The 143,829-nt window shown below is 41.4% G+C and overlaps 4 protein-coding genes across 6 annotated transcripts in view; all 4 read left to right on the plus strand.

Moving 5' to 3' along the window:
• Positions 1 to 3,612: 3,612 nt before the first annotated feature.
• On the plus strand, positions 3,613 to 28,134 carry NAE1 (NEDD8 activating enzyme E1 subunit 1). Of its 3 annotated transcripts, none has more exons than XM_024733544.1 (20): positions 3,613 to 3,735; positions 6,885 to 6,988; positions 7,078 to 7,138; positions 8,858 to 8,888; positions 9,631 to 9,702; positions 9,943 to 10,022; positions 10,623 to 10,732; positions 12,615 to 12,724; positions 13,642 to 13,704; positions 14,101 to 14,164; positions 14,986 to 15,077; positions 16,828 to 16,887; positions 16,981 to 17,114; positions 19,331 to 19,406; positions 19,646 to 19,685; positions 20,942 to 21,028; positions 21,865 to 21,957; positions 24,945 to 25,059; positions 25,145 to 25,194; positions 27,809 to 28,134. In XM_024733544.1, the coding sequence occupies exons 1-20, from the start codon at positions 3,683 to 3,685 to the stop codon at positions 27,916 to 27,918; spliced, it is 1,605 nt and encodes a 534-aa protein (XP_024589312.1). In that variant the 5' UTR covers positions 3,613 to 3,682; the 3' UTR covers positions 27,919 to 28,134. The 3 variants fall into 3 exon arrangements, 2 of the variants coding, with proteins under 2 accessions (XP_024589312.1, XP_024589318.1); XR_003001614.1 differs by having other exon boundaries at positions 3,629 to 3,735; positions 25,145 to 25,281; positions 27,809 to 27,934; XM_024733550.1 differs by lacking the exon at positions 9,631 to 9,702 and having other exon boundaries at positions 3,629 to 3,735; positions 27,809 to 28,046.
• Positions 28,135 to 33,549: 5,415 nt separating this feature from the next.
• On the plus strand, positions 33,550 to 62,670 carry TERB1 (telomere repeat binding bouquet formation protein 1). The gene is made up of 13 exons (XM_024733994.1): positions 33,550 to 33,580; positions 40,061 to 40,171; positions 40,361 to 40,489; positions 42,189 to 42,320; positions 43,307 to 43,367; positions 43,462 to 43,577; positions 43,681 to 43,803; positions 47,271 to 47,423; positions 48,846 to 48,977; positions 50,484 to 50,609; positions 51,743 to 51,900; positions 60,613 to 60,962; positions 62,637 to 62,670. Exons 1-13 carry the CDS (start codon positions 33,550 to 33,552, stop codon positions 62,668 to 62,670), a joined length of 1,656 nt encoding a protein of 551 aa, XP_024589762.1.
• Positions 62,671 to 76,206: 13,536 nt separating this feature from the next.
• On the plus strand, positions 76,207 to 100,105 carry DYNC1LI2 (dynein cytoplasmic 1 light intermediate chain 2). The gene is made up of 13 exons (XM_024733003.1): positions 76,207 to 76,326; positions 76,458 to 76,531; positions 78,545 to 78,661; positions 82,088 to 82,318; positions 87,810 to 87,979; positions 88,697 to 88,790; positions 90,010 to 90,145; positions 92,264 to 92,375; positions 92,991 to 93,050; positions 93,801 to 93,842; positions 94,247 to 94,364; positions 95,190 to 95,306; positions 96,753 to 100,105. Exons 1-13 carry the CDS (start codon positions 76,220 to 76,222, stop codon positions 96,851 to 96,853), a joined length of 1,479 nt encoding a protein of 492 aa, XP_024588771.1. The 5' UTR covers positions 76,207 to 76,219; the 3' UTR covers positions 96,854 to 100,105.
• A 19,204-nt stretch (positions 100,106 to 119,309) lies between these two features.
• Positions 119,310 to 143,829, plus strand: part of CMTM4 (CKLF like MARVEL transmembrane domain containing 4) — a 65,635-nt gene continuing 41,115 nt past the window's right edge. Inside the window, exon 1 of the mRNA XM_024733044.1 lies at positions 119,310 to 119,495. Within this exon, the coding sequence (XP_024588812.1) occupies positions 119,310 to 119,495 (186 nt within the window). The remainder of the gene's footprint in view (positions 119,496 to 143,829) is intronic.

The raw sequence follows: 143,829 nt of genomic DNA on the forward strand, positions 1-143,829 counted from the left end.
TGCATTGGCAGGCGGATTCTCAACCACTGCACCACCAGGGAAGTCCTGCACCTGTTTTCCGATCTATCAGATGGGAATAGAGAATCGAGAGGGCTAATAGGATGGTCAGGTGAGGTGATATCTGTGAGTGTCCTGGAACCAAGCATGTACTCTCAGACCTCTGTTCTTTCCCCTTCTCCTTAGCTTGTTTGGGCATATTTAAACCAAACATTCCTTTTCCAGTTACAGTGGTAGCACCTATTTATTGTAGAAAATTTGGGAGAATCAGAAAAGCATAGTAAAGAAAATTAAAATCACTGGTCATATTACCACCCAAGAATCACCACTGTTAACATTGTAGTGACCATACTGCCGGGCTTTTTCAATATGTATTAGTAGTACTTAAAAGACAATCGGAATCATATGTGGAGCTTTGTGACCAGTTTGGTTTTTTTCACTTCATGCCCTATGATAAGCATTCCCCTGTGTCATCAGTCTTGGAGAACTTGACACTTAATAATTGCACAGTGCTCTAGTATGTGGATTATTTCCAGTTTTCACAATTGTAAATGCACTGCAGTGGGCATCCTTATTGATACATCTTTGTGTGTGTGTGTGATGATTTCCCTGGGAAAGTGGTATAACCAAATAAGATGAGGTACACATTGTGGGTAAGGCATTTTAAAATGTAGAAGGTATGGTGGAAATAGTTTTAGAAATTTATTCTTTCATTCAAAGCATTTATTGAAGACTTACTAGATGCGAAGGGCTGAGCCAGGCATGGGTGATACAATTGTGAACATTACAGACCCACAGTTTTCTCAGCCGAGGGGTGGAGGAAAGAGGCAAGAGACTGGCCAATGAGCACCAGGATGAGAAGGGCTGGGATAGATAAGGTCAGGTAGGGGGGGCTAGTGGCTAAGGCCTGGGAGTGTGTCCTAGGTTGTGATTCATTCTTCCTGGCTGGTTTCCCACAGATTATAACCTCTTCCAGGGCAGAGGTAGCCCCAAACTTCCTGGAAGCCCAAGTATCCTGTCTCCTCCAGCTGAGACCAACCAGGATGGGTAAAATAATAGACCTAAGCTGGGTCTGGCTAGATCTGTAGGGGTGTTTGTTTCTAATCCCTGTGCCACCTTTTAATAGCTGTGAGAATTTGGAATTTTACTCACCTCTCCAAGTGTCTGCTCTCTTGGGTATAAAATGGGGTAAACAGTAGTATCTATTGCATTGGGTGAGTACAATGAGCACAGAATGGTGATGCGTGTCAAGGGCCTGCCTGGCATATGAGTACTCAGTAAACAGAGGTTGCATAGGGATTTGGGGGCTCAGTTTTCCCACCTGTTCAGTGGGAGATTGGCCTAGGTTGGTGGTTCTCAAACTTGAGCATGCATCAGAATCACCAGGAGAGCTTCTTAAAAGTTTCCGAGGCCTCACTCCAGAGTTTCTGTTTCAGCAGGTCTGGAATGGGGCCTGAGAATTTGCACTTCTAACAAGTTCCCAGGTGATATTGATGCTTCTGGTCCAGGGCCTCACTTAGAAAACCAATGGTCTAAATGAATGCAGCCTTTGTTTCCTGGTCTGATACCTTTAATTCCCTGTCTTCTATAATAGGAAGAACTTGTGAGGTGCCCTGAGTTCCCAAATGGCAGGGTTTGTGTCTGGTCAACCGCCATGGCTCCATCACAGGCACCTTTACACGCTGTTATGGGTTGAATTAGATTCCCCCAAAAGTTGTTGAAGTCCTAACCCCCAGGACCTTTGAATGTAATCTTATTTGGAAATATGGTTTTTGTAGATATAATCAAGTTAAGATGAGGTCATTAGGGTGGGCCCTGATCCAATGTGACTTATAAGAAGAGAAGAAATACAGAGACATGAGGGGAGAATATCTATGATGATGCAGGCAGAGACTGAAGAGCTACATACAGGTGTAAGCCAAGGAGTACTAGCAAACCACCAGAAGCTAGGAAGGCAGGACAGATTCTTCCCTTTAAGCTTCAGAAGGAGCATACTGCGCACACTTTAATTTTGGACTTCCAGCTTTCAGAACTGTGAAACAATGAATTTCTATAGTTTGTACCAGTCTGTGGTACTTTGTTACAGCCGCTTTAGGAAAATAATACACTGAAGTATCTTTTTTACGGGACACCACCGACACAAACCTTTTTCAAAATCTTATATTTCTTCATAGGCAGTATGACTCCCCTCTGCCAAATTTGGGGATGTTTTCATTCATGCAGTCCATGATTGCACTGAACCCTCACCTGTCGCCTTTTGACCTTCCCACATTCCGTGGTTGTATTTTATTATCCCTTATATTTCACCTGTCCAATTGAAAGGAGGACATGTGACAGCATAAGCACATGACAAACTGGGAGAGTCTCATGCCTCTGTTTCCCATCAGTTGTGTTCCATGGGTGCTATGTAGGGATCAGGGAAGTCATGAGTGGGTGTGCCCCCACCTGATCCTGGAGACAGCACCTAGGGGGAATTACATCCATCATCGCTGCATCATTACTGTCAAACTGTGCTCCTTCCCCTGTTCCCATTCCAGGGTGGGTTGGGGTGGAGATCTGTGCCCATTTTCACCTTATTTCAGGTAATTATTAACCTGAAGATGCCTGTAGAGTCTGGGAGATAGAGAGGAAGGAATCCTCATGTCCCTCCAGTCTCCTTTCTCTCCCCCTTCCTCATGGGGTAATCCCCTTCTTTGGCATCCATCCCCAAAGGGATGTTTCTTTTCAGGAAGTGGAGGGCTTTAAATTCCACCTTGCTTTTATGTTCTCTTCTCAGTCCTCGTGACCTGGCCCCTGCTGTCCCTCAAACTTCCCCTGACCACTCCCTACCCTTCACCTAACTCCACACCACACCAAAGTTTAGTGCCTCAGCCTGTCATGCCTTCTCTGCCTCCCAGGGATGACACCGGCTGTTCCTTCTGCTTAAAACATTCTACTTTGCCCACACCACGTGAAACATTCCTGGAGAGGGGGAGTGGGTGGGGTTCCTCTGCCCACCTCTCAGCTCCCCAGCTTCACATTGTCTAGTGAGTACTCGTTTACTGTCCCTCTCCTGTCTTGGGACGATGAACTCCCCTAGAACAGAGCCCCAGACTTATTCCTCTTTGCATCTGCATCCAGGAGCAGCTAGCTTTGTGATTGGAAACCTGCCCTAGTGTGAGCTTGTTGAATGACAGGATGGAAGAAATGGGTGAATAATAATGATCATAATAATGAAAGTTATTATTCAGACATGATTTTTTGTGAGTCTTGTTCTGTGTATTCAAAATCTCATTAAAGACTAATAGAACTCTGTGAAGGAGGCTCATTTATCCCCATTGCACAGAGGAACAAACTGAGGATATGAGCGGTAAAGAGCAGACCTCACAACCAGTAAGTGGTTAAAATCTAAATCTACCTGATTCCAAAGCTCGAGTTCCCCACAGCTACTGCGTACATATTCTCGGACTGGCGGACTAGAGGGTCTGGTGCACTGGGGAGGACTAGATTACCAGCCCGGAGTCTGAGCTTTGGCCGCACACGCCTGGCGTACAGGCGACGCGTGCGCAGTGCAGTGACGGCGCCCCCTGCGGGCAGCGCGCAGGAGGCAGCTGCAGCGAAGGGGGCTTAGTGCGCCTGCGCGCTCGTGGAGGTGGTGGCCGTTCTCGGCAGTGGCCCGGCGGCTCTCCGCGCGGCGGGCGCGGCCATGGCGCAGCCGGGAAAGCTGCTTAAGGAGCAGAAGTACGACCGGCAGCTGAGGTGAGCCAGGGCTCACCGAGTCGGGCGGGCCAGCGGGTTCCTCTGCGTCCGGGCCGGGGCTAAGCGGGCGGGCGGCGTGGTTGGGCCTCCCTCAGGCCTCCCACCGGGCTGGGCCGGGCCGTGCAGCCGGCGCTCAGGGTTCCGGCCTGGGGCCGGAGGTGCTTCCCGAGGGCCGGGACTCGCCTTCCCCGAGGGGCGCGCCCGCCCGCTCGCCACGCTGTGTGCAGGTCGAGGTGCACCGTCCCAGCGTCAGCCGGGTCACCGGGGCGGCTGCCAGTTCCACCTCGCTGTGCTCAGGCTTCTCGTTTTGCAGAATGAGGGGATCGGGAATACCCCATCCCGGCCGCAGAGAGCAGCACCGAGTCTTAGGTATTGTTCTAAGCCGGAGCTGTCCACTAGAAATATAATGCTAGTCTCATGTAAACCACCTGTGTAGTTATATATATTTTTTGGTAGCCACATTGAGAAAGGAAAAGTAAACAGGTGAAAATAATTTTAATAATGCAGTTTATTTTATATAACCCAATATATCCAAAGTATTACCATTTTAATGCATAATCAGTATAAAAAGTTATTAGAGATATTTAACATTTTTTTCCATTCTGTCCTTGAAATCCAGCACTTTACACTTATAGCACATCTCAGTTTGGACGCCTTATTCATTAGCCACATGTGGCTAATGGCTGCCTTAATGGACACTGCAGGTCTAAGCCATTGGGCTGGTTCTTGACTACTTCCTCTCCCATGCCTTTTCTCCTAACACTCCCCATTCCTTATTTATTGATCATCTTCTGTGTGTTAAGGCAGCAGAAGTAACACAAATGTTTGGCCCGCTTCCTTTCTGGAGCCCCCAAGCCAGAAGTTACAGTGTGTCCCTGAGGACTGGAACCCATTTGTACCTACAGCTTAGTGCTGGGTTAGGGGCTTTATGCACTCAATTCGGAGAGCAGCCTTGAAGGTAGATATTCTCTCTGCTTTATAGATGGGGAAACTGAGTCTTAGAGAAGTTCTGTAACCTGCCCAGTTTCCCATGTATTTGAACCAGGATGTAAACTCAGGTCCTTCTGGCTTTTTCAGAGCTGGTACTATCTGCTCCTGAGCTTCTGGGGAAAGAAGCAAGGTGGCAGAGCCCTTGTAACCAACTTGTGTTCTCTTGTAAATTCTTGGAGATCCTTGTGTTTTGAATGCAGATGTAACCATACATGACAGAGCTGAGAAAATATTTTAGATTACTAAGTAACTGTGACAAAAAAGCATTTTTGCTGAGTCCAGTCCATTAAGGAAATGTTTATTGGCTTTGAAGTGTCAGAGGGAAGCGGTTACAAGCAAAGCAGCAAAGCTGTTGAGCCAGCTAGCAGTCAGCAGGCCCTGCTTTCCTTAGGCCAGCAAGAGAATAGAGAGGATTGATTTCTTGTTTGGGCCGTTTCTTGAAATATATTACCTAGAGATGCACCAGTATTCTTTTAGGCTTACTTTCCAACTACCCGGGTATCCATCAACCAAATATGTCAGGTGTCTTCTGTGTGCCCTACTTTCACAGAAAAAACAGACATTTCCAGTCTGTCTGGTTCTTCTAGGCTATTCCTCCATGCATTTGACAGTTATTCAGTGATCACTTATCCTGGGCAGAGCACTGTATCGGGCATTGGGGTTCCAGTGGTGAACAGTGGGAGTGGTCTGGACCCTTATGGAGCTTAGAGTGGAATGGAGAGATGGGTGTTCAGCAAATAAAACACCAAATGAGGGCTTCCCTGGTGGCGCAGTGGTTAAGAATCTGCCTGCCAATGCAGGGGACACGGGTTCGATCCCTGGTCTGGGAAGATCCCACATGCTGCGGAGTAACTAAGCCCGTGTGCCACAACTACTGAGCCTGTGCTCTGGAGCCCACGAGCCACAACTACCGAAGCCTGCGCGCCTAGAGCCCGTGCTCTGCAACAAGAGAAGCCACCGCACTGCAACGAAGAGTAGCCCCGACTCGCTGCAACTAGAGAAAGCCCAGGCACAGCCACGAAGACCAAGCACAGCCAAAAATAAATAAATAAAATAAATTAATTAAAGAAAAAAACCCCAAATGAGGCAGTTACAGTTGTGATATGCTCTGGAGGACATATGGGCTACATAAAAAGAGGGAATCTGCTTTAGGTCAGGTGACAGGGAAGGCACCTTAAAGTCTATCAGTCCTCCAGGCTATGAAACTTTTCTAATGACTTGGGCTCCCCCTCTACTAGTTCCTATACTGACAAGAAAAGATACATTAGTTAATAGGCTTTCTGGGCGAAGGTAACCAGGTTGGATCAGCTGTCATGATGCTTATTTGATCATGTACCTTGCCATGTTGATGATATGCTGGTGTGACAGGATATAACATATATTTCAGGTTATAACATATATTTCTAATCCTTATTACATCTTTCTGTTTGTTAATGTATGCATTTATTAATCATGCTATTAGAATGTTCATTGGGAATTACATTTTAAAGCACTCTTATTGAAGTCAGTGTGAAGGCTTTTCAGATGATAATTCAGTTTTCTTGGTAAAGCTTTTCTCACTCTTGCAGACGTCATGGTGATAAGTCCTATGTCAAGATCTTAAATATTCTGGATCCCTATAACTTAAGGAGAAATGAAATAGAGAATAATAGGTTTTAAATCTAAGGTACTTCTCGGGACTTTCCTGGCGGTCCGGTGGTTAAGATTCCACACTTCCACTGCAGGGGGCGCAGGTTCAATCCCTGGGAGGAGAACCAAGATCCCACATGGCCCACATGCCGCGTGACACGGCCAAAAAAAAGAATAATAATAATAAATAAATCTAAGGTTCTTCTCTAATGTTAATGACTACAAAGACTTTCTGTTCTGTAAGTTATCTGGCTTGAAAAGAGTAATGGACTAGGAGCTGGAAGACCAAATTTTTAGTTCTGATTTAACCCCCCTTTTAACCATGCCAGGCATCAACCTGTTTGAGTCTCAGGTTAGTCAGCTATGTAATCCCCATAACACCTCCTGCTGTTCCTGTCTCGCATATTTGCCGTGGTTGTCACATCAGTTATTCTATACGAGAACACTTTAAAGATCAAAGATCATGATTCAAATAAAGTTGTATTTTCATGAAAGCTTTGAAAACGTTAAATTTGTGTGTTCTTTTGTAGGTTGTGGGGTGATCATGGGCAAGAGGCTTTAGAATCTGCTCATGTTTGCCTAATAAATGCAACAGCTACAGGAACTGAAATTCTTAAAAACTTGGTACTACCAGGTATTATACTTTTGTTGTTGTAAATTTACTTCTTTAAGGTTTTGAGCTGGAAATATATATTCTTGACTGACTCTTGTTTTGTCTCCCAGGTATTGGTTCATTTACAATTATTGATGGAAATCAGGTCAGCGGAGAAGATGCTGGAAATAAGTATGTTCTATTCTTTTCAAATACCTGCATGTTAGGGAAGGCAGTGCCTTGTCATGGGAGAGCAAGGCCTGAATCGCAGCTTCAACTCCTCAATCAGGGTGACTTAACTTCCAGGTGGAAATAGTCCCTATGCTTAGGATCATGGCAAGGATGAAGTGAGTTAATATAGGTAAAGTGCTAGCACAGTGTCTGGCAAATAGGCCTTTAGTAAAAGATACCCATCATTACTGTCTTTATTGTTGTTATTAATGAAAAAGGGTAGTCATTATTACTTTATTTGTGAAATCTGGATCCTTCCTGAGTCCTTATATTGATTCCTAGATGTTAGTATATAATTAACAATAATTGTATTTTCGGATTATAAGATAGTAAAAGCTACCTTTTGTTTGTGGTGTCTTCTAAGCTTAGTCCAGGTATATCTCTTTCTACACTATACTGTCTGTAAAAATGCTGTTCGTTTTTCTTTTTATAAATTTATTTATTTATTTTATTTTTTTGTCTGTGTTGGGTCTTCATTACTGTGCACAGGTTTTCTCTAGTTGTGGCGAGCAGGCATTACTCTTCGTTGTGGTGCGCGGGCTTCTCATTGCGGTGGCTTCTCTGGTTGCGCAGCATGGGCTCTAGGTGCGTGGGCTTCACTAGTTGCAGCACGCGGGCTCTAGAGCGCAGGCTCACCAGTTGTGGTGCACGGGCTTAGTTGCTCTGCGGCATGTGGGATCTTCCCGGGCCAGGGCTCAAATCCGTGTCCCCTGCATTGGCAGGTGGATTCTTAACCACTGCGCCACCAGTGAAGCCCTAAAATTGCTGTTTTAAAGATGGCCTGCATATCATTCTTTAAAGATGATCATATTTAGACTTTCAGAGCATTCCCCAATTTGGATTTCATGCTTGCCTTTTCAGGGACTTGGAGTCTGGGATCTCTCATTATATTTGTCAGTAAACAACAACAATGAGTAAATAGAAGGGAAATCAGAATTTGGTTCATATTGAGCTTTGTTATCTTTTCTCTGGGTGGTAATACAAGTTTCACTACCACAACACCCTTTTATTGGTATCTATAAAGAAAAAGTCCATTTATCTTTGCTTGCTTGGTTGGTTAGAACAGGGTATAGTAAGAATGAAGTTTCTTTCTCTTGTGGAGCTGCTGAGCTTGTGCTCCAAGGGTACCCTGACTCTGATCAGCAGACTCAGATCTGGACCTTGGGGCACAACAAGGGTATGTGTGGGAGGAACCCTGAATAAATCTGTTATAGTTACCTGCAAAAGCAGACTATTCAATGCAGCATTTCCCAAGTGTGGTCAGTAGCTGTTAAATGGGCAAGTGGATTCCATGGTCAAATGAGTTTGGGAAATGGGTCAAATTAAACTAAATATTTCTTTAGTGTAAGACTTCAACATCATGCGTATTACATATATTATGAATTTCCAAGAGAGAATATAACATATGTTGTTTCCCAAACTTTTTAAAGCCCGGGAACCCTTTTCTCTCAGAGCATTTTGTGAAATTCATGTTCTGTGGTACATACTTTGGGAAACATTGATTTATTAGCCTGTCTTTGGTTACAAGTTTCATCCAGCTTTCTTCCTCCAGGAAGGCTGTTACAGTCTGAAATTAAAATATAGTTTGTTTTAAACTATGAATGAAATGCACCTGGTATTACAAATAACCTTTCCTTTATAGTCAGAGAAGCCATTAAATTTGTTTTTATTCTGTTTTAGTTTTTTCCTTCAGAGAAGCAGTATTGGCAAGGTAAAAAATCAGTTTGTTATAGAATATAGTTGTATTTGAACATCCAGTGATGCCACTGTGTTTCGATTGTTTGAAAAGCTTTACTTTAAAAGAGCTTATTATTCCTCTGAGAAAAAAGCTAATTATCTCATTTTTTTTCTGATCTCGTAAATCTTTATATGCTTGGTAGTTTAAGAACTTAGAAGTACTATTCGTGTTTTTATTATCCTGTATTAAAGTTAAATATTCAGTGATGTTAATGTTCAGAGGTTGGAGTATTTTGGTTAAGAAGATTTTTTTTTACCAAGAGTTAGTCAGAATGTGTCTTAGTTTTGTATTTCATATTAAAAATCTTACAAAACCATATGGGTCAACTTAGTTTAGTATTCTGAATAGAAATGACTGTTTCTTTAATGACTGACCTCTCATGTGCAGGACTGTAAACGTGGGAGGTTAGAGTAAGTCTCAACTTGACTCAGAATCTCCCTGCCTGCTCCCCAGGGTTTTCTGGTCATTTGCCTAATCAGAAAAGTAGAGTGCAAGTCATGTAAGCATTTAAGAATTCTGAATAATGATGGTTTAGCTCTGTTTTAAGTAATACTCTGGTTTAGTCCCAGTTTAAACACTATGAAAAGCAGAGTTGTCATATCTGTGCATGGAATTTGGGTTGTTTTACAGTGTTTTTGCCTGATCTGTAAATTAAGGGGTTACATTTTAACCAAATTTTTTTCTAATTCAAGTAAAATGTTTTGTTTTTAAAAAGAACCGAGCTCAAGCCGCCATGGAATTCTTACAAGAATTAAATAACGATGTCTCTGGGAATTTTGTGGAAGAGGTATATATATATATGTATATATATACACGTTATTATTTCTGGTCAGAAATTTAATTTTTTATTAATTCAGAGCCCTAGGAATTTAGAATTTTGAATCTTTGTATATTTATGTTGAGAGTTGAATTATTTTAACATTGGAGTCTAGCATTTACCTCACTTGTTCTAAAGTAGCTTAACTGTTTCTGTCATCTTTAATATGATTGTCAAATTGTTGGATTTTCTTTCCCCTGTCCTATTTAGAGTCCAGAAAACCTTCTAGACAATGATCCTTCATTTTTCTGTAGGTTTACCATTGTGGTTGCAACTCAGCTTCCTGAAAGGTAAATTTTTAAGTTAATTTGTTTTTATTTTAATCTCTTATTAGATTTGCATAGTTTTGTTTTCTCTGCAGAGTCTGGGGTCCTTAAAATTCTTAAACTCCATAGAAATCTTTAATTAGAAGTGCTTATAGATCTCCAGCACTAAAAAGATAGGGAAGAGAAAAATACTGAGATGTGAAACGTTAAAAAAAATATATTTAGAACAGTTAAATTGAACATTGGTTATTTTTTTAGTGAAAAAAAAAACTAGTTAGAATTAATTATAGGGAGTGCTTGGTGCTGTATACAAAGGTTTTATAAATATTTTCTTCTTTATTATGGAAATGTTTAGGAGATGTCTTTCAGTAGCATTCTCCCTAATACAAAGGACTAGGTTTTCATATCTCTCTAGTCCAAAAGATATACTTTCTTTGAGACTGCAACCTTGTGGAATTTCTTGCTTTTCAGCATATGTTTATGTAAATATGCTGTATATGTAAATGCAATAGATATATCTTTGCATTTATTATTTAGTAAGAAAGTTGCTTTATTTTAAAGCATTTTCACATTTGGCATGTTTCCATTTGCTTATGTTCTTATCTTTTGTGCCTTCTTTTACAGTACATTACTACGTTTAGCAGATGTCCTCTGGAGTTCCCAAATCCCTCTTTTGATCTGTAGGACATATGGACTAGTTGGTTATATGAGGATCATTATAAAAGAACATCCAGGTAAAATTGTTGCACATATGGGGCTTCCTATTGGTTACTTTAGCTATAATTTTAGGAACTTGACAATTTAGAAAGTCAGTTTTAAATCACAGAGTAAATTTGTAGCATCTCAACTCTGGTTATACGTTCAAAGTGGCAGTCAGAATCAGTAGGCTTTAATCTTTGTATTTCCTTTACTTAGCATTATAGAAGGATACAAAGCAGGAGATACAACAGGTGCAGCTGCTTCATCTTATTAGGAGGCCCAGCAGCTATGCAAATACCTAGCTTTTTTTGCCTCCTAACCTACATAGGGCATGTATGTCTGGCACAGGTAAGAGCCAAGGTATGTGGGTTACACTGACACAGAAAGGATATGCCACCTTTTCCCCCACCAGTATTCTATTCCATTCTCATACAGGCATTAGGCTTCCCCAGTTCAGGTGTAATTGCACACAGCAAGCAAGGCATTTACCTAACTACTGTTCCAAGGAAACAGTGTTTATAGGAGACTGAACTCATCCATAGGCAGGCTTGCATCAGTTCAAGTCCCTTTATTTAGAAAATTTTAATCTTAAATTATCATATAAAGTTTTCATTTAGTACTCCTGCATTGCTCTGAGCCAGGTACTCTGCTAGTGTAATGACAGTCATTGGCATTGGTAGCATCACTGAAAAGTGGTATCTGCCTGGGCAGCTAAGGAGTGGCTTTTGAGGATAAATTTTTGGCAGTGGTGCTGGGTCATTTAAGAGTTGTAAGTAGGAAAGTGACGAGGTAAACATTTTGTTTTAAACCGGTCACTCTGAAACCCGGTGGAGAATGAATGGATTTGAAGGGACAAAGATTGGAGACGAGGGTTGCTTTTAGGAGATTTTCAGTGGTCTAGGTAAGAGAAAGAGAGAGACAGAGAGAGATCCCCTGACTGAGGGCAGATGTTATAAGGATAGGGAAGAGGGGGTAGATGGTAATGAAGGTTAACATTGCTAGCTGTGTGCCTGCCTTTATGTGGATTATTTCATTTAATCTTTCCAATATCCTTGTAAGGCTGATACTGTTTTATCTGCTTTTTACAGATAAGGATGCTGAGGCATAGAGAGATTAAGCTATTTGCCTAAGGTCACACAGCTGGCAAGTGACAGAATGGAGCCTAGCTCTAAACACTCACTGAAATTACACTTTCCCATGCTCCCCTATGTGGAGAGCTGTGTATGAAGTGACATCAGGATGTGGGGAGGGACTGATACTGGGCCAAGGAAGCTCGAAGTCAGGGAAGACCATCACATTTCTAGGGAAGAGGTCTAGGTAGATGGTGATGCTGTCTGTTGAAGACCACAGGCGGAGGAAGGGTAGGTTGTTGGGTGCTATCGGAACGCAAATTTTACCTATTTTGATCTTTTCCAATTGTAATAAGAAAATTCTTCACTAAAGGAATCTTGGTTTTACTTTTATTAAAACTATAGTCCAAAAAAAAAAAACTATAGTCCACTTAAAATTTGTGCATTTAGTAAAATACAAATATATATGTATATGTAAATTTAACTCAATAATGAACAAAACCATGAGAAAAACCTGTAGGCCCTATGCCCATTTAAAAATTACAGATTTCCTGGCTTCCCTGGTGGCACAGTGGTTGAGAGTCTGCCTGCCGATGCAGGGGACACGGGTTCGTGCCCCGGTCTGGGAAGATCCCACATGCCGCAGAGCGGCTGGGCCCGGGAGCCATGGCCGCTGAGCCTGCGCGTCTGGAGCCTGTGCTTCGCAACGGGAGAGGCCACAACAGTGAGAGGCCCGCGTACCGCAAAAAAAAAAAAAATACAGATTTCCTAAGTTCCTATAATGTACGTACTGCCAGCAGTATTGCTAAAGAAGTAAGTTTATCTTTTGGGATTGTTTGTTTCACAGTAATAGAATCTCATCCAGATAATGCATTAGAGGATCTACGACTGGATAAGCCATTTCCTGAACTGAGAGAACATTTTCAGTCTTATGATTTGGATCATATGGAAAAAAAGGTTGGTAGTGTGTGTGACCTTCCATTTATAGGTTTACTTAAAACTTTGTTTTTAACCTAAGGTTTTTGAATTACAAAGTGAGGAAATACTATAAACCTCCGTAGTCCTGTCATCCAGGTCACATAGTAACAACATTGTACCTAATTTGTTTTAAATAAATCTATCTTTCCCCAAAATTTAAAAACTTTTTTATTGAAGAAAAGTACATTAACTGAACATATCTGTGTAATCAACACCCAGGTCAAGAAATTGGACATTAACATATCCCAGAAGCCCTCTTCATGGCTCTTTCCTAAACAAATAGATGTCCTTTTTAAAACAGTTTGAATTTGGGGTGGTGTTTGTTGAAACTGACTCCTCTTAAAACTTATTTTTAGTGTTTGAGAATTACCAAGGCAACTGCATATTTCATTATAGAAATAATGATATTTATAACAGGTCATGTAATTTAAGGCACACACATACACACACACACACACACACATATATTTTTTTTTTCCCCTGACTACCCATTAATTAAATGCAGGTATTTGGTTCATCAGAAAACACAGAAAGGATCCCTTTTCCTTAGTCTAGGATTGGTATCTGAAATCAAGATACTTGAGCTTTGTTTTTGGGTGGCAGTCCCTGAGACAGTTTTCTTAATGGTAGAATGGGGACAATCATAGTATATACCTGCCTTATTAGAATTAAATTGGACACTGCCTTCAAAATCTTTGTAAAGCAGTTTTTGTTAACCCAGTTCATTTTCCTTTGTTCATTATTCCACATATACTGAGAGATGTAAACATTGTTGAATAATTGAATTTAATAAATATTGTTGAATTTGTTGAAAATGATATGGTATAGTGAGAAATAAATGTCAACTAATTAATGTTAACTAATACTGATATTTCCTTTGATTCTTTTATTTTTAGGACCATAGCCACACTCCATGGATTGTGATCCTAGCTAAATATTTAGCACAGTGGTATAGTGAAGTATGTCCTTTCTTGAAAAAAGAAATTCCATATATGACTGTATTTTTTCAGTTTATTATAAAGAACTTCATTGGAGGGGATGGGACATTGATTTTTTTTCCTTATGTGGTTATAAGGCAGCTGATTTAAACTGCTAGTTTAAATCTAGCAGTTTCTCTTTTGATACTGACATTTTTATTAACAAAATGAAATTTGAACAAATGTCATTCTGAAACTGGCAGTGGGGAATGAATGTAGAGAAGTGGCCCACAGTTTCTGTTTTCTATCAAGTCAGCTGATTTTACCAAGGTATAGATTTGCTGATGAAATCTCATATGGATAGGGGGAAACTGGACTTTCAGTTTCCATATTTTGAGTTTTTACAACTAGATTAAAAATTTTTTTAACCCAATTTAGACTAATGGACGAATACCTAAAACGTATAAAGAAAAAGAAGACTTCAGAGATTTGATCAGACAAGGTAATATGGGATGTGATTAAATGTATAAAGTTTGAAAAGCATATTGCTTGAAGCTAATGGTTATTGAATTTCTGTCAACACCTTTGTCAGATGATGCCATCATGAGATTTTCTTTTTTTAATTTGTTTATTTTTGGCTGCACTGGGTCTTCATTGCTGCACATAGGCTTTCTTTACTTGCGGTGAGCGGGGCCTACTCTTCGGTTCGGTGCATGGGCTTCTCATTGCGGTGGCTTCTCTTGTTGTGGAGCACGGACTCTAGGCGCGCGGGCTTCAGTAGTTGTGGCTCGTGGGCTCTAGAGTGCAGGCTCAGTAGTTTTGGTGCACGGGCTCAGTTGCTCCGCGGCATGTGGGATCTTCCTGGACAAGGGCTTGGACCGGTGTCCGCAGCATTGGCAGGCGGATTCTTAACCACTGCGCTACCAGGGAAGCCCCCATCATGAGCTTTTATTTTATTTTCCTCGGGAGGTTAAGGAGCCACTCCTTGTGTAGTTTTAAGAATGACCAGTGGGCTTCCCTGGTGGCACAATGGTTGAGAGTCCGCCTGCCGATGCAGGGGACACGGGTTCATGCCCCGGTCTGGGAAGATCCCACATGCCGCGGAGCGCAGGAGAGGCCACGACAGTGAGCGGCCCGCGTACCGAAAAAAAAAAAAAAAAAAAAAAAAAAAAAAGAATGACTAGTGATGAGCCATATTTCTTCTTAAGGTTCAGTATCCAGTCCTCCCTTCAGAATCTGACAAGGTTATCTCCATAATGCTGGGGGGAGAGAAAGAGTGAAAAGAAAAGGGCTTTGTTTGCTAATCAATTTCTATTTTAATAGGAATTCTAAAGAATGAAAATGGGGCTCCGGAAGATGAAGAGAATTTTGAAGAAGCTATTAAAAATGTGAACACAGCACTAAATATAACTCAGGTATTAAGAGCTGATGAGGTATTCACAAATGAAAGGTGTTTTCTGAAGTCCTCATAAGTGAAATAGTTGATTTTAATTTTAAATTTCTCAAACTGTAGAGTTGGTTAGAAATTAATATCTATAATCAGCTTGAATATTCTTAGAATATTCTTTTAATAAGATTCTGTATTGTCCTTGTTAAAATGGATCTCAGTGCTTCAGCATATAATTTGATACAGTGATTTATATAAATTAATTGTTTGAAGTACATGATTTGTGAATAATAAGTGTTTTGGGGTAGGAATTATATAATGAAGGTGGTATTTTGCTGGTCCAAAATAGTGTTGCCTGAAAAGTTAAATCTTACCCTGCTTTGCTTTTGACAGTAATTATTTGGATATATTGGAAGATGTTCTTAATGACATTATATACCTTAAAAATTACTTGGAGGGTGGCTTTCCTGGTGGCTTAGTGGTTGAGAGTCCGCCTGCCGATGCCGGGGACACGGGTTCTTGCCCGGGTCCGGGAAGATCCCACATGCCGCGGAGCAGCTGGGCCTGTGAGCCATGGCTGCCGAGCCTGCGTGTCCGGAACCTGTGCTCCGCAACGGGAGAGGCCACAACAGTGAGGCCCGCGTACCACAAAAAAAAAAAAAGAAAAAACCCCAAAGAAACAAAAAAGATTTGTACATTTGGCTGAATGTAAAATTTACCCCAATTAAAAAAAACAAGGTTCTCATGGTTGGGGGACAGTGAACTAAGCAAACAGACAAACGTACCAGGTGCTGTGAACAAAATAAGAGTAGAACAAAGGGGTAGAGCATGATGAAGAGGAGGTCTGGGATCAGGAGGGGCCAGGGAAACTCTCAAAGAGATGTGTTTAAGCAGAAGCCTAAGTGAAGTGTCATGCAGAGGTCTGGAAGAAGAACTTTTCAGGCCAAGGAAGCACATGTGCAAAGGCCCAGAAGTGGGATGATGCTTGGCATTTGTTCAAGTATCAGTATGAAAGCCACTGTGATTGGAATGAAGTAAACAAGGGGGAAAGAGGTGGGAGGGATTTAAGTTTGGAGAGGCAGAAAGGGCCTGATCATAAAGGCACTGCAGGCCACTAAAGTGTTTTGAGCCGGGGAATGGAGTGACCTGATTTATATTTCTAAAAAAATTATTCTGGCTCTTGTGAGGTCAAAAGACTGTAGGGGACTGGGAGTGGAAGCAGAGAGAGCAGTTAGGAATTACCAGTAAGAAAGTTCTTTTTTCCACACAACAGTAGAATCAAAGCCTAAGATTTCTATAGTTTTTATTGATGTATGATGTTCTTGCTAGCATTAAACGTCCTTAATTTAACTACCTCATTTCTGTCAGAGTGGTTGTCTCTTTCAGCAGTCACTAATTAGGGTGTAAAGGTTTCAGATTTTTGACAAGATGGAAAAACATGAAGGACTACAAATCTAGCTTGGTATTAATGTCTGTTATCTTTGTTCTGTCTTCAAATATGACTATAAAAAGATTTACTTAGGCTCCTTCTTTACTCTATTTATGATGTAAGAGAATAGGTCAGTCTTTAATGCTAACAGCAGTGGGCAGGAGGGGACTTTCTTCCCTTCGCTCTTTCGCCAATAAATCTCCATCTGGTGGTGATTCTGAATAAAAGTCTTAAGTTTGTATTTGAACTTGTTTGGAAAATTGCAGTGGAAGTTAAAGTGGGCAGTGAAAATAAAAGTGAACTTATATTAATTCTTAGTATAAGTAAATGTTTCCTGTTCCTTTGTTAGATCCCAAGCAGTATTGAAGATATATTTAATGATGATCACTGCATAAATATCACCAAACAGGTAACAATAACAAAAAAAGTAAAAATAATGCCACCTTAACCTATGGGTCAAATTCAGATGTCACTTAATATTAATTTTTTTTGCTTCTTTTAGACTCCGACATTTTGGATTTTAGCTCGTGCCTTAAAGGAATTTGTGGCCAAAGAGGGTCAAGGAAATTTACCTGTTCGAGGCACAATTCCTGATATGATTGCAGATTCAGGCAAATATATAAAACTGCAAAATGTGTAAGTCACCTGTTTTCAAACTATGTAGTAGAAAAATCAATCTGTTTATATTAGAGATGAACATATTTTATCAGTCTACCAGAAATCAGAAATCAAATGGAAACCTGTTATAATCTTATCACTTTAAAAATAATCTAAGGGACTTCCCTAGGGGCATAGTGGTTAAGAATCCCCCTGCCAATGCGGGGACACAGGTTCTATCCCTGGTCCGGGAAGATTCCACGTGCCGCGGAGTAACTAAGCCCGTGTGCCACAACTACTGAGCCTGTGCTCTAGAGCCTGTGAACCACAGCTATGGAAGCCTGCACGCCTAGAGCCCGTGCTCCACAACAAGAGAAGCCACTGCAATGAGAAGCCTGCACACCACGACAGAGTAGCCCCCGCTCGCCACAGCTAGAGAAAGCCCATGTGCAATAGCGAAGACCCAATGCAGCCAAAACTAAATTTATAAATATAAGCTAAAAAACTTAGGGGGCAGATTTTTAAAATAGATATATATTTTTTTGTGGTACACGGGCCTCTCACTGTTGTGGCCTCTCCCGTTGCGGAGCATAGGCTCCGGACGCGCAGGCCCAGCGGCCATGGCTCACGGGCCCAGCCGCTCCACGGCATGTGGGATCTTCCCGGACCGGGGCACGAACCCGTGTCCCCTGCATCAGCAGGCAGACTCTCAACCACTGCGCCACCAGGGAAGCCCATGTTTTATTTTTAAGAATAGTTTTAAGTTCACAGCAAAATTGGGCAGAAAGTATAGAGTTCCCGCATACCCCCGAAGGGTCAGATTTTGTTTTTCATATTTCAAGATAAAACCTAACATTTGAGCACTTAACTCTGTGCTATCAACTGTTCTATGTATTAACTAATTTAATATTCACAATAGCCCTATGAGAGAGATACTATTATTGTCCCAGTTTTACAGGTGAGAAAACTAAGACATAGTAGAGGTAATTTTTTCAGGGTCTGACAGCTGGGAAATGGCAAAACCAAGATTTGAATCTATGCAACTCACCTCTGTACTCTTAACCATGGCCCTATACTCTCTTTTGTCTGTAATTTAAAACTTTGAAGTCTTTAGTTTTGATGAATTTTTTGTCATTTTCATAATTTAAAGAGTTCATGACTATAGATAGATACCTATCCAGGTATCACTAGCCTGAACCCAGGTAGATTGTCATAAGGACAGGTCTCAATGGATGTTACCCTTGTGTACTTCGGGCATGGTGCTGATGAATCCAGGGCCACTGGCCTTGTTTCTTCAGGGGCCAGATAATGACACACAGAGAAGGTCTCTGTTGCCTAGACAGATTGTATGCTTCATCTCAGTCATTCTCTAACACATCTTTATTGCCCTAGCCTAAAAGTTCAACTACCTAAAACTTGGGAAAAGTCAGTTGAGGACAAAAGAATTATGACCTCATATCAGAGGTAGTCAGCTTAACACTGATTGTCTCTAGAGGGTGAAAGTGTAAATAGACTTAAAGAAAAGTTTTACATGAATTTGTAGATGGACAGTTTTGAAGTATTTAACTTGCCTTGGACTTGACTTCAAGGAGATTGTGTTCTTTTGCAACATATTTTGTTAGGTCCTCTGTCAGAGAAGCATGGATCATGGATCTCTCTAGAAGGGCAGTTTTTAAGTTAGTATTGAGGGAGCCTAGGTTATTAGTGCAGTCCAAGAATCCATCACCAACCACTAACAGGTGCTGGTAGAATTTCCATGGCATTGTCACATTTGATGTGTTTTCAGATCAGTATTTTTTCATGAAAGGGAAAGACATTTTTTGTTTGATTCATGGTGAGATTTAGATTTGGTAATTATTTATTTATTTATTTATATTTGGCTGCGTTGGGTCTTTGTTGCTGTGCACGGGCTTTCTCCAGTTGTGCCAAGTGGGGGCTACTCTTCGTTGCGGTGCACGGTTTTCTCATTGCCATGGCTTCTCTTGTTGTGGAGCATGGGCTCTAGGCACGCGGGCTTCAGTAGTTGTGGCACGCGGGCTCAGTAGTTGTGGCTCATGGGCTCTAGAGCTCAGGCTCAGTAGTTGTGGCACATGGGCTTAGTTACTCCGCGGCATGTGGGATCTTCCCGGCCCAGGGCTCGAACCCGTGTCCCCTGCACTGGCAGGCAGATTCTTAACCACTGCGCCACCAGGGAAGTCCCCAAATTTGGTAATTTAAATATTCGTTAATAGTAGCTTTTTGTTGTTCTTTTCCAGTTACCGTGAAAAAGCAAAGAAAGATGCTGCTGCTGTGGGTAATCACGTTGCCAAATTGCTTCAGTCTATAGGCCAGGTAAGCTGCCGGGCACACTGCCTTTGATGGACAGTACAGCTCCATATAGGCCTGATTGCATCATGTAACTCCAGCCAGAAAAGGCTTAGAGAGAAGGTGTGGCACTGGCTCAGAGCTTCTTTAGAGGTGTCCTCACTTGCCTGCTAATGAGAAGGCCTGTCATAGTGATGGGCTTTGTGCTGCACCCTCTGTTAATCTGCTTTTATACTGGAGCAAAATCTGCATTTATCTCTTTACAGGCACCAGAGTCCATTTCAGAGAAAGAATTAAAATTACTCTGTAAGTCACCTTGACTTAATTTCCTTATTTTGTTTGATAAAAATGTGCCATGGGAAATGTTCCCAGCAATTTTAAATGGTTGAAATTAAAATTTTTCCATGGTCTCAGTGGTATTGACACAGGTAATTATTGGGTAAGGTTTTTTTTTCTCATGATAAATGGAGAGGGTGTTCTAAGACTGGTCAGAGGTAGAGCATATTTATCTAATGCTAAAAAGACATGAAGATCAATTAATTGAAAATTATCAGTAACACAATTATTTTCAGCTTACTCATTTTAAATAACTTGGGAAAGTTTTATCTGAAGGCTTTGGGTGTGAAGTCTTGAGTCACATGTACATTGACAGTATTGGTTTAAATACTAACTTCGATCAGTGTTAAATGACTGTGATAGAATTAAGAATTTTGCCATCTAGTTTCAGAGTGGCTAGGCTCCTGGGGTCTTCTCGATAACTCCTGAGTAGGCCCAGAGAATTTAAGAGTTAGTTTAAGAGTAATAAAATCTGTTTTACATGCCATCTGAGGATTTTTCCCTGTAGCTATGACCCCTGGTTGCTGCAAAAGTCTACATTTTGTATGTTACCCGTCCTTAAAATTATTTATCCAGATTATTCATTTTAAGACTCTTCAACATGTTTGTTTAGGCTTAGTTTCAATGTTTTGTTCCACTACTGATCTTACACCGTGTTTATGCATTAGTGTTTGTGCTACTAGATTATATGATACCAGATTAAAAGCTGGATGTGTTGGGTATTTGGGAGTTTATTATTCTGGTCTCTATTGGAATATGTTTGAAAATTTCCATAATACAAAGTTTTTTGCTTTTTTTTTTTTAAAAGCCTTACATATTCTCAGAGCACAGTATGTATAACACTCTCCTTCAGTACTGCTTGTCCATAATAATGATAAAAACTACTATTCATTGAGCCCTATCAGGCATTCTGCTTGGTACGTACTGTACACAGTTACACTCTTGATCCACAGAACAGCTCAAAGGTAAACAATATATCTCCATTTTACAAGTGAAAACTGAGGCTCAGAGAAGTGCCATCACCTATGTAGTCAGTGCTGAACTGGTTGTAATGCCAAGGACATGAATTTAAGATAACTTGTGTTCTGGTGCCATCTCTGCTAACTATTAGAACCTTTTCTTCGTACTTCCATGTCTGTAAAGAGGATACACAGAATTTCCTCTTCCTAATTGGGATAGTCATGTATCTTAACCATTTACTTCCATAATGTCTCTTCTGTGTTCAGGCAGCAATTCTGCATTTCTTCGAGTGGTGAGATGTCGATCCTTAGCTGAAGAATATGGCTTGCATACAGTTAACAAGGATGAAATTAGTAAGTAAGAACCTTTTTTTTTTTTAAAGTGAGGTTTTTTCCTTTTAAAATTTATTTATTTATTTATTTTTGGCTGTGTTGGGTCTTCGTTTCTGTGCGAGGGCTTTCTCTAGTTGCAGCGAGGGGGGGGCCAGTCTTCATCGCGGTGCGCGGGCCTCTCACTATCGCGGCCTCCCTTGTTGTGGAGCACAGGCTCCAGACGCGCAGGCTCAGTAGTTGTGGCTCACGGGCCCAGTTGCTCCGCGGCATGTGGGATCCTCCCAGACCAGGGCTCGAACCCGTGTCCCCTGCATTGGCAGGCAGACTCTCGACCACTGCACCACCAGGGAAGCCCCAGTAATAACCTTTTGATGCTAGGTTATTAATTAATTCTAAGGATATAAATATTTTGTGTATAACAGAATGTATAGTAGAGTGTATGGTGATAACATAAAGGATAATGTAAATATTTATACTCTAAATCTTATTCTATAAACCTATCTAAGAGGTCATAATTTCAAATATAAAACTTAATATATACATACATAAAATCCTATTTAGGTCACTGAGTAAGTTGTGTGATATGTAGAAGAGCTAAAGTCAGCATACTACTACCATAGTAGAGGTTATGTGACCATAGCTAATAGTCTATAAGACCTTTGGGTTTTATCTCAGTAACGTATCTCCCTTTATTTTATAGTTATTTATCATTTTCTATTTTATTGTCACAAAATATTTAAATTTTATGATAGAATTGCCTTGTATTCTGAAACTTTTTGAGTATATAGTAAATTCAGTCCTTCCTTGTTTTTATGTCATGAATTATACAAATTATACTGAAATTTTTTTCCTTTCAGTTTCCAGCATGGACAATCCAGATAATGAGATAGTATTATACTTAATGTTACGGGCTGTTGATAGATTTCATAAACAACATGGTAGATATCCAGGTAAGAATAGCAATCAAATTATCAAATACAATAAAATCTTGTTTTTTGGCCGCACAGCATGGCTTGTGGGATCTTAGTTCCCTGACCAGGGATTGAACCCACGCCACAGCAGTGAAAGCTCCAAGTCCTAACCACTGGACCACCAGGGAATTCCCAATAAAATCTTTTTTTTTTTAATTAATTAATTTATTTTTGTCTGCGTTGGGTCTTTGTTGCTGCGCGCAGGCTTTCTCTAGTTGCAGTGAGTGGGGGCTACTTTTCTTGCGGTGTGCAGGCTTCTCATTGCAGTGGCTTGTCTGTGTTGCAGAGCACGGGCTCTAGGCATGCAAGTTTCAGTAGTTGTGGCACATGGCTCAGTAGTTGTGGCATATGGGCTTAGTTGCTCCGCAGCATGTGGGATCTCCCCGGACCAGGGCTCGAACCCATGACCCCTGCATTGGCAGGCAGATTCTTAACCACTGCTCCACCAGGGAAGTCCCCAATAAAATCTTAAATAAATACTTAAATAGAATGAAATCTTAAAGGATTCTTGGGGTGTTTGCAGTAGTGATGCTTGAAGTCACACTGTAAACTATTTACACCTGGTTCGTCTCAGTGAGGAAATACCATTTGGTTTTTAAGTGTAACCAGTTGCAAGTAGTGTTTGATTCAACACGGGACTGTTGGTTGATTGCATATAGGATAAAATTTTTTCCTGTCAGTTTGTACAGTTTACTTCTAAGACTCACACTGAGTTTGATTTAGTGGAATGAGAAAGCCACAAGAAGTATGCCTGTGATTTCTGAGCTCAGAACTCTGAGGATGTTTCTTTGCTCAGTATCTATTTTTTGTTATCTGTTAATGTAGTAATTGGGGAATTGGCATATGCTCAAAGGTCTTCAGTTGCCCAGGATATCTTTATTAAGATTGTAATTTTAATTGTGCAGGATTATTGCATAGCAGCACATTCTGGGTGTGTCATAAAACCTGTTGCCCCAACTGATGTAGTATACCCACTGAGTTATAATCTTAATGAGCAAGCTTACCAGAAAAGGAAAAGGAATAAACACCAAATATGTATTGCTTTATTTGTATTGTTTGCTTAGAATGTATTTTTGGTTATCTCTTGCATAACCAACCATCCCCAAATTTAGTAGTTTAAAACAATCGATTTTTCTGTCTCATTGCTTTGTATGGGCTGGGCTCGGTTAGGCAGTTCTCACTGGGGGAAGGGGATCTCATGGAGTTGCATGATGCCTGGGGCTGGAGTCATCCAAGAAGACATGCTCACTCACGTGTGTGGCACTTTAGTTGGGATATCCGGAACTGCTGTGGGGGGAGCGGGCGGGTACTGGTCAGGCCTCTGTCTCCACATGGCTACTTTTAGCATGGGAGTCCTAGATTTCTTACATAGTGGCTGCCTTCCCCAGAGTTAACATTCCAAAAGACCCAGGTGGAAGGTACAAGGCTTTTTATGACTTGGCCTTGGAAGTCACAGCATCACTTTTGTCATGTTCTGTTGGCTTCACAGGGTCACATTAGATTAAGAGCAGAAGGGGGACCACACAAGGGCACGAAGAGGTGTTCATTGGGGAGCCATCGTGGGAGATTAGCTATTACATAGAGCATAGGCTTTGGAGTTAAACCTAGGTCCAAATCCAAGTTCTATCTATCACTTATTATCTCTTGATCTTGGGTGAGTCACTATTTCCCTCCAAGTCTCAGTTCTCTCAGTATGGAAAGGTGATAATAATAACTACTCTATTAGATTGTAAGGGTTAGATACGTGATGTATGAAAATCACTTAACATACTGCTTAGCTTTTTTTAAGTACTCAATAAAGGGTAGATGCTACTATTTTGAGAAGGAGTGATGATAGGTTTTTTTTTTATTAATTTTTATTTTTGGCTGCATTGGGTCTTTGTTACTGCACACGGGCTTTCTCTAGTTGCGGCAAGTGGGGGCTACTCTTCATTGCGGTGTGCGGGCTTCCCGTTGTAGTGGCTTCTCTTGTTGCAGAGCACAGGCTCTAGGTGTGCAGGCTTCAGTAGTTGTGGCATGCGGGCTTAGTAGTTGTGGCTCGCAGGCTCTAGAGCGCAGGCTCAGTAGTTGTGGCACACGGGCTTAGTTGCTCCGCAGCATGTGGGATCTTCCCAGACCAGGGCTCAAACCCGTGTCTCCTGCATTGGCAGGTGGATTCTTAACCACTGCGCCACCAGGGAAGTCCCAATGATAGTTTTTAAACTAGAGGGGTTAAAAAATAAAATAAACTAGAGGGTTTTAGTAATACCTGGATATTATGGCAATTACATTTTTCCTTCCAGTAGTAATAATAATAATAGCTTACCTTTGGAGACATCATAGTTTCATCATTAAGAACTGCCTGGGCTCATATCACAGTTTTGCTACTTATGAGCTAAGTAACTCGGGCAAATAACTTAATCTGTCTGTGCCTCAGTTTCCTTATCTGTAAAATGAAGATAATAATAGTGCCTACTTCATAGGGTTGCTGTAAGGATTAAATGAATTAATATTTTAGATGGTGTTTAGAACAATGTCCAGCATCTATTAATGCTCTGTAAGTGTTACCTATTATTATAGTTTTATATATGTCATTTAGTCTCCTGGAAATGGGTAATAAACGCTATAAGTTTTATAAAGGGTATAAATAGGACATTACTTTCTCATTCATTCAGTTCTATCAAATAATTACTGAGCACCACTACATGTCAGATACTCTTCTAGATACTGGGTAAGGAGCACTGAACAAAGCAGATTTGTCAAACTCAAATTTTTAATAGATTTTAGATGGTTTCTTTGATTGTTACAGGTTTGTGATAGCTGCAAATATTTGTCTCATACTTTCCATTATTTTTGTTCTTAATTCAGTTTTACACCTTAATGTTTTGACTAGAATACCTAAAACTGGATTAAATAAAGGAGATAGCCAATAATTTTGAGTCACATATTTATTTTAATGAAAATTAATTTGCATATATATATTTTAGGGGTATCTAACTATCAAGTTGAAGAAGATATAGGCAAGTTGAAGTCTTGTCTCACTGGCTTCCTTCAGGAATATGGATTATCCATAATAGTGAAAGATGATTATGTCCACGAATTGTGAGTATTTTTTTAGGGAATGCAAGAGACAATACTGTCCTGTCATAAGGCTAATCTATGTTCATGTCTCCATCCTTTCCTGTAGTTGCCGATACGGAGCTGCTGAACCACACACCATTGCTGCATTCTTAGGGGGTGAGTTCCAGAGATGAGAAGACTGTCACCTGTTGTTATATAGTACAGTTATGAAGTTTTGTTTTCCCAGCTGTTTTAACTAGGGAGGTCAGTGAAGCACATGTTAATATTGAGTTTAGATTATTTTGGTACCCCCCAAACTTGTTTCCCTGCTTTCCATCTCTCCCACTGCTGTCCATTTTAAACTCCTGAGGAGTAATTAATCTTTCTAAAGCATAGCTCTGATTGTGTCTCTCACTTAACCCTCTCACCTGGCAGTACACACATATACACTACAGTAGTCCTCGGAAAATAAATCCAGAGTCTTTCATTTGACATTTAAAACATTCTGTGTTGGGCTTCCCTGGTGGCGCAGTGGTTGAGAGTCCGCCTGCCGATGCAGGGGACACGGGTTCGTGCCCTGTTCCGGGAAGATCCCACATGCCGTGGAGCAGCTGGGCCTGTGAGCCATGGCTGCTGAGCCTGCGCGTCTGGAGCCTGTGCTCCGCAACGGGAGAGGCCACAACAGTGAGAGGCCCGCGTACCACAAAAAAAAAAAAAAAAAAATTCTGTGTTCTGGTTTTACCCAGTCTTTCTGGCCTTGGTTTTTTCAAGTTACTTGCTTTTCCCCTAGACATGCCCTTTGATTTCCCGCTCCTTGAATCCTTACCCCAATCTGGGCCCATTTGCCTTAAGTCTCCCTGTTGCCTGCATGTCTAAAATCTACCTGTTCTTCAGGACCCAACTCAACAATACCATCTCTTAAATAAAACTCCTTGGAGCCTGGAAGTTTGAGGTCAGGGCCAGCATAGTTGGTTTCTGGTGAGGCCTCTCTTTGTGGCTTGTAGGCAGTCACAATCTTGCTGTGTGCCATAACCTCTTCTTTGTGCAGGAAGGTGAGGAGGCTCTCTGGTGTCTCTTCTTATAAGTATACTAATCCCATCATGAGCGCCCCACCCCCATGACCTCAATTACCTAATTACCTCCCAAAGACTTCAACTCTATCGCCAAATATGGTAACATTGGGGGTTAAGGCTTTAACATATGAATTTTTGGGGACATGCATTCGGTCTATAACATGTGCATTCTATAATCATTCTGCACAAGTCATTTCTTTCAGGTCTTTTTAAAAATATTATCTTCCCTGTGAGGCCATCCCTGATTCATTTAAAACAGTCCCTCCTCTTGCATCATATCCCCCTTCCTTGCTTTTTCTCCTTAGCACTTAGTCACTTGATGTTTTACTTATTTGTAAATTCTCTCTCCCTCACTACTGAAAAGTAAGATCCATGAGGATAAGAACTTTTGTTTTTTGTTCCCTGCTGTATCCCTAGTGCCTAGGACAGTATCTGGTACACAGTAGAGTCTCAAATTTTATTGAATCAGTGAATGTGAAAGCGGAAGCTTCAGATTATAAAAGATGAAAAATTGTTTTCTTGGTAGTTTTTTTTTTTTTTTCTGTTGTTTTGTTTTGAATAGTAACTTTAAAACTTGTTACTGTTACTATATACTCAGACTGTTACTGAGTATAGCAGTCTGGGTATCTAATATAGATCCTTTCCAAATTACACATATTCCTTTACCCTCCCTTTTTTTTTTTTTTTTTGCGGTACGTGGGCCTCTCACTGTTGTGGCCTCTCCCGTTGCGGAGCACAGGCTCCGGACGCGCAGGCCCAGTGGCCATGGCTCACGGGCCCAGCCGCTCCGCGGCATGTGGGATCTTCCCGGACCAGGGCATGAACCCGTGTCCCCTGCATCGGCAGGCAGACTCTCAACCACTGCACGCCCAGGGAAGCCCTACCCCCCCTTTTTAAAAAGATTTATTTATTTTTGGCTGCATTGGGTCTTTGTTGCTGCACGCGGGCTTTCTCTAGTTGTGGTGTGCGGGCTTCTCATTGTGGTGGCTTCTCCTGTTGCAGAGCACGGGCCCTAGGCACCCGGGCTTCTGGAGTGTGGCTTACGGGCTCTGGAGCGCAGGCTCAGTAGTCGTGGCACACGGGCTTCGTTGCTCCATGGCATGTGAGATCTTCCTGGACCAGGGCTCAAACCCGTGTCCCCTGCATTGGCAGGCAGGCAGATTCTTAGCCACTGCACCACCAGGGAAACGGCATGTGGGACCTTCCCAGACCGGGGCGCGAACCCGCGTCCCCTGCATCGGCAGGCGGACTCCCAACTGCTGCGCCACCAGGGAAACACACCCCTCTTTTTATTATAAAACATGCACAGGGTAAAATTCAAATGCAACAGAAGGGTATCCTTTGAGAATCCTTTCTGCCTATATTTAACCTTTAAAAAAAGTGCAGTCATCCATACTATTGTTTTGACTTTTTCTTGCTTAATATATTTTGCCAGTCTTTTTAAACCACCATAATTAAAAATACTTCTTTTAAACTGTGGCATAATATGCCAGGGTGTGAATGTATATAACAAAATTTTTATTTCCTTTAATAACATAGTTATAAAAAATTGTAGTCCTTTGTTTTGATATGACTCAGTAAGTTATGTCTGTTTTGGATTACTTTTAAACATCTTTGGTTTCGGAAAGGAAAGGTTTTCTGTACAGAATTGAATATTTTTATACAACTCTTGAAATTTACCTTTTTCAAAGATTTGCTTTTCTCCTTTTTCCTTGCAGGAGCTGCTGCTCAAGAGGTTATCAAAGTAATCACCAAACAATTTGTAATTTTTAATAATACTTACATTTATAGTGGCATGTCACAAACTTCAGCAACTTTCCAGTTGTAGAATAAGTACCCTATAGTGTGTTAATGATTGAAACTGTAATTGCCTTCAGTTTGTGCTCCAGTCTGTAAGGTTCTGCTAAGGGAGAACTGTTAAGTTGTTTCCTTAATAAACATTTTTCTCACTTGTAATAATGTAGTCTTGTTCTTTGGGGAGCTGAAGTGGAGGGAGGAAGGAAACGGTTTTCTCAGAGAATAAAAGCTATCCATTTCTAACTGAGCTCATTATTTCTGGCTTGCTATTTCAAAGTTACTTAACATTGAAATGTCTCGTATGGACCTCCCTTGTGGTGCAGCATATAAGAATCCGTCTGCCAATGCAGGGGACGTGGGTTCGATCCCTGGTCCAGGAAGATCCCACATGCCGTGGAGCAACTACTGAGCCTGCACTCTAGAGCTTGTGAGCGACAACTACTGAGCCCGTGTGCCACAACTACTGAAGCCCATGCGCCTAGAGCCTGTGCTCCGCAACAAGAGAAGCCACCGCAATGAGAAGCCCACACAGCCCGCACACCGCAACGAAGAGTAGCCCCTGCTCACCACAACTAGAGAAAAGCCCACAGACAGCAATGAAGACCCAATGCAGCCAAAAATAAATTTTAAAAATTTAAAAAAAGGTCTTGTGTTACATTAGAAATAGCTTAAAATATTTTTTCTTATAATCTTAATGAATTTAAGGCACGTGCAGATTTTAGCTGTGGACGTCTTAATACCGTCACTGTTTGTTAAAATACAATTTAAAAGGGGCTTCCCCCCAGGACATGGAAGCAACCAAAGTGTCCATCAACAGATGAATGGATAAAGAAGATGTGGCACATATATAAAATGGAATATTACTCAGCCATAAAGAGAAATGAAATTGTTATTTGTAGTGAGGTGGATAGACCTAGAGACTGTCATACAGAGTAAAGTAAGTCAGAAAGAGAAACAAGTACTGTATGCTAACACATAAATACAGAACCTTAAAAAAAAAAAAAGGTTCTGAAGAACCTAGGGGCAGGACAGGAATAAAGATGCAGATGTAGAGAATGGACTTGAGGACACGGGGAGGGGGAAGGGTAAGCTGGGAGGAATTGAGAGTGGCATAGACATATATACAATACCAAATTTAAAATAGATAGCTAGTGGGAAGCAGCTGCATAGCACAGGGAGATCAGCTGGTGCTTTGTGTGCACCTAAAGGGATAGGATAGGGAGGGAGATGCAAGAGGGACAGGATATGGGGATATGTGTATACATATAGCTGATTCACTTTGTTTTACAGCAGCAACTAACACAACATTGTAAAGCAATTATACTCCAATAAAGATGTTAAAAAAAATAAAAGGGGCTTCCCTGGTGGCACAGTGGTTAAGAATCCACCTGCCAATGAAGGGGACACGGGTTCGACCCCTGGTCCAGGAAGATCCCACATGCTGCAGAGCAACTAAGCCCGTGTGCCACAAGCTACTGAGCCTGTGCTCTAGAGCCCGCAAGCCACAACTACTGAGCCCATGTGCCACAACTTCTGAAGCCTATGTGCCTAGAACCCGCACTCTGCAACAAGAGAAGCCACTGCAGTGAGAAGCCCACGCACCGCAACGAAGAGTAGCCACAACTAGAGAGAGCCTGCGACACGGCCAAAAATAAATTTTAAAAAATTATTTTTAAATACAATTTAAAAAAGACAAATATTTCAGATGTATAGTTTTATCAGAAAACAAGAACAGGATACAAAGAGGAGGGAAGGTTGTAAAAGATTAATGATGGCAGTGCTTGGGGTTCAGACGGCCTCCTCCCCACGCCTGCGCACACCTACCCAAGGCCACGACGCCGGCCTCAGCGACCCCAGAGCCCGTTCTCCTAACTCCTTCGGGCGAACGCCCCTCTAAGCAAAGAAAGCCCTTTACACAGGGAGCAGTGAGATTAGAGGATTTCCCCTTCGTATTGCGACTTTCCACTACTTAAACAGGCGCACACTCGCTATCCGCTGCCCTTTGGAATGTGGGTGAGCAGTGGCCGGCGAGAGACTCGGCGTGGGGGCGGTGCGGCCGGAAGTCCCGCCCCACCGAAGTGCGCCGGGTATTCTCGGCGGGAAACCAGGTCGGGCGTCGTGCTAGGCAGGCGGCGAGGGAGAAAGGGCGAATCCCAGGGCGCTGCGACTTAAGGGTAAAGGCCACGGCCTCCACTCCTTGCGCGTTTGGTTCCTGCCTCAGCCCCGCCTCGGAACCCGCCCGTCGCCTCCTGTGGAAGGTCTGGGTTGCAGAACGCCCCGCTCTAACCTTCTTAACCGACCCACATGAGGGGATGGGGCGATGAGGCGGGATGAGGCCTTTCTGGGGAGGCGGTTGCCCCGGGCTGAGGCCCGCACAGGGAAAAAGAGAATTGTCACGTACCACTTAGGCGGCTAGAGCCTGGCCGAATGTACTTCAGCATCCTCAGGCGCCTCACTAGGTGGTTCTGATGTATGAAGGGGGTGGGCGCTGCTGGGGCAGTTGTTTCTCAGATCGGGGGGTGGGAACCTGTGTTCCGCATCGCCTGAGGGGGAGGGCACGTTAACGGGGCGGACATTCAGACCCACCCGATGCCCTGCCGGTGAATCGCCCGTGGTGGAGCCGGCCTGGGGTCGCTAACGAGCGGCCACGTCCCTGCAGGAGTTGGAGAACCCTGGTCTAAGAGAGAAGGGCCCGAGGGACCACCTGTGCTCTTCAAAAGGAGTTCCTCCAGCTCTTTAGGTGAGCCAGGTCGTGGTGTTAATGAGTGCAAATGGACGAAACAGGGTGGAGTTAGTCTTCTCTCCCGGGAAAGATGTCTGTCGGTTACCTGTGGAAACTGCGATGAGGTGATGAGGATGAATGCGGAACGGCTGCTCCAGTCTCCTGAGGCTGGGAGTGTTGATGTTGTAGTGAAATGGCTCCTGGTACCCTCAGCCTGTTTCTGGACCTGATCGACTGTTTTTTCTCAATCTAAACTATTGTAACAGAAAGTTTACGTTACATTACTTGCATCTTGGCCGTTTCTCCCTTGCCTCTCCTACTTTAGGGGAAAGTTTCCACTTGGTACGAGCCCAAGCTGGGGATCCACTGTCAACAACTTAGTTGTGGCAGATATGGTGGGATTTTCAGCCCTGCCAGCCTTATGCACAGAAAGATGTCATTTATCTTTCAGATATTTTGAGGGTGCTATTTAGATTTCAAAAAGCTTTTCATGTTAACATTTTCTAGGCCACGTAAAAGAGGAATGTTCAGCTCATTTTCTTGCTTAAATTTGAATTTAACAGTAGTGTTTTGGGGAATTGATTGAGCGCAAACTGTAAGTAGGATAGTTTCTTCCTGTTACCTGGAAAAAAAATCCCTTTTTCCCCCTGTGAGAATACAGTAAATAATTCTGAAATCTTGTTCATGGCAGTCTGCATCTATTCACTAAGTTACTGAAAATACTTAATATGTTTTATTGAGCAGATGATTTTGTTCTTGGGATTATACTATATTTTATACTTTTAAATATAATTTTATAGTTATCCCTCCCTTAGAAGTCATAACTTGTCCTTTGCTGTGGATGTTTTTAAGCATGTAGCAGGTAAATAGATGACTTGTATTAATGCTACTAGATATTTGGCAAACTTTATCTTATTTTACTGTGCAAAGTAACCATTTATTAGAAAACAGTATAAGAAAGACAGACAAAGGGGAACAGAAGGTAGTTTGTGTTGTCAGCTTCAATTTAAAACATATCCCTCTTTAAGTATGAAAATTATATTAAAAAGCAGAATAGATTGACTAATTAAAATTAAGGAAATAGTCCTTAAACTCCCTCACAAAGCAAAAACCTCCATGTGTGGTACGTCTTTTCTTTTTAACAGGCTGTTTTTTAATCTAGTCTTTTTCCAAATCCTAACCCATTTGCTCAAAGATAATGCAACCTTTAAAAAAGGATGTAAATTTTCCTGTAAATTTTCATTTATATATAGTATAAATGAAACAGACATATAGTATGTCTGTTTATAATATGTCTCCAAATTATATGTAGGAGGCAGTATAACAAGATAAGAGTGTAGCCCTTGCCTCAGATTTTCTTGGTTCCCATTCTAGCTCTGGCACTTACTAGCTGTTTGAACTTGAGCAAATTGTTTACTTTCTCCTCCTCTATCTTTATCCTTATAGCTCCCTTGTAGGGTTATTGTAAAGACTAAAAATATAGTATTTATAAGGTTTATAGGGGTTTATAGAGCCTGGTCTATCATTGGGCTTGCTGAACATTAGAAGCTTCTATTATAAAACTTGTGAAAAATGAAAAACAGTGAAATAAAACACCACCAGCTAAAGACAACAAGTGTTAATATGTTGTTCTTTTCCATCTAGTTTTATTTTATGTTTGCCTCTACATAATTGGGGTCATACTGTAGATAAAATTTTGAGTCTTGCTCTTTTGATTACATTGTTTTTTTGTTTTGGCGGTACACAGGCCTCTCACTGTTGTGGCCTCTCCCGTTGCGGAGCACAGGCTCCGGACGCACAGGCTCAGCGGCCATGGTTCACGGACCTACCCACTTTGCGTAATGTGGGATCCTCCCGGACCGGGGCACGAACCCGCGTCCCCCGCATCAGCAGGCGGACTCCCAACCGCTGCGCCACCAGGGAAGCCCTTGATTACATTGTAACATAAGCATTTTTCCATACTGTCAAACATTTCAAGTAAATGTCAATATTCTTGTAACAATATCCTGTCCTGTGGTTATACTATGATGTACTTACCCATTCCTTTTTAAATGGAATATTTAGGTTAAAAAAAATGACAAAACTAGTAAATATTTGTATATTACTTTATAAAAGATTCTCATATTTATCATTAAATTATTTGTTTGGGAATTTTCAGTTTGAGAGTTAAAATGAAAGAAAGGATAATTAACTATCTCTCTTTAACCACCCAGTGCTTTAGTAAATAAGAATTTTAGAGTTCTGTGAGTCCTGAATTATAGCTCTAAGAAATTAATTGGACTCTGATGTATTTTTCTAGAAAGTCAGTTTAGCATTTTAAAGAATGTGAGAGGCCGTATTAGGGTTGCCAGTTATTTTAAAAATTCATCTAATGAATATAAACAGAGGTTTAAGCTTGAAAATAGCCATGAGTTGTTAGAAAAAATTTTAGTATTAAGCTAAGCTTGTGAAGAGAAATGCACATCTAAAGAGTGTGTGCATATTTGTGTTTTAAACCTCTGGTTCATGGAGGAGTGCCCAATCTGAAATCATGGGATAAAACTTTACAGAAAAGAAAATAAGGAAGGAGAACCAGAAGTGGAGCAACTAGATTCAGTCAACCAATCATTCCTGTGTTTGTTTAATAAAATGTGTTGAATGCCTGTAGTACTTGAGTGCGAGGTCCATTTATGTATGTTTTCAAATTTAATTCTTGTAACAACTCTATGAAGTTGGAAATTTATATTTTACAGATGAGGAAACTGAGCCTTAGAGAACTTAAGCATACCTAATACCACACACCTAATAAGTTTCAGATTCAATCTTTGCTCTTCTGGTTTGAGAAAGCTATTCTTTTCCTACCCTTTGCATATATAATTCTGGAATTCTCAAAATTGATTTAAACTGAGAAAATACCTTTATCTTATAGATGAAATATAAGGTAAAAGAATGCAGACAAGCATGGAAAGTGAGGACACAAAGAAAATACAAGGTGAGAAATTTATGGATCATATATCTGAAATTTGTTTTATAGTGTATTTGTGGGATATACTGCAGATTATCTGACAGGCTTCAGGAAATGAAAGAATTATTCAGCAATTTACATGAATATCTATTAAGCATCTACTCTGTGCCTGTCACACTGACTTCAGGAAACTGACATTCTAATGGGAGATGGCATGTTGATAATTAGAATACCATATGATAGCTGATTTAATGGAGGTATATATAAGAACAGTGGAAACCTGAGAGGACCACCATCAAATTTCAGAGCTGTCCTCAGAAAAATGGAAATTTAATTCATGGGCATAAAGGAGGTTAACCAGAGAGGAAATATTAAAATAGAAAAGGATGGGGAATAGTATTCCCTAATGGACCCCATCACATCAGGGTTTGGCTGAGGAAGAGGACCCTCAAAAAAAGACTGAGAAAAACATTTCAGAAAGGTCGGGAGTGTGGTATTTTGGAAATCAGCCTTAGGAGAATGCTTTGAGAAAGATTATCCAAGAGCCTCAGTGTTAAGTATCACAGATGAAGACTGAAGTATCCACTGGATTTTTCATTTAGGAGGTCTTTTGTTTTATTAATAGTAAATTTAATAGATTTCAGCCAGATTGCAGTATATTGAGGTCTGGGTGGGAAATAGTCTGGAGACAGTATGAATAGCTTACTCTTCTTAAAAGCTTGTCTGAAGATATATGGCATTAACTAGAGGGAGGATGTAATGTTAAGGAGTCTTATAAGAGGTATAGAGATAAGAGAATATGTGAAGAGGGAGTGGGGATTATGGAGAGGGAGAAATTGAAGAAACTGGAAAGACGGGATAATTGCTGGAGATGCTCCTCTCAGATAATTTATCACACTATGGGAATTACTTACATCCTCTTCTGTCTCTATCACCAGATTGTGAGTTCCTTGGAATCAGAATCCCTATCTGATACAGAGTAGATGCATAGTAGACATTCAATAAAGATTTGTTAAATGAATATATTTTAAAGAAGGTCATAGGCCTGTAATAGTGCCTTTTGAGTTGTATGCGAGAGAAATACAACTCAAACTAGTTCAAGAAAAAAAAGGAAACGTATCAGTTCATACAACTGGGAAACTCAGAGTTGTGAGGAAATGTTCTCCGAAGGAACCACGAGAAGGAAGAGGGAAATCATTCTGGGCAAGAAAAAAACTATAGTACAGTTGAACCTTGAACAACATGGGTTTGAACTGTGTGGGTCCACTTATATTCAGATTTTTTTTCTGATAGTACTACATGATCTGAGATTGGTTGAATATGAGGATGTGGAACCACAAATATGGAGGGCGGATTACAAATTTTATGTGGGTTTTCAACTGAGTGGAGGGTCGGTGCCCTTAATCCCCGTGTTGTTCATGGGCCAACTGTAGTTGTAGTCATTGCAGGATCCCAAAACATAGGTGAATGTGTTAACCATGAACAGGATGGGAGCTGGATCCTGGTGTGATATTGTAGAGGAAGAGGTAAGAATGGGTGTGGCTGCAGATATTTTTTAGGAATTCTGTGTTGTGGAAAGTGTCCTGGGAATTCTGTGAAGGCCTAACATCTGTGTCTTTTTGACCGAGAGTTTATTATAGCACTTATAACCTGCTTTGCCCAGAGAGCAAGGCCGAGACAGAGATGACAAATAATTAATGGCTTATTCTCTGGAATCAGCCCTAAACAACTGACGGGAGCTGATAGATAAATACTCTTCACACTTTGACTGGGATGACTCTGAGACACATGGCTCTACCCTAGCTCCCAGAGTTTCCTGGTGGGGTTGCTTGTGTCTACCTTCCCTTTCTGTTTCATCTTTTCAAAAAAGTACTTGCACTCAAATTTTTGTTTCATGGTCTACTTCTGGGAGGCCTGAAATTAAAACATGAAGTGGAAGAGAAAGAGATGAGGTTTGAAGAGAGCTGAAGATTTGGAGTAGCCATTGAGGAAAATGGGAGAAACAACAGAAGGGAATTGGAGATGGAGCTGACCATGGATGGGGTTGCTGAGTAGAGTTGGGGGGTGTAACCTGGAATGCATACCAAATATTTGCAATGGCATAACTGCTTAATTTTTTTTCCTTTTAGCAATGCCTAAATTTGAGCTGAAAGAGCAGAGAAAAGAAACTGTTTTGAGTCACAATTAGGATTATAAAACATGTTTGGTAGAAGGAGAAGGGGTCCAAGGAATCCTAGCAAGATAATGGTTGAGGTGATGAATCATGGGATCTGGGATGAAGAGGGAAGGAAATGAAACCAAGTCTCTGAGAACATGAGTAAAGTAAGTAGAGATCATAGGGGTCAAGGAGTAAATATAAGAATAAGGAAGTAAGCCAGTTGAAAGAATTAGGAGTAATATTCAGAAAATGAAATAATGGAGTTGAAAATATCAGTGGTAGAGCTGTTCTGACTAATGAATGACAAGAGTCCAGATTTGGCCTTGGAAGTGAATAGCCAAATTTACATACAGTCTGCGACTTACAAAGGAGAGAGACTGTGTCTTTCCCAGCATCCATATCAATCACCCAAAAGAACTGTGACTGGGGCCACTTCAGTCATTACGTCAACTGCAGAGCATACCAGTAATTAAAAATATATATATATATGTATACCTACAAATTTATTAAGATGTAATTGACATACCACGTAATTTACTCATTTAAAATATATAGTTCACTTGTTTCACAGTGTTGTACAACCATCACCACAATCAATTTTAGAACATTTTCATCACCCTCAAAGAAACCTGTACCCTTTAGCAGTCACCCCCCCACACACACACCCCTGTTAACCCTAGACAACCACTAATCTGTTCTATGTCTCTAAATTTGCCTATTCAGGACATTTTATATAAATGGAATCATATAATATGTGGGCCTTTTTGACCAACTTCTTTCGCTTAGCATAATGTTTTCAAGGATCATCTGTGTTGTCTCAGTATCTTCATTCCTCTTTTTTGTGGAATGATTCCATTGAATGGATATATCATATTTTATTTATCCATTCAAGAGTTGATGGACATTTGGGTCTCCACTCTTTGGCTATTATGAATAGCGCTGCTATGAATATCCATGTATAAGTTTTGGGGTAGACATATGTTTTCATTTCTTTTGGGTATATACCCAGGAGTGGAATTGCTGAATCTATGGTAAATTTATGTTTAACCTTTTGAGGAACTGCTAGACTGTTTACCAAAGCAGCTGTACCATTTTACATTCTCACAGCAATGTATAAGTGTTCCAATTTCTCCAAATCTTTGGTCAGAATGTTAGACTATTTTTGATTATAGCCATCCTAGTGGTTGTGAAGTGGTATCTAATTGTGGCTTTAGTTTGTATTTCCCTAAGAACTAATGATATTGAGCATCTTTTCATATACTTATTGACCATTTGTATATGTTCTTTGGAGAAATGTCTATTTAAATCCTTTGCATGCTTTTTAATTGGGTTGTCTTTTACTGTTGAGTTTTAGGAGTTCCTTATGTATTCTGAACACAAGCCCCTTATTGGATATATCTGATTTGCAGATATTTTCTTTCAGTCTGTGAGTTGTCTTTTAACATTCTTAATGATACCTTTTGAAGCTCAGAAATTTTCAGTTTTAAGTCCAATTTATTGAATTTGCTTTTATTGCTTGTGGTTTTGGTATTGTAAACACTTCAGTTTTTGTTTGCTTGTTTATTTTCTTCAGGAATTATTGAAGGAGCTAGCTTGCATAGCCTGGAGAAGATAAAAACCCAGTTGTAGTTATCAGTAGGTGCTTTGTCTGGGAAGGGAGGGATTATGATAGGAAATAATAAAGTATGAAAAAGAAGTACAGAAGGAATTAAGAAAAGTACATAAAAAGTTTCTGTGCCTAGAATTGAAAATCACCACGCCCCATCAAAAATCCTCTTTGGCTTGTTATTGATGATGAATGGCTTATTGATATCTGTACAGTCACACTAACCTTCTTATGGTTTCTATTAATGTAGAACATGATCAATAAAAGTTTGCTGTTACTCCAAGACAACTCAGTGATAACCTTTGTACTATGATATTTTACTAACAAATTGAGTCATGAATTATTTCATTGAACCAAATTGCCAGTTGAATTTCTGTCAAGAGGAAGACTAATTGATTCACAATAGATCTTAGTTGTTTTTTTTTAGTGTGCTTCTCTATATTTTTTTCCTCCTTTCATTCTATATCTTTGAAAACTTTAAATATTAATTCAAGCATTATGTCAAAGTCTATGTACAATTTTATTTAAATCCTTAAAACCAAGACAAGAAATTATTTAAAGGCTATTGTAAAGAATTTTATAGGAAAATGGAAAATGATTGTCTATTGTTTCCTTTTAGTTGTAAATAAATATGGTTTTTTTTTGGTTTTTTTTGCGGTACGTGGGCCTCTCACCGCTGCAGCCTCTCCCGCTGCGGAGCACAGGCTCCGGACGCTCAGGCCCAGCGGCCACGGCCCACGGGCCCAGGCGCTCCGCGGCACGCGGGATCCTCCTGGACCGGGGCACGAACCCACATCCCCCGCATCGGCAGGCGGACCCCCAACCACTGCTCCACCAGGGAAGCCCGTAAATAAATATTTAAACTTTGTATTTTGATAAATTTTAACATGTATATATACCCAGCATTGTGTAAACATCAGCACAATCAGTATAGTGAACATAGCCTCATGTCCCTTTGTAATACCTCCCTTCTGTGCCTTCCTGGACCTCCTTTCCCCAAGCAACCACTGATGTGCCTTCTGTTACTGTAGACTAGTTTGTGTTTTTTCAATATGTGGAATTGTACAGTATACTATCGTATACTCTTTTTTGTGTGTAGTTTATTTCACTCAGCATAAGTATTTTGAGATTTATCCATGTGGTTGTATGTATGAATAGTTAATTCCTTTTTATCACTAAATAGTATTCCATTGTATGGTTATACCACAACTTCTTTATCCATTCATCTGCTGATGGACATTTCAGTTGTTTACAATTTTTGGTTATTACATATAATGTCACCATGAACATTTGTGTACAAGTCTTTGTATGTACATATATCTCCTTTTATTTTGAGTAAGTACTTAGGAGTAGAATGACTTCATCAAATTTTAGGTGTATGTTTAACAATTTATGAAACTGCTAAACTTTCAAAGTGGTTGTACTATTTTATGTGTCCACCAGCAGTATATGAGAGTTATAGTTCCTTTGTATCCTTGTCAAAATATGTTGTGGTCAGTCTTTTAAATTTTAGTCATTCTAGTGGGCATGTAATAATGTCTCCTTACGGTTTTAATTTGCATTTTCCTAATGATTAATGATGTTGAGCAGCTTTTCATGTGCTTATTTGCTATCTGTGTATCTTTTTTGTCTGTTCAAATCTTTTGTTCATTGTTTTATTGGGTGGTTTGCTCTCGTTGAGTTTTGAAAGGTCTATATGTTTTCTGGATATGTTTTTATCAGATATGTGCTTTACAAGTATTTTCTCCATTTGTGGCTTATCTTCACTTCAGAAAACACTACTTTTATTTTAAAAATTTATTTATTGTATTTATTTTTGGCTGCGTTGGGTCTTTGTTGCTGTGCGCGGGCTTTCTCTAGTTGTGGCGAGTCGGAGCTACTTTTCATTGCGGTGCATGGGCTTCTCACTGTGGTGGCTTCTCTTGTTGCAGAGCATGGGCTCTAGGCGCCCAGGCTTCAGGAGTTGTGGCTTGCGGGCTCTGGAGAGCAGGCTCAGTAGTTGTGGTGCACGGGCTTCATTGCTTTGTGGCATGTGGGATCTTCCTGAGCCAGGGATCGAACCCGTGTCCCCTGCATTGGCAGGCGGATTCCCACCAGGGAAGCCCCTAATATAGTGTATTTTCATTTTCATTCAGTTCATTCTAAATAGCAGATATTTAAACCAATGTGGCTTTAATTAAAGAGAATAATATTTGGATTTTCTTTTCATATATTTCATGCAAAGGGAAAATCAAATAATTATGAGAAGTTCATTTCAAGTTATATTATCTAAGGAACATCTTTCTTTTACATATCTTTATTGCTTATTAGATTTTTTAAATTTTTATTTATTTATTTGTTTTTGGCTGTGTTGGGTCTTCGTTTCTGTGCGTGGGCTTTCTCTAGTTTCAATGAGCGTGGGCCACTCTTCATTGCGGCGCACGGACCTCTCACTGTCGCGGCCTCTCTTGTTGCGGAGCACAAGCTCCATACGCGCAGGCTCAGTAGTTGTGTCTCACGGGCCTAGTTGCTCCGCGGCATGTGGGATCTTCCCAGACCAGGGCTCGAACCCGTGTCCCCTGCAATGGCAGGCAGATTCTCAACCACTGCGCCACCAGGGAAGCCCCTGCTTATTAGATTTTAAAAAGTAATACATATTATTTAAAAAGCAAATACAAAGATATGTATTTAGAGTGTGAAATTTAAATGGTTAATTTTTGAAAGGAAATGTTTGGTTTAAAATAATGAAATTTTTGTTCTTTAGGAATGAAGACTGACCTGAACTTATTATTGGAGTGTCTGAAGTATCAAATGGACAATGCTTTTTCGCAAAAGGAAGCTCTAGTCACTATTCATTCAATTTGCCAACAAAACAGTAAGACATGATAGTGAATTTTTATTTGTGATTCTAGTTGTTTAGTATTGTGATATATGAAATATGCATAGTTCTTTCTCTTCTACTCAGTTATTTTACATATTATGTTACTGGGTTCATGTGATTTATTGTCTTTAAAATAATAATTATAATAAATATTCTTCTTTGTTTTGTCTGAACACTCTACAGGTAATGCGGGTCTTTATTTTCGGGAAATTGGTGGCTTGATGTTTGTAAAAGATCTTGCAAAGTCAAGTGAACATAGTATGGTAAAAGAAGCAGCATTATATACATTAGGAGCTGTTGCAGAACAAAATGGTAAAATAAGAAAACTTTATTTCACTATCCTTTAATCATTGTGTTATACTTAAACTACTAAAAAATAATTTTAGAGTTCAATTCCTTTTTTACATGTCTGGGTAGTTTTTTACAGGTATTTTATTTAAATTAATGCATACCAAAGATTTTATTTATCTTATTAACTAATGAAGGAACGAGTAAAATGTTACAACTGTTTCAAAAGTAATGGCAAAAAACAATACTATAGGCATTTGGGAAAGCTGAAATTTAGGAATAGGCACATAACTGGTCAGTGTCTGCAGGTTAAAAATCAATGTTCTACTCGTCGAAATGTTTTGCATTTCTGTGGACAAGAATAACTTGCATTAATATCAGTTTTCTACAATTTACAGAGTTATAAAATAGCCCAAAGACAGTAAAAGACAAATAATCTAGAAGGGTGTGCTAGACAGGACATTCAGTAATTGTTATCATCCATTTCAAAATCTTTCACAATTTTTCTGGCCATTAGTTGAAAACATTTTTTTTACTTTGTCTTTTACTATGCTTTTTTTTTTGCCATATGAATGTTTTTTATTTTTATAAAAATAAAATTCATCATTCTTTCTCTTTTTTGCTTTTGGATTTTGAATCATAAGAAAATTTTCCATACTCCCAGATTACAGGGGAATCCACCCATGTTTTCTTTTGGTACTTGTATGATTTTATTTTTTAGTTATACATGTTTTATTCTTTTTGAATTTTCCTGGGATATGATGTGATGAAGTTTCCAGTTTTATCTTTTTTTAATATGGCAATCCAGCTATCCCAACACTTCTTATTAAAAGTAGATCTTTTTCATATTGATTTGAGATGCTACCATTATCACTTAATGAGTCTATTTCTAGTTTTTCTATTCTGTTCATTATCTATATATCCAGGTACTTGAATCAGAATATGAAGATAACTTACAGCCATCTTATATGTGGATAAATATGCTTTCTGTATGGCCAACAAAAACATGTTTCTGTAGCATACCTGAAATGAGGTTAAATCTAAACTATCAGTTTGTCAAATAACTTTATATTCTTATATTTTCAACCGTTAAATATTTCTTCACCACTTGTTGAGAACCAAGCTGTGTGCTAGGCATTGGGGATAAATAAGACATTGCCTTTGCCTTTGAAAGTGTCTAAAAGCTGTTCTAGACACTGGATATATGTGTTCAAATTATTTTTTAAAAATTCTGCTTATTGCATGATTATCACCAAAAAGCCTCTCCTGTCGTGTAGGTATCATTTTTGTCTTTGGGAAAGATATTTTTATATCTAGAAAAGTCTTTAAAAATACCACAAGTATCATTTGTCCTTCTTTTCTAAAGCAGGTTTCTGAATTTTCTTAAATTTTTCTTTGGCTATGTTTTGTTACTTATCATCAATTTTTTGGTCATGTTTTATTTTAAATTTTTGTTCAGTTAGGCTTTTATTGGAAATTCTGTGAGATTGCAATACATGTTTTAGAACCTAGATCAACTACTTCTGATTAAAATATTGCTTCTTTGGTCTGTTAATTGAGTAAGCACATAAGTTTGTCAGAATTTGTTTTATGACTAATAAATGTCAGTGAAATGAGAATTGGTTGAGAATTGTCCATATGGCAATTTTATATTTTGTTCAGCATATTTTAAAACTTGTCTGTGCTAATGCATAGAAATTAAAATTATATTTTCATATTTCAGTTTACTGTCAGCAGACTTTGTGCACTTCAGAATTGTTTGAAGACTTAACTTGGTTCTTATCTAACAATGATTCAAACACAAATTTGAAAAGAATGTCTGTCTATGTTATTTTGGTTCTAGTTTCAAATAATAGTAAGTACATTCTCTTATGTTATGGAAATATTTTTAAAATAATAGATTGGAACAGTCATTATTAGTCCTTTTATTCTAGTCTTTATGTCAGTACCTTTTTTAATCTTACTAACTTCTGAGAACTACGGCTTTAAAGAAAAGAGAATTAATAGCATGCATTTAATTGTTTGATATTTATTAATTTAGTATTTTAAAAAATACTAAAGTGATTTGCATTATTTAATTAACATTGAAAAGAAACAGCTTTAAAAGCAAAAGGGAAGCATTTAATGAATTAGTTTGGTTGATTTTCCACTGAATTGGCCATTTAATTATCATTGTATTTAAGATCATTTTATCAGTCAGCAATGGTGTTAAATTTCATGTAGCTCTTGGCGAAAGTTTTACTTTGTTTTTGTTGTTTTAGTTTTTATTTTGGAACAATCTTAGATTTACAGAAAAGTTGCAAGGGTAGTGTATAGAGTGTTCCTGTATACCTATTGCCCAGGCTAAGGTTATTTTTTTAACATTGCTTATTTAAATCTTCAAATTGTTAGAAATTTTATATGCATTTTAAATGCTTCTAGATTTTATTTTTTCTATTTTTATGTTTTGAATTAATTTTTTTTCTATTTTGGGGCGTATTTTGGTATTGTAACACAGAACCATGCAAAATAAGTGTTTTGCAATTTTTAGAGGAAATTTGAATACTATCATTCTCTAAACGTAAGTAATGTATTTTCCGTAATAATCTTGATTACAGATTTTTACCTACTGTAATTCTGTATTGTACTTTATAATACTTTAAAGTGACTGAAAGTTATTTATTAAAAATACTACTGGGCTTCCCTGGTGGTGCAGTGGTTGAGAGTCCGCCTGCCGATGCAGGGGACACGGGTTCGTGCCCCGGTCCGGGAAGATCCATACTTAAATGTTGTTCTCCATTTCTACAAAATTATTTTCTAAATAGAAGTCATATTCATGTAGTATATGGCTATTTTTTTAAGGGACTGGACAGACGCTTGTGAGAGAAACAGGTTGTATTTCAGTTCTATCACAGTTGTTCAAGTAAGTAAATATACATCTCTTGTTATTAATTATTGATTTCTTAAGACCTTAACACATTTGTATTAATTACTTCCTTTTCTATTTAACCTAATAGGACAGTTCTTTCAAAATATGAGTTGAATTTGTCAGATGAAAATGTTTTCCAGAGTTATCAGTTGTGGTCTTCAGTGTGTAGTACTCTGTGTGTCTGTGTCAACAATCCTCAAAATGGTAATTTTCTCAAATATTTACATATAAAAATAAAGATAAAAACAAATAAAAAACTGATATTTTCCAAGTATATTAAAATATGATTGCCTTTTTCTCCTTTCAGATGAAAATCAAATGCTTTGCTCTTCACTTTTTCCACATGCTAATGACTGGCTAATAAATTGCACGAAACCTGAGATAATTCGCCCTATTTGCTCATTTATTGGACTCACTCTTGCAAATAACAGTAAGTATTCATTATTCTCTAGGTTATACTTTAAAAAATTATATATTTTAAAAGCATAACAAACATATATTTTAAAAGCATAACATATTTTAAAGCATAACAAAAACCTATTGAATTAATGAATTCCAGTAAGTTGTGTCATTTTGGATCCATTTATACTATTGTATAAGTTAAAATCTTATACATAGAAAATCTTAGAAATAGATATTGTTAAGAAGCTATGGGAAGATGGTGGTGGCAGCATAGTTTTGAGTCTTCCCATATATCCTCACAAAACAGAACACCTACACAGCAAAACTGTAAAAACCCACAGAGAGTGTTCTCTGACCACATAGAATTAAATTAGAAATTAATAAAAGTAAAACATCTAGAAAAGTCCCTAATATCTAGAAATTAAGCAACACAGTACTAAAAAAACCCACATCAAAATAAAAATACAAACCTATGAATCACAAATCATAAAGGAAATTAGAAATGTTTTTAACTTAATGGTAATGAAAACACAAAATTAAACAGTGGGATGCTGCAAAATCAGTGTTTAGATGGAAATTTATAGCAATAAGGCTTGCATAGGGAAGAAGGAAGGTCTCAAATCAATTATATTAGTTTCCACCTAAGAAACTAGAAATCAGAGCAAGTTAAACTCAAAGTAAGCATAACAAAGGAAATAACAAAGAGAAGATTAGCAATCAATGAAATAGAACAGAGTAATCAATTAAATCAAAAGCTAGTTCTTTGAAAAGATCACTAAAATGGATCCTTTACCCAGACTAACCACGAAATAGAAGGCCCAAATTATAAGAGATGAGAGATGACATCTCTATATCTTAACAGATATTAATAGGATAACAAAGGAATAGTAGAAACAACCTTATGCCGTTAAATTTGATAACTTAAATGAACTGGACAAATTCTTTGAAAGACACAAACTACAAAAGCTCACTCAAGAAGAAATAGATAACCTGAATATTCCTATATCTAATAGTGAAATTGAATTTGTAGTTTAAAACCTTAACACAGGAAATTCCAGGTCATAAAGGCTTCACTGGGGCTTCCCTGGTGGCACAGTGGTTAAGAATCCGTCTACCAATGCAGGGGACATGGGTTTGAGGCCTGGTCCGGGAGGATCCCACATGCTTCAGAGCAACAAAGCCTGTGCGCCACAACTGCTGAAGCCTGTGCTCTAGAGCCCACGAGCCACAACTATAAGCCTGCAACCACAACTATGAGCCCGCATGCCACAACTACTGAAGCCCACGTGCCTAGAACTTGTGCTCCACAACAAGAGAAGCCACCACAATGAGAAGCCCGTGCACTGCAACGAAGAGTAGCCCCAACTCACCACAACTAGAGAAAGCCTGCACGCAGCAACGAAGACCAAACGCGGCCAAAAATAAATAAAAGAAAAGAAAAAAGGCTTCACTGGTGCATTCTACCAAACATTTAAGGAAAAAAAATTCTACATAAATTATTCCAGGAAATACAAGTAGAAGAAACACTTCCCAACAAACTTTTAAGGGCAGCATTATTTCCACACTAAATCTTGAAAAAGACATTACAAGAAAACTGTAGGCCAATATCCTTTATGATCATAGATGCAAACATCCATAACAAAATATTAACAAATCAATCCAGCAATATATAGAAAGGATAATATATTCTGACCAAGTGGCATTCACTTTAGGCATGCAAGATTGGTTTAACATTAGGAAATTCACCATATACATAGGAAATTCATACATATACATTCACACATACATAACTTGAAATGATCCCTACACCTTAATGTAAGAACTAAAACTATAAAACATCTAGACAAAAACATAGGAGCAAATCTTTATAATTTGGGAGTAGACAGATTTCTTAGGACACAAAAAGCATGAGCCACTAAAGAAAAGATTATAAATTGGACTGCACTGAAATTAAAATCTTTTACTCTTCAAAAGATCCTGTTAAGGTGAAAAGGCAAGCTATAGAGTGGGAGAAAATATTTGTGAAATGTACATCTGATAAAGAACTTGTACCCAGGAAAACCCCAAGGAGATAGCCCTGTACACCAACTAGCATGGTTAAAAGTAGAAAGGCTAGTGATAATAGTGATGAGGATGTGGAACAACTAGAACCTTCTCACACGTTGCTGGTGTGTATCTATATTCAGATGTTTAAAGCAAATAGTCATGTTTCACATGCAAAGGAACATATCTCTATAATTTCAAAAATTGAAATCTATTTCCATGATGCTTTGACATTTCCTCTTTCTTTAAGTACCAACTTAGATGAGTAATACTGCTGTGTCCTACTTATAAGACCTTATTACTCTCAGCAAACTGACATGAAATAGATTAGAAGTAATTTGAAATATTCAGTGTAGAGGTGTAGACTAGGATGTTCTTCTGCTTATAAGCCTGAATTTTCATTACATAGACTATAAATGAAAATTTTTGTGGTAACATAGTGCCCAATTTCATCTAAGAATTTTAAGATACTTCCTTTTTTAAAGATTTTTTTAATGAAAATACTTTGTAGTAAAGAAGCCTATTTTGGAGTCTCCATAATATTGAAAATGTTTGCTTATCCTTAAATAACATTTCCTAACAGTTCTGTTCTGATGTAGAAATTTTTGAACATGATTTTTTTAGATTAAGATTTTTGTGTTTTATTGAACAATACAAAAAGTAATTTTTGTGTTTAAATCATCCTGGCTCAATTTGTGGTACTAGGGTAGACTGGGAAGAAGGTTTGTGACAGAATTATAATCACTAGCCCATATATCCATTTGTTATATGCCCATTGCTGGGATAGGGGCTGTTGAATTCACAGACCTGTGGGGTACTTTGCCATCAGAATCATTTCCTACAGGGGAACAAAAGACTAAATGCTTTTTAAAAATGTATCTGTCATCCAGTCTTTGCTTGGAATAGTTGTTATGACTCTCAACCATATGTTATACTTTTATGCTCCAAGAAGTAAAAGAATTAGGCTTAAATAAGATGGATGAAATATGTGGTTTTTTTGAAACAGTTAATTTTCTCTGCCCTTTGTTGATTCAGATTTGAGGAATGAGTTATGTTGGAATTCAGAAAGTAGTCAGCCTGCTAATTGTAATACCAAGCTAAATGAATGAATCTATTCTTTATAGCTCTTGAAGGACTTGAATTTAATAATGTCATTCTTGCAAAATATACCAGTTCTTGCTAAATGAAACAAGATATCTAACATACAAGAAAGAAGTACTGTGCTATACATGTAGTTGTACTATGTCAAAGTGAGTTTCTTATGTAAGTAAATAAAATCAATCTTGTGATTATGTATATGCACAGGTAAAGATTGGAGTTTTCATTTTTTCATTTTGGGATTTTTAGTAAGTATTTTAAAAAGTCAAGTTAATGTTATATTTAGTGCAAATTAATTTAATGAAACCATATACTTGTTTGAAGTATAATAGTTCTGCTACTTTATTCCTTAAGCATACGTGCAGAAATACTTTATATCTGTGGGTGGACTGGATATATTGTCTCAAGTTCTTGTGCAGTTGGAATCTGATTCACACAAGACTCTTTCCAGTGCTAAGCTTGCAGTGGTGGTGACAAAGACAGTGGATGCATGTATTGCTGATAATCGTGAGTGAAAACACTTAGTAATTTTTCTGCAATTGCATTTTGCTTCAATTCAGCATGGTGAATGTTAAAATGATAGATTGAACGCTAACATGGATTGGACTTCCAGTTTCTCATAAGTGGGAGAGAAACTTAGAAATTATCTAGTCCAACTCCTTATTTTCTCATGGAGGTTGTGACTTCCCTAAGAATTCAAATCTAGGTCTTCTGACTTCAGGTTTGATGATAGAATCAAGATAAGAGTCTGTCAGTCCTAAACCCTTGTTTCACTTAAAAAGGTGCATTAAATGAAAAAGTTTACTCCACATGGCCCGTGCCAATGCCCGGCTGTTTGGCATCCGGGCAAAAAGGGCCAAGGAAGCTGCAGAACAGGATGTTGAAAAGAAAAAATAAAGTGCTGTTGGCAACTTGTGATAAAAAGAAAAATTTAGATGAGAAATCAAGGGACATTTTGGAGACATAGGGAATGGAAAGCCCAATTTACAGATTTTAAAAAGTGAGATAAAGAATTAAGGTATGCCTCTATCTGATAAGCGTGAGATAGACTTACCCTACTGTAACCAGTGAGTAACAGAACCACACTTGAACTCATGGCTGCTTCTCACATGTACAGATACTGAGGAATGATAGTCTATAAATCTCTGTAACTCTCGACATTCACAAATAACTGAAAAAAATAGATCATTTTTTAAAAAATCAGTTATTTAGGGCCTGCTATGTGCTGGGCTCTATGTGAGCTCTAGAGATACAAAAATTATTAAGATGTAGTCTGCTGAGGAATTCACAACCTTTTTGTTGCTGTCAGTAGTTAGACTCTGAACTCTGTTAAAAAAGAAAAAAAAACACCACACATACACACAAAGAACAAAACTGTGAGAAGTGTAGCTTAAATTGGTGGACTTCTTGAATTTTTCACATCTCAGTATAGCTTCAGGTATGCTTCACTGCATCATTAACGTCAGTAGAACTATGGCCAGTTAATAGTGTATTTCAATGACAGGCAGGAATCGATTTCATAGGAAGGACTTTACTGTCAATCTAGATAAGACGAGGAATGTAATGTGAGAGTAAGTAGCTTTTAGGAAGGTGGTATCATTACTTCATATTCACAACATTATGCAGGACAACTTAGAAGAAAGCATTCTTCAAAAAACTTGCTTTAGTATAATGTCTTTAGTATGGGAAGAGGAATTAATGAGGGCTATATAAGCCACCATTTTATTACAATGAATTTGTTTATAGTCACACATATATATACATATATATTAGATGTTATATGAGATGTGAATTTTAGATATTATGTAGATACATAATGTCATTCTCCCAGGATAAGATCTGAAAAATAGTATAATGTAATATCTGGAAAATACTATATGTCTAGCTATACGTTTTAAGTTTGTACTTGTTCTTTTTTTCCTTTTTTAGCTACTTTTGGGGTAGTACTATCCAAGTACCACATTGTTTCAAAACTTCTGGCATTACTGCTTCATGAAAGTCTGGATTCAGGAGAAAAATTTAGTATCATACTTACTGTTGGTCATTGTACAGAGGATTGTGGTAAGTATTGGATTTATTTTGTGTGTTAGTTAAAACGGTGGAGTGGAAATACACTATTCCTCCCCACCCACCCAGCTTAAAAGTATTGCCTTTCTCCTAATCCCCAAACCAGTCATTTTGCTCCTCATCCTTCTTCAGCCGTGGCATTCAGTCAGTCCCTAAGACCTGTGGCTCTACTTCTGTTTACCCCTCCTTATTCCCTTCTGCTCAATTCCAGTGCTATTTTCCCCGTTTAAGCCCTCAGCCCCTCAACATCTTTCACCAATGTTATTACAATAGATTCCTCCCTGTGTCCTCTTCCTTCTATCTCCATTTTTCAATCCACTCTTCACACTGCTGCACAGATACGATCCTGTTTTTCCTTGTTGAAAACCTTAGAAAGTTCTTTCTTTCTCTACTTATCATTCTCTCCTCTCTCTCTTTTTTCTCTTCCCATTTTCTCCTGCTCTCCACTTTCCTGCCATTCTTCCTCTTTCCACTTTCCTCCTTTCCAACCCTCTTCACTTTTTTTAAAAAATAAATTTATTTATTTTGTTTTTGCATTGGGTCTTTATTGCTGTACGTGGGGTTTCTCTAGTTGCAGCAAGAGGGGGCTACTCTTCATTGTGGTGCATGGGCTTCTCATTGCAGTAGCTTCTCTTTTTGTGGTGGCTTCTCTGTTGCGGTGGCTTCTCTGTTGGAGAGCACAGGCTCTAGGCATGCGGGCTTCAGTAGTTGTGGCGCACGGGCTTAGTTGCTCCGTGGCATGTGTGATCTCCCCAGACCAGGGCTTGAACCCGTGTCCCATGCATTGGCAGGCGGATTCTTAACCACTGCGCCACCACGGAAGTCCCCCAACCCTTTTCACTTTCCTCTCTCCTTTCTCTCTTCCTCCAATCTCCTCTCTCTCCTCCTCCCACTTTTCCACTTCCCTCTTTTTATTCTCTCTTGCTTCTTCTGCCCTCTCTTCCCTCATTTTCCATTCTTTCCATTCGTTTATTTCTCTATACTTTCTCTTCACCTCTGTATAATTTAGGATTCACTATACCTTTAAAATTTTTAATTTAATTTTTATTTTTTTATTGAGGTATAATTGACAACAAAACCTTTTTTTAAACCAAGTGAGGGCAGTTTCTTTACTCTTATGAGGTGTGACAGTGCTCTGTGGCTGTGTTTATCACTGTGTTTAAGAGTCACTTATGAGACTTAGGTATCTTATGTAAGTAGACTATTTTCTAAATTGAAAATACCTTTAAACTTTGTTTTTCTGTATTTAAAATTTTGAACTATGTTCATAATTATCACAAGGAAGAATTATGACCTCATGCATATAGTTTAAGATAAAATAACTATTGGGAATTCCCTGGTGGTCCAGCAGCTAGGACTCTGCACTTCCACTACCGGGGCCGGGATTCAATCTCTGGTCAGGGAACTAAGATCCTGCAAGCCGCGCAGTGCGGCCAAGAAATAAATAAATAAATAAATAAAGTAACTATCTTCTGCTTTAATCTTTGATGTGTTTTCCAGAGGAAAATCAGTATGACCTTTTTAAAAGCAATGGGCTTCCACTCATGATACAAGTCTTAACTGAATCTCAGAACGAGGAACTAAACAAAGCTGCCACTTTTGTGCTTCACAACTGCAAAAAAATTAGTAAGTTTACTATTACTTTAAAAAAATACCAACCAAACTTTATGCAAGAGAATTATATCTGCTTTGATGAACCAAGCCCCTTTAGCTCCCAAGCTCTTCTTACATTTGAAAAGCAGATTATATAATTTTGACGTGACAACTAGAGTACTACAGCGTGTAAAAAACTTATATGGAAGAGAACAACAGTATAGATAATTCACTTATTTAATGCAGTGTGGACAGATTTAGCTGTAGGACTTAAATTTGAGGGCTACAAGTGACTTATGATTAAATCATAACATAAAGTACCTTAATTTGTTTATTTAAAAAATGTTTGAGTGTCTCTTATTTGCCAGGCACTGTGCTAGGCATTAGAGATACAGTGATAAGAAACAATAGTCTATGTGTTTACAGAGCTTAGTGTAACTAGAGAAATAGGTAGTAATTGAATAATCCCAAAAATGAATGTGTTATTATAAATTAACGTACAGGTTAAGAATGGATGGAGCACAGATCTTAACCTGTAACAGGGACTGTGACCTAGACTTGGAGCAGAAAAGGCTTTGGGAGGAAGTGATTCTTCATCTGAGATCTGAATGTAGAGAGTTAATTAGGTGAAAAGGGAGTTTGTTATGGTCCAGTGTCTCAGGCATACGCAACAGTGAGGCACAAATGTCCTGTGAGAGGAGGGAGCCTGGTGCATTGAAGGAATTGATGGCTGAAGCATAGAGGAAGTGGCCATGAAAAGGATTTTGGTCTTTTGGGAGAAAACTGCTGCCACAATATGTAAAAAGAGAATTTAAAAGAATATAGGAAGGAACCACTTTATGGAAACTGTGTTAAAAAAAAAAAAAAAACTAAAACCAGTAGCCATAAACCTGAGGGTGTTTATATGCCTAGCATAACATGTTTTCTTGCTATTTTCTTTTCTCTATAATTCTGAAGAATAAAATCTAATTTATGACTCCTTGTGTCCTCAGCCTCTGCCAAGCACTTGCTTTCCACTTATTTTCAGTACCACTTAGGCAGTTAAGATGGTTCGGATGTGCAAAATTTAGAGAAGGGGGTATGGGGTATGAGTTTGTCCTTATTTAAAGTGTTAAAATAACATTTCTAGTAATGGATAAACTCCTATTTTTTCCCATATTATAAAGCTGAGAAGTTATCTCTAAGTCTAGGAGAATATTCTTTTGATGAAAATGAAGAACAATTAAAGGACATAAATATGAAAGAGAAGAATCTTGAAGATTACTGGAAGAAAGCGAAGGAAATTCTACACAGAATAGAACAGCTTGAAAGAGAAGGAAATGAGGTTGGCTTCTTTGTTTCAAAGAATGTAGAACTTCTTTCAAATATTTTTTAATAATGCAGATTGGAGGGTAAAATATTTTTCTTGCCAAGTTACTTTTTATTTTAATGGTTTTAAATTTAAAATTCATTAGTAATACTTGAGGAATCATCCTTGAACACAGAAAAAAATATTTTTAAAAAGTGGAAATGATGACTGAAAAAATAAGAGACATGGAAGATAGAGCCAAGAGATCTATCATTTGTATAATAAGCGTTCAAGAAGGAGAAAGAATGGAGAAGTAATAATCTCTCTCTCTCTGTATGTGTGTGTATATATATACACACACATACAGTTGACCCTTGAACAACAGGTGTTTGAACTGCTTGAATCCACTCATACATGGATTTTTTTCAATGAATATGTACTACAGCACTACACAGTCTCAGGCTCTCAGGTTGGTTGATTCAATGGATGTGGAACTGTGGATATGAAGGGCTGACTGTAAAGTTATATGTGGATTTTCGACTGCCCCATGTTGTTCAACGGTCAACTATATATATACACATGTTTATGTATGTATATATACACATACACACATTTCCATATTTTAAAAAAATAATTTATTTATTTATTCATTTTTGGCTGCGTTGGGTCTTCGTTGCTGCCCCCAGGGTTTCTTTAGTTGAGGCGAGCGGGGACTACTCTTCGTTGCCGTGTGTGGGCTTCTCATTGCAGTGGCTTCTCTTGTTGCTGAGCACAGGCTCTAGTCTTGCGGGCTTCAGTAGTTGTGGCATGCTGACTCAATAGTTGTGGCTCGCGGGCTCTAGAGTGCAGGCTCTGTAGTTGTGGCTCACAGGCCCAGTTGCTCCACAGCATGTGGGATCTTCCAGATCAGGGCTCAAACCCATGTCCCCTGCATTGGCAGGCAGATTCTTAACCACTGAGCCACCAAGGAAGCCCCATTTCCATATTTTTACTATGTATGTATGCTTTGTGTCTTTGTATGTGCATGCATTAAAAAAAATAAAAACACATTATCTAATTTAGTATAGTAATTTTATTCTTTTAAATGACTGAGTAGTATTCAATATCATAGATTACCATATTTGATTTAACTAGTCTTTTATTGTTGGACATTTAGAAAATATTTAATCTCTCACCAGTGTAACCAACTCTAGAGTAAGGATCCTGCTACATTTATATCTTTGTAAGAGCTTTATTGAGATATAAATCACATTCCATACAATTGACCCAGTTGAAGTATACATTTCATTGGTTTTTAGTATACTCACAGAATTGTGTGACCATTACCACATTTAATTTTAAAACATTTTTATCACCCCAAAAAAGAAACTCCATACCATTTAGCAGTCACCCTCTGTATTCCCCCATCCATCCTCCCCCAACCCTAGGCAACCACTGATCTATTTTTTGTCTCTCTGTATTTGCCTATTCTGGACTTTTTATATAAATTGAATTATATAATATGTGGTCTTTTGTGACTGACTTCTTTCATTTAGCGCATTTTCAAGGTTCATCCATGTTGTAGTATATATCAGTACTTCTTTCCTTTTATAAAAAAATAGCTTTATTGAGATGTAATTTATATACCATTTGCCTATTTAAAGTGTACAGTTCAGTAGTTTTTATTCACAGATATGTGCAATAATCACCAAAGTCAACTTTAGAATATTTTTATTCCTTCAAAAAGAAACTCTGTACCCTTTAGCTATTTTCCTGAACACTCCGACCCGCAGCCATAAGCAACCACCAATCTTCTATCTAACTCTACAGATTTGCCTATTCTGGGTATTTCATAAGAATGGAATCACATAGTATGTGGTCTCTTGTGACTGGCTTCTTTCACTTAGCATGTTTTCAAGGCTCATTCATCTTTCAGCATGTATCAGTATTTCATCGCTTTTTATGGCCAAAGAGTTTTCCATTGTGTGTACTACATTTTACTTATCCATTTAATCAGTTGATGGACATACTCTATTTTTTTAAATTTATTTTTAATTTATATATTTTTGGCTACATTGGGTCTTCGTTGCTGTGCATGGGCTTTCTCTAGTTGCGGCGAGCAGGGGCTACTCTTTGTTGCGGTGCGCGGGCGGGCTTCTCATTGTGGTGGCTTCTCTTGTTGCGGAGCACAGGCTCTAGACGCGGGGGTTTCATTAGTTGTGGCTTGTGGGCTCTAGAGCACAGGCTCAGTAGTTGTGGTGCATGGGCTTAGTTGCTCCGTGGCATGTGGGATCTTGCTGGACCAGGGATTGAACCCATATCCCCTGCATTGGCAGGTGAATTCTTAACTACTGCGCCACCAGGGAAGTCTCTGGACATACTCTTTTACCTATAGCCTATGTCTTTATAGTTAGCATGGATTTCAGTATATAGTTTGGTCTTTATTATCCTGTGTATTTCTGCTTTTTAATTGATGTGATCATTCCATTTCCATTTAATGTAATTACTGATATATTTGGGTTTAAGTCTACCATATTGCTATTTGCTTCCTGTTTGTCCCATTTGTTCTTTGTTCCTTTTATTCCTGCTCTCCTGCCACCTTTTATATTATTTTTAAATATTCTATTATATTTCATGTTAGATTATTGGCTAAATATTCTTGGTTTTTTAAGGGATTGCTTTAGGATTTATAATACACATCTTTAACTCATCATGGTCTATATTCAAATAATATCATGCCACTCATGTAATATTGTAAGACCTTTGCAGTAGTGTGCTTACATTTCCATTTGTTCTTTGTGCTATTGCCATACGTTTTACTGCTACATTTGTCATAAACTGCCCAGTAATATTATTTTTGCTTTAAACAGCTATCTTTTTTCTAAAAATATTTTAATGTTTAATAAAATAATATTTACATACAATGGTAATCACACATTTTAAGCATTCAGTTTGACTTATGATATATTTTCTTTTAATAATTTTTTTTTTGGCCATACGCGGGCCTCTCACCACTGTGGCCTCTCCCGTTGTGGAGCACAGGCTCTGGACGCGCAGGCCCAGTGGCCATGGCTCACGGGCCCAGCCACTGCGCGGCATGCGGGATCCTCCTGTACCAGGGCACGAACCCGCGTCCCCTGCATCGGCAGGCGGACTCTCAACCGCTGCGCCACCAGGGAAGCCCTATAATAATTTTTTTTATTCCACAAGAGATAATCTTCTAAGTTTTATTTATTTATTTTGAATTTTAGAATTTTATTTATTTTTTTATACAGCAGGTTATTAGTTATCCATTTTATAAGTCTTGTTCCTGATCTTAGAGGCAGTGCTTTCAGTTTTCACCATTGAGAATGATGTTTGCTGTGCATTTGTCATAAATGGCCTTTATTATGTTGAGGTAGGTTCCATCTATGTCCACTTTCTGGAGAGTTTTTATCATAAATGGTGTTGAATTTTGTCAAAAGCTTTTTCTGCATCTATTGAGATGATCATATGGTTTTTCTTCTTCAATTTGTTAATATGGTGTATCACATTGATTGATTTGCGTATATTGAAGAATCCTTGCATCCCTGGGGTAAATCCCACTTGATCATGGTGTATGATCCTTGTAATGTGTTGTTGGATTCTGTTTGCTAGTATTTTGTTGAGGATTTTTGCATCTATATTCATCAGTGATATTGGTCTGTAATTTTCTTTTTTTGTAGTACTTTGTCTGGTTTTGGTATCAGGGTGATGGTGGCCTCATAGAATGAGTTTGGGGGTGTTCCTTCCTCTGCAATTTTTTGGAAGAGTTTGAGAAGGATGGGTGTTAGCTCTTCTCTAAATGTTTGATAGAATTCATCTGTGAAGCCATCTGGTCCTGGACTTTTGCTTGTTGGAATATTTTAAATCACAGTTTCAATTTCGTTACTTGTGATTGTTCTGTTCATATTTCTATTTCTTATTTCTTTTTTGATGTGGACCATTTTTAAAGTCTTTATTGAATTTGTTACAATATTGCTTCTGTTTTATGTTTTGGTTTTTTGGCTGTGAGGCATATGGGATCTTAGCTTCCCAACCAGGGGTCGAACCATTACCCACTGCACTGGAAGGCAAAGTCTTAACCACTGGACTGTCAGGGAAGTCCCCGAGTTATGATAATTTTATACAGTTGTGTAACTATCAGGACAGTCAAGATATAGAACAGTCCACTCACCCTAAAGTGTTTCCTTGTGTCCCTTTATAGACAGTCCCATTCCCCATCCTCAGCCTAGGCAATTCACTGATCTGCTTTCTGTCATTAGTGTCCGTTTCTATAATTTCATGTAAATGGAATCATATATTATATAATATTTTGTGTTTGATTTATTTCACTTAATATATAATGTTTTTTAGATTCACCAATGTTGTTTTATTAATATTTTGTTCCTTTTTACTGCTGAGTAATATTCCATAGTATGGACACACCACAACTTGTGTATCCATTCACCAACTGATAGACATTTGGGTTGCTTCTAGATCTTGGCTACTAGCAATAATATTATGTGAACATTGGTGTACACTTCTGTGCCTGTAGTGTACATTTTCATTTCTCTTCAATAAATACCTAAGAGCAAAATCACTGGACAATTATATTTTAAAGAAATTATGAACCTCTTTTTTTTTTTTTTTTTTTTTTTTGGGGTACACGGGCCCCTCACCGCTGCGGCCTCTCGCGTTGCGGAGCACAGGCTCCGGACGCGCAGGCCCAGCGGCCATGGCTCATGGGCCCAGCCGCTCCACGGCACGTGGGATCCTCCCAGACCGGGGCACGAACCCGTATCCCCCACATCAGCAGGCGGACTCCCAACCACTGCGCCACCAGGGAAGCCCTACGAACCTCTTTTAACATTTCCTAGAATACAAGTCTGCCTCCACTTGCCGCCACTCAAAACAACACGGCACCAAAAGAAGAAAAAGTCCCTTCTTTTTCTTCCATCCTTGTATTGCCTCTCTAGCACATTCTGATGTCAGAGTCTAACACTGGCTAGCCCTAGAATAGTGGTCTTATAGAGTCTAGTTTAAGTTTTACAATGCAGGACAAAGGAGGATAGGTTTGGAGTTGAGGAGCAATAAATTAAGAACTGGTACATCCTTTATGTCATGTACACAGCTGTTACCCTGGGATACTCCTTTACCATCTTAATGATTCTCTTTGTATCTTTCCTTGATTCCTGATTTCCTGGATCCTGTGTCATTCTCTCTTTTTTGGTTTAGTTTCCCATTTTGATGGGCTACATTCTTCTTTAGCTTTCTGAAAAAGGGTACATAGTATGTAATTTTTTTGAGACCTTGTAAATATGAAAATAATTTTATTTTGCCTTCAGAATTAATTGATAGTTTGGTTAGACAAAATATTCTAGATTGGAAATCACCTCAGAATATTAAAAGTGTTGCTCCATAGTCTTGTAGTTTCCAGTGTTACTCTTGAGGTCCAAAGCCATTCTGATCCTTTGGTGTGACCTGTGTTCTCCTTCTGGAAGCTTATATAATTTTTATCCCCAGTGTTTTAAAATTTTACAGTGTGGTGTCAGTCTCTTTTCATTCATTGTGTTATATACATAGTGGGCCCTTTCAATCTGTTGACTTATGTCCTTCAGTTCTGGGAAAGTTTATAGCATTATGCTGTGATGATTGCTTCCCTGTTTTCTCTTTCCTTGTTTTCTGAAACTCCTATTATTTATTTGTTGGACTTCTTGAGCTGGTCTTCCTTCTTATCATTTCTCTCTTATTTTCTTCTCTTTTTTTGTTCTACATTCTGGGAAATGTTCTCATATTTACTTTTTAAACTAACCTATTGAGTTTTTCACTTCTGCTATTATGTTTTTAGTTACCAAAGCCTCTTTTTTACTCCTTTTCAATTATCTTATTCTCATTTCATGGACTTAAGACTTAACAGGCATTCTTCTTTTAAATATATCAATGACAATTCTAATTTTTTCTCCTGGTTTTCCCAAAGAGTTTATTGGTCAGACCTGGGGATGGGGAGGCCCTGCATCTAAAACAAGGTATTTTCTCTAGTTGCGGCGAGCAAGGGCTACTCTTCATTGCAGTGCTCGGGCTTCTTATTGCGGTGGCTTCTCTCATTGTGGAGCACGGTCTCTAGTCGTGTGGGCTTCAGTAGTTGTGGCACGCAGGCTCTAGAGCACAGGCTCAGTAGTTGTGGCACGTGGGCTTAGTTGCTCCGCGGCATGTGGGATCTTCCCGGACCAAGGATCGAACCCATGTCCCCTGCATTGGAAGGCAGATTCTCAACCACTGCGCCACCAGGGAAGCCCTGCTTCATTTATTTAAATTCAACATTATCAAGTCTGCTAAATAGGCTGTCATTCACCTATCTGCTTTCCAATTCCAAAATTTTGTTGCATTTGTATCTTCTTCCATTTCTCCTTGTGGAATTTATGCTTCTCCTTGTGGGTTTATGCCTTTTTTTTTTTTTTTTTTTTACTGCGTTGGGTCTTCATTGCTGCACACGGACTTTTCTCTAGTTGCGGCAGGTGGGAGCTACTCTTCATTACGGTGCATGGGCTTCTCATTGCGGTGGCTTCTCTTGTCACAGAGCACAGGCTCTAGGTGCACGCAGGCTCAGTAGTTGTGGCTTGCGGGCTCTAGAGCACAGCCTCAGTAGTTGTGGCACATGGGCTTAGTTGCTCCGCGGTGTGTGGGATCTTCCTGGATCAGGGATCAAACCCATGTCGCCTGCATTGGCAGGCAGATTCTTAACCACTGTGCCACCAGGGAAATCCCTATGCCTTTTTATTTTTTATTTATTTATTTTAATAAATTTGTTTATTTATTTATTTTTAGCTGTGTTGGGTCTTTGTTGCTGCGCCACCAGGGAAGTCCACCTATGCCTTTTTAAGAACTGTTGTTCTAATTTTTTTTTGGAAGGAACGAAAATAAATATGGGTGTTAAAGTCATCATCTTTACCTGGAAGTCCTATCTATCTATCTGTCTACCTATATATCTTACAATTGCAGAGTATTCCACTGATGGATATGCTAGTTCCCCTTGAGATGAACTTTCAGGTTCCAACTTTTAGCTATTACAAACCATACTGCAGTTAATAACATTAACATTTTGCACATGTAAAAGTATATCTATAGGATTTTTTAAAAAGATATACACAATGTTTTTTTTTGTTTGTTTGTTTTGTGCTGCGTTGGGTCTTCGTTGCTGCACTTGGGCTTTTCTCGCTCTAGTTGTGGCCAGCGGGGGCTACTCTTCGTTGCAGTGCGTGGGCTTCTCATTTTGGTGGTTTCTCTTGTTGCGGAGCACAGGCTCTAGGTGCGCGGGCTTCAGTAGTTGTAGCACGTGGGCTTAGTAGTTACGGTACGTGGGCCCTAGAACGCACGGACTTCAGTAGTTGTGGCTCATGGGCTCTAGAGCTCAGGCTCAATAGTTGTGGCACACAGGCTTAGTTGCTCCGTGGCATGTGAGATCTTCTCAGACCAGGGATCAAACCGGTGTCCCCTGCATTGGCAGGCGGATGCTTAACCACTGTGCCACCAGGGAAGTCCCACAGTTTTTATTATGAAAGATACTGTCAAATTGTTTCTCCATAGAGGTGTACCAGTTTACACTCTCCCCCATAATGTACAGAACGTTTCCCTATACCCTTTTGATCTTTGCCAATGTCATAAATGAAGAAAGATGTCTAGGGACTTCCCTGGTGGTGCAGTGGTTGAGAGTCTGCTTGCCGATGCAAGGGACACAGGTTTGTGCCCCGGTCCGGGAAGATCCCGCATGCCGCGGAGCGGCTGGGCCGGTGAGCCATGGCCTCTGAGCCTGCGCGTCCGCAGCCTGTGCTCCGCAACGGGAGAAGCCACAACGGTGAGAAGCCCACGTATCGCAAAAAAAAAAGAAAAAGAAAAAAAGACGTCTATGGCACTTCCCTGGAAGTCCAGTGGTTAAGACTTCGAACTTCCAATGCAGGGGGCGCGGGTTCGATCGCTGGTCGGGGAACTAAGATCCCACATGCTGTGTGGTGGGGCCAAAAGGTAAAAAAAATAAAATAAAGAAAGATATCTCATTTACCTTTAATGTTTATTTCTCTTATTAAAGTGAGATGGAGCATTTTTCATATGTGTAAGAGCTATTTATTTATATTTCCTTTCTTGTGAACTGTTCATCTCCTTTGCCTATGTTTCTACACTGTTACTGATCTTTTTCATAGTTCATTGTAGTAGCTTTTTATAAATGTTACTAGAAAAATTCTACTGTAGCTCAAGATATGACATACATATTCTTTCTAGCTGTTTTGATTTGTATTTGATTTTGCTTTTGACCCTTTTTTCCTCTGGGTCCCCACCCCCCAATATTCTTCATCTCTAGCAGAACTTAAAAAAAATTTTTATGTGGTAAAGTATAGGTTTTTCTTTTATGATTTATTGATTTTTTGTAATACTTGGAAAGGTATTCCTCCCATTGAGAATATTAAAACATCATGGTTTCTTTTAGAACATATATAATTTCATTTTTTTATATTTAAATATTTAGTTAATTTTTACTTTATTTTTGTGTAAATTGTGAGATATGTATTCAGTTTATCTTTTTCCCAAGTTGACTACCCAATGTCCCCAAATCATTTAAAGAATATTCTCCCCTTCCTTCCTAATGTAAACTACCCCCTTTATAATGTATATTCTATTGACAATCATAAACTTTTTCTGCATTATTTAAAGGGAGTGTAAATTGAATTATAAAGCAAATGATTATTTTGAAATTATTTACTTATTTTTACATTACAGGAAAGAGTACAAAGAGTAAAATATAAGGATTATGTTTCATCTATGAACATAAATATTCAAAATACATTGAAACACCTCCATGCAGATAGCAGTGGTGGAGGTTCCAAAGCAGAAGATAGGGATAAAAGCCAGTCTAGAAAGCTTCAGAGTTATAAGTCCCATGAAGTCATGTCCAAAGCATGTACAAATGATGATCAAATGAAGACCCTGTTAAAGAGTGCAAATCCAGTTAATGCTTGTTATAGGGAGAGTGAGCAAAATAAGACTTTATGTAAAGCCAATTCAAGCTGCAATCAAAACTTACGTGAAGAAACAACCTTTGAAAAAAAGAATTTTGTTTCTCAATCAAGGTATAGTTTAATAATTGTTTCTAACTTTTATTTATTCAGCATTTGTGTGTGTGTGTGTAGTACTATGTGCCATACTCTTAAACACTGGGATATAGAAATGATAAGCATGGTTTTAAGAGGAGCCTAATGTAGGAAATGTTGGGAAAGGAGTTTGGATGGGCCAGTATGGGCCAGTTTATCTAGGGGCTTGCATGTAATACTACTCAAGATTTTCTGTTATAACTTATAGAGTATAGGGAGCCGCTGACGATTTTAAATTGAGTGACACGATCAGATTTGAATTTTAGAAGGGATACTCAGAAAACTTAAACTGAACCTCTGTAGCTGAAATAACAATGCACGTATTGATAATCCATCAGCAATTTAGCAAAAGCCAGTTTGTAAGTTTAACTTGATAAAAGGGAGTAAGGAGTGATGAAAATCTGGTTTAGGCTTGTCTTTTCATTTGTTCCCTGTACCTCACCTCCAGTGTATGTCCTTTCTCGCTCATGGGTAGCCTGTGGGGCTGGACCTGGAATTGCAGCTTTTCTTCCTAAAGCCTTTCTTGTGTTCTGCTCTTCTGATAGTTACTGGGCTAGGAGGGAAACTGAAGAGAATGGTGCTATGTTCTGGGGAGGCTGCAGGGTAAACTAAGTGTTAGACAGATGGATTACATCATCACACCCCCTTTTTCCTTTTCAAAACCGTTCTTCATGTAATTTTAACCCGATTTCTCAGGGATATAGAATTGGGAAGTAGTGGGATATGCTCTTGGGCCAACCTTCTTGCCCTCTGGCCCAATGAATTTGTTATTTCCTCTTTTTTGCTCTCCTTCCTTCCTATTTTCCTCTTTTATAACTTTTTATTCCATGTTTCTGCTGGCATCAGTATTATTGACCTCTGGAGTCTTGTTTAACTCCACTTTTTTTTTTTTAATTGAAGTAAAGTTGATTTACAATGTTTCAGGTGTACAGCAAAGTGATTCAGTTTTATATATATATATACACACACACACACATACACACATATATATACTTTATCAGATTCTTTTCCATTATACATTATTACAACATATTGAATAAAGTTTCCTGTTCTATACTATAGGTCCTTATTGTTTATCTATTTTTTATCATATATAGTAGTTAACTCCACTTTTAGAAACAAGGCTATAACCATTGCATACCATACTTTGGCAGAATTTGGTAGATTTTGGTAGATCCTGACTCCAGCTCTTTCTGCCTGTCAAACATCAGAATCACACTACTGCTTATGGAAAGATTTGTTCACATACCAAACAATATGTTTACTTTTATTAATCTGGTGTCTATTTTCTTTTAGCGACCATATTTTTAAACATCCAACTCCTATTGGCAAAAACACAAAGCAACAGTTACCAGTAACAGGTATGACTAAAAATGTTTCTTCTTTGATTGTTCAAGAAAATATATTTAGGTGATTAATATAGCTAAAAGTAATATCGTCCCTCTAACATATAAGCCATGCCTTTGACTCTCTTTCTGGTCTAAACGCCTCAGTCACCTTTTATTGATATCCTTTCCGTATATCCACCAGGATGACTGGAAGTGGAGTACTGGGCTACAGTTTATGAAACTCTTGAGAATTAATAAATCTTATAAATGTCAGGTCCTTTTCACTAATCAAAAATATCTTTCATTTTGCAATTTTTTTCCCCAGATCCATTGACATTATGTTCAGATATAATAAATAAAGAAGTCATTGGTTTTCTAGCAACAGACAATTGTTCCCAAATATTGAAGTATAGATGCTCAGGTAAATATTTTTTTAATTGTAGTTGTTTCATAATTAATGCTTTATATGATGTTAATTAACTAGAATTTGTAATAGTTCTACCTGTGTGATTTAAAGTTCATTCCCTTTGGAGAAATAACAATCTGGGGTCTCATAAAACACTCGAATTAATACCTTCTATCTGCATTAGTCTGTGTTCCCAGTATTTGTTCATATGAATCAATACAGCTAATACTCTTTTTTCTTTTTTTGAATTTTATTTTATTTATTTTTTTATACAGCAGGTTCTTATTAGTTATCCATTTTATACATATTAGTATATATATGTCAATCCCAATCTCCCAGTTCATCACAGCACCACCCCCCCACCCCAGCGCTTCCCCGCTTCGTGTCCATACGTTTGTTCTCTACATCTGTGTCTCAATTTCTGCCCTGCAAGCCAGTTCAGCAGCTAATACTCTTAAAAAATTACTTTATTATTCTCTTTCTGTCACCATCTATAAGTTTAATTTTACTGAGTAAGGTAAACATTTTTTATATTTTCAGAGAGCCAATAAATAGGGATATGTTCTGGATTATAAATAATCCAGAATTCCACAGTGCTTATTCCATCCCTTCTTCTCCTTCATATCCCAGTATTTGCTCTTTGTTTACTCTTACTGTTGCACCCTGCTCTTTGGAGAAAACTGAGGCTATTCCACATTAGGCTCAAAATATTACTATTCTTCTGTCTTAGATGAAGGGTTTATCTCTTTTACTCTAAAACTGATATCTAGCTATAATCCAAATCCCATCTATGTTTTCTCGCCATTTTATAATAATACTTGTGTAGGCTTTCTCTTTAGTCCCTTTCTATTCATTACCTCCATTTGCCCCACCTTAAACTATGTTCATTTCTCCTCATCTTAAAAAATACCCAAATACTTTGTGTGATTTGCTATCCCTTCATGTATTCATCTGTTCTTTCTTCCACCATCTATTACCAGATTCCTGCTCTTGTTCCCTTCTCTTTCAGCATATTCTTTCCCTTCTTAACTCCCTGCAGTCTAGCTTCTTTTATTGCCATTCTACTAAACTTTAATGTTAAAGGTTACCTGAAACCTCTTTTTTAACCCCCAAACCAATGACTTTTTAAAAGATTCTTATTGTCTTTAGTATTTCTGCACTGTCAACTACCATTCCTTGAAATCCTCTCCTCTCATTTGAAAACCATAGTTCCCAAACTGTCCACCCGAGCTCCCTGGGGCTCTGCAGTGAACTCACAAGGGCACTACACAATATTTAAAATTTTATAAGTGAAACACAAAATGGTCAACATCTTCTGGACACCACGTAAACTACTAGCTCAAAGTAGTTCACAGTTTCACCATTAGATTGTACTACATCTCTTTTGATGATGTCACATCTTTGTGAAGCTGGGTTTTCAGTGGTTGTTGTGATTTTTTAATTAATTTATTTATTAATTTATTTATTTTTGGCTGTGTTGGGTCTTTGTTCCTGCACGCAGGCTTTCTCTAGTTGTGGCGAGCGGGGGCTACTCTTCGTTGTGGTGTGCAGGCTTCTTACTGCGGTGGCTTCTCATTGTGGGCATCAGTAGTTGTGACACGCGGGCTCTAGGGCACAGGCTCAGTAGTTGTGGTGCACGGGCTTAGTTGCTCTGTGGCATGTGGGATCTTCCCAGACCAGGGTTCGAACCCGTGTCCCCTGCATTGGCAGGCGGATTCTTAACCATTGCACCACCAGGGAAGAACCAGTTGTTGTGATTTTTAAAAAGCAAGCACCACATGAAAATCTGTGGAACAGGAAATGAGGGTGGCAGTGTCCAGTCTGATTACAAGTTTTGAGAACTTGTGCTGTACCCAATTGTTGCACAAATCCCATTAGAAAGTAATTGTAATTAATAAGAATGAAATACAAATATATATATATATATATTTCAAATTTAGGTCTATTATTTTTTTAAATGGCTACCAAGTTGTTAGAACATAAATACATATTGAGTTGTTTTGGACCTAACAGAACATTTGGTATTTCTTTTGGCCTAAGGGTGCTGTGAAAAAATCACCAAGATCTTTTTCTTTTTTTTTTTTAATTTTTTTTTGGCTGTGTTGGGTCTTCATTGTTGCGTGCAGGCTTTCTCTAGTTGCAGTGAGTGGGGGCTACCCTTTGTTGCAGTGCGCGGGCTTCTCTTGCTGCAGAGCACGCGCTCTAGGTGCAGGGGCTTCAGTAGTTGCGGCATGTGGGCTCAGTAGTTGTGGTGCACAGGCTTAGTTGCTCTGCAGCATGTGGGATCTTCTTGGACCAGGGATTGAACCCGTATCTTCTGCATTGGCAGGTGGATTCTTAAGCACTGCGCCACCAGGGAAGTCCCAATCACCAAGATCTTAAAGATGCCACAGAGTGAGACAGTTGGGAACCTCTGGTCAAAAATATTCCAGTTCGTAGAATGGATGCTCTATAACTGTTAACTCCCTTTCATCCCTTAGTTTGTCTGATATAGTTCCTTCCTAGTTGCTTTGCTCCCTCAGTGACCATTCATTTTGCAGACACTTAGGGAGTGCTTATTCTGCAGCAGGCCCTGGAATCAGAGATGAATAGAACTCAGTCCTCACTTCAGGAAGTTTACAGTCTATAAAGCTCTCCATTTTATTACCTTTATTCCTTTATCTTATCTTCCTGCCAAATTTCTACAGATACTCCCCCCAATGTATAGTCTACAGCACTTACTCAACTCTGCTGCAGCATCATAGATGCAGCTGGCATCATCTATCATTTTACCAATGATTTTCAAATCTGTATCTCCATACTTCACTTCTACTTTGGGTTATAGCCTCATTCTTCCATATCCAGCTGTACCTAGGACATACTCACTTTAATATTTTGTTATTTCAAGCTTAATGTATTCAAAACAAAACATCTTTCTCCCTCTTAAACTCCCCCCCCTCCAGCCACTCTATTTTTATTAATGTAGCCATTATTCTTCTGGCCCCCCAGATTTCAAACCTTGAATCATCTATAACTATCTTTTCTCCTTACATCCCCTATTTCTAGTCTATCATATTTGGTTCTTTCTTTCTTTCCCACACAGGCCCCTTTTCCTTCATGCCTAAATTACTAGCAGTCTTTCAGTCTCAAGTCTCACCAACCCCCAAGTAACGTGTATTGCTATTAACTTCTCTTCCTCATATGTGCTTTGTATCATGTCACCATGCTAAATAACCCTCAGCACTTCTCTGTAGCTCACTAAATCAAACTCTCTGCCTGGCTTTCAGAATTGTGTGGAACTTTGTCCTGCTTCCACTTGTTAAATTTTACTGCAATTTGTTCTGTTTAAGTCCACCAGAAATGTGCCATGCTTATTCCAAACTTTGCCATTCGATCCATTACAATCGAATTGTCCTAAATGTCTCCCTTACCCCGACAGCTCATTATTCACCAATTTTACCTCAGAAATCTCTGCATTCTCCCTGCAAATGCTGTGTTTCAGAACCTCCTTATTTATCTGGACTGTTTAAGTTACCCCTCAACTAATCCTCTTACCTTCAGTTGAGCTTTCTGTAGACAAATCTTGTCATTTCCCTGCTTAATAAATATCCATCAGTTCTTCCCATTGACTTGAAGATAGTAGTTAAAAATCCTTAAGATGACTTTCAAGACTGTTTTTGACCTGGCCCCTTGCAGCCCTTACCAACCTCAACTTTTCTCCCACAGTTCTCTCATACCTTATACTCCAGCCGCACACAGTACCTGTGATTCTCTGAACATACTATGCTTTTTTACTCTTCTGTGCTTTTGATGTGTTCTTTGTACTTGAAATGTCCTCATCCTTGCCAACTTTCTGCCTGGCTAACTTTTCCTGTAGGTGACAGGTGGATAGAGAACTTTATAATGGATGGATGTAGCTAACATTACCTGAACCTACTGATCAATCTTAATATCATAAAAAGAGAGATAGTCAAACTTTATGTTCCTGTTAATGTGATGCAGTAAGAAGTACACAATACTACCTGTGAGGAGTTCTACGAAAAACGATTGAACCTGGGCTTCCCTGGTGGCGCAGTGGTTGAGAGTCCGCCTGCCGATGCAGGGGACACGGGTTCGTGCCCTGGTCGGGGAAGATCCCACATGCCGCGGAGCGGCTGGGCCCGTGAGCCATGGCTGCTGAGGCTGCGCGTCCGGAGCCTGTGCTCCGCAACGGGAGAGGCCACAACAGTGAGAGGCTCGTGTATCGCAAAAACCAAAAAAACAAAAACACACAAAAAAACAATTGAACCTGAATCTGATCAATCATCTAGATCTAATTACAAGTTTCTTGGGCACACAGGAATATTTTAAAGGATGCAGCTAGGATGTAATCAGCAAAACCCAGCCTTTGGGAAGCTGCACATTACAAATGACCCAGGGTCTACAACAAGTAAATGACAAAGAGGAAGAGAGGAGAATTGGTAGATTAAAAGAAACTCAAGAGACATACCAGCTGAATGTAATGGCGGACCTTCTTTGGATCATGATTCAAATAAACCAACTGTAAAGAGAAAGTTTTGAAATGATGGGGAAATTTGAACACTGACTGGATATTAGATTATATTAAGCATAATTTTCTTAGGTGTAATAGTGGTTTTGCCATTAAAAAAAATAAAACAAAGTAAGTGTTTTTTTTAAAAAGAGTTCTTATCTGTTAAGAATGCATATGAAGTATTTACAGATGAAATGATACTAGAATGCAAATTGCAGCCTTCATAATCCAGTGTGTACATGGGGGGCAGAGCTGAGTAGGTGGGGGAAGATAAAATATGACAGACCATGAGTTAATAATTGTTGAAGCTGGATGATGGATACGTGGTGGGTAATTATACTTTTCTCTTTATTCTCGTGTGTTTGAAATGTTCCATAGTAAAACATTAAAAAAAAGAAGAAAAAAAAGACGACTGGGCATAAGGGTCACTTCCTTTGGACATCTTCCCTGATAGTGACTCCTGCTCAGAATTAGGCCAAGGTAGATGCTGCTTTTCTATATCACCATAACTCTGTTCACACCGCTATGGCAACAGTTATTTCACTGTATTATATTTGGTGTCTTTACTCTCTCACATGACATGACTTGGAGTTTCTTGATGTATTTATAATTAAGTTGCTGATTTCACTTCAGTTACCATCATAAAGATATTTGCTTTCATAAATTTGTTATTAGATTTTTTTGTAACATCTGTACATCACTTAAATTTGTTTTCTTTTAGGTTGCATAGCAGTAGGAAAATTCCTGAATAGCCGAACTTTTAGCAAGCTCTTACACTCTTGCCCATACCAATGTGATCGTCACAAAGTCATTGTGGAAGCTGAAGACAGATATAAAAATGGGCTAAGGAAATCACTTATCTGTAACAAAAGTAATTAATTCAGCAATTTTAAAACTGTAATTATAGTAAGTGAGAAAGAGAAAAACAAATACCATATGCTAACACACATGTATATAGAATCTAAAAAAAAAAAATGGTTCTGAGGAACCTAGGGGCAGGACAGGAATAAAGACGCAGACATAGAGAATGGAGTTGAGGACACGGGGAGGGGGAAGGGTAAGCTGGAACGAAGTGAGCGAGCGGCATGGACATATATACACTACCAAATGTAAAATAGATAGCTAGTGGGAAGAAGCCGCATAGCACAGGGAGATCAGGTCGGTGCTTTGTGACCACCTAGAGGAGTGGGATAGGGAAGGTGGGAGGGAGACGCAAGAGGGAGGAGATATGGGGATATATGTATATGTATAGCTGATTCACTTTGTTATACAGCAACAACTAATACAACAATGTAAAGCAATTATACTCCAATAAAGATGTTAAAAAATCCCAAAACTGTAATTATAACCATACCTTCTGAACTATGATCTAGAACATTAAGTATATTAAAAGATAAAGGGTAAAATAATGTTGAAAAGAAAATCTGGGGCTTCCCTGGTGGCGCAGTGGCTGAGAATCTGCCTGCCAATGCAGAGGACACGGGTTTGAGCTCTGGCCTGGGAAGATCCCACATGCCGTGGAGCACCTAGGCCCGTGAGCCACAATTACTGAGCCTGCGCGTCTGGAGCCTGTGCTCCACAACAAGAGAGGCCGCGAGGCCACGATAGTGAGAGGCCCGCGCATGGCGATGAAGAGTAGCCCCCGCTCGCCACAACTAGAGAAAGCCCTCGCACAGAAATGAAGACCCAACACAGCCAAAAATAATTAATTAATAAAAAAAAAAAAGAAAATCTGTCTCTGAGCAACTGTGATTTAAAATGTTCCCAGGGAGTAGGTTTAGTCTCTAGTAATTTAAAAATTCTTCCTAATCTGCCTAAGGATTCCCATTAGAAGAGGGAAAAAGGGAATATCATACTAATGGAATTGATGTGATACTACTCAGATTGATACTCTAAGTACACTAAATGTTTTCTGTATTTTTCAGAAATTCTGCTGACCCCACGTAGAAGAGGAAAACTCAATAATGAATCTACTACGCCTGGAGGAATAAGTGAATATATTTAATTTTTAAATAAATATAAATTTCATGTATTCCTGAAAAAGAACAGCTGAATGATTGTTCTCAGTCACATCATTAATGGCTTTTAAATGATAACCCTTGCTTCTGATGAGGGTCATACTTCCTGCCAAAAGAGGCTTCCCTCTTCCCTTTTTCATGTTGCTTGCTCATCTATTACTTTTCATCTGGGGAAGGGGCAGGAGAAAACTAACATTTATTAAGAACCTCCTATGTGTTAGGTGTTTTATACATGTTATTTGCTTTATTTCATATAATGACATTGGAAGATAAGGTATTATTTTATTCCCACTTTAATTTGTTTTCTTTTAGGTTGCATAGCAGTAGGAAAATAGCCGAAATTTGCCAATGAGTTGGCAAATGGCAGAACTTAGATTCAAATGCAAGCCTGTCTTTCTCCAGAACCCCCTTTTCTATCCTCAGGATCACTTTTCTGTTTTAAGAGCAAAATTATTCTCCTATGCACAAGTGCTTCAGACAAATTTTGTGGAAGATTTTGGTTCACATCTGTAGCACTTTGAACAATCAAAATTGAAGAGACAAATAGTATAAACCTTAGAGCCCTGTTTAAAAATTAAAATATTTCTAAACTATGAGTTAATTTACAGGAGTTTTTCTTTAACTACAGGGTTAATCACCATTTCAAATTTTTCACAAGACTTAAAGAACATTACCATTACCTTCGGTTCATATGGAATTAGTATGTGCAGAGTAAGACTAAGCAGTTGAGTACGCTCCTTGTCAAAGTCGCCTTGAAATTAGTGATATCTGTAGAGCCATTCAGTTATTTACTGTGAAGACATTTGGACTTGACCCATACAAGAAACATTTTGCCACATACTTTTGTTTGGCCATTTTCACTGCCAAAACCTTGAAAGAAATTTCAAATTTACTTTTTATAACTAGGTCTTTTTCTAGGTTAAAATTTCTGCATACAAATTAAAATTAAGCGCAGTACCACTACAGGGTAGCCCACTTTTTGAAGTAATATTTTCTGTAGAAACTGTTAGAAAATGGGTATTTTTCCATAGAAACGTTGCAGTTGGAAATCTTTTTGACAAGGAGTTGGCATCAAATAATAGAATTTCTTTTCTTTTTTTTTTTTTTTTGCAGTACACGGGCCTCTCACTGTTGTGGCCTCTCCCGTTGCGGAGCACAGGCTCCGGACGCGCAGGCTCAGTGGCCATGGCTCATGGGTCCAGCCGCTCCGCGGCACGTGGGATCTTCCCAGACCGGGGCACAAACCCGTGTCCCCTGCATCGGCAGGCGACTGTCAACCACTGCGCCACCAGAGAAGCCCAATAATAGAATTTCTTGAGCAGCATGTCTTAAAAGCAAATATATAACAACTAAAAGTATTCTATAATCATTTTTCATAGTAAAATCATTTGCAGAGCATCATGAAATATACATAATTATGACTATATTGATTATACAGAGGGATCCTAAATATTTTTAAGTCACTTTCAGCTCGTAAATACCTACATCTTTTTTGTAGGTTCGAGTTGCTTAGCTAAAATCCAATAGTTAATAAGTTGGCCTGCTTTTTTCAAATTTAGAAAGACATCTTGAGGAGGTAGTGATTAGATTGGTCTTATATCTCTTTTACAAGCAGGCCAGGAATATTTGATGTACTGCCATTTTCCCCCCTCTTAATAAATTTCCCTTTCATACTAGAGACATTCATCACCTTTCATTTGGTTATAGGTTACACTCAAATTTGAGACTCTTCTTTTGAGAAGGGACCATTTGCAGTATCTAAGTATTTAAAGAGCCTTGGGGGCAAGGCTCTCTTTTAGGATGGATTGATATCTTGAGAGGGTTTGAAAAATAAAGAGTCTCTAGGACTGAGCCCTCTTGCCTATTTTTCCCTGCTTTTTTCTAATGCCCAGTCAGTATTAGGAGGAGCACTAAAGAAGTCACAGGAGAGAGTCTTGTGGTGTAGAGAGCTGTTTCCTTCTTCTAGTCTGTCAACTATGCTGCTGTGGTAACCTTTGAGGTATTTGGCACAGATGCTAATTTAAAGTCAGTGAGATGGCAACTGCAGGGGAAAAGTGGGGATTGGCTCTACATGAACACCCCCAGGACCCAATATCTTGAATGTTATAATAACCCATCTGGTCCTGATTATAATGAGTTCAAATCATTTAGCAAGTGAAGTTGAAATCATCTATTTCTCAGATAACCACAGTTTTCCAGTAGACCCAAGTAAGAATTAACTTCATTGATAAGTTTTAAAACAGTTTTTACTGGTAGTAACATTTTTCTGTCAACAAATATTTATTGATCACCTACTATGTGTCAGATACTGTCTTAGGCACTGGGGACACATGAGGAGTAAAACAGACAAAAATCCCAGTCTTCATGGAGCCTGCATTCTAAGGAATACCATTAAGTAATATTTAGACATTATTTTCATTGATTTCTTGGCCTTCTGCTGGTAAGATTTTTCCCTCCTGCTTTAAAAGATCTGAACTATGGCTCCTATCTGAGGAGAGATGGACTAACAGTCATGACATGCAAAGGCAAGATTTTCGAAGGTTGTCCCAGCATAGCTATTCAAGGTCCTACTAAAGTAAATAGCAGACTTAATTGGAAATACAAAAACTCTTCCTCATCTGCATCTACCCACAATGATAATGTGCATTAACAGTGAATTAAAAAGCTTAAGGGACTTCCCCGGTGGTCCGGTGGTTAAGAATCCACCTTCCAATGCAGGGGATGCGGATTCTATTCTATGAAGTTATGGAGCCCTTTGGGAAGACTGTGTCTGTAAGATAGGTAAGCTGTTTGTTGACTGTCCTCACAGGAATGTTGAGAGAATTAACAATCAAATGTTTATAAAATTTTGTGTTTCTTGATCGAAGGATTTTGCGAATATTATCACAATAGGATTGTTACAATTATTGAAGAGATCACAGTGATAGCATCTAGTTTAATAGTAAGCACTCAGTTTTGTTTTGTTTTAATTGAAGTGGATTTCTATATGATGAGTAGTCCAGGCATGAAGTTTTCTCACTGTGTAATCCATATCCTTAGAATAAGTTAAGCATTTATTTGGGTCTCAAGAAATCTTTTTTCAGCAAGTACTAATGTATTCTACAATTCTCATTAATTGCAGAAAAAAGAAGAATTCGTAAAAACTTTACTGAAGAAGAAGTAAATTACCTTTTCAATGGAGTTAAGAAAATGGGAAATCACTGGAATTTAATTTTGTGGTCTTTCCCCTTTCAGCAAGGACGGAAGGCTGTGGACCTTGCTCACAAATACCACAAGCTGACCAAACGCCCCAAGTGTCTGGCTCCTTGATTGGAAGACTTGTTAGTTTTTAGTTTGATATCTTAAAATACAGTGTGTTGAAAATACAAAATTTTAAATATTCTTATAAACTCTTATGAGGCAGGAAATGTGGCAATGGGGATACTGTTTTAATTACTTTTTGTGATGCTGTAGCTCATCAAACTATTAAAATAATTTATAAAACAAATACACTTTTGGATTTCCCTGGTGATCCAGTGGTTAAGACTCCACACTTCCAATGCAGGGGACATGGGTTTGATCCCCGGTCAGGGAACTAAGATCCCACATGCCTCGCAGCACGGCCAAAACAACAACAACAAAAATTGTTTAAAACAACTTTTTATTGTTTGCTTTTAAGTTAGTTTTCTTCAAGTTGGAAACCAAACTATTAGATCTCAAACTTCTATTTTTCTTACTCTTTTTATATTCCATCATGCTGATGCATCCTCCATTATACCTAAAATGCTGTTGCTATGGCAAAGTGATCAAGTATCAAGGCATGAAAGCTCAGTTGTGCTTATGTACTCATTGGGTCACTGCTTCATGTCATTCATATAAATACCAAAGGGTATTTCCCTATAAGCATGGATTCTTTCACCTTTCAGATCATGACTATGTCTACTTAGATAAAGCAGAATTTTTATTAAATATCTTTTATTCTGATCCACAATGAAAATTCCAGAGGGTTAATAAGCAGAAAAATTTTAAGCATGAGAATAATTTACAATTAGGAAAATTCTTTGTATCATTTAAAGTGTGAATGACTCTAGTCCATTATCTGTCAGTATTTCCTAAGCACTATGGGGATGATTTAAATGATCTGCTGGGTTATTTTGATGTGTATTTCTCAAGATGTATGAATGTTGTTTTAGGTCAAAGGGGAAAATATTTTGTCTGTTGCCTCAGCCTTACTGGCAATAGTTGTTTTTTTTTTTGATTGATTGGAAATTATCTATGTAACAGGAAATCAAATACTACTTACAGAGCATCCCCAAGAGTATGACATACTGTAGCTGGGACACTGTTTTGTGTCAGTCACTGACACTATATTTAAAATAACCTATACTGCCTTCTGAAACCTTGAAATTTTATCCTAACCCTTGGCTAACTTTTGGTTAATGTGAACTGCTTTTTTCCCTCAAATAGAATTTGGTAGTAAAGTAAGTGAATACACATCAAAAGGAAAGCCAAAGAATGATCCCATATTAGAGGACTGTTTGACTTTAGGGACTCAGACCTGGCCAGTTCAACAGGGAATAAAAAGGGATCTCTAAAATGTCAGACCCTTGGAGTTGGGGCTGACCTCAGTTATAGTTCCCTGCCGGAGGCATAAACTGCTGTACAACGATCTGGACATTGGCTATCTTTAGTTTTGCATATATCCTCAGAAACCTGGAATTTACTATTTCACAGGGTGATAATTGATGGTCAGTTCTTCGTTATGCTAAAATGAAATATACTTTTCTGGAGTACCTCCTGCAGAACCACAAAAGTTGAATCTCTTTTCCACATACCAGCCCTTGAGAGAGTTACAGATAGATATCTATCACTTTCTCCTCCATCCTTTATCCTTCATGCTGATGAGCCCCAGCTACTTCCTGTTTCAGCTGAACAGTGTCATGTCCCCTTATGAGCGTAGTCACTGACCACTGGATACCTTTTTGTTTATAAACTGTGTCCAGAAAGAAATGTGGCCTGACTGGCAGAGTAGGGGGATCAGCTTCTTTGCTAGGACCAAAGAGGTTTTATGGACCTTACCTAAGATACTTCTTGGCATTCTACATGACCAACTCTCCGATTATAGTTGATATAGTTAAGACTTACAATTTTTATTAATTTCTATCTTGTTCTTACACATGTATTTTTAACTCCACTACAGGACTTCAGTGGCCCCTGTTAAATTTAATCTTGTTAGAATTAGTTTGTACTCAGTTTGTCATCCAGTGTGTTAGGCCTTCCTTCCTGCTTCAGGTCATCCACAGCTTCTGTGAGTGTGCTGCTGCATTCTCATCCCAGTCATGGATGGCACCCTGAATTGGCTGGGTCAGGGCAGGAGATTGGGCCAGGTCCCTAGCAGCCTCCTCTGGTGGTCCTTGCTCATCAGCCCCCTCTGGGCCTGGTCTTTAACAAGCCTCAACACTATCATCCAGCCTACATTTCACTTTCTTGTCTATGATGTGCATTGGCAAATGCCCCGTTGAAATCTGAATTTTCAAGGTCTGCAGCATCCTCCTACCTGCTATTCCTGCAAAATAGAAACTGTGTAAATCTGGTGCTGTCTTTTCCTTTTCCAACTGGTCACATTAGAGAATTTCACCTAGGGCTGATGAAGTTCACTAGCCTGTAGTTTTCAACTCCATCTTTTGTCCTGTGAAAATTCAGACACTGCTTACCGTTTTATGACCTAGAGCACTTTTCCTGCTCTTCCTAGATTTCCAGGGTATAATTCTTAATAGGTTTTCACTCCCATTGTCTTGTTTGAACCTTATATTCAGGTTGGCAGATGATATGCCCATTTGTTGGATCTGCCATAATTCATGCTGCCAAAATTCTGGCAGAGTCAGGATCAGAATCCTACTCATCTGGATCCCACATACATGGTTGCTTTTCTGACATATCCTACTTTCTTGTGATATTTAGAAATGCCTTGTAAAATGCCTCTGCTTCCGCAGAGGCTAGCAAGAGCCCTCAGGTAGTGGCCAGACCTAAAGTGAAACTCGATAGGTGAAATGTATTTTTTCTTTCCTTTTCTTCCAGTACCCTCTACCTTCCCCTTCTCTCCCCTGTCCCTTCCCCCTTCATATCTTTTTTCCTTCCTTCCTTCCTTCCTTTCTCTGTTTCTTTCTTTTTTCCTGAAGAAAGGAAATTAAAGCCTCCTATTTCTGGTGTCAAATGCTGGCTCCCAGAAAATATCATTAAGAAAAACCAAACACCTGTTTATAAGTAAAATCAAGTGAATTTCTACAGTAAAGATCACTACCTCGTGGTCTTAATAGGGTCAAGGAAGGAGGAGGTGAAAAGCAGGATATTTGTGAGGATTTGGGGGTCTAGTTTAAGCCCGGTCTTTCAATTCGTGGTTCGATTAGGATTAAGCAAAGTTCATGATAGAATAGGTTAAGATCGGTAAAATTGGAAGTACCGAGATGCTATCAGAAGATAGCCAGAAAGCACTGGGTCCTTGGTCAGGTTTCTCAAGATTTCTGAGCTTCAAGTTCCTCACCCGTTAAAGAGTTAGACAAGATTTAGTGAGATATCCTGTACTGATCTCATCCCAAGGCCTGAGCTTTTCGCTTCAGTCCGTCGGGTGCCTCGGCCCCAGACGGCGCAGCTGGAGCGGCCGGCTGACGGAGGACCGGGAACGGGTGTCTTTGCGCCCCTCGATCGGCAGAGGCCGCTAGCGCGCCCTCCACCCGGGTGGCTCCCGCTCGCGCCGCCGCCTCCCCGAGCAGGGCTGCCCCGGCGGCCGCCTGACCGCCGCCCACCTCCCGCCACCGCGTTGGCCTCAAGACCCTGCGGGAGCCGCGGACATCGCAAGCCCGGCGGAGCGCGGCGGGCGGCGCGGACCCTGCGGGGCGGGCGGCTGGAGGCGCGGCAGGCGCGGACGGGCCGGCGGGGTCCTCGCGGGTCCTCGGCGGGCCCGGGGGAGGGCCCTCTTTGTGGCTGCAGTTGGCAAGATGGCGCCGGTGGGGGTGGAGAAGAAGCTGCTGCTGGGTCCTAACGGGCCCGCGGTGGCGGCCGCCGGCGACCTGACCACTGAGGAGGAGGAGGGCCAGAGCCTATGGTGAGACCGCGAGGCGGCCGGGCTGGGCTGGCCGGGCCGGGCCGGACCGTCGGACAGACTTAACGGGCCGTCGCGGGCCAGTCAGGTTCAGGCTGGCCCCAGGGCCGACCGCTGTGCCATTGTCCCCACAGGTCCTCGATCTTGAGCGAGGTGTCCACCCGCGCCAGGTCCAAGCTGCCGTCCGGCAAGAACATCCTGGTTTTCGGTGAGCGCCGGTGGCGGGGCGTTGCCCGGAGAGCTGGGGTGGGCGAGGCGGGCGCCCTCTCACTGGTGCCAGCCTTCCTCTCCCCTGCCGCCTGCCCGGGAGAGCCTGGAGACCCTGGCTGGACAGCCTGAGAGTGGCCAAGTCCACTACGGCCGAGGTCAGGACGTTGCCCCTTTTCGAGAGCCCAGGGATGCTGGCAAGGGCTCGTCGGCACATTCCATAGTCTTTTGGCCGCAACATCAGCTTTGCTTTAAATGTCCCTGACTTCCTGCGCTCATAGCCTCGAAGTTCACCGAACTGCGGGCGTAGAGAGGGGAGGGAGTAGATGAGGTTAGCGGAGGAGGCGGGCGAACGAGGTGACTGGGGGTCGTCGGGCTGTGGGGAGATGCCACAGGAGCCATTTCTCTATCTTGATGAGCGGTGCACGGTGGGAGGGGCGCTGCAAAGGACAGCAGGCCTTGGAGTCTTCCCCAGGGACTTTTCCTACATTATTTTAGCCTTCACTGCTGGGTTACCTGGGTTAGGTCTCTCAGCGTCTCTGGTCTCCTTTGCTCATACAAGTAAGGGAGTTTGGCTGGGTTCATTTATACAGCAGACCCATTTGTTGAGTGGGTCGTTTACTGTCGGTTGGGCACTGGGACAGCACAGACATTCCTCAGACACTACACAAGAATGTCAGTTTAGTGAGACACAGATAGATGTGTTGGTGATTGCACTACACCATGTTGGGCATAGACAGATGATTTGGGGCACATCATATGGCTTGATGCTGTTTGGAGTTAGGTGTTTTGAAGGGTAGGTGTTAACGTGTAGGGGCCCAGAGGGTTAGTGTTTGCAGGAATACAGAGGTGACAAGGCGAGGCGGGGGTGTTGGAAGTTACCACAGCCTCCTTGTGGAAGGTGTCTGATGAGGTAAGTCCGAGGCAGATGGTGGAAGGCTGAAGAGTCGATGCTTTTTCCTGAAGGCACCCGATTCTCAAGGGCCTTTTATTTTACCTCCATCCTCTGATTCTCACGGGAATCACTGTGAGGGTGGTTTTCCCACTGTTTTTGAGGTGAGTGGCTGGTCTTTAGTTGATGACCACTGCAGCAAGTAACAGAAGACCCTTAGAGGTCTTCACGAATTGGGGGATCAAGGGCACCACATGTGTGTTTAGAAAGGGGGTGCTGGCAGCAGAGTGGCAGGTGGCTCAAAAAGAGCAGGTACTGAAGTCAGGCTGAGTGCTCACCGTGTCCAGATGGGATGTGGAGGGCCTGAGTAAGGTAGTGGCATTGGGGGTGGAAAGGAGGACTTGGACCTGTGGGATGCCTTTCAGTTCTCATGTTCTGTAATTACATATTACTAAATCCCAGGGGTGCTTAGTAGTGTTTTTTGGTGGTGGCTCTTTCTGATGTTTAAGGTTTCTTTTGGGGGGAGGGAGAGTTGTTAGCTGGGTGGAGGGGGATGAGGGGGCTCTTGGTAATTACTAAGGTAGTGCTTAAGAGTTTTGCTTAGGTCTGTAATTATTTTCATCAGTTTCCTAGCCTTCAGGGTGCTTATGAAAGAAATGTACTAAAATCAAAGGTGAATAACAGCTTCATTCTTTATGATTATGAGGCAGGATCAGACTTTTTCAGTTCAGAGTCCCTAGGTTTTAAGGTTAATTATATTCTGAAGATTTCTTGCTTTCCTTATGGTAAAAGTTTATTTTGTGAGAAACTAGCCCCCCCTTTTACTTTCACTTTTCCAGATGCGTGTGTTATAAATTATAGGTAGGGCCTGCGGGCCTGCCTTCTTCCTTTCCTTGTGAGGTAAGGGTGACTGCAGTAGATTGTCATTTTAGATCTTGGAAATTGCCGCCTTTATCACCTCTCCCCACCCTGACCACTCTTACAGCAGGTCCTGCTTTGTTTATGAATACAGGTGAGACCTCAATAGCAAGCTCCACATGAAAGTTCCTTGTGTGAATGTCCAGACTCCCCATCCTTGCCTAGAATAAGCGGTACGCTTTGTCTTACATGCATCACTTATAGGTGAAGATGGTTCTGGTAAAACAACCCTCATGACTAAACTTCAAGGAGCTGAGCATGGCAAAAAAGGAAGAGGCCTAGAGTATCTCTACCTCAGTGTCCACGACGAGGACCGAGATGGTGAGTGAAGCATTGATCCATGCAAGTCTCTGACTCCTCGGTTGCCACTCCTGCAACATGCCCAGGCATTCTCAATTTTCTCTTTAGGGCTAAGAGAATTAGTCACAGGGGAATAGATGAAGTGTATCTCTTTGTAGGACTTTACCTATTTTTCTTTACAGAGTATGTTAGCAAAATGGGGAATGGGCCTGTTACCTGCTGCTCTGGGTAGCCCTTACTTAAGAGGAGAGACTGAGGGTAAAGTTTCAAATGCAGATAAAAGTAAGAAACTGAGAAGTTTTTGGACTTCCCTGGTGGTTCAGTGGTTAAGAATCCACCTGCCAACGCAGGGGACACGGGTTCGAGCCCTGGTCCAGTAAGCTCCCACATGCCGCGGGGCAGCTAAGCCCGTGCACCACAACTACTGAAGCCCGCGCACCTAAAGCCCGTGCTCTACAACAGGAGAAGCCACCACAATGAGAAGCCCGCGCACCGCAATGAAGAGCAGCCGCCGCTCGCCGCAACTAGAGAAAGCCCGCGTGCAGCAGCGAAGACCCAGCGTGGCCATAGATAGATAGATAGATAAAATTTATTAAGAAACTAAGAAGTTTTTAAGTGCTTTGGACTTTTCTATGAGAGAAACACTTGGCAGACTGATCTGGGCACCGTTGTTACTCTGCCTGGTTTTAGTGGAGAATCTGAAATTGATGTGGTTTAGAGTATAAAAGCTTAACAGATATTCACAAAAGAGTTTTGAGTCTTTTTGTGACAGTGTAGAAATGCTGATTGCTTGTGTGTTTTTGTTTTGTTTTGTTTTGTTTTTTCCCCCAGTGGAGAGAATAGAGGCTCAGAGGTAATAATGTTCTCTTAATTTCTCACGTCTAGAATGTGGATAATAATCGTTTTCTACCTTCTGGGTAATTGGGATGGTTAAAAGTGCATGGTAAAAAAAAAAAAAAAAGAAGTGCGTGGTAAGCCCTATTATAAGGATTAGATATCATTTAAAATTGTGATAAGTACGATTGTGAGTTGGATTGGAATAATGGTTTTTGGTTACCACTAGTCAGTAATACCTCCTTTGTAAAATTTTAGGCTTTGTGTTAGATCTTGGATGGCTCTAAAGTAAATAATTATTAATGCCTAGGTTTTTTTATTTGTAGAAAAGTTACACTGTAAGGATGAAATATCTTCATTAAATTACTTTCTTAAAATTGCATTTACCCATTTGTACAGTAAGGACCATGATGTAGGGGTGATTATATAAGGGGGCAGATCCCACCACCTCTGGTTCCCCATTTCCTTATTGCTAAAATGAAGAAGCTGAACCCAGGTCCTTCCTTGCACCTTAATTCTTCGAGATCCAAGAATCATTTAAATAGAGGGGAAAAACCCTTTAATCTTAACTTAGTAGTCACCTTAGGACCCCAAGATTTTATTCCTGCTCCTTCTTCCCTGGCTTCCTTTGCCATACTGAACATTCTCTGAAGGATGTGAAAGAAAGGTAGGAGGTAGACCTGGTGCTAAGGGCTCTCCTTGTGTAAGGAGAGCAGAGGCTTTCCAGTGCCCACCTAGGCCCACTGGCGTTTGTGTAGGTAGGGTTGGGAGTCAGGGGTCACTGAGCTGGGCTAGGGGGCCTCATATGTCTGAGTGTTTTGCTTCCTGTCTTTGATGATTATTGTGGAAAGAACTTGGGCTTTGGAGCCAGGCAGAACTGGTTCAGAATCCACTCCGTTAGTTACTAGTTGTGACTGACTTAACCACTCTACACCTCAGTTTCCTTATTTGTAGTATTGGGCAATGGTACCAATTTGTAGGTTGACAGAATGAGAGGTGGCATGTGTCAAGTGTAGCTGAGTGCTTGAGACAGGTGGTAGGTCTAGTACCCTTTTGAAAGTATATGAAACATGGTGTAGATACTCTGACATTGCTATAGCTGCTTGTTTCAAAGGGGCATAAACATATTTCATGCCAAGCATCAAAGTAACTATATTCACTTACCTTTGAGTTAAAATACATTAAAATCTGTAGACTTCAGGTACAGTTTGTTTGTTTGTATTTTGGCCACGTCGTGCAGCATGCGGGAGCTTAGTTCCCCAACGAGAGATCGAACCCGTGTCCCCTGTGTTGGGAGCACAGAGTCTTAACCACTGGACCGACAGGGAAGTCCCAACAGTGCAGTATTTTTGAAGGCATTCGTAGAATCCAAGTCAAAACCGCTATCTGAAATGCATTAGAGTGTTGAAAGTATAGCTAGATGTAGATACCTTTGTTGTACTGTTGAAATAAAGTCATGAATATAAAATTTTTCACAGCATGTTAGTGAATTGATTATACCCAAAAAAAGGTAGCTAACAGAAGACAGGTTTTTTAAAGGGTAAGTTGCAATTTATTGGGGAAGAAATTAATGAAATGATATTTTTGATAGTAGGATTTCTCCCTCATGGTGCTTTTATTAAAAAAAATTCTCAAAAAGATGTCTAAATTTTTTTAAAAAGTATATTATTAATTTGGAGAACTATCTTCTACAGTTTGATCTTCCAGATATAATTTGAGAATCACATGCTTCATTAAGTGTCAGCACTTGCACATTTGTCTGTATATGTTTTTAACTTTACTGTGGAAAACAAAACTACATAAAAGCATAGACTATTTTGATGAACCCCAATATATCTGTCACCTGCCTTCAGGTTAAAAGTTCTAGGTCAATTTTATTTCAGCTGTACTCTCACCCTCTTCTCTTTTCACTCCACATTGGATTATTAAAGCAAATTTCAGACATTATATCTTTTTATGTGTAACTACTTCCATATGTATGTCTAAAAGATTAGGATTTTTAAAAAATAATCATATTATCATATCAAAAATAAGTGTAATTCCTTAATATTATCAGGCACCCCATAATTCATATCTCATTTTATATAAGTAATGAGTTTATCTTGGCATTTAAATACAAAGGTCCTGTGTCTTTGGCACCCTTTGTGGTATGTGAGCACACTGTTTAGTGTGACTGACACAGGAAGAGCTTGTTTAACCACAGGCTCTTCGGCACAGCTTGCTGCCTCACAGATTGCTGATATCTTAGAAGAATGGATTATTTAGACTATGGCACAGTCGTCCGGGGAACATTTGTAGCTTTTATTAGTATCTTTTGATGCTTACTGAAAGACAAAATGTCCTTCACTCTTTACTCCTCAGACATTGCTGGAATCTTTTTGGATGTGGACACAGTATATTATGGTTGTTAAAAAATTTTATAGTTTAAACAGTTCACAAGGCACCTTGATGAAGAGCTGCTGCCACTGAGCACTTGGACCCTTTTCTGGTTAGGGTTTCTGTCTCTGTTCTGTGTGGAATTCTGTGGCTGTCACCTTTAAGTTCTTCCTTATGTGGCTCTTTGAGCTGTGCTGATGGTCATTGTCAGTAACTTAGCTTCACTTCTTTTCTTAGATCACACACGCTGCAATGTGTGGATTCTGGATGGAGACTTGTATCACAAAGGTCTGCTGAAATTTGCAGTTTCTGCTGAATTCTTGCCGGAGACCCTGGTGATTTTTGTTGCAGACATGTCTAGGCCTTGGACTATGATGGAATCTCTACAGAAATGGGCTAGTGTTTTACGTGAGCACATTGATAAAATGAAAATTCCACCAGAAGAAATGAGGGAGCTGGAACGGAAGTGTAAGTAAAACAGGATTTTCTTAATTGGAAAATTCACTCGTCTTTTTGGATGGTTCCAGCCACCTTCCTTTTCACAGTGTCAAGAGGCTGCAGAGCTTCCCTTACAGAGTGTTTGTGTTTTGTTTGCACCATTTATTTCAGATTTGCTTTTGTAGATTCAGTAGTCAGAAAGTCTTCAAAGCAGTCTTTATCTCAGCTGTCACAGTTGAAGAAAGTAAATCAGTATTCCTTATTATTTTCATTGGTTCTCTTTTATAATAAGGGTTCTTCCCTCACCCCCAAAATGTGATCAGTTCTGTGAGTCTTTTTGCTGTTCTGTTAACTCGTGGTCTGCTGAGTTAGTATCAGTGGGTGTAGAGATTTACTGGGATCTCTGCAGCTTGAGTCCATTTCCCTGTATTTCCATTGAGGTCCTATGGACCCTCTTGTTGACAGGTTTAAAGGAAGACCCACAAAAGATAAATCTTTGAGTTCCTACCTTAGTTCCTTTGGGGATCCAGCAAATATGATTTTAGTTAGAAATAAGAAATTCTTTTTTTTTTTTTTTTTCATTAAAATGAAAGGATATTTTAAGACTCAAGGCATCCAAGCCCTTTTGAGAACAGAGAACTTTAAAGGAAGTTCTTTTTGTTTTGTTTTGTTTTCCTTAATGTGGTTCAGAAGCTTGTTTTTCCTTTTCGTTGCTTCTGTGCAGTTACATCAGCTTCTGTTCACTTGCCAGGGAAATGGGAGGGGCAGGGGCTGGAGCTGTGGCAGCAGCAGTGCTGTCTTGGCCAGGGCAGTCTTGGCTTAGCCTGGCTTATTTCCACGGGATGACATCATTCCGTTTAGTGAATTAATGAGGGCTTCTGGAGCATGGCACACAGGATCTTCAAACGTACTGGCAGAAGGGTTCAGAAATTTTGATGTGCTTTTCAAATCAGATTTCTTGCTGTGTGTCTTCCTGTCATAACTTCACTTGCTCCTGACTACATTAGCTAAAACAGGGAGTTTAACATAGAATTCTTTAGTTTGCTGTGTGCATGTGTGTTTCCTGGGACACCCACGTGTGCTGCAGTGATTCTTATGCAGCTCAGCACATCTGTCCTCAAACACTGACCTTTCTAGATAAAGCCTATTTTTCCCCTGAAATAGAGACCCTAAAGACAACTTCTGAGAATAGTTCAGAGCCTGAAGAGCTGTTCTCCTTTCGCTACGCATTTACCATCGTACCCAGACTAGTGGGTTAATGCACAGGAGATTTCAGTTTCTGAACCTGTTTTCCTAGAGTTATAACCTTGTAAAGATTTGTTAAAACAAAAAAAGGAAGAGATTGAGCCAAGGATATTTTTCTTTCCCAAATAGGGAGACTGTCTGCCTGGTGCCAGATCTGTTCAAGGCATTGGGGATACATACAGCAGACAAGGTGCCTGCTCCTGGGGAGCTTGTGCTCCCATGACACACTGAATTTATTTTGTGGTCTTAGTCATTGATGTCTGTGTTGCTTAGGATTAGATTGAGCTGCTTGTGACACAAGCCCAAAATAACACTGGCCTAAACAAGACTGGGTTTTATTTCTCTCTCCTGTGAATGAAATCCAGAGGCAGTTCAGGCCTGGAAAGCATCTTGAGGAAGACAAGTCAAGGACCCTGGCTCCTTTGTGCTTACTGCTTTGTCATCTTTAGGGTGTGGTTCTCTTCCTCTTGGCCACCAGAGCTCCAGCCTTCACATCTGTGTTGCAGGCAGCAGGATGGAGGAAACTCAAAGAAGGGCTGAAGGGTGTGTGCCTGCTGTCTTCCTAAGGAGACACTTCCTAAGGAAATGTAGTCTGTGTGGCCGTGTGTTCTAAGTATCAGTGCTCGGTTTGGTTGTAAGGAGGAAGAGGAGAGGACACTGGAGGGCGGCTGGCGATTGCCGGCACCACATCCGTGCCTCATAGCTCTGGCTAACCTTCTGAGAGCCTCTTGTGTATTCACCACCTTTCCTCTGAGGTGTTTGGAATGGTACTCATGCCTTTCTGTTACCCGTTGAAGGAGTGCCTTTGTTAGTGCTAGTTTTAGGTTACATTTTAATAAAGTGGTTGGCCATCCTCTTGCTTAGAGGACTCCCACTTTGCAGATTAATTGGACTCTAGGTATTGTATTGAATGAGCAAAGGGCTGTCACCCAACCTGCTTTCTGATCCAACACCAGTCTCCAATCTGCTGAGTTTGGAAAGCTGCTCCATGGCCAGCCAGTCTCTTTCTGGATTAGGTTCCTCAGTGGTCCTGAATCTGCGGCAGCTGCTTGGCTGCAGGGTTTGTCTGAGGGGGAGGGCAGAGCAACCCCTAAAGCTGCCAGAAGGTGGTGCTTGTGTGTAGGTTAGTCTTGTCTTTACTGCTTTGTGTCTGGGGTTTCAGTTGCTTATCAAGTAGAGGAAAAAGATTAGGTGCAGTCTCTTGGGTCTTCTCAGAACTGTGGAACTAACGGGTGATCAATGAGGTAGGAGGGAAAAGAAGAGAAAGAGGCGGCGCTCTGCAGTCTCCTTCCCATAGCCACTCCCATCTGATGCTAAAGGGGAGCCCGTGGTGGGCTGATGGCCCCTGCTGTGAAATACTGGCCATCCCACCTCCTAGAGAGAAACTGCTAATACTGTGGTATGTGTGTACCCTAAGGGAAATGCACATTTTATTATCCAAATTACACAGTCCTCACTATGTTTTTATCATTCCTTTTCACCACCCCCGTTATGAATATTTGCTCTGCCTTCCAGCTTATTTTCTAAAATGCTGAGTTATTAAAAACACATGTGCATTTCCTACTGTTTTTGGATAGCCATAATTCAGTCATTCCTTCAGAGAATGAATAGCCTAGCCCAGGGTTTCCCAACCATTTTCATATCATGGCCTATGTAGAATGCAGCAGAGTTTATACAGCATGCTGGGTAGTGGAGGTTCATGGAGCAGACTGCTGGAGCTGCCCCACCCCTGCCTTCCTTTCCACAGTCACTTAGCTTACCTGTAACCTGTTCCAGGCTCTGCCATGCTCACTGTCTTGGAAGCCTGGTTGAGTGCCTCACGTGACCTTGGGCAATTATAGATATTACCCAGACAGTTAAGCCATTGTATTTTTCATTGACTTGAAGATTTGTTAAAATGCTTTTAAAGAGAAAATGTGGGAAGACTAAAAAGAGTACATATTCTCAATTATATTTATATTATAAACGTAATTACATATGTAAATGTAATTACATACATGTAAATTACATTTATAACTCTAGAAAATGCAAACTAATCTGTATTGAAAAAAAAAGCAGATCAGTGGTTGCCTGGAGTTAGGGATGGTGTTGAGGACAGGTGGGGAAGATAGATTACCAAAAGGTACAAGGAAACTTCTGGGGGTGATAGATAAATGCACTGTCTTTTTTTTTTGTGTGTGGTACGTGGGCCTCTCACTGTTGTGGCCTCTCTCGTCGCGGAGCACAGGCTCCGGACGCGCAGGTTCAGCGGCCATGGCTCATGGGCCCAGCCGCTCCGCAGCATGTGGGATCTTCCTGGACCGGGGCACGAACCCATGTCCCCTGCATCGACAGGTGGACACTCAACCACTGCGCCACCAGGGAAGCCCCCGAATGCACTGTCTTGATTGTGGTACTGACTCATGGGTGTATTCATATGTCAAAAATACCAAATTTAGGGAGTTCCCTGGTGGCCTAGTGGTTAGGATTCCAGGTGGCCCGGATTCAATCCCTGTCAGAGAACTAAGATCCTGCAAGCCGTGAGCCATGCCAGAAAGAAAAAAAAAAATCAGATTTACATTTTAAACATGCGCAGTTTCTTGTGTGTCAATCTTGGCTCCATAAAGCTAAAGTAAAGCAGATTTAAAAAAAAAAAAGAGAGAGAGAAAATGTGGGAGCCTTTGATTTCTTAAGAGCCTTCAGCAATCATCAGAAAATGCTTCTCTGTTTTTGTCCAAAGTGCAATGCAGTAAAGATCTCTTGAGTATTCATTTATTGAATCTGAAGAAATAAACTGCACTGATGGTTAAAAAAAAAAAAAATCTCTTGAGTAGATTGTTTTTGTGCGTTTTTTTTTGTTTTTGGCCACACGGCATGCAGGATCCTAGTTCCCCGACCAGGGATTGAACCTGCGCCCCCTGCATTGGAAGCATGGAGTCTTAACCACTGGACTTCCAGGGAAGTCCCATGAGTAGATTATTTATATTGGCAATGAAATTATATGAATGAGCTAAATTAAAGAGAAGTTGTAGAGATGAAATGTCATATCTGTGCTTTAGGGTTTAGGCAGTGGTTTTTTCCCAGTATTATATGAAAGATATTGTGCTCCCAGATAATTCCAGAAGCTTATATAACAATAACCTAAAGCCTTTGTAAATTAGGACTCACTGTTTTAAAATATTCGAAACCTGTTCTGTGGTTGAAGAAGAGTACATGCACTTTTCTCTAGATTCTCTTTAATCTAGTTGTCTGTGTTTTCTCAGTGAGCATGTTGTGGATGAGAGTAAAAGTCCTTTTGGTCCTTTAGTCATGTTGTGTGTAGAAGAGTAGAGCTGCCGGCTCGAAGTAGCTTTAATCACCATGTCCTTGTTCTCTGGCCTGACATAACCTTGAAGCACCCAGGAAAAGGTGCAGGTCTGTGGACTTTGTGTTCACTTGCCTTAACCAAGACCATGGACTGCTCAGCTTGAAGGCCCTCCTGTGGGGTTGCACCCATGGCCAAAATAATGCCAAGAAGTAGATGTTATATCACTCACCCCTTATTGTGTTAGGCAGGAACGGGTCCGTGACACATGTGACTCAGGATCTCCTAAAGATGAAACTGAGTCCCCAAGAGTGAGGATGATGAGATGCAGATGGTGCTGGCAAGTCCAGCCTCGCTCTTTAGCACGGACGCACCTCAGCTGTATGGCAACAGCATGTTCTTGGTAATTCAGGTGGTTTTGATGAGAACTCTGAGGAGTTTTATAAGTTGTAACCTATTCTAGTGGTTGCGTCTGTTGAAGTAACACAGTTCGACTATCCTAATATTTGAAAATGTAAAATATATAGGAAAAGTGTTGGGAATTCCCTGGTGGTCCAGTGATTAGGACTTGGCTCTTTCACTGCCATGGCCTGGGTTCAATCCCTGGTAGCGGGACTAAGATCCTGCAAGCCTTGCAGCGTGGTCCAAAAAAAGTGTTTTGTTTTGTTTTTCATAGTAGGAACTATTGAAGCCTTAGGAGTTTTTAAAAACCTGTTTAATTGTTAAGAGTTAGATGCAATTAAAGATGACCAGGGGAATATCTTTACTGCTCTGAAGTTATACTGCTCAGACTGACTGAAAATGTCAGAATTGAGGTTTTGTGTCACCACCCTTAAATCCCTAATATTGCAGTTAAGTCAGATGCAGTTAGGAAGTTTGTCACAACTCTTTATGTTTTGTGCTTATTACTACCTGCTTCAGTTTTCTAAAGCTGGCATGTGCATTTTTTACTGTGTGTGTGTGTGTAATTTTCTTCTTCTTTTTCACCTGTAGTTGTGAAAGATTTTCAAGACTATGTTGAGCCTGAGGAAGGTTGTCAAGGTTCCCCACAGAGAAGAGGGCCTCTGACCTCAGGTCCTGATGAAGAAAATGTTGCCCTGCCTCTTGGTAACAACGTGCTGACTCATAACCTGGGGATCCCAGTGTTGGTGGTGTGCACGAAGGTGTGTGCCAGGGAATTGTATGCTTGGCTGGGTTTGGCAGTGCAGCAAATAAATAAATTAAGTGCATTAAGAAAAAAATCCAATAAAGAACAAACAAAAAAATGGGGGGTTTCAAAAGTTCTTTGATCCTAGTCAGAGCCACTAGGTTGCCCAACTGCAGCATGTGCCATTCACATCATATTCTGTGAGAATGGAGCCCTGTGGAGTGTGCAGTGCACAGCCATGTCCAGTGGGCCTCTTCCCTGATGTGACCTTGTTTGATGCTTAGAGCAACCGTGAGGTGATCAGGGCTATCATATCCCTACTTTATAGATGTGGAAACCGAGGCCCAGGATGAAAGAAGAATCTCCAGTGGCTTTTCACTCTTGTCTATTTAATTAACGCTTGGACTTTGGGCTGTGGCTGCCTTCTTTTTTTTTTTAATTAATTTATTTATTTTGGTTGCTCTGGATCTTAGTTGTGGTTGGCGGGCTCCTTAGTTGTGGCATGCGAACTCTTAGTTGCAGCATGAATGTACGATCTATTTCCCTGATCAGAGATTGAACCCGGGCCTCCTGCATTGGGAGCGCGGAGTCTTAACCATTGCACCACCAGGGAAGTCCCATGGCCGCCGCCTTTGAAGCCATGATACTTTATTACTGACGAAGACAGTGTTCCCATCCTTAGCAGGCAGAGAGGCAAAAAGATGACTCCTTTCTCTTTCTGTCTTACCTGCAGTGTGATGCGGTGAGTGTCCTGGAGAAGGAGCATGATTACAGGGACGAGCACTTTGACTTCATCCAGTCACACCTACGGAGGTTCTGCCTCCAGTGTATCCTTGGGGCGCTGTGTTGGGGCCCAGGGGCACAGGCTCCCTTCTGTGTGTGCTAATCCAGGCTTCCTCCAGATGGGGCATCTTCAAAGAGATAAAGTACTTCCTGAATCCAGAATAGTTTTTTGCCAGGGTGAAATTGTATACATCAGCGGTCCCCAACCTTTTGGGCACCAGGGACCGGTTTCGTGGAAGACAGTTTTTCCACGGACCACGGGGGGCGGGGGAGGGTTCAGGCAGTAATGCTAGCAATGGGGAGCGGCAGATGAAGCTTCACTTACTTGCCCACCACTCACCTCCTGCTTTGTGGCCCGGTTCCTAACAGGCTGAGGACCAATACCGGTCTGTGGACCCGGGGTTGGGAACCCGTGGTATACATCATTTTACTTTCTAAAAGTTTACTGTGTTAGAATTTGAGACTTAATAATTTGTGCCTATTTTTGATTACTTTTTATTTTTAATGATGTACATTTGATAGGCTTTTGTATTAAGAAGAAAGCTGATATGTGATACTTTTATTGCAAATTATTTTTATCATATCTTGGAAATCTTTTTAAACTTTGCTTTTTTTATAGGAAAGGTTAATTATCCAACATGATAGTGTTTTGGCTGCTACAGGGTTTCCTTTATGTTTATGTTTTGTGCTGTCCGTGAGAGAGATGCTGTGTCAGCAGACTTTTGAGTCTTGTTTCTGTAAAAATCCAATAGCAGTTGGTGCCATCATCCCACATCCTGGGCGGGGGAGGGTAAGGGTGGGTTCCACTACTTCCTTTGGGCTCTTAAGCTTGTCCAGCTCAGTGGAGGGTGCCAATAACATGTAGGTACCCAACTCTTGTATGCTTAATGACCAACTTGATCACATGTGGGCATCTGTCTAGGAAAGAATCTGTGTACCTTGGATATGCTGAGGGTTTTCCTGGGCTACCCTCAGAACCATTAAGTTGACTGCTTGGGACGCAACCTGATGGGTCAGAAGACAACAGTTTACATGTTCAGAAATGAACTACGTGGCCCGCTATCATCAACATGCTTTATGCTTTTGACCTACTTCTTCTGCTACTATTACCTTTTTAGTTCTTAACATTTTAACACTTTCTATTAATTGTGTGTTGATCAAAAACTGAGTATCCTGTGACTAGTACTTTGAGGATTGTGCTTGTATGTATTTGCTTTTGTCTCCTCTTGCAGTGAATTGGTTTTCCTTAAGCAGATTGATTAGATGGAGCGGCCTTGATTTACACATCAGTGAAGGAAGAGAAAAACCTCGACTTGTTGTATAAGTACATAGTTCATAAAACATATGGTTTCCACTTTACCACGCCTGCCTTAGTTGTGGAAAAGGAAGCAGTTTTTATGTGAGTTCTTTATAGGTGATGCTTTCAAACGCTTCTCTTCCTGGTACATTTGCTCTTTACATTCTATCCTTCCAAGTAAGATGGCTCTGTCTCTCTCTTATACAGCCAGCTTTCTACTACCTTGGGGCAAAGTGCTTGGAGTTGGACCTCACAGGGGATATATACACCCACCTTTCCATCTCTGCTCTTTTCCAGATTAGTTGCCGTTCTGCTTCCAGTCTGGGGGAACTGGGTGGAGTGAGGTTAGGGGTGCTGCCTTTCTTCATTGAGAGCAAGTTGCTAAAACATTTTTGCCACTTACTGTCAACTCTGGTAGAATACCGGCTGAGTGAGGGAGTTGCAGTATAGGGAATTGGTGCTTTGAGGATCCTGAACGTTTTCCGTTGGAGCATCTGGTTTATTGGCATCCATTGGCAGGGATGACTGCCTACGCCCTCCTTCGCGCCCCATCAGCTTGGGCTTTGGCTGTACTGAACGCCTGTTGTGTTTCCGGTGTTTCACATTTGAGGAGCCACTGGGGCTGATTGTCCTGGCAGAGACTTGGATACCTATTAGTCCTAATTTGTGTCATTCTCTCAGTGGAGAATGGTGGGTGTTGTGCATGCATAAGTAAATGTTGAAGGTGTGGTCCCTGAGAGGACTTGTGGTAGTATCATGCTTTTAGGCTTAGATATCCTCTTAAGAAAGAATTACAGTTCGTTCAACAAATACTGAGCACTTCTTCGGAGACCAGGTTCTATGCTGAGGGCAGAAATGAACGAGATGTGGTCCCTGCACATGGCACTTTAATGGACACACACAGCCGAGGAGGGGTAGGGCAGTACTGGGGTAGTAGAGGCAATGTGGCAGGGAGAGCAGAGGAGTGATGCTGGGAGGGTGAGTGGTGCGTCCCAGGCAGGCCAGAAGGAGTGGAAGGGTGGGAGAGTCTGGGAGAAGACTGAAGGTGTGAAAGCCGAGAGCTCTCGGGACCGAATAGGCTGCCTCCTCAACATTTAGGGAGAGCCTCACTTGGGCTCTTCCCAGAGAGCAGACATAGAGACTTAGACTGATTTTAGAGAATCGTTGTCTAGAGCAGTCAGGCCAGCACCAAAGCCACAAGCTCTCAGTGAGTGGTATGCTATTGGAGTCAGTCAGTACCCAAATCACTTGTGATCCTGAGGAGAGGGAGGATCAGGGAGACTGGATGTGTTCAGGGCTGGTCTGGAGTGGAGAAGCAGCTCAGAGCTTCTGAAGGTGACACGGGTCATGGCAATATCTTGGTCATGCTCTGTCCCTTTGCACCTTTGGTCCTGTTGGTAGTTGCCTGCTGGGGAGCCAGTGAAGTCGTCGGAGCCATTGGGGTGGAGAGCCCTGGCTAAGCACCTTCTTGGTTCTAGAGCTGTGGAGCAGGAGTTGGATGGAGAATGAGAAGCCTGTGGGAACAATCAGTTGCCATCTTTTAGAGCTTCTAGATAAAAGTATGTCATATAGGGCATTTTACAATTGTTCCTTACCCTAGGCTGCAGCTTAGCTTAATGGAACCTGGGTGCCATCCTGCCCTGCGATGTCAAGCTGGGCAGCTCCCACATAGGATCCTCAAGAACTCCTTGTGTCCCTCTGGTTTGAGGCCCAGGATAGTGCAGGTCCTGCTACTCCCCTTGGCTCCAGGGTAGATATTGACACATCAGTAAAATTAACCAATCCATAAGAAAACTGTTGTCAGAAGAGTTCTCAGAGAAACAGCCCCATCCTGAGCTCTGTCCTATGTGTTGCTCTGTATTCTCCACTCTGTCAGAGCAGGGCCCCATTGTGTCCTTGTTCTTCTCAGCAGAGTTGTGGAAAAGCTCTGAACACTTCCTGTGGGTCAGCATGTATAGTCAGTAAGATCTCGCTCTGGCTCCTTAGGCCTTGGGCCTCATGAACTCAGTATGGAGCAGGACCTGTGAGGTTGAGCTGATGGACTACACTTGCAGTGAATATTGGCTTGTCTGCCAAAAGCTACAAGCCGGCCCAGCAACTGCAGACCAGAACTTGTGGGAAAGGATCTCAGCCAGGAGTCCTCTCTAACCCGGAGTGTGCTGAGTATTCCATAAGGCAGTCCCAGGAAAAGCAAGTCAGTCTCTGTGTCTTTGCCTTTAGACCTGCAGGCTGGGACAATGAAAAGAAAATAGCTATTTTACATGAAAATTTCACAACTGTGAAGCCAGAAGATGCATATGAAGACTTTATTGTGAAACCTCCTGTGAGAAAGGTACCCAAATCAATCACTTTAAGAGTTGCAGGTGGGGAATTCCCCAGCGGCTCAGTGGTTGGGACTCTGTGCTTTCACTGCCGAGTGACTGGGTTCGATCCCTGGTCAGGGAACTAAGATCCCACAAGCTGCACCAAAAAAGAAAAAGAAATAGTTGTAGGTTTTTTTTCATGGGAAAAGAAACATAAACAAGTCTTACACATTGAACCATTTGGGGGGGTAAAAAAAAATCCAAGGGCCTTTTAAAAAAGTCTTTAGATGAAATCCTGTTATGTAATTGGCTCTGGGTGGCACAGCATGAGTGATGGACTGCTGCCTCTGGATTACTGTTAGTAGATCCCACTTGCTCCTGTGATCACCTGCAGACCCGGATCTGGGAGGTATTGTTTAGAACCTGCCAGACTTAAAAATGTCATTTGGCCATATGCCAAGGCTGGTCTTGGAACAGGGTCTTTGCCAGGCTAGAAAGACTTGACCTCTGCAGTCTCCGCAGGGACTCCCCAAACCCATGTTGAGACATGAGCACAAGATTCTCCTTTCAGCATGAATTTTGACAAGTAGTTGGGGGTGCTCTTGGTCTGTGACCACGAATGAGTGTGTCACTTCACTTCGCAGCTGGTCCACGACAAAGAGCTGGCAGCGGAGGATGAGCAGGTGTTCCTAATGAAGCAACAGGTAAGAAGACCAGTGAGGCCAGAGCAGAGGCCTTCTCGTGAATGAAACCAGCTCCCTGGCGTGAAGTGGGGGTATCACAAAGAGCTTGCAGGGACACAGGGGTTGCCACCAGTTCTTGTTCTCTCCCATTTCTAGGATTGGTACAGGGTAGGGGGCCTCTCAGGGGATCCCCTTCCTGCCTTGCAGATTCTCCTACAGTGATAGGCTTAGTATCTTACTAAGTACCTGTTCTGTCTGCAAATGTAGATTTTCTGGCGTAGTATTTCCCATGTTGACAGTTTACCAAACGCCCTGACCTCACTTCCGTTAGCTCACATAGTCCCACACAGCCCTGTGCGTGAAGGCAGGTGAGCTGATATACACATTATGTAGGTGAGGAGAGTAAACCCAAGCTGACAGTTCAGAATGCAGACCCAGTCCCACCTTTCTGTTTCACTGAGTGGTGTTAGACACATCACGGGTTTGCCTGATGATGCAGGCAGGTCAGCAGGGGGCGTTGATGTTTCTTCTAACCAACTTTTCCTTTTGTCCTCTCCTTGCTTCTTTAGTTTCAAAACTGGTTACTGGGAATATTTTTTGTTCACCATATACCAAATTGCTCAATTTAAATATTTTGCATTTATAGTGTAGAACCTCTGACTTGGTTGTTGTTAATGGTGCCCTCTAGTGGAATACTTGGAAGTGTTTCTCCGGACCTTCAGTACACTCTGCAGGCCTTGGTTAATGGTCGGTGTGTCCCTCTCTTTGCAGTCACTCCTTGCCAAGCAGCCAGCCACACCCACGAGAGCCTCCGTGAGTACCTTAAACTAAACAGAGGGTCAAGACCCAATGTCATGTCTTCAAACTTTATACCATTATTTGTGAGAGCTTACATTTGTGTGAGCTTTTGTATATTCGGAGGGAATTTGGTCCCCCTAAAAGCCCAGGGCCAGGAACATGGTAGGAACTCAGAAAACGTCTGATGAAGGAATACAGCTCTGGGAATTAGAGTGAACGGGTTTTGTTATCTTGGTATCTCTTCTCTCAGGAGAAATTGGGATCTAAAAAAGGGACTGAGCTGGGCACAAACTCCCATTCCTGCCACCCTTCTCCCTAGACTGTGAAAAATACCCTGCAGAAGCATGTCTTCATTTTTGGAATATGTACTTTCTGTTATTTTTATGCCTGTGTGTGACTTGGGCTGGTTTTGGACTTAGGAATCCCCTGCAAGAGGACCTTCTGGCTCTCCAAGAACCCAGGGCCGGGGAGGGCCAGCCAGCGTGCCTAGTGCCTCCCCAGGCACGTCAGTAAAGAAGCCGGACCCAAACATCAAAAGTATGTATCCTGTCTCTTTGGAGAGTGGTTTAGTCCTAGGCCTCATTCCTACTTTAGGGGCTGAGTAGCTGGGTTTGGAAGGTGGAGACTCAAGGCAGCTGAGCTGTTTTCTTTCCCAAGAAGGGCTGCTTCCCACTTCCTCTCTCTGAGAGAGGGATTTCATGGTTGGCAGAGACCAAGGCCTCTTCCTTTGTTGGAATTGGTGGCCCTTGCACCTGGCTTTGTTTAAGACCTTGGTTAGGCCTCTATATTCAGAGAAGAATACAGCATAAGAAGTCACTTTAAAATGTATATTTTGAGTTCTCGGTTTTGTTGCTTATTAGGTTTATATTATTACCATTTATGAATTGTCACTTGTTTTGTCAAGCTCAGTTACTTACTAGTTTAAGTAGCCCTTACCCCAGTGACTTAATAACACCCCAAGATGTTGGCTGCAGTAAAACCCTCAAATTATATTTAATTCTTGCATGTTCGATGACTATCTTCTATTCTGAATGAGAGCTTTTCACAGCAGCTTTGGAACGTTACGGGCTTATAAAACTTTGAAAAACACTGCCTCATGGACAGGGAGATGATGTGGAGCACAGGTTATCTGTTATGCCTCTGAACAGGTGGGAAATCTAAACAGGTTTCCACTTATTAATTATGCTAACACATAATCAGCCTTAGCAGTGGCAATGTATAAGGCATCATAGTGAATGAATCTGCTCAGTATCCTAGGAAGATCATAACCATAAATGGATAATTCCAAGCTGAAAAATAGTTTGATGCTGTTTAATTGGGTCATTCAGTTTGTGTGATGCTTTTTTCTTACTGTTTCCTTAGATAATGCAGCAAGTGAAGGGGTGTTGGCCAGCTTCTTCAATAGTCTGTTGAGTAAAAAAACAGGCTCTCCTGGAAGTCCTGGTGCTGGTGGGGTGCAGGGCACAGCCAAGAAGTCAGGTACTGAAGGGCCCCCAAAGACTTAGGACCCTTGTGATCAAGGAGTGCTAGAAGGTGGGGTGGTGGACAGGAGTGTCTGCTTTCACTGACCTGCAGACCCCTTGATGTTCTGAACAGATTTCCACCTTACACTGAGCAGTATACCTTACAGTAGGATTACCTTATTACCATGCGTGTTTCTTGGTACATTTAAGGTGGGATTTATGTATATTCAGGTTCTCAAGAACTGACTGTTGGGTGAGTTGAGGTAGATCCTAAATATTGGGCTGGCCAAAAAGTTCGTTCAGGTTTTTCTGTAACATCTTACGTAACGAACTTTTTGGTCAGCCCAGTACATGGCCCAGGTGTAGAAGTTCTGTCCATTGGAAGTCGTGGTCTAGAGTGTACCATTGACATTTTATTTAGTCTTTAATATTCTGCGTTGCTTTATAAGGATTTTGCTCACTCTACTGCCTCCAGTCTTGCCGTTAGCTGCCTGTGAACCCTCACTGTCTCACTGGAGGGTCGTCATTTTCTCCTCCATGAAGCTCCCCACCCTTGTCACACATAGACATCTCTGTGACAGCCCACCCATCTGTTCTTCCATGTGGGCACATAGGGCAAGTCTATGTCTTTTTGGTCTCTGAAACAAAAGAACCAGGTTCCTTGGGAATTACAAATTTTCCCAGAAAGCTTGAGGCCATTTCCAAAGGGTTTTAATTTTCCATTGGCTATAAGTAATATTAATACAGTATTTTCCTTAATTGGTGTTTTCCAATCAAAGGAAACCCTCAAGAAATCACTCCATTGTCAGGTCAGCCTGTGCCTTCAGGTGCTCTGGAGTTCTTGAAGACTCAGAGTCTGTCTGATCTGTTGGCCCAGGCTATAAACTGGTATTCCCTGGGAGAAAATAGGGGTCACTTCTAGGCCCCAGTTAGTGTTCAACAACAAAAAATATGTGCACCAACTTTGTGCTGTATCGAAATGGCCAACCTTAGTCTTACATTCTTATTGAAATATGGTGTTCCAGGATATCCATGTGAATCAGTTGTAATTAGTAACAAAACATAAACACCTGTTCTGTCTGAGGCACAGAAAGTCGTTTGCTGCATGCCAGAAACTCAAATACGATCTCTAGGAAGATGGTGATGAGAGAGCATAGGGGCGAGAGGGTTTTCAGAAAGGCCTTTGTGTTTGGCACAAAGGCATCCCCAGGCAGGGGGCAGTAATGTAGTTGGGGAGCCCAGACCTGTGGCATTTGGAATTAAGAAGGGCTGAATTAGAGCCTGTCTCCTTATAACCATTGCAATGAAAAAAGACTTTCCTCATTCTTATTGGAGTTATTATCACCAAAAATGATTATAGAAATCTGTATAATTTTTTTTGAAATCTGTATAATTTTAAATGTTACTTAAAAAAAATTTTTTTTTTCTTCTCTCATCACTGCTGCTTTTTTTTTCTTTAAAGGACAAAAGACTGTGTTGACAAATGTTCAGGAGGAACTGGATAGAATGACTCGAAAACCAGACTCCATGGTAACAAACTCTTCAACAGAAAATGAAGCCTGATCCTCCTTAAAAAGTGCATATGTAAAATGACCAAATAACTATATTGATCTGCTCTAAGACCAGGATTTTTCTGATATGGCACATGCTATCAGTTTTTTGGGGCAGGGGAGATGAACTTAAAAAAAAATACTTCATTGGCTTGTCTGAGTGTGAAATGCACCTTTAGGAAGGTTATGTGTCAGACCCCTTTGTGAAGGATAACCCTTGGACTCTCAGGCATGTGGCTCTCTCATGGGCAGCAAGTGCAGCTGGGCTTCTTGGGGAGGGGAAGGTAGATGGAGAGAAAGAGGGCCCACTTACTTTCAGGGTGGAGCCAATGAGACCAGGAAGTCATTGATCAGATGGCGGCTAGTCTGACCAGTTGCATGTTAACAGATTCACTTGTTCTTGGGAAGCAGATTAAGGAGCAGAAAGTCCAGGAAAGAGAAAGACTGAAAGGAGGAATGAGAGAAGTGTTGGTAGGGAAGCTGAATGTTGCAGGAAGTGGAGGAGGAGGAGATGAGCAGTGTTAGTAAATACTGTGTGTTCAGTAGAAGTCGAATAATCATTTTTAAGACTTAAAATCAGAAGCATTTCCAAACTAAACACTAAACAAAATGGGAATTGGACTTGTTCTGAATGCATCTTTAACTTACGAAAGATGTGTTAAGTGTGGGGACGCCTGAGTCAGGTGGAGCTGGTATGGGGGTGGGGAAGATGGCAGCTGCCCAGGACTCACGTGCTTAGCCCAGGCCATGTCCTTGTGGGAGGTGTTGGGCTCCACGCGTGTGTGTCGTGGGGCAGTCACTGTGGGGTATGTTTAAAGTCAGCAGTTACAAATTTAGTTTACTTTGAATTGTGTTTTCTAAATAGCTTCTGCTTTGTTTTTAAAAAAATTTTTTTTTTTTTTAACTACCACAGGCTGGCCTACTAGTAGAGAATGGGTGACCAACCTCTCATTTTACCATAATGCAGTGTGCTACAGAAAGTTTGAAGGAGGTTTTTAATGTAAATACACTCCAGTTAATTGGCTTACACCAGTCCCTGCCTTATGGTCATTGGAAACCTTCGTGGAGTTCCATTGATGCAAAAGGGTTTTGTCCTAGCTCCCTGGTCTGATCAGTGCTATCAGATGGACAAATAAGTGTGAATGTTTTATATTGAAAATGGAAATTTCTCTTGTTTTATGTTTTTCATAAACTGTAGCATTTTTTTCTTATGGAAATAAGTGTTTCAAGTGTCTCCATGTAGGGCAAATTCATGCACATTGTCATGTCACACCACCATCCTGGAAGTGACTTCTGTGGATTTAAAATGGCACTTTTAATTTTATACATGACACAGAACATAAAATGCAAACACTACCATTAATTTAATATATAAAACATTTGTTGTCAAATCAAGGGAAAAACTACAGTTCACTTATGTGGAATTTACTTTTTTTATATGAATGTTTGTTGTACTGTGTCTAAGCATAACTTCCTTAATGTCATTACTTTTACATACCAGATTTGACTGACCACTAACCATACTGGACATAACTTAATATCGTATATTATATAACAAGACTCTAAGACTGTCTTGAGTTGCTTTTCTGTAAAGGTCTGAACACTGTTAAGGAGAAAGCTGAGTATTTACTTGCCTTTCTGACAAACATAAAAATGTGTTTCTTGTGCCAGTCTTATTGTTGAAAATACACTTTTTTTCCCCCTTTTTAATTCAGTTTTTTTTTTTTTTTAATGTATTCTGGCATCTGTCATTACCAGATTTTCCAGGTAATGACAGTAAACTGACTTGGAATGATGGTTGTGGTATAATGACCAATAGATGCCAAACAGCTTGTGGCCACACGAATGATGGGGTCACTTAATCCCTCCATAGCAGCTGGCAGGGGCAGGGAGCACAAAATGAGTGACCTCAGAAATAAGAAAGAATTCTTCGAACGGCACATGCCTAAGAGGGATACAGTGTGAGTTTAAATTTTAATGCAAAACTTTACTTTTTTTAATTTTTTATCATTTAAACTGATAAGCACTTTTTGTGTCAATATAAAATGTACTAAAACCGAAGAAATGCTAAGACACCTGTCTTGTGAAGGAAGGTTTCTTGGAGATCACTTTAGTTTCTCATAACAAGTGGATACTCCTAGGATCAGAAGAAACTGATGTATAGTGTCATGTGCTCAGTGGTTGCCAAAGTCTACCAACTTTGGGGAGCTGCAGGGTTCTTTTTAGGGGGGGTGGGAGGAGGGAGCATATTTTTTGTTATTTTGGGGTTTTCGTGCATTGGAACCAAAGGCCAAACGATAAACAGCCTTTACTTTTTAAAGTAAAATTCATTTCATTTGCAGAATACACTTGTATGGTAGACTGTTAAAGATAATTTTATGACTATTTAAGTACATTGTAGTGGTTACATCTGCTGTTTGTCTTTAAAATGGAAAAATCAAAGAAATAAGCCCAACCTTGAAGATAAGGCCACGATAAAGGCCATGAATTAGTCTTTCCTAAAAATGCAACGGGTATGCTGCTAGAATTATTTAATTTTGTTTGCACTTTTTTTTTTTTTTTGGATTGGCATTTTTAAACCAGTATTTAAACTGAAGATGTGTTTTATTAGTTTAACAAAGTTGAAAGTGACTGCTCTGTACATCATGACCTTAACAATGTTGATGCTGTAAGTGAAAGTTCACTGTTGTCTCTATACTAGGTTTATTGGTGTTTTTAACTTAAAATTAGGACTGCAGATTATTCCCCCACCAGCCTTAGTCCAGGGGTGTGGCTCTGTCCAGATGCAGTATGCAGTCATGTGGAACCTTGCTTTCTAGTGCTGGAAAAGAAGATGTCTCTAATTACTGGCTTCAATAAACACGAATCCAGACTGCTTACAATTTTTGGTGACTTTCTTTATGATAAATCATCCCACTGGAGATACACTGAATTGTCTGCTAGTCATATAAGGTATCTACCATGTAGCTAAAAATGTATACCTCTCTCATTTGAAATTATCAGAAATTCTGTTAAAGAATATTTTAAAACCATATTTTGATATATGTGGAGTTCCAGGCTGTAAGTAAAGTGCAAGGGGTGTGAGTTGTCCAACATATTTTCTTGTCTATTAGATAAGTTTTTGATTATCTGAATTGGGTAAGAAATTTTCACTTAACTAATTTAGAAGCCTTGAGGATTCATAGAGGAATTTCTGAGCAGCTGTACCATAATGCTTCTCACCTGCTGAAATGGGCAACAGTAAAGTATGTTTAAGAAAATCGGACACTTTGTATTAGAGATGAATTGTGTTTCTGATTATTAACACTTTAAGCATGTTGAATTTTCTGTTCTTTAAAGCTGATCTATTACACAGCTTTTCTCCCCAACTTTTTATTTTGAAAAATTGTAAACCTACAGGAAAGTTGGAAGAGGATATATTGAATACCCATGTTCTTTTACATAGATTCACCAGTTACTAACTTTTTGCCATATTTGCTTTCTCTGTCCCTCTCTTCCTCCCTCCCTCCTTCCCTGTATCTGTCTCAATACACACACATATACTTTTTTCCCCCTGAGTCATTTAAAATAAGTTTTAAACACCGGGGCATTTCACCCCTAAATATATTAGCTGAGTCCAGGCCAGTTGTCTTATAGAATATCCCACAATCTGGATTTGTCTTACTGTTTCCTCATGATTTCATTTAGGTTAAACATTTTTTGTAAGAATGCTATAAGTGAGATTGTGTATGTTTCAGTATTGCACATCAGGTTGTCCCTGTATTGGTGATGCTGGGTTTGATGCCTTGTTTAAGGTAGTGTCCCCTATATCTATCAAAGTGGGGTGATACCATTGAAGATGTTGGATTTCAGCCACCTTTTACACATCATTTTTATAACATCCACTGATGATCTTACCTAAATCAGTTACCACATTAGGAGTTCTTAAATGGTAATTTTCTTATCCCATCATTCCCCTACATGTATTAGCTGGCATTCATCTATAAAGAAGAGTTTTCTTTCCTCTACCCTTTTTGGGTAGTTATTTTCACTATGAATTTACAGTTTTGTTTTTTTAATTCAAAGTGTTATAATCTAATAACTCATACTTTTTGATGCTCAAATTGTTCCAGATTTGATGAGTGGGAGCCTCTTCAACCAGTTGTGTCCTTTTTTAAAAAAAAATTTTTTTTAAGGGAATTCCTTTATTTTTATTATTTATTTATTTTTGGCTATGTTGGGTCTTTGTTTCTGTGCGAGGGCTTTCTCTAGTTGCGGCAAGCGGGGGCCACTCTTCATCGCAGTGCGCGGGCCTCTCACTATCGCGGCCTCTCTTGTTGCTGAGCACAGGCTCCAGACGCACAGGCTCAGTAGTTGTGGCTCATGGGCCTAGTTGCTCTGCGGCATGTGGGATCTTCCCAGACCAGGGCTCGAACCCATGTCCCCTGCATTGGCAGGCAGGTTCTCAACCATTGTGCCACCAGGAAAGCCCCTTTTTTTCCCCTTTTATTGAGATACAATTCACAATATAAAATTCATCATTTTAAAATGTTCATTTCAGGGCTTCCCTGGTGGCGCAGTGGTTGAGGGTCCGCCTGCCTATGCAGGGGATGCGGGTTCGTGCCCCGGTCCGGGAGGATCTCGCATGCCATGGAGCGGTTAGGCCCGTGGGCCGTGGCCGCTGGGCCTGCGCGTCCAGAGCCTGTGCTCCGGGACGGGAAGGGCCGCAGCAGTGAGGGGCCCATGTACCACAAGAAAAAAAAAAAAAAAAAGTTCATTTCAGGGGTTTTTAGTATGTATATTCACTCTGTTGTGCACCCATTGCCACCATCAAATTCCAGAACATTTCCATCACCCCAAAAAGAAACTCCATACCTATTAGTCCCATTTCTTCCCTCCCACCATTCCTAGCAACCACAATTCTTTCTGTCTATGGATTTGCCTATTCTGGATATTTTACATAAGTGGAATCATACAATATGTGGCCTTTTTGTATCTGGCTTCTTTCATTTAGCATGTTTTCTAGGTTCATCCATGTTGTAGCATTGTGTCAGTGCTTCATTCCTTTTTGTAGCTGAATAATGTCCCACTGCATGGAAAACCGTATTTAGTTTATCCATTCATCTGTTGATGTATATTTGGGTTATTTCCAGTTGTTATTATGAATGAGGCTGCTGTGAACATTCATATGTAAGTTTTTGTGTAAACATATGTTCTTTTGGCAGATACCTAGAAGTGGAAGTGCTGGGTCATATGATAATTCTATTTTAGCAGAAAATCACCAAACTTTTCCATAGCAACTGAACCATTTTATGTTCCTGCTAGCAATGTATAATGTTCTTTCTCCATATCTTGGCCAACACTTGTTTTCTGGGAGGTTTTTGTTTGTTTAACTATAGTTATCCTAATGAGTGAAATGGTACCTTAGTGACTAATGATGTTGAGCATCTTTTCATGTTGTTATTGGCTATTTACATAGCTTCTTAGGAGAGATGTCTATTCATATCCTTTGCCCACTTTAAAATTATTTGTCTTACTGCATAATTGTAAGAGTTCTTTATATATTCTGGATACTAGACTCTTACAGATATAGCTGTGTCCTTTTGACTCGCCCCCATCGTTCTTTGAACATTTCCATACTTCCTGGCACAAAAAGGTGTTCCAGGCCCACCTTGCATTTCCCCTGCCTCTGACCTGGAATCAGCCATTTTCCCAGCGAGTCCTGGTTTCTTTTAGTGGGGATTGGTATTTAGAAACCAAGATCTGGACTGTAGGCATGCTTAGTGTTACTGGGTGCTGTTGCATCTAGGCCCTTTTGGTGGACATGCAATATGTACTTTTTCACTGAACATTGCCTAGAAGTTATTTTATATATCAGTTCAGTTTATTATTCTTGTTTATGGCTGCATAGTACTTGATTATGTGGATGTACCATAGTTTATTCAACCAGTCTCTTATAGATAGACATTTAAGACATTTCCAGTCTTTTGTTTTTACATAATGCTGCGATGAATAACCTTGTGCGTGTGTTGCTTTTATTTCCGGAGATGCACCTTCAGGGTAAATTCCTAGCCATGGGTCTTCCTTGTCAAAAGATAAATGTAGTTTGTTTTGTTTTGTTTTTTAACTTCGTGTGACTTCCTTTATTGCAATACTCCCTTTGTTGTTGTTGTTGTTGTTTTTGGCTGCATTGGGTCTTCATTGCTGCACACGGGCTTCTCTAGTTGTGGTGAGCAGGGGCTACTCTTTGTTGTGGTGCGTGTTGTCTTATTGTGGTGGCTTCTCTTGTTGCAGAGCATGGGCTCTAGGTACACAAGCTTCAGTAGTTGCAACACGTGGGCTCAGTAGTTGTGGCATGAGGGCCCTAGAGTGCGTGGGCTTCAGTAGTTGTAGCACACGGGCTCAGTAGTTGTGGCTCGCAGGCTCTAGAGCACAGGCTCAGTAGTTGTGGCGCATGGGCTTAGTTGCTCCACGGCATGTGAGATCTTCCCAAACCAGGGATTGAACCCGTGTCCCCTGCGTTGGCAGGCGGATTCTTAACTACTGCACCACCAGGGAAGTCCTCCCTTTTTTTTGTTGTTTTAATTGGAGTATAGTTGATTTACAATGTTGTGTTACTTTCTGCTGTACAGCAAAGTGAATCAGTTATACATATACATATATCCACTCTTTTTTAGATTATTTTCTCATATAGGCCATTACAAAATATTGATTAGAGTCCCTGTGCTATACAGTAGATCCTTATCTGTTTTTTTTCCTTATCTGTTTTATGTATAGTAATGTGTATATGTCAATCCCAATCTCCCAATTTATCCCTCCCCACCCCTCTTACACCCTGGTAACCATAAGTTTGTTTTCTGTGTCTTTGAGTCTGTTTGTAAATAAGTTCATTTGTATCATTTTTTAAGATCCCACATGTAAGCAATATCATGTATTTGTCTCTGTCTGGCTTACTTCACTTGGTATGATAATCTCTAGGTCCATCCATGTTGCTGCAGATGGCATTAATCTTTTTTATGACTGACTAGTATTCTATTGTATATATATACCACATCTTCTTTATCCGTTTATCTGCCAATGGACATTTAGGTTGCTTCCACGTCTTGGCTATTGTAAATAGTGCTGCATGAATCTTTTCAAATTATGGTTTTCTCCGGGTATATGCCCAGGAGTGGGATTGCTGGGTCATATGGTAGTCCTATTTTTAGGAAACATCTATTTGTTAGATGTTTTCAAAATCCCTTCCATAAAGATCACATCATTCTGTACACCTATCAGCAGTTGTGGAAATTATTAACTTGTTATATTTTGCCTTAAAATTGAGTTTAGGAAATTTTGTGAATACTTACTTTAGGGATTACTTAATTTGATGATTCTAGCAGTAACATTGTCATGGCAAATATTTATATTAGAGATTGCTATCTCATCTATTAGCAAGGAGGAGTCAGTGACTCCTTTAGATGTTGTATGTAAATTGATTTAATCTTTATAAAGACCCTGTGAGGCAAACTAAAGATGGATAGGCGAGGCAGCTACCAGGGTCAGAGCCAGAATTTGAATTCAGTTAGCGGTGCTGTGCTCGTATTCATTGTACTCATTTTTAAAGCAAATGGGGGGAAATAAAAGCAATTGGAAGTGTTTTCATCTGTGGTCTTAAGCACACATGGTGCTCCTGTTCAACCTTTTCCCCTTTCTGTTGGGGATGAAGGAGACATTCTTGTTAGGCGGAAGAAAAATGGCAGAGAATGTACCCAAAGGGAAGGTGTACCTTCCTAGGCAAAGGGGGATGGGATTGCAGTCACTTTGTTGAGAAAGGCAGGTTGGGATGCCTGCCACTCTGCTTCTTGGAAGGATCTCTGCGTCTTAAGGCATGAATGGCTTTGGGGGTCATCTGTGGTAAGGGCTCTTGGCCTGAGATGCAGACCTTCATCAGTACAAATACTCCTGAATATACAAGTAAGGGGGAGGGCATGGGCTCCAGTGGGTTCCAATCCTGGTGCTTTCTTTGACCTACGGAAGTCTCATTACTTTTGAATCAGGAAAGTACAGTTTAGACAGATGAGAAATTGATCAAGAAGTAGAACAAGAAAACAGTCAAAATTGGGGAACTTCACTTCTCTTAGGCCTCCTTTCTTTGTAAAGTGGGGATAAAATTTCTTTCCTGTCATTGTGAACATTAGAGGAGGTGCACGTGTGCCCGGCATATAGTAGGTCTTCAGTGTGATGGTTGACCCTGTAGGAAACTCTTCAGTTAATGTTGTTCCAGCAAGTCCTTTTTGTTTGTTTTAAATAAATTTATTTATTTATTATTTATTTTTGGCTGTGTTGGGTCTTTGTTGCGCCCAGGCTTTTTCTAGTTGCGGCGAGCGGGGGCTACTCTTCGTTGCGGTGCGCGGGCTTTTCACAGCAGTGGCCTCTCTTGCTGTGGAGCACGGCCTCCAGGCTTGCAGGCCTCAGTAGTTGTGGCTCACGGGTTCGAGAGCACTGGCTCAGCAGTTGTGGCACACGGGCTCAATTGCTCCGTGGCATGTGGGATCTTCCCAGACCAGGGTTCAAACCCATGTTCCCTGCATTGGCAGGTGGATTCTTAACCACTGGGCCACCAGGGAAGTCCCGGCAACCCCATTTGTACCCCTGTAGAATCTACCCTTTCCATTTATGGCATTTCACAGTTAGTGGTCTAAATATCATCTCATCTCTAAAGAAAATAGAGGTTAGAGGGATGGATATCCTCCTGTAACCGTTCACCTGGTGAAGTTCCCATGGGATCCCACGCCTGAGCCCTGGATTCCGGAGGCAAGGACAGTGCTTGTTACTTAGTACTGTATTCCTTACCCTGTAAAGGCCTGCAGATAGCCACGAGGATGCAGAGTGCTGTCTGGATGCTTCTTCGGACTTGGTTGATGAGGCGCAGATGGTGAGTTCTGACTAGGGAGAGATGGACATGACAGGCCTGTGGCAGTGTTGTTGGGAGCAGGAGGAAGAAGCCAGAGCTCCCACTTTGGGTGGACATTGCCCCCCACGGGTGCAGAGAGCCAGGCCGCAGTTGAGACAGCTCAGAAGCCTCTCCCTGGGCTCTGAGGGACTCAACAGCTTGAAGGGAGAGGAGACACTGCTGAGATGGCAGGGGTTTGAGAGGCTAGGAATGGGGCGTGGGGTGGTCACCAGATCACTGGGTGCCAGGGTTCTGTGTGGGAGGGTTGAGAGGTCATGATATCTTTTCCCCAGCCTTGGGCAGCATTTCAGACAAGAGGAGCCTAGCCTGCCAAGTGTTTCTGATCTTGTTAAGAAATTCCTATGTGGGTAAAGGTAAAAACTTTTTCCAGTAATGTGAACGTTTAACTTTGTGTTCCATCTTGATTGTTTTCATCAATCAACTCAAGATAGATCTCAAGAGTGATATGAGGTATTCAATTGTATGATGTTTTCCTAGAACATATAATTGAACTTTTTTGTGTAGAACTGAGTTAACATTCCTAAGTGATCATCAGCCTCCACTGTCTTCCTCACCCTGCCTCCCCGCAAACCCACCTCACCCAATCAGCTTCTTCATGGAACTATTTTAAAGTTCTAGACAAACAAGATATGAACTTCAGATTATAAGATCTTAAGTTTCATTTGGGGAACAATTTAAAGATTTTAACTATGTCCCATTTTAAGGCAGTTATTTATTTTAAAGAGTGGGGTGCTTTTTTCATCTGTCAGCAGCCCATGGCGTGGTACATCTGTCCTTGATATTTAAAATATTTGGCACCATTTTACTGTGAATCCATTTTGACGTACTCAGTCATCTAACAAATGCTAGCCTGGAATTAGACTTTGGAGTACATGGGAAACTAAACACTGTAATTGTTTAAACTATGTATACAGATGATGTGTGCATGTTGAGGTATTTCAGAGGTTCCAATTAATGTTAGGTGGCTTCGCACCCTGAAGACCCATCTGAGAGGATCTGTTCTCTCTTACAGCAGAGCTACAGGAGGTGAGCAAACTGCAAGGCTTTGCTTTGTAGTAAAGCAGCTGCGCCAGCACACCCCCTGGTTCTGGGCAGGCTCTGCCCCTCTCCAGCAGCCTTGCCCTTGACATTCCTCTTCGCATTTGTGGAAGCCTAAATCCAGGTTTCCCAAAGTGTGTTCTGGGCATATCATATAGGTGGTTAAGAAGGATTAGAAGACTCAAGTTGTAACTAAATGAAACAGGTTTTTGTTTTGATTTGTTTTATGAGTGACTGCGTAGGTGTGAGTCTTCAGAAAGGCTCAAATGTGGGCTTTCCCAGCCGACTGTGACTGTGGACATCCTCTAGGTTCCACAGAATGCCCTTTGAGAACATCCACACACAGGGTTTCTAAGGCTTGGTCAAGGTCCATGTTTTCATGACTCTTGGAATGTGGACTCTGGTGATCTTTGCATATAGCCTCTCAGTATCCTCTCTCCTGTACCCACCTTCTCTTCCCTCTCACTACCCCAGGGGAAATCAGCTTCAAATTGGTGGGTTTGCCATAACTAGGACAACCCCTAGGAGGTTTTGCCCCTGGGAGCAGGTTTCTTCAGTGACTCCCATGGGTGGCTTGGTCCTAGACACAAAGGAGGCCAGCAAACACCACCCTGCTGCTGGCTCTGGGTCCTTAAGGGAGGCATCACCAAACACAGCTTCAAACCAGCCAGTCTGCCCACACTTGGAACCAGAAGAGTTTCTGGCGTTGAGCTGAACTAGAACTGCTCTAACATAAAAGGGAAAACCATTGCCCACAGTTCCAGCCCGGATGCCTGGGCTGACTCAGCTGAGAACCTCAAGTCTAGTGGACTTGGGTGACAAATAAGTAACTTAACCTCTGAATCCTAGCATCTTCATCTGGAAAGGGGTGAGGACAATCTCACCTACCTCACAGGGAGGCTGGATGCATTGAGGTGGGTGCATGGCACAGTGCCTGGTGTGCAGACGGTCCTGAAACCGAACCAACCCGGAACTAATTGTGTGAGAGACAGACCTTAGTGTTTGAAAGGATCTTAGAAATCGCCACTTTCAAGATGGGGAAATAAGGCCAGGGAGGGAAATTACTTATGAAGGTTACACAGAAAGGAGCAGTTGGGACTGAGAATCCAAGTGTCATTGCTGCTCCTTCCCTGCCTTCTGCTACCTAATCTGCATACCCTTCCCCAGCCCGGGGAGTGCTAAACACCAGGTCTTAAATCTGAAGAAAGAAATTGCTAGTTTAGACTGTGAGCAAGAGCTATTTTAGGGCAGACAGGCTTGCAGCACACCATAAACTCCATCACCTGGGCAACTGCCTGATTTCTTGGACGAGGCAGCTCTCCACTATCTGCATGCGTGGGCATCCGAATACGTGGTTGAGGTATGGGGCTTCCTGGGGCCTCCTCCCTGCCTCTCCTCAGCAACCACTGTCCTCTTCCAAGGAACTGTGGGCAGGAGTGGGTGACATTCAAGATGCTGGTGATAGGTGAACCAGGTGGGTCCTCCCCTGCAGGGCTTGTAGTCTTCCGGGAGCAAGAGACAAGCCAACTGCTGTCCCTAACACCACAATCAGCTTCTCTGCACAAATTAAAAAAAGAGGTCTTTGTGCTAGCTCTTCCTCTTCCCCACCGATTTGGCCCTAAACCCTTTAGGTGGGCAGAACATGATAGGTTGGGGTGGGGTGGGGAGCTGTGGTGACCCAGAGCTGGTTTTTGGAAACTGAGCTGGGTGAAGAGAATCCCAGCTATGGGTAGGGATGGGGGAATGGCCTGGCATGGAGTGTTAACCCAAGCAGGGTAAAGAGGGCAGCTTCCTGTGCAGGGCAGGGGTTAGGAGGGGGGCGGGGACACAGGGTGTCAGAGCCCAAGTCGGGTGAAGAGAGCAAACCCACAGAGGGCTGACCTGACTCAGGCTATCAGCCTGGGTGGGCTGAAGAAGGCATCCAGAGGGGGTGTCAGAACCTGAGTTGGGTGAAGAGAGCCTCCACAAGAGAGGGGTGGCCCAGTTTGGGGTCATGTGGTAGGAGGGCATCTGTGCAGGGATGGGGTGATGGTGGAGATGGAAAAGGGATTAATACAGAGGCATTGATCAAGCAAATTACTGTATGAAAGACAGTAGCCAGGTTTCTCACTGCCCTAGAAGGGAGTTACAAAGAATGGAAAGAGAGAAAACTGGAACGTTGAATTGGAGTTGGAGGTACCAGTGTGAACTCATGATTTTCAGTACACACACACAGAGAAAAAATATGTAGATGTAAATATGTGTATGTGTAAGTGTGTGTTTATATACATATATTCCCTAGCTGTTTGCACTGAGAGCTCAGGCCTAGGAGCAGCAACAGCCCATTGAACACACCTCATGTCTAGACTCAGTTTCTAGGTACCATTCTCCAATAAAATAAATCGGGGCTCCTTGGAGAAATGGCTGATTCCAGGGCTGGGCCAGGGACAGTATAAGTAAGCTTGGAATGTCTGTTAGAAAGTAAGAAAGGGCTCAGAGAACAATGGAAACATGTCAAAAAAAAACACAGCAGCCCAGTGGCCAGATTTGAGGAACAATTTGAGCATTAAAAAAAAAAAAAAAGATTGTAATGGATTACAGCCCATTAAAAGAAAAGAAAGTCGTGAGTCTATATTGATATAATGAAATAAATTGAAAGTTTAATGAGAAACAGCATTCCCCGCCTCATCAAAATTTCAGTTAATGTGATTTCTTTGATGGGTTATAATCCATTACAGTCAATACTTATTTGATTGCTCACTTTGTCCCAGGTTTGTTCATCACAAGGGGGAAAAAAGAGTAATGGAGAAGCCTGGGAGACACAAGCCTAATCCCCAAAAGTGAATGCCATTAGCAATAGGACAAACAGAAATCTTGTGCCTCCTGATAGGCTGTACTGAGAAGAATACATCATCACATGTAGGGTATTTCTGCCCAAAGTGTATAATCGGAATCTAATGGTGAGGAAACATCAGACAAGTCAAACTGAGGGACGTTCTGCAAGATAATTGGCTGTAATCTTCCAAAGTGTGAAGGTTGTGAAAGTCAAGGTGAGTGTGAGGACCTCGTCCAATCTGAAGGAGACTAAAGAAGCATGACGACTAAAGGTAACATGTGATTCTCAATGGGATCATTTTCTTACAAAGACAGGGACATTTGGCAAAACTGGAATGGGATCCAATGGTTAGATGGTAGTAATGCAACATGAATAACTTCTGGGTTTTGATGGTCGTATTCTGGTAAAGGAGGAGAACATCCTCCTTTAGGAGGATAGGACAGAAGCATAAATACTAAAGTATTTGGGGTGATGCAGTATTAGGTTGGCAACTTACTCCTCACATAGTTTAGAGGAAAAAAGTTCTTCGTTCTGCACTTACAACTATTTTTTTGAGACTGTTTCCAAATAAATACATTTAATTAAAACAAACCATCTTCAAGTCTACCCATGCATATGAACTGAAGAGCCAGGTGGTGTGACATTCAGGCCACTCACAGTAACTCCTAAAACCTTTCCACTGTCATGACTTCCTTGTGTTTTTCTCAGCTCGTATTTCATTCTTGCTCCCCTAGTCTCCTGGCTTCCCAGACTTGACCCTTGGTGTGTCCTACCATCATGCTTTCCTGCCCACTCTGATCACTTACCTAAGTCCTGTCTGTTTTTTGACGCTTAGCTCAGGTGCCCATTGATCCAGGGGGCCTCCATGCCTGCTCCGAGAACCAGGTTGCTGAACTCCTGGGGCTTTTCTGGCTGTCCCAGGCTTTCCCTGAATAGGTCTGGGGACCCCCTAGGCATCCAGAGATATACTCTTGGGGGCTCTGAGACTTTTCTTCTTTATTTTTTTAAATTTTATTTATTTTTGACTGTGTTGGGTCTTTGTTTCTGTGTGAGGGTTTTCTCTAGTTGCGGCGAGCGGGGGCCACTCTTCATCGCGGTGCATGGGCCTCTAACTGTCGCGGCCTCTCTTGCGGAGCACAAGCTCCAGACGCGCAGGCTCAGTAGTTGTGGCTCACAGGCCTAGGTGCCGCGGCATGTGGGATCTTCCCAGACCAGGGCTCGAACCCGTGTCCCCTGCATTGGCAGGCAGATTCTCAACCACTGCACCACCAGGGAAGCCCGACTTTTCTTCTTTTAAAGGGCTCTGTAGGACTTCCCTGGTGGCGCAGTGGTTAAGAATCCATCTGCCAATGCAGGGGAAATGGGTTTGAGCCCTGATCTGGGAAGATCCCACATGCCACAGAGCAGCTAAGCCCACGCACCACAACTACTGAGCCTGCGATCTAGAGCCCGCGAGCCACAACTACTGAAGCCTGCATGCTACAACTACTGAAGCCCGCACACCTAGAGCCCATGCTGTGCAACAAGAGAAGCCACCGCAGTGAGAAGGCCGCACACCACAACAAAGAGGAGCCCCTGCTCGCCGCAACTAGGGAAAGCCCGCACACAACAACGAAGACCCAACACAGCCAAAAATAAATAAATAAATTTTAAAATAAAAATAAAGGGCTCTGTACATCTTTCAAGACAACAATCTCTACTACCCATTTGATAACGGTGGAGATAAGACTGAATTATTCATCTGCACTTTACTTTCACCCAAATCCAATCATGTCAGCACCTTGCTTCTTAAAGACCGTAGTGCAGCCCGATGGCTCCCCTGGCTGCAGGGGCCTTCAGAATCTGTCCCTGTCCCTGCCTTCACATGCCTTCTAACCCCTTTCTGCCTGAGCAAGAACACAGACTGCTCACCTCTTTCTGAACCTCTCAAGCCTTTCCATCAAGGCCTTTGCTGAGGCTGGGTCCTTTTTCCAGAATGCTTTGCCCTGCCTTGCTTGTTGAGAATAATGGCAACAATAATGAGTAAACATTTGCTGAGTGTCTACTTTGTCTCAGACACAATTCTAAACCCTTTACAATTTACAGATGGGGAAACTGAGGCTCACAGATGTTCACAACTTGTCTGAGGTCATACAGCCGGTGAATACAATCCTGTGTTGCACAAATGCTTTCTTGCATGTCTACCCCGTATCTGGCCCTGAGCCAGGCCCAGAGGGTACAACAGAGATAAATGAGGCCTTTGCCCTCTCAGAGCTCATGGTCTGAGACTGATGGGTAAACAGTGAGTCATAACAGAGTGTAATAAACACTTTGATACAAGGGGCCATGGAAGCCAGGGCAGGAATACCTGACCCAGCCTGGGAACTCAGGAAGGTGTTCCTGATATGCAGGAGTTAGCCATCCACACTGGGCTGTTTTGAGGATTAAATGAGTTAATATGTGAAAACCAAGTAGATCAGGTTCTGGCATGTAGGAAGCATGATAAAAGTACCGCTGCTTCCTTTGCCTCCTCTTCCCTCCTCCTCCTCCTCTTGGCCTTATAAAGGAATGGATGTTTTTATTGTGGGAGGGGGAATAGCAGGTAAGAGTATGGGTTATGTTCTGGCCTAATGGAATTCAGGACGCCCAAGGGTGACATCTAGGGGGAGAAAGGTCATGGGAAAGGGGATGAAGGTAGCACCCTGAGGAACACTGAACTCTAGGGGCTAAGCCCATAAAAATGACTGAAAAGAGCAACCAGAGAGGTGGGAGGAAAATCTGGAGTGTCTGGGGCCATCTATGCCATGCAAGGAGACCGTCACAAGAAGGCAGAAGCAGTTGGCAGGATCACATGCTGTTGGGTGAACTCCTACTTAGCCTTCAAGACCCAGTTTAGCTCCTCAAAGCTTTCCCTGGCCTCTCCCACCCTGGGCAATTATACTGGCCTTGTAGTCCTGTAAATATTGTAGCAGCAGATTTCTGTTCCCCACCTGAGGCCTAAGCGTCAGACTGTTGGGGGAGGTCCTGAAAATCTACCCCTTGGGTGAGTCCTATGCACATTAAAGTTTGCAGATGCCAGTATTCTAGAGAGAAAAAACCCAGGGTAGGATTCTCATTGGCTCAGCTTGGGTCCCATGCCCACCCTGAGCCAATCTAGGGTGGAAAAGAACCATGACTGGTCATTCTTGGGTCAGGTGCCGACTCTTCTTAGGTGGGCATCACTTGGGAGGAGGAAGGCAGGTGTTGGTGTAGAAGAGGAGCAGCCCCAGAACAAGGAGGGCTGCTGTTATTAAAAGCAGCAGATGGTGCTAGGCAGAGAGAAGCAAGCATGTCTGCTACAGTTCCACAGTTCTTTTCAGAGAGCCTTGAGGCCCCACAATGTGGCTTGGTGCCTGGCACAGGGGGGTGAGCCATCAGCAAATGTTTGGTGTATGTACGTTGCCTCCTGGCTACCTGGGCAGCTCCCGGAGGCTCACAGGCTAGTTTAGCCAGCCCAGGCCGGCAGGGCCACGGGTATCGGAGGTAAGTGTAGGCAGTGTCCACATTCCCTTGTAGCCACAGTTTCTGCCTTCTTCCCCAGAAAACCATTCCCCATCCCCTGCCCTGGGAAGAGAAAGCAGAGCAGTGCAGCCAGGGAGAAGCCAGGCAGCTGCTGAGCAGGCGAATCTTCCCCTGAATCAAGTGCCGGCAGGGTTTGGAGGCAGCGGGAACAACAAACTGGGGTCCCACGGAGGGTGGGATTCCACCGGAGGCCCCGGTAAGGGGCGCAGATGGTTTGGCCCGGGGTTGTCCTTGGTCATAGAGAACCGAAGGAATGTCAAACTGGAAAATCCCGGCGAGCACTATTTTTAGAGACGACTTGGAGAGCATTTTTCCAACTGAAGGGACGGGTTCTTTCAGAAGCAGCAGTTAACTCTAACCCCTGAACCACTCCCGCCTGGAATCTGCCCAGGCCCGGCCCCTCCCTCCAGGCTCGTGGGAACACTGCGGGAGGAGGAGAGGGACATTTGGTCCTATCAAACACAAAAAGAAGTTGTTTGTTTTTCACATCTTTGACTACAATCCTCAGACATTAGGAGTTTATACCAGTACCTTTCTTTAAAAGGCCCTTTAAAGGTAGAGAATCATTTCAGACCGAGCTGTTAGTCTTGAAACATTAAACATGATTTTCTTGGATGTTTGGTTCATGCTTAACATTGATAGTTGTTTGTGATAAACTCAGTCTTCCCACTGCATGCTTTATGCTTGCGATGTTCTCCACTACCGCTGTCTGTATTTTTCTGTTTGAAGTAGGAGTCTCTAGGGACCTCCTAATTTCTGACCTTATTAAAAGTAGTAGGTGAGCACTATTGCTTAATTGAAGTTACAGGAAAAGCAGCCCTACCCCCAACACTAAGGGTTGCCCTGGGGAGGGGCCTCAGTAAGAAACAAAGTGAAACTGGAACCTCTTCCCTCCTCAACCTTATCAGGCACTGCCTCCAGGGACAGAACACGCAGGGACCCCAGTTTGGGAAGGTGTTTTGCTCCCAGCCCTTCATGGAATTCAGATTCTAAAGTCCTTGTAGGACCAATGTTTTATGGAATCAGTGTGCTTGGGGAGGAGGGCTAGAGTGGGGAATCCCCCAGGCTTGGAGGTGGTTGCCCTTCGGCTAAATGAGAGGCTGAGAGACTTGGGAAGAGGCCAGGCCCGATGTAGGTGAAGCAGCATATACTGGGGCTTAGTGTGTATCTAAGGATGCTATACTCTGAGCAGTTTTTTTTCAGGATGAGTTCAGGGACTGAGATAAGAATCAGCATTACGGTTGCTGGCAGAGCCTATCCACTGGCAACAATTAACAAAGTAGCATCTGGTTTCTTCATCAGTCTCTTCTGAGTCTGGTTTCCTTGAGTCAGCCCTGGATATGTGGACCAGACCCTGGAGCCAGGGACCTGAGGGCGACCCACTTCTCTGTCATTTATCGCCCTCATTTTGTCGTCAGCACTTGTAGACACCTGGAGGCACAGCTATAGCCACAGACTCATGCTGTATTACGACTGAACACTTGAGGAAGGCACAATACCAAGTTTTATCTACTCTTAATATGTGGGATTCCCAGTAACACCCGTTGGAAGTCTGTGAACTTCTGTTAAAAACTAGAAGGAAAAATTTCGAGTCTTTCCCCGGAACTAAAAATAAACATAGGCTAGTGTCCAGGAACAGGGAACAGTTAACAAGTACTGGAGAGGAGTCTCCTATCTTGCTTCCGCTCAATCTACTTCCTTCGATGAAGCCAAAGAGAGCATTCTGAAAGGAGGCCTCACTGGGCCACTCTCCTGCTTAACACGCTTCAGTCCAGAATCTACCCTCTCACATGGTCCCTGAGGCCCTGCAGGGACACCCAAGGCCACCTTTCACCCTTGAATTCTGCACTTGAGCCTCTTCACTGTACTTTGCTTTCTTATCTCTTGGCCTTTGCACATGTTGTTCCCTCTTCCGGGAATGCTCTTCTACCAACCCTTACCATCTCTTTGCCTTGCTAACTGCTCTTCGTATTTCAGACCTCAGCTGAAATTGTGACCCACAGACTCAATGAAATCCTCCCTGGAAATTCCCATACCACCATGAACAATACTCAGCACATGCTCTATTGTATATTTACTGGTTTCAATGCTTGGTCTCCATGTCTGTGCTGGCAGGGACTATATCTGACTCTCAAGTTCCTTTTTTAAAAAAATCATTTTAAATTTAGCTTTTATTAAAATTATATGAGCACATAGTTGAGAGAATCAAATCGTTCTACAAGGCCTATAACCCCCATTACATATCCTGCTCCCCAGAATTGACATTTTTTAACTTTTAACCAATTAGTTTTATATTTACATATACATATATATATATATATATATATATATATGTATATATATATTTTTTTTGGCCTCACCACGTGGCATGTGGGATCTTAGTTCCTCGACCAGGGATCAAACCCGTGCCCCCTGAAGTGGAAACGCAGAGTCTTAACCACTGAACCGCCAGGGAAGTCCCTTTACCTTTATATATTTAATTAACATGCATATACTGCTTCCTGTTGAGTTCTCAGTTTTAAGCATCTACTGATCTCCCATGATGGATGATGAGTATTTAGGTCTCTTGCCCACCGTCCCCTTCTCCCTATCACACATGCACACATCCTGTCCCTCTATCCTCTCCTCCTAATAGGGTCAGGTACTTTTGGTTAGATCCGCACTCATTGTTTACATTGTTATAATTATGCAAATGTTATTCACATGTAATTTAGCATACTTCTTTTCTATATATCATTTTATTTCCTGCAGTTCATCTATGAATATTTGCTTAATTTTCTATGCATTTATCACTAATTTATCTCAAAACTTTCCAGAAACTATAAACCTTTCTTTTCTATTTAAACACATTTTTTTTTTTTTTTTTTTTGCGGCACGTGGGCCTCTCACTGCTGTGGCCTACTCCCGTTGCCTCTCCCGTTGCGGAGCACAGACTCCGGACGCGCAGGCCCAGCGGCCATGGCTCATGGGACCAGCCACTCCGTGGAATGTGGGACCTTCCTGGACCGGGGCACGAACCCGTGTCCCCTGTATCGGCAGGCGGACTCTCAACCACTGCGCCACCAGGGAAGCCCTAAACACGTTCTTAATTTCATCTTGAAGACATCTCTCGAAGCTCTGGCTGCTCCAATCTGGGCTGCTTAACCCCCAGCCCTGCTGCACAGGGGCCTCTCTCCCCTTCACCATAGGACCCTTATCATCTCTCTCTCTCACCCTTTCCTGGCTCCCATGTCCTCTGCTTCCTTGGTTTAAATCCTTGTTCTGGTGGTGTCCTCCTCCAGCAGCCTCCTAAGAAGAGACAGAGGGAGTCTTTGCATGTCCAAAAGAGTCCTTCATCAATCCTCATACCCGATTGATACTCCAGCTGGAACCAGACTTCTAAGTGGGGATCATTTTTCCTCAGGATGTGGAATGGTTTACTCCATTCCCAAAGCTGCTGTGGAAAAGTCTGTTGCCTTTCTGATTCCTGATCCTTTATAACGAAACATGCTCTGTTCTTCTCTGGAACCTTGAGGATCTTCTCTATGCCCCCAGTCGTCTGGTGTACCTGGTGCTGATTCATGTTCATTCATTGTGCTGGGCACTGGTGAGTCTTTTAAATCCAAAACTCATGTCCTTTGGTTCTGGAAAGTGTTACTGAATTTTTTTAAAATTATTTTTTGTTTTCTTCCCTCTATATTCTCTGTTCTAACTTTATTAGAGTCTTATTATTCTATTATTCTCTTGGACTATACCTCTAATATTCTTATCTTTTCTCTCATTTTCCATCTCTTTGTCTTTTGGTTCTATTTCCTGTGAGATTCTCTTTAACTCTTATATTGAATTAAAAACCTTTTTGCAGGGCTTCCCTGGTGGTGCAGTGGCAGAGAGTTCGCCTGCCGCTGCAGGGGACACGGGTTTGTGCCCCAGTCTGGGAAGATCCCGCATGCCGCAGAGCATCTGGGCCTGTGAGCCATGGCCGCTGGGCCTGCGCGTCCGGAGCCTGTGCTCTACAACAGGAGAGGCCACAACAGTGAGAGGCCCACGTACCGCAAAAAAAAAAAAAATTTTTGTTTTCATTTTATTTAGTATCCAAGGACACACACACATAAATATATATAATCTTTAGTATGGTACTCCTGCCCTCAACTGTGCCTAGTGATCCCTAGCTAAGGGACCCTCTGTTTTACCTTCTCCAGAGAAAAAAGATTCCAGTCTTGGGGGATGGTCATGGGTGGGGATCCAGGGATGCATTTGCTTCTTTTTTTTTTTTTAATTTAATTAATTAATTTTTGGCTGCCTTGGGTCTTTGTTGCTGCGCGTGGGCTTTCTCTAGTTGCAGCGAGCGGGGGCTACTCTTGTTGCAGTGTGCAGGCTTCTCATTGCGGTGGCTTCTCTTGTGTGGCTCGTGGGCTCTAGAGCGCAGGCTCAATATTTGTGGCTCACAGGCTTAGTTGCTCCGTGGCATGTGGGATCTTTCCAGACCAGGGTTCGAACCTGTTGCGTGCATTGGCAGGCAGATTCATAACGACAGCACCACCAGGGAAGCCCTCCCCATCTGCTTCTTAAAAAGACTTTCATTTGGTCTTTTTTTTTTTTTAATTCCTGCTTTCACCCCCCTACTTCTAGATGTGCTTGGTGCTGCCCATTCCTGAGCCTTTTTTCCTGTGATATGACCTAGGTTGCATTTCAGCCTTCCCCTGTGCCAACTTAGGGTTTAGCTTTCTTGGATCTGCTAAGTTAGTTACCACTTGCCCATTTGCTTTTCTGCTTCCAACATTTTGTTGCCATTGTCTCCTTTCCCATTCTTTGTCCCTGTGGTTTTATGCCCTTAAAAAATGCCCCGTAACTGTCATTTCACTGGGATTTGGGGAGAAAGCAGAGGCCAGAGTCTGCATCCAACCATTCAACTTGTTATCTTTCATTGGCAACCTCCAGGTCCTAGCATATTCTTTAGCATATAAGTGCCCAATAAATATTTGTGGGCTGAATGGAGTGTTAGAGTCACTGTTGTTCCCATCTTTGGTAACCAAAAGGTGAGAGCCCTTTAAATTGAGATCTCCTGAGTTATGACATTTACTGCTTCTCACTTCCTAAGTTCACAAGCCCATCTGAATTATATACTAGGCAACACTGTGTAGTGAAAAAATTTGGAAGTGAGTGGGCTCTGCTCACCAATTGTGTGGCCTGGGACTACCAGTCTGAAACCTTAGTCTGGTCTTCTGTAAAATGGGAATAACACTTTCAAGTGCCTTCCTCAGTGTCTAAAGCATGGTAAGCTCTAGATATTTGTGTTGTGGGAGGGTTCAATACCAAAGGGACAATTCTTAGAAAGTCGGTGTTTTACTTAAGCTTAAAATTATCCTTCACACTTGAATTGCAAATTGGTCCCTAATTAATGCCCTTCAGTGCAAAAATCTGTGTTTAACCTGCCTTGGTGATTAGGCAGAGATTGCAAAACCTTTTCAGCTAAGAGAGGAAACTAATGTTAGTCACCGAGGGTCTGCTGTGGGCTAGCTCTCATTCTCGGTCAGACCGGTGAATCCAGAGCGTACATTGGGAGTTATTCACAAATATTGCCGCGTGTCTGTCTTACAGACCCAGTAGTAAGCGACCTCACTCACCCCGACTTCTCACCCCTGTCCCGTTCAGTCCCTGACTTAGGTACTGGTTTGTTGCCCAGTGTGGGAGCCGAGACACTTAGCCCCCTCTTGTCAAACAGTCCAAGTCAGGCCCACCCTGGGCCCCGTACTGTTCACAGCACGGGGGTCGCACAGCACACCTTGGTCTTCACCGATAAGTCCCCTGGCCTACCTGAAGAAGACCCCACTTCCTCCAGGGAAGAAACGGAGGCAGCGCTCTGGGAAAGCAGCTCCGTGCCCCCTAGGTCCACCTCGACCCTCCGTCAACCCCCATTTTCCCTGCTCCCCACTACCCCTCTTTCCCCGACCTTCGCCCTCCCACGCTGTGATCGCCTGGCGCGCAGCTGCGGCCCCGACCCCCGCTTGTACTCAGGTGAGGGCGGAGCCAGAGGCCCTGGCGCCCCGCCCCGCCACGCCCCGCCCTCCCGAGGCCCCGCAGCGCGGGCAGCCACCTCCACCCGCGGGAGACGCGGAAGCGCCTGAGGCCAGCCGCGCAAGGCGGCCCGGGCCGGGCGGCAGCATGCGGAGCGGCGAGGAGCTGGACGGCTTCGAGGGCGAGGCCTCGAGCACCTCCATGATCTCGGGCGCCAGCAGTCCGTACCAGCCCACCACCGAGCCGGTGAGCCAGCGCCGCGGGCTGGCTGGCCTGCGCTGCGACCCGGACTACCTGCGCGGCGCGTTTGGCTGCCTCAAGGTCGCCCAAGTGGTAGGTGCCGGGCGGGGCCCCAGGTGCCGGCGGGCGGCCTAGCCGCGCGCCTTCCCTCCCTGCTCCCGCTTCAGGGGGCGCAGGCCCGGCCGGCCTCCACCGCGCACTCGCTTCCCATGGCCCCAGTCCTTGCGCTCCCTCTCCTTCGCTGGGTCCCCGTGCCGCCCTCCCGCCTCCCCTGGGGACCCTGCCGCCTCAGGTGTGCGCCTTCTACCTGAACACCTGCCCCCGGGCCTTCCTGTCCACTCCAGCCTTCGCTGTCGCGAGCCTCTTTCACTGTTGGGTTTGGTGGTGCGCGAAACCCGGCCGGGGTCATGCTGTCCCCTGGGTACTGCTGGTCATAGCAACTTGTGTTAGGTGTTCGGGGCCCGCACATCCTCCATTCCTCCGGATGGTCCTCGTTTGTCTCGGCTTCCACCACTGGGGACTGTGGCTCGGTTTCTTCCCCGGCGCCCAGCACAGTGCTGGGCATATGGTAGACGCTCAAATAAATGTTGAATGGAGGCATGTAGTCTAGATGCATTGGGGGAGCCCAGATCTGCCCAGAGTCTCCAGTTTATGCTGCAGAGGTTTTGTTTGTTTGTTTTTTGTTATTTATTTATTTATGGCTGCATTGGGTCTTCGTTGCTGCACGGGGGCTTTCTCTAGTTGCAGCGAGTGGGAGCTACTCTTTGTTGCCTTTCACGGGCTTCTCATTGCGGTGGCTTCTCTTGTTGTGGAGCACGGGCTCCAGGCACTCGGGCTTCAGTAGTTGTGGCACGCGGGCTCGATAGTTGTGGCTCCCGGGCTCTAGAGTGCAGGCTCAGTAGTTTTGGTGCACGGGCTTAGTTGCTCTACGGCATGTGGGATCTTACTGGACCAGGGCTCGAACCAGTGTCCCCTGCATTGGCAGGCGGATTCTTAACCACTGGCCACCAGGGAAGTCCCAGCTGCAGAGGTTTTGATTCTTTCTAATTAGCCCAAAAGGTAGAACTGGCATCCCTGAATCCTCCGCCCCAGCACGGTGGCTGGCATTGCCCAGTTGGTACCCAGAGTTAAATCACTATGGGAGGGCACCCAGTTTTGGAGGTAACAGAAACAGAGAACTTTCTTTTGGGCTTGTCTATGGTAGAGCTCATTTCTCAGAATTCTTATTTTTAGCTTTCAGGGTGTTCAGGGCAGGGGCCTGTCCCCTCTGCCCCTCTTTTGTGGTTTTCTAACAGGCCTCTTTGGTTTGTTACTTAGTTCTGCTGTGGATAGAGCATACTCCAGTTCGGAAAAAACTGTCCCTATATCCCCTGACACAGGTAGGCCTTTCTCTGAGGCCTGGCAGCGACCTCTCATCTAGAGAAGCCATTTGCACCGAGGTGCAATGTATGTGCATTTTGTTTCTTCCAAGCATTGGTCTTCTTGTGCTTACTTGAGTACATAGATAAAGGTTCCTTGGGAATCATTTAATGTGTGGATATCCTTTAAATAAAGGTCTCAGTGTTTGTAAATTGCAGAATCATAGACTGTTCTCGCTCTCTCGCTCTCTCGCTCTCTCGCTCTCTCGCTCTCTCGCTCTCTCGCTCTCTCGCTCTCTCGCTCTCTCGCTCTCTCGCTCTCTCGCTCTCTCGCTCTCTCGCTCTCTCGCTCTCTCGCTCGGGTGAAAGGCTTGTTCTGCTGATTGCAGGAGGGTGTTTTTGAAGGGCTCTCAGGAAAGACAAAACGGAGCAGGTTATTCCTCTCTAGAATTTTAAACTGACCTTATCTGGTAAATTGGAATGTTCCAAGAGATATATTTGTTCTGTAGTTAGGCATTGTTGTTAGCAAAGTGAATGGAGGAGTGGGGGAGGTGTATAACTGCCTTTAAAAAGAGGCAGCTAGCTGATGTTTGAGTACAGCACTGATAATCAGAAGTGAATTAAAGAGCAGGATGGGAGGGAACCTGGGCCCAGGTGGAATTTAGGGCCTTGTTAAGTACCTTGTTTTGTTTACTCTGGACTTTTGAAAGTACATAGAGCTTGCCATTCAAAAGATCTGATAAAAGAATGAAATCCAGTAGTTTATATAAAATGTTAGATATCACCTCATTGCTGGAATTTTGTCACCTAAAGCCAGAAATGGAAGCCAGTGGTATTTATCACTGCCTTTTCGTAAGGTGCTTTTTTTTTTTTTTTTTTTTTTTTGTAGAGCTTTACTTTTCATCTGGAAGAACTTTGGGGCCCAGCCCCTAAAATCTCGCCTAACTCTTGTCTTTTGTCTAATCTCTAGAATTGAAACAGCGAGAGGTTATGTTATGTGTGGGTGAGTGAAGGATGGGGACCTGCTTAAAGGGTATGGCAACGTGAAACAGTTCCATGCATTTAGCTTTTCAGCCTTGTTAAAAAAAAAAAATCAGGGTTTTTAGGGGGAAAAACCGCCACAAAACTTCAAGGCAGTGGACTCTCAACTTAAACTGGAAAAGAAGGCAAGAGTCGTTATGAAGATATTTCTTTTTGTTTTTGGCCATGCCGTGGGGCATCTTACTTCTCCTACCAGGGATCAAACCCGTGCCCCTTGCCTTGGAAGCATGGAGTCCTGTCCACTGCACCACCAGGGAAGTCCCTGAAGATATTTCTAAGATGTTACAAAGCTCAGAATCCCATCAAGAAATATGTCTAATGTAAGTTCTAATTCTAATATAAGTTTTTGAGAAAAAAATTTGACTTTTTCGTTTTAGGTTTTAGAGACATTTTTTGTGGTTTGTGGCCTATTGCCACCTGCAGGTCCTTGCTCCAAGTGTGGTCAGCTGCATTGCCAGCACCTGAGAGCTTATTAGAAATGCAGAATCAGAGGCCTAACCCCAGACTTTCTGAATCATAATCTGCAGTTCAGCAAGATTCTCCGGGAGATTCTCGTGCACATTAAAGTTTGAGACTTACCTTTCTGTATCATTTTAGTGTTAAAACCTTACACAGTACTAGTAATCAGTTCTCTATCAGAACCGTAAATAGTCAGCCTCAAGGCTGAGGTTTTTCTGTAAAATGAGCCTATATCTCTCGGAAAGGATTAAGAGAATGAGGTAGTATGTAGAAATTAGCACCTAGTTTATTAGGCGCTTAGTTAGTGTGTAAATAAAACGTTAGCTGTCACTGTTGCTAAGTAATACTTCCTGTCTTTAAAGAAACTTGGTGAAAATGCCACCCCAAAATTATAATTATATATTTTATAATTATAATTTTATAATTATATATATTTGAATTAAAGATAGTTTACTTCCTAGTGATTTAAAAGTTAAATCGATATTTTAAATGGAATGCTATTTGATAGTAAAACTAATCTGAAATATTATGGAAATTAATCAATGTATTTTCATAGATTAATATCTTTTTAAAAATTAATTTATTTTTGGCTGCGTTGGGTCTTCGTTGCTGTGTGTGGCCTTTCTCTAGTTGTGGCGAGCAGGGGCTCCTCTTTGTTGCCGTGCACGAGCTTCTCACTGTGGTGGCTTCTCTTGTTGCCGAGCACGGGCTCTAGGCGCATGGGCTTCAGTAGTTGTGGCTCGCAGCCTCTAGGGCGCAGGCTGAGTAGTTGTGGCGCACAGCCTTAGTTGCCCCGAGGCATGTGGGCTCGAACCCGTGTCCCCTGCATTGGCAGGCGGATTCTTAACCACTGCGCCACCAGGGAAGTCCTAGATTTTACGTACCGCAAAAAAAAGAAAAGAAACTCATACCTATTTCTTAGTTGGGGAGAGTATCTCCTGTGGTTATTTCAAACAATATAAATGTACTTTTTGTAGGAAAAGAGTTGGTTTAAACTATTGATTTAAATACCTTCTTTCTTTTAAATGTGGATTCTGTGAGCGCTTATTGGTTTTTAGCTCTCAGACATCATTTAATGAAATAGTTAATGTGGGCCTTTTTTTTTTTTTTTTTTGCGGTACGCGGGCCTCTCACCGTTGTGGCCTCTCCCGTTGCAGAGCACAGGCTCCGGACGCGCAGGCTCAGCGGCCATGGCCCACGGGCCCAGCCGCTCCGCGGCATGTGGGATCCTTCCGGACTGGGGCACGAACCCGCATCCCCTGCATCGGCAGGTGGACTCCCAACCACTGCGCCACCAGGGAAGCCCAGGGGCCTTTTGTTTATTGTTTTGTTTTGATTTTTTTTCCAAAGCACTTGGTTGAAAGCAGAATTTTGCTCTTGGGATGGGGGTGGGGCGTACTATCGCTTATACCATAATGTTAGGACAGTGTCAGAAGAGGACAGGACCTAGATGGGACAACTTTCTGAATCACAACAGCAGGCATCATTAATGAGTGCTTACTCTACTGTTATCACCTTTATTTTATGGTTGAGAAAGTTAGAGGCACCGAGGTCGTGACTCGTTTAAGGTCTTTAAGGTCACGTGGCTAGTGGTTGGTGGAGCTGGGATTTGAACCCAGGTGGTGTGCTCTTTCCTGCCTCCTGAACACATCATTTTGAGTTGTTCCACAGAGCAGAGGAGACCTTGAGTCCAAGGACATTTCTGAGGTCTTTGGTCAGCCTGGTGACTTTTTGGGTGACTTTTACGTGCTGAAGTGATACACTTAACAAGGGTTTTGATTTCTCAGTGGCCATTGCGCTGTTCCTAGGTGTGCAGTTCCTGTTCCTCACCCAGCAGACCTGCCACTTTCCGCCTTGAGGGGATAGGCCTTCTCAAAAGAGCCAAGAGCAGAATCAGCTTTTAAGATCCAAAAACACCTCTCAAGGAGCTCTTTTGCTTCGGATCCCTTTCTCTTTTCTTTTTCTTTTTTGTTTACATTTATTTTATTTTATTTTTTGGCTGCGCCCCGTGGCATGTGGGATCTTAGTTCCCCGACCAGGGATCGAACCTGAGTCCCCTGCAGTGGGAGTTCAGAGTCTTAACCACTGGACCACCAGGGAAGTCCCTGGATCCCTTTCTTGAGCCCCTCCCACGACTGATTGACCTTCTGACATTGCATTGCATTTGTTTAGGACTATTTTTTTTTTTTTTTTTTTTTTTTGTGGCCTCTCCCATTGCGGAGCGCAGGCTCAGCGGCCATGGCCATGGCTCACGGGCCCAGCCGCTCCACGGCATGTGGGATCTTCCCAGACTGGGGCACGAACCCGCGTCCTCTGCATTGTCAGGCAATCTTTCAACCACTGTGCCATCAGGGAAGCCCTAGGACTATTTTTTAAACAAAGTTGGGTAATAGGTGATGTTTAAATTCAAATTTTAGCTCTGCTAATCTCCTTGAAATCTCTTAACCCCATTGTTTCTTGACTTCCTCCGTAGTAGAATGTGAGTGGTAATGACTGAGCATCTTAGAAATTGTAAGAACTAAACGGTTAATGTTTGACAGGTGCTTTCTTAGGCAACTCAAAGACAGATGTGAGCGTTTGCATTTCAGGGTTGGGTGATAAGTATCTTTTATTTGATGGAAACTGTCAGTTTTCCATCCCATGCTGGTGAGCACTTCCCTCACTTTTCTGGCTTTCTTGGACTATACAGAAGCAGGGCAGGGGCGTGCAGAGAATGGCCGGTGAAGTAGTTTCACTGCATTGGATTCTCACTTCTACCTTCAGGTGGCTCCTTATAAAACAGTCCCATTTTCCCTTGGGCAGATTGTTATCTTTGGGAGTTGTCTTCCTGGTCAAAAACTTGAAGTCAAATAACTTCTAGCAGAATTTAAGCAAAGATTAAAACCACTCTTAAGTTTTTATGATGATTAAAAATAGTAAAATTATCATCCGAGACCTCAGGAAAGTGTCTAGTACACATCTGTTTTATAAAACCAGACAAAGATGGTTCAAGAAAAGAAAGCTTCAGACCTCATCCTCATGAACACCATCCTCATGAACACAGGCACAAAAATCCTCAACGAACTACTAGGAAGGCTAGGAAATCGAATCCAGCAATGTTATGTGAAAGGAATAGTACAGGACAATCACTGTGACTTATCCCAGGAAGAAGAGGCTGGTTCAGTTTTCCAAAATCAGGAGATATAATCCGCCATACTAACAGTTTAAAGCACAAAAAGCACTTGATTATGTCAGGGCATGCAGAAAATAACTTTTGACAAAATTCAACATTCATTCACGATAAATGTGGCCAAGAAGACTAGTAAGATAAGGGAACTGCCTCAACCTGGAAAAGGGCATCTGCCAGAAATCTACAGCTAACATACTTAGTGGTGAAAATACTTTCCCCTCAAGATGGGGAGCAAGGCAGTGATGTCTGTTCTCACCACATGTCTCTTCTGTCTTCCACATCCTACTGGAAGTGCTAGCCAGTGCAAGAAAAATAAAGAGAAGGCATTCAGACTGGAAAGAAAGAAAAACTGTCCCTATTTGCAGATGGCATGATTGTCTATGTAGACCATCCCATGGAAATCTATAAAAAAGCTCCTAGGACTAATGTGTGAGTCAGCAAGGTGGTAGCATACAAGGTCAACACACAAAAATCAATCATATTTTTATATCCTAGCAATCAATCATTGGAAACTGAAATTGAAAAAAAAACAACCCATATCAGTTATGATAGCTCTAAAAAGAATGAAATACTTAGGGCTAAATCTAACAAAACGTGTACAGGATCTACATGCTGAAAACTACAAAACACCGAAGAAGGAAATCAAAGACCACTGAAATAAGTGGGCAGACATACTGTGCTCATGGATTGGAAGATTCAATATAGTTATTAAAATATCACTTCTTGGGCTTCCCTGGTGGCGCAGTGGTTGAGAATCCACCTACCAATGCAGGGGACATGTGTTTGACCCTGGTCGGGAAAAATCCCACATGCCGCGGAGCAACTAAGCCCATGCGCCACAACTACTGAGCCTGTGCTCTAGAGCCTGTGAGCCACAACTACTGAGCCTGCGTGCTGCAACTACTGAGCCCACACGCCTAGAGCCTGTGCTCCGCAACAAGAGAAGCCACCACAGTGAGAAGCCCGCACACCGCAACGAAGAGTAGCCCCCATTCACCGCAACTAGAGAAAGCCCGCATGCAGCAACGAAGACCCAATGCAGCCAAAAATAAATTAAAAAAATATATAAAAGCTTTAAAAAAATAAATTAAAAAAAATATGTATCGCTTCTCCATAGATTGATCTGTAGGTTTAACATTATCCCAAAATCCCAGCAAGATTTTTTTAGATAGAGAAGCTGATTCTAAAATTGATATGGAAAGTCAGGTTAGCCAGGCAGAGGGATGATGAAGGGTTGGTTTTGAGGGCAGAGGGAACAACACAACATGAAGATAGAACATGGAGTTTAGGTGTGTGTGTGTGTTGGGCGCTGGGATGGGGAGGGGCTCTGAGAGTATGGACTTTATGTCTCTTATCACCATGAGACTTTTGGCCAGTTGCTTGTTCACTTCAGGACACAAGCAGGTCTCCTTATTTGTAAATCAGGGCTGATGAGAATGTTACTGGCACCTGTGAGCCTTCCATACAAAGTCCTTAGCAAAGTGTCTTTCACATAGAAGTCACACCAACCTGTTACCACTATCGAATATCTCTGGAATGGTACAAATTGGGAAACTGGGTGACCAAGGGTCAGGGTGGAAAGGAGATTTATTTTTCACTGTATTTGAATTGTATACCACACGCAGATATCTTCTTTTCAAAAATTCCCAAAGCATCAGCTGTTACTAGCTCTACCTTAGTATAGGTTAGCCTTAAAGCTATTATACCAATCATAATCTTTAGTTAACCTTTTATTACTTTCTTACTTTGTAATTTGGAGGCTCTTTTAGGGAGAATGATTTAGATAATACAGTACAGACATCTTGAAGAAACTTGAAGCTTAAAAGTTTTTTCAATCTATTTTCCTGTTTTTTTTTTTTTAAAAAAGAAACCTTCTGCACAATTGTGGGTGCTTAATAAATTTGTTGATGCTAATGAAAAAATTTCTCCCATTTGAAAGGAATCTACCCTATAGGGCTGGCTACTATAGTTAATAATACTGTATTGCATTTGTAATTGAAAGTTGCTAAGAGAATAGATCTGATAAGCTCTTATCACAAGAAAAAAATTTTTTTAAACTATATATGGTGACGCATGTTAAATAAGACTTATTGTGGTGATAATGTGTATATCATTGATACAAATATTGATATATAGAAATACTGAATCATTATGTTGTACACCTGAAACTAATGTAATGTTATATTCCAGTTATATCTCAATTAAAAAACCATTGTAACATTAAAGGAAATTAGGGAAAAAATCTTAGTCGAATGAAAAGCACTTTGGAATTTTTCCCTTCCAAAGGCTGCATAAGATCCCCTGATCATGGTTTCCAATATTTTGCTATTAGGAAGGATCCTTCAGTAAATGTCCTTCATTCTTCTTTTGAACTGTGACTATTTTTTGTTAAATTTCAGGGAGTGCTATTACTAGATCAAAGGGCAATATCATTACATTTCTGAACATTAAAAAAAATATATGGACTTGGTCCTACAACATACGTAAAGGTCTCACTTTATCCCAAGTTAACAGTGTGCTTACCCACAAGAACTTACCACTGGGAAATGCTGAGTTCAGTAAGACCTTCAGGACTCCTCCTGGGTCATAGGGCCAAATTAATTTTTTCTTGGGACTTCCCTGGTGGTCCAGTGGCTAAGACTCCATGCCCCCAATGCAGGGGACCTGGGTTCAATCCTTGGTCAGGGAACTAGATCCCACATGCCGCAACTAAGAGTTCACATGCAGCAGCTAAAAGATCCTGCATACCGTAAGACCTGGTGCAGCCAAAATTTAAAAAAAAAAAATTTCTTTCTCGATAGCCCTGGAAACCTTTGTTCTTTCTTTATTTTTTAAAAAAAATTATTTTTTCTCTTCCAGTTTTATTGAGATATATGTGACATAGACGCTGTATAAGTTTAAGGTGTGCAGCATAATGATTTGATTTGCATACATCATGAAATGACGACCACTATAAGTTTAGTGAACATCCACCATCTCAGATAGATACAAAATTAAAGAAATAGAAAAAATCTTTTTTTCCTTGTGATGAGAAGAACTCTTAGGATTTACTCGCTTAACTTTCATATATAACGGCAGCAGTGTTCATTATACTCAGCATGTTGTGCATCACATCCCTAGTACTTATTTATCTTGTACCTGGAAGTTTGTACCTTGTGACCACCCTCATCCATCCCCCTCTCCCCTACGTGCCACCTCTGGTAACCACAATTCTGATCTCTTTTTCTATGAGTTTGATGTTGAAGTATAATTGACCTACAACACTACGTTAGTTCTTGTTATACAGCATAGCGATTTGATATTTCTGTACACCTCAAAATGATCATTGTGATGACCTTTTATCTTTTATTTCTTTTTTTTTGTGGTACGCGGGCCTCTCACTGTTGTGGCCTCTCCGTCGCGGAGCACGGGCTCTGGACGCGCAGGCTCAGCGGCCATGGCTCACAGGCCCAGCCGCTCTGTGGCATGCGGGATCTTCCCGGACGGGGGTACGAACCTGTGTCCCCTGCATCGGCAGGCGGACTCTCAACCACTGCGCCACCAGGGAAGCCCTATCTTTTCTTTGTTTTTAAAAAATATTTATTTATTTGGCTGCGTCGGATCTTAGTTGCGGCCTGCAGGATCTTTTGTTGCGGCGCACGGGCTTCTCTCTAGCTGCGGCGCACGGGGCTTCGTTGCCCTGTGGCATGTGGGATCTTAGTTCCCCAGCCAGGGATCGAACCTGTGTCCCCTGCATTGGAAGGCAGATTCTTAACCACTCGACCACAAGGGAAGTCCCTGATGACCTTTTTTCTTAATTACAAAGTACTAAGAGCCTTTCCCAGGTCATGGCACTTAATAGGATGCTTAGAGGGGGCAAGGGCAGTGTACATGCCCTGCCAAATCCATGATGCTTCTCCCTCCTGGTAGAATGAATGCATGCTTACCTGCATGCTGGAGAGAGGCTTATTTCCATCCTAGAGGTAGTGCTGGATTTACCTGAGATGCAGCACATATGTGATCCACCCCATTAAGGGCTGAGGTCTGTATGGCTGCCAAAGCTGATTATTTTCCATGATGGTCCATTTAGCTCCCTGAGCTGTTGAAATGACCTGGAAAGAGCAGCATTCTGGCCTTCAGCCCACAGCTATCACTCACTGCCTCTTTATCCTCATTCCTGGAAGTAGCTCCGAATCCTTTTGTAGGGTGATGTCGTACTTCTTTGGAAAATAAAGTTGTTAGAGCATAGCGCAATAGTCAGAGGCCTGTAACTGTGATCATAGAGCCTAAATTTACCCAGTCTCAATTTTCTGTGCTGTCTCAGACCATATATAAGTACATCCTAAGTTTTAAAAAATTACTGTAGTTTTAAATTATGAAATAGTCCAAGCATTGAAATTAGACCAGCAAGTACCATATATTGACAGTGAGTCCTGAGGTTTTTGTTTGGAAAATAAGATGATTCCTGTGTGTGCAAGAGAGGTAAAAGGCAGGGCGAGATGAACTGGGATTTGGATTCATTAGCAGGGTGAGACTTCAGAGGGTCTAGAAGGAGGAGGAAAGGCAGAGAGTAAGAGAGCAGGGCACCTCCGGACGAGGGGATGGCCTCAGCATCTTGTCTGGTGGCGAAGAGCCAGTTTAAACTTTCAAAGGCTCAGTTCAAAGTGGTCCAGAGCTGGGAACAGGCCTGCAGCTGGCTGAAGAGGGGACAGATGAGTAGAAGGGTACGGAGGTCAGAAAGTGACACCTCCTTCGGGAGAAAATCTTGCCTTTTTAGCATTTGGAAACTATCTTATTTTGAAGCGGTTTAACTTCTTGATGGGGGGGATTTTTGTGTGAAAAATTCTCACTTAAAGGCAGGGGTGGCGCCCAGCCCTCCTCTCAGCACCTCCCGTGTGTGGCCTTGTGTCCTCACATAGAATGGTGGGGTCTGCCACTGGTTTTCAGAGTGGGGGGGGGTCCCCTGGGAGAGTTTATTAATATAGAAGTGGGGGTTGAGAATCAGAACGAGGGGCTGGGTACCAAGTGTGTTTCAGAAAGTCTAATATAAACTGCATTAAACAGAGTAAGGCCAGTTTCTGTTTTGACTGGGGTTTTAAGGTACTGATTATTTCACTTGACCAGAAGCTTTGATTAACTTTTTGAGTAACATACTCCTGCCTTAGAGTCTTTGCATCTGAGGTTTATTCTTCCATCCCCTCCACCCCTTCCCAGAAATGCCCACTTGGCTCTGTTCTTCAGAACTGCTGTTCTTCTCTTCTGCTCAAGAGACCTTCCCCGACCACCTGCCAAAAGTAGGACACTCCCCCATCCCTGCTCTTTATCCCCCTCACCCTGCTTTACTTTTCTTCTCAGCATTTACCGCCCAACTAGAATACCAACTCCACGAGAGCAGAGGCTTTGTGTTTTGAGTTCCCTGAGGTATCCTCAGTGTCTAAAACAGTGCCTGGCCCATAGTGAGGCACCGAATGAACAGGTGAATACACATATCTGTTTCACAGGAGAAAGAAAAAAAATAACAGTTTATGTATTATTTAACATAGTTTGTAAGGTCAGATTATTTGAAAACATGGGATCTACAAGGAAACAATAACATTTATATATTTATAAGCAAATAAGCTTCTGGACTCTGTTGTAAGTGGAAAATATTGGGGAGAAAGTATGGAAATAAAATGCCATTGTAATTATTTTTTTCTTTTTTTAACCGTGAGTTTTAAGTGTATCTAGTGCTACTAGGAAACAGAAGCTTTTGCTTAGGAGACAGATTTTTGTAAAAGGAGGGGAAACCATAAGAGGCTTTGCCAAGCTTTTTGCTTAGGAACGTATAAAATGAAAACCAGGGGTTCTGTAATTATTACTAAAGTTGTCTGCTTTCTGATTAACATGTTGGGGGAGAGGGTCACTGAGGATCTGCCACGTCAGTATTTTGAGAATCCTTAGAGCAGACACTTAACATGTGTAAAGAAGTCACAACTGGATTGAGGCTGAGGGTCCTTGTGCTTGTTTTTATGGACCTCTCTGATGAAAATAAAAGAACAGCCGTTCTGTGAGGCCTGAGAAGGGAGGCCTTCATCTCCAGTGAAGATTGGAGAGGCCCGTAGGAAATACTGGAATCCAGAATTTTGTCTCTGAACATTTCAAATGATTGGTTAAATTTGGGAATTAAATGGGTTAATAAACACTTAAAATGTTCAGAGTTTCATCAAACGTGGATAGTTTTGAATGGTTTCTTTCTTGCCACTACAATTTGATGACTGGTGCAAGGGAAGCCTTCATTTTTGTGGTTTCCCGTTTATTCCAGCACAGCTATGAAAAACAGTTTAAGGCTAAAAGTTTTTTGTGCCAGTGGAAAAAAAACAAACCCCAAGGAGCAATGGCTCTTCCAGCAGTAGTTGCTTCTTTAGCTTGTCTACTTTCTCTCAACCATTTTTGGTCCAAACCCTACACATGTGTATAATTTCAGGTTAAGAGTTGGCTAAATAACTTTAGAGTTAGATCAAGGTCAGTAGCTAGATGTTGGTAAAAATTCTAACATATTTTCCCCCTTTAAAAAAAAAAAATCTCTACTTCATATGTGTGTGAACGTCGAGGCTGGGCCAGATACTGTTGGACATACATAAATAGGACAAAAATCCCTGCCTCCAAGGGGTTCACAGTCCATTTGGAGGAGGGTTTGGTATGAGGCAAAGAAAGTACACAACCTTCCTGATCACCGGAGCCAAGTGCTGTAATAGGGGTGGGGACTGTGGGCTTGGCTAGGAGGTGTGGTGTGTCCTGTGGAGAAGGAGTATACCAGGTCCTGGGAGTTGAGGGCAAGCCCAGGAAACGGGTGGGAAGGAAGTACCAGGTATGGTTCACCAGGCAGAGGCATGGAAGGGGAGGGATGAGGGGGACCCGGTTTGGGCCTGACTTGTTAGGCTAATGAATTTGGATCTTCTGAAGGAGATGAGGAACAGTCAGAGCTGTGGCTGCTGAGCAGTGTGGCTAGTATGAATTTTCAGGTGTGCATAGCTGTAAAAAACATGCTGGAGGTCAAAGAGGTAATAGGAAAAAAGCAGAATGTAAAATTACATGTTGAAATGGTGGTATTTTGGCTATATCAGGATAAATAAAATTTACTATTAAAGTGAACTCTACCTATTTCTTTTTACTTTTTAAAATACGGCTCTTAGAAAATTTTAAATTACTTACATGGCTCACGTGTTTTTGTTGGCTGTCGCTGGGTTAGAGGGTGTGAGGACTGGCTTTGAGAAGGATGAGATGATCCAAAGCCTGCTAAGAGACTCTGAGTAGTCCAGGTGAGGATTGGGGACAGGAAGGACCGTGGCAAGTGGGAGTAAAGAGGTGGCAGTTACGTTTATTATATTCCTTGTTTTTATTTTTCATTGTTTATTTCTCCATCAAAAAAATACTGAAGCTAACATTTATGGCACTTTTACACGTGAGGAATCTGACCCTAGAGAAGTTGTGACTTACCTATGGCTGTCCAGTTTGTTGGTCGTCTTGGAACCTGGGCCTCAGGCTGGCGTTCTTTCCCCTGTGACTGGCTCCTGCTCTAGGGTGACAGTTTGATTCCTTTCTGTGAAGCCAGATGTGGGATAGCTCTGTGAATTCTGATAATCTTTCTTACCCTTTATATGATTATGGAGAAGACAGATGAATAGTTAACATCCTCAGACATTTTCTAGGATAGTAGTTTTAGGAAAGTCTGTATATGATAAATCAAGTCTTTGCCTGTGATACTCTATTTATTTATTTATTTTGGCCGCGCTACACGGCTTGGGGGATCTTGGTTCCCCGACCAGGGATTGAACCCCAGGCCCTCGGCAGTAAAAGCGGGGAGTCCTAACCACTGGGATCGCCAGGGGATTCCCCTGTGATATTCTGTTTAAAGTGCAGGTGTTGGGACCTCCCTGTTGGTCCAGTGGGTAAGACTCCGTGCTTCCAAAGCAGGGGGCCCAGGTTCAATCCCTGGTCGGGGAACTAGATCCCGCAGGCATGCTGCAACTAAGAAGCCCGCGTGCCGAAACTAAGACCTGGTGCAGCCTAAATAAATAAATAAATAAACATTAAAAAAATAAAAAAGTTCAGGTGTTTACCCAGCCCAGCCAAATGGCCCAAGTGAATGTACTGGGGCAGGCAGCGGACTTGGGAGCCCTCAAAGTTTGGATTGTAACAAAAGCCTGATATTGGTAGATAGAATTTGCCTTTTAAGTTCCTTAATTTCTCTGATAATAAATTGACATCAGGATAATTTGCCAGCAAATCGATCTGTATTCCTTTCAAGTATGGTTTTGGAGCTGAAGCTAGGGAGACAGACCCCCCACTTGTCACAGGTGAACTCATTCACATGGCTGTTTGCATGGTCCCGAGATGCGCCATGGTGGCCGAGGTGGTGATGAGGATGTTACTGGCGTTGTGCTCAGAGGTGGTTTTGGTGAGGCAGTTGGGGAGATACTGCACCTGCCTCACTAGATGCTTCGGGAAAGCTTCATCTGTTGGTCTGGGACTTGCAGGCCTTGGGGTTGCGAAGCTAGTTAGATGAGTGAAGTCCACAGAGAATGATGAATTGCCAGGTTGAGGGAAGCCTGGGGGAGCCCAGTAGTTTGTAAAGGGTCTCCTCTGTGTTTAGCTCCATGGAGTTCTGTAGGAGACCTGCAGTTTTGTTTTTGTTTTTTTTTCTTTTTGACTGTGCCGTGCAGCGTGTGGGATCTTAGTTCCCCGACCAGGGATTGAACCCGGACCCCCTGCATTGGGAGCTCGGAGTCATAACCACTGGACCACCAGGGAAGTCCCTTTGTTTCTTTTTAATGGACTGTGAAATCTATCATTGAGTCTCAGACCAGATCAATATAAATGAAAACAAAGTAAAACAATATTTTAAAATCCTACCTGTTTGTAAACTTCTTAATATTTGACAATCAGATCACCAAGACCGGCCAAGTACAGGATTTATAGCAAGATTAGTTTAGCAGTTTTATTATTATTATTATTGTCACAGAGGAGCAAAGAAAGTTCCTGAGATCCTGCTCTACATCTCTACTGTCCAAGGCTACTGTGCACAGTTGGGCAGACAGTGCACTGCACCGCGGGGTCTAACCGAGAGGGTGAGGGAGGCTGAGATCCAGCCTGCATGCTCTGCTTGCCAAGGCACGTGCCCTGGTACTAGGCAGCGTCCCAGTTCATCAGTCCAGAGCAGGTGCTGTTTTTAATTTGCTATCCTCTTGCCAAGCCTAGTTGCCACCCGGACTGGAATGTTTCTAACTGGCACACGGGTGCCATGTGAAGCAGCTTATGTCTTGATTATTTAATTGGGAAACTTATTTTAGAGGCGTGGCTTAGCCATGATATTAAGCTAGATAGGGGAGTGCATTTTTAAAATAAGACCAAATAAAACAAAAATGTGAATTTAAATTTTGTTTGCCAGATACGGTATTTAAAACAGATTTTTTTTAGATTGGTAAGCATGTGCAGGGCCTTCTGGCCTTTTGTGTGGTCCTCTGTGAGGTGTGTGCATGAAGATGAAGTCAGTACTGAATGACTGAATGGATGAACACAGATAAAAAGTTAACTTTCTGACTCATTTAAACAAGAGCTCCCACGTTGTTGAAATTAAACTTTCGGTCCCGCTCCGAACCTAAATTATTGTTAGAACATCCGTCAAACAACTGATGATGTGTGCTTGGGTAGTCGAGGCCGGGGCAGATATCCTGACACACTTTCCGCCCCAGGAGCTCCTGTCTGGGTGTGAGCACTGAGGTGCCTCTGACTGGGTGGGCTGCTCCCAAGGCTGAGCCCATCCCTGCAGTGTCGGTCAGCTCTGAGTTGCCAGGAACAGAGAGACACGTGGGTTCCTTTGGGTTGACTGCAGGACCCAGGTACACCAGGCCTTGGAGGGAACCCTGGGAGGGCCAAGCAGCTGGGCCTCATGAATCTTGGACTCGAGTCAGTGCTCACTCAGCAGGACTCAGTTTTTCTTTCTAGCTGCTGGGTTAAGGGCAGCCCGTGGCTCCTGGGCCACAGAGCGCCCATGTCCTCTCTTCATAGCCCAGCCTGTGACCTCATCACATCTGAAAGAGGACTGGGCTCTGCTCGGCTCTGTGCTGGCCCCGTTCTAGCCCGAGGCCAGCCAAGTGCCTCATCCGCTGCCAGCTGGGCCTGCTTAGGGACGGGAATCTGTCCGTTGGGCTTATCTGGCAGGGGCTTGTGAGCACTGACTGCCTTGATCTGAGAACTTGGGGACGAGAACTGGCTGGAGGGGCACAGGGATCATGCCCCGCTGTGGAGGGCAGCACGTGGCAGGGTGTCTGTCTCAGGTAGCCAAGGCCTGGGTGCTGTTAACCTGAAAGAATCCCATCAGCAAGTCTGGACAAGGACCTGAGTGGAGGTTGAAAACTACGCAGAGGAAGGCAGTTTTCTTAATAAAATGTGAACCTTCTGCTTGGTTACTTCCAAGAAGAAAAAACTGGCTGAGGAAAAGACTGCAAAGGGGAGTATGTTAAAAACATTGCTGCCTAACTTGTTAGCAGTGGGAAACACAATCTCCTGTTGTAAGGAATTGCCATAGTAAGAGGCCCTATGGAACAAACCACATTTCACTGTTAAGTAGCAGCACAAAAGTGCAGGACAGCATTTTCAGGCTCTGCAGTGTGTGCACTTAGGCATTTTATGTAAATGACAGTATAAACCAAAAAGCAACTCCTAAAAGGTCAGAGGAGTCGTAAAAGAACACTTAGACAAAGTTGCAGGCGTTGCGTTTTCTGATGTACATCTTATAAGTATATTCTGATAGATTATTTAAAATGTTCATCCCAGGTCTGTCTGCTCTCTCTGACGCTAACTTGCTGACTGCGGTTGAATTCCAGAGAGTGTCTGATTGGCCTGATTACCACTGTCTCTATTTGGGTGGAGCTTTCCTAGCCAGGCCAAATTAGAGGTGCCTCGCCATCCTGTGGGTTGGCTGCCCTTGGGTAAGGGACCCGCCCCCCTCAGGCACTTGGGGTCCTGAGCGTGGCACCCCTGTGCAAGGAACAGCCTTGGGGTCATTTCTCTTAGGGGTGGGAAGGGGAGAGGGATGGAATAGTTAGCTCTCTGGTTTTTAGTGAGCACACTGGTCTTTTGCTTCACACCTCTTCCAGATTTCCTGGTCTCCCTCTCGGTCTACTTCCCTGCCTTCCTTCCGTGTCAGGATCTATTCTGCCTCTTTGCCATCACTGACAGGCCTCCCTCCATCCAGACCTACCTTTGCCACTTGCCTGATTTCTTCCCCTCTTTTTATTCAGAGATGCCAGAGAAGTTACCACTTCTCGTGAGAAGCCTTGCATATTTTATTCTTCCTTCTCCAGACACACATCTGGTAAAATGTCTTTTGGGAATCTGGTACTGTATGAGGCTTACAAAGCTCCTTTATGTCAAGGAGCCCACAGCCTAAGTCATATATAAATTGATCTGTAGTATAAATATCACATTTTTAACTTGAATGCTATTTTCCAAAATGAGAAAAAAATTTTTCTGATTATAAAAGTATTTGTCTCTGTGGTTAAAAAAAAAAAAGACTATCATAGAAAAATGAAGAAAGAAGTAAAAATCACCAGTATTCTCATCAGCTAAGGAGGACTTCTGTTAACAGGTATCTGCTGTTTTAGACTTTGTTGCTGTGTGTGCATATTTGTAAACATGGGATATTGTACATGCTGTTCTATAACTTGCTTTGGGGCATGGCACAGAGTGGTGGGTTTTTTTTTTTTTGCAGTTATAGCTGTAGATTTATGTTATTGCTTTTAAGGACTTTTTATGGAAGTATAGTATATATTCAGAAAACTGCACGTCTTTTTTTTTTTAATTTATTTCATTTATTTATTTGTTTTTGGCTGAGTTGGGTCTTCGTTGCTGCACACTGGCTTTCTCTAGTTGCGGTGAGCGGGGGCTACTCTTCGTTGCGGTGCGCCAGCTTCTCATGGCTGTGGCTTCTCTTGTTGCGGAGTGCACAAGTCTTAAATGCACAGCTAATGTATGAACATTATGATTCATTGTGTTTTAGACTCTAGCTGGTCGGCCCCATCCAGTAGACTCAGTCTTGCTGTTGTTTTGGTTCCCGTTTTGGAAATTGATCTGTTTCTTTCTTTAGATTATTTTTGTTTTGTTTCATGACTGAGTGGCAAAATTGAAGGGCTTTTATTCTATATTTTGAATTCTGGAAAAACAGCATTTAAAAGCTAATTTGAAATTCGTCACATTGTGGTTTTGAGTTAAACCAACAAGAAAAAAAATTTAATAAGGGAGTTCACACCATTTTCTTTCCGAGAGCATAAGAAAACTGGCAGAAATTTGAGCTCTAGAGGTTGGGGACATGCTAAGGATGTTGGTGGTCTCCACATGTTCTATTTTTTAAATTGAAATACAATAAAATTGACTTTTTTTGGCATTCAGGTCTATGAGTTTTAACACAGGTATACATTCACATAACCACTACCTCAATCAGGATACAGAACAGTTTCATCAACCCACAAAACTTCTCATTCTTCTCCTTTGTGGTCACACCCACCCCTTGACAACCACTCATCTGTTCCCCATCACTACAGTTGTGTCTTTTGCAGAGCATCATAGAGTATGCAACCTTTTGGTTTTGTCTTTCACTTAAGGTGATGCATTTGAGATTCATTCATGTTGTGTTTTATCGGTAGTTCATTCCTTTTTATTGCTGAGTACTGTAGGTATGTACTACAGTTTCTTTATAATCATTTACTGTTGAAGGACATTTGGGGTTGTTTCCAATTTTTAGTGGTTTTGAATGGAGCTGCTATAAACATTCATATACAGTTTTTGTGTGAACATGGGTTTTTATTTCACTGGGGTTAAACCTAGGACTGAAATTGCTGGATCATATGTTAAGTGTCTGTTTGTTTATTTTTTTGAATATTTATTTGGCTGCACCGGGTCTTAGTTGCGGCATGTGGGATCTTCGTTGCTGCGTGCGGGATGTTCATTGCAACACGTGGGATCTTTTCGTTGAGCCATGCGGTATCTAGTTCCCTGACTAGGAATAGAACCTGGCCCCCTGCATTGGGAGCGCAGAGTCTTAACCACTGGACCACTAGGGAGGTCCCTGGTAAGTGTATGTTTAAATGTATAAGAAGGTGCTGAATGGTTTTCCAGAGTGTCTGCACTATTTTGCATTTTACCATCAGTATATAAGAGTTCCAGTTGCTCTGCATCCTGGCTATAGCACTTGGTGTTATCTTTTTTTAAAATAAATTTTATTTATTTAATTTTGGCTCCATTGGGTCTTCGTTGCTCCACGTGGGCTTTCTGTAGTTGCCATGAGCGGGGGCTATTCTTTGTTGCGGTGTGTGGACTTCTTATTGCGGTGGCTTCTCTTGTTACGGAGCAGGGGCTCTAGGTGCGTGGGCTTCAGTAGTTGTGGCGCACGGGCTTAGTTGCTCTGTGGCATGTGGGATCTTCCCGGACCAGGGCTCAAATTCGTGTCCCCTGCATTGGCAGGCGGATTCTTAACCACTGCCACCACCAGGGAAGCCCTTCTCCTAGTGGTTTTAATTTGCATTTCCCTAAATGGCTAATGATGTAAACATTTTGCGCTTATTTGCTCTCTGTATATTCTCTTTGAAGCATTTGAGTCTTTTGCCTGTTTTTTTGTTAGACAATTTGTTTTTTACCGTTGAGTTTTAAGAATTCTTTATATACTTTGGATATAAGAGCTTTGCCAGATACATGACTTGAAAATATTTTAAACTCATTTTGTGGTTTGTCTTTGCATTCTCTTAACCATGTCTTGCAGAACAAGTTTTTAGTTTTGACGAAAATCAGTTTATCTTTTTTTTTTTTTTTTCTCGTGGATTCTGCTCTTTGAGTCATATCTAAGAACTAATCTCAGGTCATGAAAAATTTTCCATGTTTTATTCTAAGAATTATAGTTTCATGTTTTATATTAATTTAGATCTAGATTTAGTTCGTTTTTATACAAGTTGGAAAATTTAGCTTGAGGTTTATATACTTGCTGACATCTAGTTGTTCCAACACTGTTGAAAAGGCTATCCTTTCTCTATTGAATTGCCTTTCCACCTTTGTCAAAAATCAGTTGGCCATATTTGTGTATGTCTGTTTCTGGACTCTATTCTGTTCCGTTGATCTATGTGTCCATCCTTTTATTGCTGTTATACTGTCTTGATTACTGTAGCTTTTTTAAAAGAAATATTTATTTATTTATTTGGTTGTGCTGGGTCTTAGTTGTGGCAGGCGGGCCCCTTAGTCACAGCATGTGGGCTCCTTAGTTGTGGCATGCATGTGAGATCTAGTTCTCTGACCAGGGATTGAACCTGGGGCCCCCTGCACTGGGAGCACAGAGTCAACCACTGTGCCACCAGGGAAGTCCCCTACTGTAGCTTTATAGTACTTCTCAAATCAGGTAGAAAGAATCCTTCAACTTAGTTCTTCTTCAAAATTTTGATGATTCCTTTGACTTTCCATATAAATTTTACAATCAACTTGTTTCTGTCTATAGAAAAATCTTGCTGGGATTTTGGGATCGTGTTAAACCTACAGATCGATTTGTAGAGAATTGATACTGCAACTGTATTGAGTCTTCCAGTCCATGAACACAGTATGTCTGTCTACCTATTTAGGTTGTTTTTTATTTCTTTCTTCAATGTTTTGTACTTTTCATTGTGCAGGTCCTGTACCTGTTTTGTTAGATTTATATGTAAGTGTTTTATTCTTTTCAAATCTATTGTAACTGATATATATTTTTAAAATTTCAGTTTTTGATGATTTATTGCTAGGATACAGAAATACAATAGATTTTTGTGTGTTAACCTGGGATCCTGCCACCTGGCTAACTCACACATTAGTCCTTGGAGCTTTTTTATAGATTCCCGTGGAACTACATAGACAGTCATGCCGCCTGTGAATAGGGACAGCTGTTCTTTCTTTCCAATCTGTATGCCTTCTATCTGTTTTTCTTGCACTGGCTAGCACTTCCAGTGGGATGTGGAATATCAGTGATGAGAACAGAGGTCATTGCTTTGTTCCCCATCCTAGGGGGAAAGCATTCATTTTCTTCAGAAAGTATGATATTAGCTGTAGATTTTTGGTAGATGCCCTTTTCTTGGGTTGAGGAAGTTCCCTTCTCTTCCTAGTTTGCTGGCAACATTTATCATGAATGAATGTTGAATTTTGTCAGATGTTTTTTTCTGCATCCATTGACATAATGAAGTGTTTTATGGTGGATTACATTTACTGATTTTGGAAAACTGATGCAGCCTTTTGTTCCTGGGATAAATCACAATGATTGTGGTGTACTATTCTTTTTACATAATATCGCTGGATTAGATTTCCTAGTATTTTGTTGAGGATTTTTGTGTCTTTGTTCATGAGGAATATAGATTTAGTTACCTTTTACTTCTTGGGTGAGTTTTGGTAGTTTGTGGCTTTCAAGAAATTGGTCCCTATCATTGTCAAATTTATGTGTGTAGAGTTGTTTGTAGTATTTCTCTATTATCCTTTTAATGTTTGTGAGGGTCTGTTGGTATATCTTCTTATTCCTGATTAATTGGTAAATTTTTTTCTTTTTTTTCCTGTGGCCATCTGGCTACAGAAGTAAACCAGTTTTTTTTTTTTTTAAACCAGTTTTTTGTTTCGTTGACATTTCTCTATTTTTTCCCATTTTATTGATTTTAGCTCTTTATTATTTCCTTTCTTCTACTTATTTTAGGATTACTATTTTTTCTAGTTTCTTAAAGTAGAAATTTAGATTGTTGATTTGAGATCTTTGCTCTTTTTTTTTTTAAGATGTTGGGGGTAGGAGTTAATTAATTAATTAATTTTTGCTGTGTTGGGTCTTCGTTTCTGTGCAAGGGCTTTCTCTAGTTGTGGCAAGCGGGGGGCCACTCTTCATCACAGTGCACGGACCTCTCACTGTCGTGGCCTCTCTTGTTGCGGAGCACAGGGTCCAGGCGCGCAGGCTCAGTAGTTGTGGCTCACGGGCCTAGTTGCTCCGCGGCATGTGGGATCCTCCCAGACCAGGGCTCGAACCCGTGTCCCCTGCATTAGCAGGCAGATTCTCAATGACTGCGCCACCAGGGAAGCCCCTACTCTTTTCTAATGTAAGCATTCAGTGTTATAACTTTCCCAGTGAGTACTGGTTCAGCTATATCTCACAAGTTTTTCGTAAGTTGTATTCTCATTTTCATTCAGTTCAAAATATTTTCTAATTTCTCTTGAAACTTGCTCTTTAACACATCAATTATTTAAGAACATGTTGTTTAATTGCCAAGAGATTGGAGATTTTTCCAATTTTCTTTCCATTATTAATTCTAGTTTAGTTCCATTATGATCAGAGCACATACTTTATGTGATTTTCTTTTAAATGTATTAAAGTATGTTTTCAGGACTTCCCTGGCTGTACAGTGGTTAAGACTCTGGTTCCATTGCAGGGGGCATGGGTTCCATCCCTGGTTGAGATCCCGCATGCTACACGGTGTGGCCAAAGAAAAGTATGTTTTCTCATCAAAGATATTATCTATCTTGGTGATGTTCCTTCCATGTGTACTTGTGAAGGATGTGTTCTCTCCTTTTGACAGGTGAAGTGTTTTATAAATATCAGATCCAGGTGGTTGATGATACTGTTCAGTACGTCTTTATTCTTTTTTAAATTGTGATAAAATATACATAATGTAAAAATTACTGTTTTAAGCATTTTATTTATTTATTTATTTATTTTTGCGGTATGTGGGCCTCTCATTGTTGTGGCCTCTCCCGTTGCAGAGCCCAGGCTCCGGACGCGCAGGCTCAGCGGCCATGGCTCATGGGCACAGCCACTCCACGACATGTGGGATCTTCCTGGACCGGGGCACGAACCCGTGTCCCCTGCATCGGCAGGTGGACTCTCAACCACTGCCCCACCAGGGAAGCCCTGTTTGTTTTTTTTGTTGTTGAGTTGTAGAAGTACTTCATATATTCTGGATATTAACTCTTACTAGATATATATATGATTTGCAGATACCTTCTCCTATTCTCTAGTTGTCTTTTTACTCTGTTGATTGTGTCCCCCGGTGTACAGAGTTTAAATTTTGGTGTAGTTCAATTTATCTGTTTTTACTTTTTTACCCTGTGCTTTGGTATCATATCCAAAAAATTATTACCAAATCCAATGTCATGAAACTTTCCCCTATGTTTTCTTATAAGAGTTTTTATTATTTTAGGTCTTATGTTTCAGTGTTTGATCCATCAGTACTTCTGTATTCTTGCTGATTTTCTATCTCCTAGTTCTTTGGAGAGAGGAATGTTGAAGTCTTCGACTATATTTGCCCATTTCTTTCAGTTTGATCAGTTTTGCTTCATGTATTTTGAGGCTCTGTTATCGCTTGTATTATACCTTCTTAGTGAATTGAAACTTATTTTTATGTAGACTCTTTTTTTATCCCTGGTAATTTTGTATGCTCTGAAGAATCTTTTTTTTTTATGCAGCAGGTTCTTATTATCTATTTTATGCATATTAATGTATATATGACAATCCCAATCTCCCAATTCATCCCACCACCACCACCACCCCCGCCCCTTTCCCCCCTTGGTGTCCATACGTTTGTTCTCTGCATCTGTGTCTCTATTTCTGCCCTGCAAACCAGTTCGTCTGTACCAGTTTTCTAGGTTCCACATATATGTGTTAATATACGATATTTGTTTTTCTTTCTGACTTATGAAGTATCTTTTATCATATATTAATACAGCCACTCCAGCTTTCTCTTATTGATGTTTGTTTGTTTCCATCATTTTCTTCTAACCTACTTAAATCATTCTATTTGAAGTTTCTTATAGATAGCTTTATAGTTGGGTCCTGTTTTTTAAATCCATTCTGACAATCTCCATCTTTTAGTTGGTGTGTGTTTAGACCATTTACATTTAATGTTTTTATTATTACATTTGTATTTAGGCCTACAGTTTTATTTCCTATTTGTTCCCTCTGTGCTTTGTTCCTCTGTTTTCCCTTACTCTCTTCTTTTAGATTATTTGAATATTTGCCAGTATTCCATTAGAATTAATCTACTGAGTTTTGACTATATCCCTTTACATAGGGTTTTTCAGTATTTGTTCTAGAAATTACATAATTAATAGAACACTAATATTAACATTTTACAGTCTAATTATAAATACTATTTTACTACTTAAGGTAAAATATAGAAACATTACCAGTACGTAGGTTCCTTTACCTCTTTACCCTCCTCCCTTGTTTTCGTTGTCATATACATTGAAAATCCCATCAGACTATGTTATAAATTTTGCTCTCAACCATCATGCATATTTTAAAGAACTCAAAAGGAGAAAAATTGTCTATTTGCTCAGCTTTTTGCCATTTCTGTTGCTTCTCTTCCTGATGTTCCAAGTTTCTTTCTGGTATAATTTTTATTCT

This window comes from Neophocaena asiaeorientalis, unplaced genomic scaffold (genome assembly GCF_003031525.2).
Source record: "Neophocaena asiaeorientalis asiaeorientalis breed wild unplaced genomic scaffold, Neophocaena_asiaeorientalis_V1.1 scaffold90, whole genome shotgun sequence".
Classification (NCBI taxonomy): domain Eukaryota; kingdom Metazoa; phylum Chordata; class Mammalia; order Artiodactyla; family Phocoenidae; genus Neophocaena; species Neophocaena asiaeorientalis.

Coding starts and splice junctions, on each gene's coding strand:
- DYNC1LI2 (XM_024733003.1), top strand. CDS start 76,220: ATGGCGCCGGTGGGGGTGGAGAAGAAGCTGCTGCTGGGTCCTAACGGG. Junction 76,327..76,457: donor GAGGAGGGCCAGAGCCTATG/GTGAGACCGCGA, acceptor TTGTCCCCACAG/GTCCTCGATCTTGAGCGAGG. Junction 95,307..96,752: donor GGGCACAGCCAAGAAGTCAG/GTACTGAAGGGC, acceptor TTTTCTTTAAAG/GACAAAAGACTGTGTTGACA.
- TERB1 (XM_024733994.1), top strand. CDS start 33,550: ATGGAAAGTGAGGACACAAAGAAAATACAAG. Junction 33,581..40,060: donor GGACACAAAGAAAATACAAG/GTGAGAAATTTA, acceptor TTTGTTCTTTAG/GAATGAAGACTGACCTGAAC. Junction 43,804..47,270: donor ACTCACTCTTGCAAATAACA/GTAAGTATTCAT, acceptor TTATTCCTTAAG/CATACGTGCAGAAATACTTT.
- NAE1 (XM_024733544.1), top strand. CDS start 3,683: ATGGCGCAGCCGGGAAAGCTGCTTAAGGAGCAGAAGTACGACCGGCAG. Junction 14,165..14,985: donor CAGAGATTTGATCAGACAAG/GTAATATGGGAT, acceptor CTATTTTAATAG/GAATTCTAAAGAATGAAAAT. Junction 19,686..20,941: donor GAAAGAATTAAAATTACTCT/GTAAGTCACCTT, acceptor TTCTGTGTTCAG/GCAGCAATTCTGCATTTCTT.